Source organism: Oryctolagus cuniculus, chromosome 11, assembly GCF_051225735.1.
Source record: "Oryctolagus cuniculus isolate XC-2025 breed Fujian yellow rabbit chromosome 11, ASM5122573v1, whole genome shotgun sequence".
Taxonomy (NCBI): domain Eukaryota; kingdom Metazoa; phylum Chordata; class Mammalia; order Lagomorpha; family Leporidae; genus Oryctolagus; species Oryctolagus cuniculus.
In genome coordinates this window covers 55,378,020-55,514,313 of record NC_142877.1, presented here as the reverse complement: position 1 = coordinate 55,514,313, position 136,294 = coordinate 55,378,020, and the positions used below count along the sequence as shown (strand labels likewise).

Below are 136,294 nucleotides of genomic sequence, written 5' to 3'. Positions count from 1 at the left end.
GCACCATGTGGGAGACCTGGAGGAGGCTCCTGGCTCCTGGCTCCAGAATTGGCCCAGCTCCAACCACTGCAGCCATTTGTTGAGTGGGTCAGCAGATGGAGGCTCTCTCTCTCTCTCTCTGTCTCTCCCTGTCTGTCTATTACTCTGCCTTTCAAATAAATGAATAAATCTTTTTTAAAAAATGAATGAAAGTCCATGGAGGGGCCAGCATTGTGATGCAACATGTTAAACTGCTGCCTGCAGGGCCAGCATCCCATGTGGGCACGAATTTGAGTTCCAGCTGCTCCACTTCTGATCCAGCTCCCTGCTAATGCACCTGGGAAAGCAGTGGAAGATGGCCAAATCCTTAGACCCCTGCATTCATATGAGAGACCCAGAAGACACTCCTGGTTCTTGGCTTCAACTTATCTCAGCCCCGGCTGTTGCAGCCATTTGGGGCATGAACTGGAGAATAGATCTCTCTCTCCACCTTTCCCTCTCTCCCTGTCTATAACTCTGCCTTTCAAAATAAAGTAAAATAAAATAAATCTTTTTAAAAAGCTCATGGAAATGAAATTAAAAGACTAGGTTATTTTTGTATTAAGAAATTGAAAGCCATGCAACTGAGGGGTCTTAAAAAGGTTTATGGAATTGGATATTATGAAAAAATCTCTGTGAATTTAAATATTTTTGCACCAAAATAAATTTATATTTTTAATTGATTTATTTATTTGAGAAGCAGAGAGACAGGTAGAAAAGAGAGGAAGAGATGGACAGACAACAAGAGAGAGCTTGCATACACTGGTTTATTCCCCCCAAATGCCCGCAATGGTCAGGGCTGGGCCAGGCAGAAGTTGAGAGTCAGTAATTCAATCTAGGTTTCTGAAGTGAGCAGCAGGAACCCAATAGCAGGAGCCATCACTTCTACATCAGCCGGAAGCTGTAATCAAGAGAAAAGAGCTGGTACCCAACCCAGGTACTCCAATGTGGGACATGGGCATCTCAACCAGTAGGCCAAACACCTGCTCCTAATTTTTTTTAATTTTTACTTATTTTATTTATGTATTTATTTGAAAGGCAGAGAGACAGACAGAGAGAGAGAGATCTCATTAGCTGGTTCACTCCATAAATGCAGGAACTCATTCTGGGTCTCCTACATGTACAGCAGGGATGCAACTGCTTCAGCCATCATCTACTGCCTCCCAGAGTACGCATAGCAGGAACCCAAAATCAGGAGTGGAGCTAGGACTCAAACCCAGGCACTTAGATATGGGATCCAGACATTCCAAATGGCTTTTTTTAAAAAAAAAGATTTATTTATTTGAAAGGCATATTATAGAGAGTCAGACAGAAGGAGGGAGAGAGAGAGAGATGTCTTCCATCTGCTGATTCACTCCTCAAATGGTCACAATGGCTAGAGCTGAGCCTATCTGAAGCCAGGAGCCAGGAGCTTCTTCTGGGTTTCCCACGTGGGTGCAGGGGCCCAAGCACTTGGGCCATCCTCTACTGCTTTCCCAGGCCATAGCAGAGAGCTGGATGGGAAGTGGAGCAGCCAGGACTTGAACTGGAGCCCATATGGGATGCCGGCACTGCAGGTGGTGGCTTTACCAGCTACCCCACAGTGCCAGCCTCTCCAAATGGTTTCTTAACCATGACACCAAATGCCTGCCCCTGAACTTACCTTCTGATTCTGTTTTCCCTTGAACTTTTTGAAGTACTCTCATGCATATATAACTAGTCACTATGTCAAATCATTCTCTTTTCAGATTTATTTATTTATTTATTTATTTGAAAGTCAGAGTTACACAGAGAGAGAAGGAAAAGCAGAGAGAGAGGGATCTTCCATCCGCTGGTTCACTCCCCAGTTGGCCACAACAGCCAGAACTGGGCCAATCCAAAGCCAGGAGCCAGGAGCTTCTTCCGGGTCTCCCACATGTGTGCAGGGCCCCCAAGGACTTGGGCCATCTTCTACTGCTTTCCCAGGCCATAGCAGAGAGCTGTATCAGAAGTGGAGCAGCTGGGACTCAAACCGGTGCCCGTATGGGATGCCGGCACTGCAGGCGGCTGCTTTACCCACTACGCCACAGCGCTGGCCCCTCAAATTATTCTTAATATGATTACCACTAAAAGGTTGACATACATTGTCCACTGACCCAAGCAGGCATTTGGAGCAGTACTTAAGCCACCTGGTGAGATACTTGCTTCCCATATGAGAATGCCTAGTTTCATGTTCTGGCTCAGTTCTTGATCCAAGCTCCCTGCTAATGTGCACCCTGGAAGGCAATGATGATGGCTCAAGTGGCTGGGTCCTGCCACACACATGGGAGACCTGGATCAAGTTCCCAGTCCCTGGCTTTGTCCTGGCCCTGCCCAGGCCATTGGAGGCATTGGGGGAGTGAACCAGAGGATGGGAGCGCTTTCTGCCTGACTGGCTGTCTGGCTTATTTCTCTCTCTCTCTCTCTCTCTCTCTCTCTCTCTCTCTCTCTCCTTCTCTTGCCCTTCCTCCCAAAAAACAGATAGATAAATAAATAAATATTTAAGGGGAAAAAAAGATCATAGACCCAGATTCCAAACTACTTAGTTTCAAATTCCAGCTCTGCCAGTCGCTGTCTATCTTAAAGAACTAGCGGAAGGATTAAATAAAGTAACAGGTGGGCGATTCCCATCACGGCACCTGGCACACAGAGTGCGCTCCACAGGTGTTAGCTACTACTGTTCTACTGTGAGAGCCAGGCCAAGGGGCAGGGGAGGTCTGAGCTTTCAGGCACAGTTGGAGGATATGCCTTAAGTAATGGCGCTCCAAAGATGGCAGGGGAAAGCCAGCCTTCCCACAGCTGGAGAACAGAAGTTAGACTGAGGAGGACTTCCCGGAAGGGCGGGGTAGCCATGGTTTCTTAGAGGAGCTTGCATTATCTCTCGCATTTAAGGAAGCTTAATGGAAAGGCAAATCCTCCTTATTCTGGGGTGACTGCTATGTTTATGGAGCCAGGCTAGCCCACAAGGTCATCAGCGAGATGAGATCTGAGTCTGTTCTATAGACTGAATGGACCTCATGGTCACCTCATGCAACGATGGACAAGCTGGGTGGTTATAACATTAGGAAAGTTCCGGTTCTGGTTTGAGTCCATCCTGCTCCTGTTGAGGGAGCTGGTGGGGCAGATTCCCCAAGGAAGACTAAGATCAAACGGCCTCTCTCAGGGGATTCTGGGACTCTGCAACTGCTATGCCCCAGCTGTATGCTGAGCTCCGTCCTCACTTTGGCTTGAGAGAGGCAGGAAGAGGAGGGAGGAGACGTGAGATCTGGAGCTCCCAGAGTGACAGGGAGTGGCACAGAGCCACACTCATGACAAAGAACAGAAACCTGCAGGGGGCTGCATCTGGGATGTGCCACGGACGCCGATGGTGTCCACCCTGGGACCCTGGGTACTGCAGTTGGTGGATGGGACAGGCACGGAGGGTGGCCTGGGGGAAGGGGAGGGGACAGGCTTCCGGAGGAGATGGGTGGAGCAGGGGTAGTGAGATATTTCTGAGAGCAGGAGCAGGGGAGACTTGGTCAGCAAGGGGGCAGCAGTGGAGCCCGCAAGCCCTGGAAGAAGCAGCGGGGACCATGGGATGCTGTGACTGTGGAGAGAGAGAAAGGAAGCCAGCAGAGGCAGAGACCTCGGGAGCAGCGCCACCGTCACCCCTCCCTCTGCTCGGCAGCCACAAGCTGTGGGCCTACCTGTGAGCGCTACCTAAGGGAGACACCAGGACACCCACAAGCCACACGTGCAGGGTCCAAGGGGGCCCTTTCTAACCTCCCAGCTCCTGCATTTCAATCACAGGAAGCAGACGCAAGGTATTAAGGGGTGGCATAGCGGCTGTGATACGCCCCCTGAGCTGTGGAGCTGTTGAGGCGGTGGCAGGGCCCAAGTCAGAGCCCCAGGACAGCCCAGACACTGGCCAATTACCCAACAAAAACACTCGTCCCTGGGGAGTCCCTTTGGACAAAGAAAGAGTGGGTGGAACTTGACTCAGCAGCTCAGTCCTGGGGAGGGAGTCCCTGCACTTCCTGAGCCCATGTGTGAGCCGGGGGGGGGGGGGGGGGGGCTCCCTGTTGGCTCACTTTGGTCAAGCACAAATCTCTTCACTTCTGCCTCCTTCAGGCCCTCCCTCCTCCCCCCATCCCACCCCCACCCCCAGCAGCGAGCCCTGCTCCCCAGCCCCGCCCCCAGGAATGGTCACCCTCTGGGCCTCACCCCACCCTACCACAAAGCTTTGCACTATTAACTGCCAAGCTTGGATGGCTCCATTACTCAGCACTTCCCATGCAACTGGTATTCTTGTTATTCACTCAAGAAATATTTAAGGAGCTCCTACTATGTGCCAAGCCCTCGGAATATATCCACAAATAAGACTTTTGTGTACGTGGGTGTGTTGCAGGGTGTTCATTTTCCTGCTTATGATAGGAGTGCATGTTCAGCCTTTCTCTGAAAGCCAGGAACCCAGCAACAACAAAAAAGGACGCACACTCATCCAGCCTCTGGCTCTGAGCCCAGAGAGCACCCTGCAGGACCCTGGCAAGGGCACAGAGGGGAGGGGCGCGAATGGGTGTCTGTGTTCCCTGCAAACACCATCTACATGTGATGCTTCTCCCAGGAGTGCAAAGACACAAACTCGTCCCTTCCACCAGCTCTGTCACTAGCACAAACCTGAGCCAGTCTCTTCCCCACCCATAAGACAGGAACAACTGGAAAAATTAAGCAGGTTCATACATCTCAGGCTATTACTAGGGTATCTGGTATGGGGTGATATTGTTACCGGAGAAATGCAGAGTTCTTGTCTTCGTGCAAGAAAGAATTCGGGCTTGAGACAGAGTAGTGGAAAGTAAAAAGTAGCAAAGTTTATTAGGGTAGGGACATCTGCAAGAATGGATGGGCACCTCTCCAGACAGGACCTGAGAGAGAGTGTAGTCGCTCGGACTGTGGGTGGGTGGGGGAGGAGCAAGGTTACATGGTTGAGTGGAGAGATTACACCTGGCCAGGCAGGCAGGCGACTCAGCAGAGAGGCAGAGGGCTGAGCGTGCTATCTGGTTGAGGCCAGGGGTTTTTAAGGAGCTGGGTCTTTGTCTTCACACATCTCCTCCTGAAACAAAGGATTTAACAAAGGATTTTATGGCTATAAATATTAAGAAGCTCCTATCTGAGTTTTCCCTTGAAGGTATCAGACAGGAGGAAGCCTAGCTGGTGCCATCCTGGGTTCAGAGGAAGGGTGAGCAGGACCCCCTAGAGAATGGGGATCCAGAGCAGGGTGTTTGAAATGCAGATACTGGGCTGCATCTGGGAGATTGTGGAAGATTTGTCAGGCAGAAGGGGTGGGGACCTCCACCTGGCAGGTTATCAGGTAGAAGGGGGCAGGGCAGGCTGCCCCTGAAACATTATTGGGATGACTTTGAGATGTAGATGCACATGCTGGATATAGATGTCTTCTCTTTAGGCCTGTCGTACACACATAAGCTCATATCTGACTTCCTACCTAACAATATGAACTAAGGTAAGAGATTATTTTGTGGGCCTGTGCTGTGGTGTAGTGGGTAAATCCCATAGGGGTGCCTGCTCTAGTCCCGGCTGTTCCACTTCCAATCCAGCTCCCTGCTAATGCACCTGAGAAAAGCAATGGAGGATAGCCCAAGTGCTTGGGACCCTGCACCCACATGAGAGACTCTGGCTCCTGGCTTTGGATCAGCTCAGCTCTGGCCATTGCGGCCATTTGGGGAGTGAACCAGTGGATGGAAGATTCTCTCTCTCTCTCTCTCTGGCTCTAACTCTGTCTTTCAAACAAATTAAATGAATCTTAAAAAAAAAAAAAGTGAAGAAAGGAAAAGGCACCTGGCCCATCCGTGAAGACCTCAGGTTGGGACATCCACAACCCACATCGCAGCTCCAGAGTCCGGCTCCTTGCTAATAATGTACACCCTGGGAGGCAACGAGTGATGATGGCTCAAACCCTTGGAAACCAAGGTGGAGTTTCCAGCTGGTTTCAGCCCAGCCCAGCCTCAGCCGACTCAGACATTTGGAGAGTGAACTAGTGGATGGAAGATCTCCATCCGTCTCTCTCCCTTTCTCTGCCTCTCAAATAAATAAGTAATGTTTAGATATGCAAAGAAAAGCAAGCGAATAATTAACAACAAAAATCCAGGACAGGTATCAGTGTAGACCAGGAAGAAGGAAGGTGCCACCAGAATTAGGTACAATACACAGGTTCTAGCTCTTGCTACAGGCGAGGATGCATGGGGGGAACAGCTGTGCAGCCTTTTACGTGTTGACGAATTTCACCATCAACATAAGCTCAACCTCCACAAAATTACCATGAACTAACGCAGCATTGCCAGGGCCAAGACCACAGATGGAGACTCTGCCAACCCGCCCTGCCTGCCTCCACCACGCGCTTCTTTGCTCCAAGAAAACAGGTGCAATGTCCTTTAAGGTGTTGAAAAATTAGCAGCCATTAATCCCCTGAGAAGTCGAATGAACTGCTGTCACATTTGCATGTCTTTAGCCCTGGTTTTTAAATTGCTTCTTGCACCTTCAAAATTGCCCAACAAGAGCCAGCTTCCCCCCAACCCCACCCCCACCCCACCCCATAATGAGCCCGTGCTTATGCAGGTCATCTTTATAGGGAGGTACGCTGGCAGGAAAGCTGAGGTTCCTATGAGAGGCACCTTGACTCACCTGCTCCCTGGGACTCCCAGCCAGCTGGCTCGCTGGGGACATTGGTGCTGGAGCTCGGCTGGCCCGAGCTCATAAAGTGACAGCAGGTGTCACACCCTTCTCTGGCACAGAGGGTGGCTCAGTCCCTGACCCGTGTCTGCCCTGTCACAAGCCCCCCACCCCACCCTGAAACCCACTCTCTTCTGCCTTCCTCCTTCCTGCTCTTTGCCTGTCATCCCCACTCCGCCTCCCCTGCGGCTGCCTTCTCGGTAGGGACAGCAGCAACAAGGGCTGGCAGCAGCGCCGTAGCACTGCCTTTGTCTTCTCTTCGGTACTTTATGGGGTGGCTTTGCCAGCCCCTGCTCTATCCGAGTTGGGGTAGATTCTAGGTAAATGGGACATGGTGCAATCTACAGGAAGGGTGACAGCAAGCCAGAGGCATGCAAATAGCTTGGGTACCTGTTTGCTCTCCCGCCCCTGCCAACCCCGTCTTCAGTCCTCAGCCACAAGGAACAGCACATCCAACTCAGGCTGCAAAACAGCTTCACACAGCGTGCATGGCATGCACACAGCCCCTTCCGATTCTGATCATCCCAACCCGCTCGGACTCTGCCATCTTCTTACCCCATACCCAGAGAGAACCCCTCCTAAAGAACGTTCTCAAACCTCCCAAACTTTCCCAGCTCTCAGAGAGCCAGAGCCTTGCAGGTGAAAGGACATCGCCTGGCACCAGCATTTGCCAGCTGGGGGGACTTAGGCAAATTATTTCACCTCCCTCGGCCTCAGTTTTCTCATCTGCAAAGTGGGGACAATGGCGCCTACTTGATACGGTAGATACGAGAACTATAAAGCGCTTGTGGCATATAATGGTGATCGCAGAGCAGACTGCCCATAGAAAGGAAATTCTCTCTTATCAAAATAAGCATCATGGGGGCCAGCGCTGTGGCGTAGCGGGTAAGGCTGCCGCCTGCAGTGCTGGCATCCCATATGGACGCCGGTTCGAGTCCTGGCTGCTCCACTTCTGATCCAGCTCTCTGCTGTGGCCAAGGGAATCAGTAGAAGATGGCCCAAGTCATTGGGCCCCTGTGCCCACATGGGAGACCTGAAAGCAGCTCCTGGCTCCTGGCTTTGGACCAGCTCAGCTCCAGCCATTGAGGCCATCTGGGAAGTGAACCATCAGATGGAAGACTCTCTCTCTCTACCTCTGCCTTTCTGTAACTCTGCCTTTCAAATTAATTAATTAATCTTTTTTTTAAAAGTAAGCATCATGACACAGAGGATGAAGCCACTGCCTGCAACGTCAGCACCCCAAATCCAAGTTCTGGTTCAAGCCCCAGCTGCTGTACTTCTGGTCCAGCTCCCAGCACCTGGAAAAGCAGCAGAGAACGGCACAAGTATTTGTGTCTCTGTCATCCATATGAGAGACCCAGGCAGCATTCCTCACTCCTGCTTCAGCCTGGCCCAGCCCTGACCAATGCGGCCATCTGGGGAGTGAACCAGCAGCTGGAAGATCTCTTCCCTGCCCCCAGTCTGTCTTTCAGATACATAAAATAAGTCTTTTTTCCAAAGCAGCACCTGTGTTTCCCCATGCAAGTTGTCTCTCAGTGATATGTGCAATGACGCAGCCCAGCGTCACCCCCCTCTGGCCTCTGCCCTTCCCAGGCAAGAAACACGGCGCTTATGCATGGTTCTGCCCAAAAAGGTTCAATTCAAAACTAACCAAGCCTCCAGCACCACCCAGCAGAATTGCATGTGATGGTGCACATGCTGTTCTTTGTCTGCACTGTCCAGTAAGGTCGGCACCAGCTGGGGGTGGCTACTGAGAAGTGTGGCCTGCAGAAGTTTCTCTAACATCAACTCATTTAAAAGTGAGTACCACACGTGCCATTGTCAGCTGCAGCGCTAGAGCACAGAGAATGCAAAGGTACAGCATCACATGTTGAATTTCATAAAATCTCTTAGAGGGCTGGCACTGTGGAATGTGGGTAAAGCTGCCACCTGAGTGCCAGCATCCCATATGGGCACCAGTTCAAGACCTGGCTGCTCCACTTCCAACCCAGCTCTCTGCTATGGCCTGGTAAAGCAGTAGAAGATGGTCCAAGTCCTTGAGCCCCTGCACCTGCATGGGAGACTCGGAAGAAGCTCCTGGCTCCTGGCTTCAGGTTGGCACAGCTATGGCCTTTACAGCCATTTGGGGAGTGAATCAGTGGATGGACTCTCTCTCTCTCTCTCTCTCTCTCTCTCTCTCTCTCTCTCTGTCATTCTGTTCTTCGAACACATAAAATCAATTCTGAAAATAAATGCATGCTGGGAGGCAGGTGCTGCAGCACCGGATTTAAGCCACTACTTGGGCTGCCCACATCCCACATGAGTGTCTAGGATGGAGCCCCATCTCTGCTTCCCATCCAACTTCCTGCAAATGTAGCTGGGAGACAGCAACGATGGCCAAGTGCTTGCATTCCTGTCACCCGTGTGTGAGACCTGGATGAAGTTCCTGGCCACTGACTTCAGCCTGGCTCAGCCCCGGCTGTTATGACCATTTAGGGATGGAAGATCTCTCTTGCTCACTCTCTGTCATTCTGCCTTTCAAAAAAAGGAATGCATGCTGGGGCAGGTATTTGGTGCAGCAGCTAACATCCTGTTCGCAGACCCACATCCAATATCAGGATGCCTGGCTTTGAGTCCTAGCTGTTCTCCGAGTTACAGTTCCCAGGCAATCAGCACTATAGGAGCAACAGGTGATGGCTCAAGTACTTGGGTTCCTGCCACCCACAGAGAAGACCCAGAGGGACTTCCAGGCTCCTGGCTTCAGCCTGGCCCAACCTCAATTCTTGTAGGCATTTGGGGAGTAAACCAGCAGATAGAAGATCTCTCTCTCTCTCTCTCTCTCTCTCTCTCTCTCTCTCTCTCATTCTGTCTTTCAAACAAAAGGAACATATTCTTAAAGAAACAACACAGGGGGGCTGGCACGGTGGGGCACTGGGTTACTTCTCCGCCTGCGGCGCCAGCATCCGATATGAGCACCGAGTTCTAGTCCCGGCTGCTCCTCTTCCAGTCCAGCTCTCTGCTGTGGCCTGGGAAGGCAGTGGAGGATGGCCTGAGTGCTTGGGCCCCTTTGCCACATGGAAGACTGGGAGGAGGCACCTGGCTCCTGGCTTCGGATCAGCGCAGCTCCGGCTGTGGTGGCCATTTGGGGAGTGAAGCAACAGAAGGAAGACCTTTCTCTCTGTCTCTCTCTCACTGTCTGTAACTCTACCTGTCAAATAAATAAATAAAAATCTTTTTTTAAAAGAAACAACACAGGTTCATTTTTTTAAGGTTTATTTTATTTATTTGAAAGACAGAGTTACAGAGAGAGGTAGAGAGAGAGAAAGAGGTCTTCCATCCACCAGTTCACTCCCCAGATGGCCGCAACGGCCAGAGCTGCACCGATCCCAAGCCAGGAGCCAGGAGCTTCTTCTGGGTCTCCCACATGGGTGCAGGGGCCCAAGGACTTGGACCATCTTCCACTGCTTTCTCAGTTCATAGCAGAGAGCTGGACTGGAAGAGGAGAAGCCGGGACTAGAACCAGTGCCCATATGGGATGCCAGCGATTTAGGCCAGCGCCTGCACCACAGCGCCGGCCCCCACAGGTTCATTTTTTAAAAGTAAGAACTGGGTGCTGAGGTCTTTCAGGGTTCAGTTCCCTGCCTATGCTTTCAGTACGTGTCAGGGATTGGCTGAATGGGGGAATAAACATGGCAGGCTGCTCACAACAGCCAAATCCCGGAACGCAAGTGGAGCCTCTGCTGGTGTGGGTGCATTACTCCAACTTCGCTCTCCTTTTGAAAACTCTCGTGATAAACCCTGGGGAAGACACAGAATGTAAATATTTAACCATCTACCAACTGGATCCTGGTGGGCCATCACACACTGCCAGCAGCCATGCAGATGACCTGAAGACAAGGAAACCCAGAGTTGTGAGTCGTGCTCTAGGACCACATTAGCGGCTAATTGGCATGGAAACATCTGGAAGTTATTTTCAGCCACCTCAGCCCTTCCTGGTCCCCACCTCCTCCCCACATCACACTCAACAGGCAAGCCCCTCCTCTCCTGTGCCTCCCGGCTCCGCCCTCGCCAGTTCTCCCCTCCCCCACGCCCCAGCCAGGCACTTTGAAGATGAAACGCGCTCAGAGTCTCTCCAGGGCCCTGGGCTGGCATCCTCTACAAAGGGAGGGGTGCGGGCCACTCCACCATGAAAGCACCCTCCCGTGAGGCGCAGCAGCCGGCTAACCGCCCAAGCCCATAAAGTAAAAATTGCCCCAACCCATCTGCATAGCCAAGCCCCTCCAGAGACGGAGCATAAATAGGACTGGGGCGCCAGAGGAGCATTGTCCGGGTGTCCAGCAGGCATCCAGAGCTCCTCTCCTGTCCTCTGCAGCCCAGCGTTCGAAAAGCACCATGACCTGCGGATCAGGGTTCTGCGGCCGCGTCTTCAGCTGCGCCTCGGCCTGCGGGCCCCGGCCCGGCCGCTGCTGCATCACCGCCGCCCCCTACCGCGGCGTCGCCTGCTACCGCGGCCTCAGCGGGGGCTTCGGCAGCCGCAGCCTCTGTGGCGGAGGCTTCCGCGCCGGCTCCTGCGGGCGCAGCTTCGGCTACCGCTCGGGCGGCGTGTGCGGGCCCAGCGCCCCCTGCATCACCACCGTGTCTGTCAACGAGAGCCTCCTGACGCCCCTCAACCTGGAGATCGACCCCAATGCGCAGTGCGTGAAGCACGAGGAGAAGGAGCAGATCAAGTGTCTCAACAGCAAGTTCGCCGCCTTCATCGACAAGGTCGGTGTCCTGGATCGCACCCTGCCTGAATCCCCAGCCCTGGGCACGACCAGGACTGGGGACCGACAGGAGTCACAGGCAGAAAGATCTCTGGCTTTCTGAGATTCCAGTCTGATGGAAGAGGCTCGCAGACAGGCAGGCCCAGCACTAAAGGCCCAGAAAGCTCCGCTGATGGTTCTGAGAGGAGGAGCCTCTGGAGGAAGCATGTGGCCAGTCCGCAGGAGGGCGGAGGGATACAACCGCCATGCAGAGCCCAGAGAGCCTGGGGCCTGTGTCCTTCTGTGTTCCAGGCTGGGAGCACTGAGACAGGAGGAGTGGGGTGAAGGGGCCAGGCTAGCTGAGCTCGCCTCTGGAGGGCGGAGCCACGGCACCCCGCACCTCACCTCAGGAACCCCGTGCTGCCCTGTGCATCTGGTGCATTGCCGGGATGGCTCCTCTCTCAGCTGGCTGCAGAGGAGGGGGCTGGCCCTGGGGGTGGCACCTGGACCACCTGCTGGCACGCCTCAGCTCCCCTGTGGGGGGGCCAGCACCTTGTTCCCTGCCTCAGCTGGGAACCCCTGCCGTGGACCCGGATGAGGAAGCACAGAGGTGCCGGGGCCCCCACAGCCACCTCTGCCCCGGTTCTGCGGAGCTCCAGGTCCGGGAGCTCAGCTCACAGCAGTCAGCTCTGGGTGCTGGCTCTCAGCTACCAGGAGCCACCTGACACCTCCTCCCCACTCCCTCGCAGGTGCGCTTCCTGGAGCAGCAGAACAAGCTGCTGGAGACCAAGCTGCAGTTCTTCCAGAACCGCAAGTGCTGCGAGAGCAACCTGGAGCCGCTGTTTGAGGGCTACATCGAGACGCTGCGGCGCGAGGCCGAGTGCGTGGAGGCCGACAGCGGGCGGCTGTCGTCGGAGCTCAACCACGTGCAGGAGGTGCTGGAGGGCTACAAGAAGAAGTGAGTGCGGCGGGGGTGACGTCTGGGCCAGAGAGGGGCTCCGGGACAGCACATTGGATCGGGCAGCAAGGAGAAGGGAGACAGAGCAGCCATGACCTCCAGGTGCACAGGTGGGGTCAAGACCGTGAGGACCCCCATGTATACCTGAGCTATGACTGACAGGTGGTCGAAGGTGGGGCTTCAGTTGCTGAGGGGTTTTGCTGTCCACTGCCTGCATGGGGCAGGGGCAGAGTCTAGGGACTTTGGAGCAGCTCTGGGACAGGACTGGGACAAACAGGGGACTGTGCTGTCCAAGCCTTATTCCAAGTGAAGGAAGAATTCCCATCACCTCTCATCCAACCCCAGGGACTCAGCAGGGCCATTTGGAACCCTGCCCGGGAGGGGACCTCGTGTGTCCCCACCTGTCTGAGCTGGCGGGGATCTGGGAGACCCACCCCTCTCTGACCCCTCTCCTCTGTGTCTCAGGTACGAGGAGGAAGTTTCCCTGAGAGCCACAGCTGAGAATGAGTTTGTGGCCCTGAAGAAGGTGAGGAACCTGGGGGCAGGGGCAGAGACACGAGGGGCTCAGCATGACGGGCTCTTCCTGGGGAGACCAGGGGGCTCAATCTCAGCGGGGAGCACTGCCCAGTCTACACCAGGGTGGGTGATCAATGTGGGAGGGAAAGAAAGACTTTTCCTGGGGCACCCTTGGCTCTGACCAAGGGCCATGGCCGGGGATTACCCATTGTCACTGGCCCTGGGGCAGGGGGATGGCTGCATTGGCCTCTGGCCATCTCCCTCTGCTCTGCAGTCTGCCTGGCCTTCTGGGAGTCTGACCACGAGGTGGGGCCAGGGTCCAGGGTCTAGCGGAGGCTGGAGCAGAACCAGGAGCGGCCAGGTGTCCTCCTGGGGGACTGTGGGGGTGGAGCGGTTGGGGTGGCAGAGCTGGGTGGGCATGGATCACCTCACCTGGTGAGGTGAGGGTGGAAAGGAGAGGTGGGGCACGGGGTCTCGGGGAGGGGTGACCGGCTGGGAGCCATCTCCCGTTCCCTGTGGGATTTGTGCTTGGAAGTGGAGGAGGCTTCAGGGCTGTCCCAGAGAGGGGCAGAAGGTGAGGAGATGGTTTGGGGACAGGGACCCTGGGGAGCCCGTTCGACCTACAGTGCACCATGGGTGAGGAGGGAGAGCCTGGGTGTGGTCAGCGGGGCCTCTGCTCTGAGCCACGCCCACCTTTCAGGACGTGGACTGCGCCTACCTGCGCCGCTCAGACCTGGAGGCCAACGTGGAGGCGCTGACGGAGGAGATTGACTTCCTGCGGCAGCTGTACGAGGAGGTGAGGGTCCTGGGCCACGCAGGGAGCAGGCAGGGCCGCCCAGAGGGAGAAGCTGGGTCTGGGTGCTGGTGCACTGGCCAAGGGTTTGGGTGGGGCTTTGTCCTGGAGGCCGTGTGTGAGTGTGATAGATTAGCCTGGGTCAGGGGTGTTGGGCACACACCGTGGGGAGTGGGGCTGGGACATGAACCAGCGTCTGCCTCCCCTCCCCTCCCCTGCAGGAGATCCGCGTGCTGCACGCCCACATCTCCGACACCTCGGTCGTGGTCAAGATGGACAACAGCCGGGACCTGAACATGGACTGCGTCATTGCAGAGATCAAGGCTCAGTACGACGACATCGCCACCCGCAGCCGGGCTGAGGCCGAGTCCTGGTACCGCAGCAAGGTGAGCGACCCCGGGCACCAAGTGGGAGGGACACGGGGCGTCCCTGGAGAAGGCTGGGTTCGGCCCCCTGAGGGTGGTGAGAACAGGCCGCCCCGTGTGGGTGCACAGGCTGAGCTCTGTTCAACCCGCGCCATCCCGGTGGTGCTGACCTGAGGGCAGGGCTCATGGGTGCTGAGCCTCAGAGGCACCTGTGCTCCCCTCACCCCATCCCAGTGCGAGGAGATGAAGGCCACGGTGATCCGGCACGGGGAGACCCTGCGCCGCACCAAGGAGGAGATCAACGAGCTGAACCGCATGATCCAGAGGCTGACGGCCGAGGTGGAGAATGCCAAGTGCCAGGTACGGCCAGCTGTGCCGGGGCCGGAGTGACGGGGCCCGAGCCCTGTGGGAACCCCAGCACTCGCCCTCCAGCCCATTGGCCAGACTGGAGTCCCTGGTGGTGGTCGCTCAGGGAGACCGGCTGAGGATGGCCAGGGGCCTTGTCAGGGGTTGCTCCCGGCTGGGTGGGAGAGCCTGGAGCAGCCCAGGCCAGGGGCAGAGAGGCCCAGGGAGCAGAACCCAGCCTGTTCTCTTGCGGGTCCCCAGAACACCAAGCTGGAGGCGGCCGTGACGCAGTCTGAGCAGCAGGGCGAGGCGGCCCTGAGCGACGCCCGCTGCAAGCTGGCGGGGCTGGAGGAGGCCCTGCAGAAGGCCAAGCAGGACATGGCGTGCCTGCTCAAGGAGTACCAGGAGGTGATGAACTCCAAGCTGGGCCTGGACATCGAGATCGCCACCTACCGCCGCCTGCTGGAGGGCGAGGAGCACAGGTGAGCCCACCCAGCCCGGCTCTCATCTCCCAGCACAATCCCACTTTAAGCCTTTGGGTGAAGGATGGCGAGGTTAAGGCCAGTCAAGATAATGCTGTCCTCTGCACTTTGTTAGATGGCTTTGTGGGGAACAGGCTGTTCCTCTCACCCTGCTCTCCTAAATCTTTGACCACTGTGAACCCCACTCAAGACCTTGGGACCTGGCGGCCAGCCTGCCCTGTCCCTAATGCTGGCTTTTCTCCTTGTCCCACAGACTCTGTGAAGGCGTTGGGGCAGTGAATGTCTGTGAGTATTTTGTTTCTTGGTAGCTGGGTGATTTTCTCGCTCCCTGTTAGGCAGGAAGATCATATGGTGGACAGAGGTGCCCCACCGAGTAGTAATTTAGTAATTACTAAACTCCCTCTCTCCCAGCAAGAAGGATTTGGGATTAGCAAGAAAGACCTCAGCCGTACATAGGAGTAGAGCTAAGATCAGCCACTGGGGCATGCGTCTGAGTCAGTAACCAGCGCTCAGGGCCTGGGGCAGAGAGGTCTGCGAGGGGCGGGGGCTACTGGCAGGATGCGGGACTATGGGGTGGGGCAGACCCTTGTGGGGGCGGGGCTACCGCGAGGGGCGGGCTGCCCCGCCCACCACGCCCTCACAATTCTGACTCCGCCCTTCCATGTCCATTCTCAGGTGTCAGCAGCTCCCGGGGCGGGGTCGTGTGCGGGGACCTGTGCGTGTCGGGCTCCCGCCCGGTGACCGGCAGCGTGTGCAGCGCCCCCTGCACCGGCAACGTGGCCGTGAGCACCGGCCTGTGCGCGCCCTGCGGCCTGGGTGCCAGCAGCATCAGTTGCAGAAAATGTTAAAAGATCTGAAGCCAAACCCTGAGCCCGAGGATGCCTCTCTAGCTCCGCCTGGCTCTTCCCTGCCTGCCCTTTGAGAAGTCCCTTCTGCTCTGGCCTCTCATTTCCCTGGAAGCCGCTCCTTGGGGGCTCTGCAGCCCCCCACTAAGAAGTGCCAAAAAGAGGGGTCCACAAGAAGGGGGCGCCCTAGCAGAGAGCGCCAGGAACCAGGACCCGACCCCGGGGCTACCAGACTGCCAGCCCTTCCCTCCCCTCTCTGTTTGTCCATCCATGTCTTCGTCGGTGTTTTCCCCCCAATAAATCAACACCAATAAATCAATGCCGTCAATGTAGGCTACTGTCTGTTCACTCTCTGGGCTGGGTGCCCAAATGCGCATTGAGTGATTGTGCCTTCGTGGTACAACCTGCGGATAAAGAAACCAGACCCGGGAGTCTCACTTTATTCTCTGTTCACTGCTGCCCTCCAGGAATCACCCATGCTGCTCCGTAAGCCGAGGGCCACGAAAAATCACATTCTCCGGTTAACACAAAGCTTAAGAAAACATTACTCATCGCTTTGGTGGGAAGACTCGTGCCTGAGCCATTTATTGGCATTCTTTAAGGAGTAATTTCAGAAAGCCTTTGCTCTTTCTTTCTTTTAATGGAGTCACTTTGAGGCTTGGAGACCTGCCATAGCCAATGGTGCCTCTCAGAGACAGGAAACTGTGCATAGCAAGGTGGTGACGGGGTGCAGAGAGGCGACCTCCTGCGTCCACACTGCGCGTTGCCTCCTAAGCTGAGTGACCTTGGTCAGCACACTTACCCTCTCTGTGCCCGTCTGCACAGCTCCAAAGGAGCGTGATCAGAAACAGCACCAGCCTAGGAGGTCAGGAGGAGGATGAAGCAACTTCCTTCCCACTAGGAGCGCCTGTCGACCAGGGTGTTCTTTTGCAGAAAGTAAAGCAGAGGTGCCTCTCATCACACTTCTATCTGTGACCAGAGAGTGCAAGCAGAGAGAGAAATCTCTCCACTTCTCCCAGGGCCCCCGAGGCCCTGTGTGCTGACTCTGATGAGGGTCTGGCCGGAGTCGGGGGCAGAGCACCTGCACCTTGGGCTAAGTTAGGTCCCTGACACACACTGGCATTCTTTAACCTTCCAAGTCCCAGGACCAGAATATGTAGCAGACACGGAGGGGCCCACTCCCACCCATCAGGGCACCAGAAATCATTCAGAACATGGAGAGCTCGGACATGGCTCTTATAAGGGGTAGGATCAAACCAAGGTCTCCCTGACAGATGGAATTCTGAGCAGGACGGAGCCCCGGAAAGTTCCACAATGCGCAGTCGTCCTCGCCAGCCCTTGCGCTGTGACACCACGCAGCTCAGAGCAGGCCCTGTCAAAGGCCCAGTGTCAGGATCAGGTCCCAGCTCCACCCATCTCTCACTGCCCAGGGCAGTGACCTCGACCCCTGCCGGAACTCTCCTCCCGGCCGTGGCCCCTCCTTCCTACCCCCGATCTCATCAGGGAGCTGCGGTCTCACCCTCTCACCTTCCCCTTGAACTCTGAACTCTGACCCTGCTCTTCTCCCCCTCCCCCAGCCCCCATGCCTGCACAGGTCCATGCAGAGGGTCAGGGCAGGACAGTCAGGAATCTGATATGAGGAACATGGAACATCTCTCTGTGTGGCCTCAAGCGAGTCACCTCCCAGCTCTGGGCCTGGGTGTATTCATGAAAGAAATAAAATTAGGGGGGCCAGTGCTGTGGCGTAGTGGGTAAAGCCGCCACCTGCAGTGCCTGCACCCCATATGCATGCCAGCTTGAGTCCCAGCTGCTCCACTTCTGATCTAGCTCTCTGCTAATACACCTAGGAAAGCAGTAGAAGATGGACCAGGCACTTGGACCCCTGCACCTTCGTGGGAGACCTGGAAGAAGCTCCTGGCTCCTGGCTTTGGATCGGCCCAACTTCAGCCATTGCAGTCATTTGGGGAGTGAACCAGCAGATGGAAGACCTCTCTCTCTCTCTCTCTCTCTCTCTCTCTCTCTCTCATCTGCCTCTCTGTAACTCTGACTTTCAAATAAATAAATAAATCCTAAAAAAAAAAAGGAAAGAAAATTAGGATTAGGGGCTACAGAGAAATCAGGTACCCAAGTTGCATGCAACTGTGCTGTGTGCTGTCTACTGATGCTTTTTAAAAGTTTAATTATCTGAAAGAGAGAGAGAGAGAGAGAGGTATGTCTTCCATCTGCTGGTTCACTCCCCAAATAACTCTAACAGCCATGGATACACCAGGCTGAAGCCAGGAGCCAGGAACTCCATCCAGGTCTCTCACACAGGTGGCAGTTCCCTAAGCCCTGGGGTCATCATCCACTGCTCCCCAGTTGCATCAGCAGGGAACCAGATAGGAAGAAGCAGAGCAGCTGGGGCTTGAACTGGGATGCTGGTGCCCCAAGTGGCAGCTCAACTCTCAGCACCAACACCCACTGGCCTCAACTCATTCTGTCACTTGATATCCACGGGCGGCTGTGATTGGAGCAGTATCATTGCTTCCAGATACATGCACACAGCCAGGTATCATCCATGTGTGTGTGCACACGCATTTCTTCCCTGTAGGCATGACTATGCATGTGAATTGTGTGTTGCAGAGGGGAGGATGTGTGGGTCCATGGGTACCTCTATGTGCTGGTGAGGCAGGGGTCACAGATGGAGAATACGGCTCAGGCGGGGTTAGTGATGGACAGGTGGCCCTGGGTGTCCGACAGGGGAGGCACCCTCTTGGGTTTAGCCCCCCTGTCCTCCTGCCCTACTGGCCCTGTGGCTCCAGCTGGGACCCAGGGAGGTCCCAGGGACTTGGACTTTGTAGCAACTTCTGCAAAGCGGCTCAGACCCCCTGCAAAGAACTCCAGTATGAGAAATGTTTGCTGCACCGATAAAACTCTTGCTGCATTTAAGCCTCTTTTCATTCTCAAACAACCCTACGGTGGATCCTATTCTACTTTGCAGGTGAATTTTGGCTCAGAGATTCAAAAAGGGGAGGGAAATAAAAGGCAAGAAAGAGATAAATCTTCACCCTTCAAATCCGGAGCAGGGCAGCATGGAGGCCCAGAAATCAGTGAGGATTTGGCCAAGGTCAGGGCGAGATTGGGAACCGGCTGGAGACCCTTCCTTCTTACCGCAAGCTGGCGTGCTTGAGATCCATAGTCGGCTTGGCTGCAGCGTCTAACAGTGGGGAGAGAGGGCTCAGCACGTCCCAGAAACCAGGACTGTCGGGAGTCCCACTTGATTCAATTGGGGGAGACAGCCACTGCCAACAGAGCCAGAGGCACAGCCAAGGCAGGGACGGCAGGGGCAGGCTTGGTGCACCGAGTTCGGAAGTCACCCCACCACACACAGCCGGCGAGTGACTGTGCACAGATAAACGCCAGGGGGCGCTCTCCCACCCCAGGCTGGAATGGCCCGTGGTCCTGGGAGCTTTTCAAGAGCCCAACCCCAGATCACAAACATTGCTACTGACGCACGTGGCCCTGGCCCCAGGAAAGACGCTTGGAGCCTGACCCTAACGCCCTTCAGGTCTCCTGAGCTGGCAGCAGGCAAGTCCAGACTTGGGGGGGGGGGGAGGGTCAGGGAGTTGTAAAAGGAAAGCATATGCAACCTGCCACGTGCTCCAGGGTACAGAATGAACACCCTAACTGCTTGCCCACAAGGCCTGGGAGATCACCCCTGCCCACGCGTCCTGCAGAGGTCCCTCCACGGGGGAGGGGAGGGGAGCTGGGAGACCATGGCCTTGAACAATCCCAGTACTTCATTAACACCCAGCAAAACGCAGGGCACACGGGGCTGCAGAATCTGGCTGAGCGGGTCTGCTTCCAGCTGGCAGGCAGCAAGCAACTGTTTGGCCCTGGGAGTGTTGGCGAGGCTATTTACACGGTGGGTGAAGGGCAGGGTTGATCCTGTCCCTCAGGTGAGTGGCCGCCTGCCAGCCAAGTTTCGGTTCCATTCCTCTGGCATGAGACCGTTCTGTTTACGGGGCCTTGGGGAGACCTGTTCTCCAAGCCGGGGAAGCAGGAAAGCAGAGTAGACACTCCGGCACTAGAATACCTTAAAAGGTAAAGACAGAGCCTCTGGCCAATGACACACACCGTACCCCACCCAGGGACATAAAAAGCAGGAACAATTGTTCTCAAGATGCATTGATGATGTCATCCTTTGTGCAATAGAAAAGAATTTGCGCTCACTCCACACTGCGTGGCCAGGAAAGAGCCTTTCTGGGGCCACCCCACACCCCAAAACTGGTCCACGCTCTGCCCCCCTAAACTCCGGGTGCCTTGTGAAAACTCAGACCAAACCACAACGTAGATTTGGCAATGGAGGCAGGGCCGGCACCTGTGTCTGGTTCCAAAGCCCGTGCTCCCCACCAGCATTGTTGTCCTGCTGCTACGCCGGCTCGGATGTCACCTGCATGTTGAATGTCCCTCAGAGGACTGGGTGTGAAAGGTTTCGTCCCCCATGTGTGACATCACTGTCACTGAGAGGGCAGCAGTTGAATGTGTCACTGGAGAAAAGGCCGTGGAAGCCGTGGGGTTCATGTGTGAGGCAGAGTGGAGTGATAAGGCTTTATTGGGGACAGGACATCCGTCAGAACGGAGGGGACAGACAAAGAGCGCTCAGGGGGAGAGCGAGGTCACATGGTTGAATGGAGAGAATACACCTGGGCAGGCCAGGCAGGTGGCTCAGCAGAGAGGCAGAGGGCTGAGTGCACAGTCCGTTTGGACTCCCTAGGTTTTTAAGGGAGTCTGTTTACCCACCTCCCCCTCTCCTCCGGGACAAAGGATGGGGAGCCCTGGCAGAAGGGTTTGTTGTATGAAAATTTGCAAATTCCTCCCCAGGTTTGCTGGTGCCTGGGCAGGGTAGGGGGCTTCCATTAGGGCATCTGCGAAGGTTTTATTGCCCCGTGTTATCAGGTCAGGTAAACCTTTTGGTCCTGAGGAGAGAGAATTCTCCTGGGAGTTTGCCTTGGGGTAAGGGCTGGGACCACCTGGGAGGTTTCCAGGGTCTGGGCAGGACTGTGAAGTACAAGATGCTGGGCTTCTGGGGCTTCCGCTGTGGGTGCTGGTCTCTAGGCCTGTCTCACACACACACACAAAGGCTAATATCTAACTTCCTGCCTAACAAATGCACCTGTGCCGTCTGGTGCTGGGCCTTAGGAGGTCCCTGGATTGAATGCGGTTGTTGGGGCGGAGCCCCCATGGCTGGATCCCTATGCCATAGACTCCCATGCTCCCCAACCAATACCTGACGCTCTGTGCCAACTCGGACTCCATCCGGAAGAACACCATTGCTGGGGCCACATCAGTGTAGCTGCCCGATCTTGGACTGAGAACCTCCAGAACCGGGAGCCAAAATCAGCCTCTTTCCTTTACAAATAGCTCATCTCGGGGGATTTGCTGAGATGGTGAAAAGCTACCTAATACACCTGCCCACCCCCAGCACATGCTGTAAACCCAGAACCCGGGCCTGGGCCAGCCCCCTTCTGCAAGTACCCAGCAAGACAACAGCCCTGGCTCCCGTCCCTCTCTCTTCTCTGTCAGGTCTGTTTGCTATGGCCTGCACCCTCTGCTAGGAGTTCCCCACCAGAGAGCCAGACGGGCGTAGAGCCCTTGGGGGCCCTCAGGTCCCAGGAGCCAGTCTCTGAGCAGGACCCTAGGAGGCCATTGGATAAGTGTATTTGTAGAGTGGGTGGATGGCTAAATGAATGCAGTTCTCAGACTCTCCTCTGCCCAGAACAGCTGTCCACAGACCCCAGGCTGGAACGCCCGGCATGAATAAGCCCAGTCCCTCACTATCCCCTGGGCCCTTAAGCTCCGCCCCCAACATCCTTGTTCTGTAATATAAAATCTCCATAAACTTAGGTCCTCTGGGCCAGAATACCACCAGGGCAGGGTTGATTCCTAGTATTGTCCCCCACCTTCCTCACTTTTGCTTCCCTCCCTCCAATCTGGCCAGTCCTATGTTTGCCCTGGGAAACCTGGGTTCAAACAGCCAGCCAGCTCAGTCCCCTGCACCACTTTTTATTGCAAAGGAGGAATCCTTGGGAAAAGGGGGGAGGAGTCAGTTCAGAGGAGCCGGGTGCTGGGCCCAGGTAAGCCACAGGCCACGCCCACCCGACAGCAGCAGCACCTGGGTATCTCTGCACAAGGGAACAGATCTGTCACGACTCTGCAAGCTATGCTATGCTCCAAGATCTGATTCTCCGTGCTGGCGGGGAGAGGGCAACAGAGAGAGGGGGCGGGTCAGCTCTGTGATGGGTGGCAGGGCAGAGTCTTCAGGGTAGAACCCGGAGTTCCTGGTCTCCGGAGTTGCTGGAGACTTCAACATCCAGGGGGGCTGTCGCAGCTCTAGTGTCCGGCACAGCCCGCGGAGCCGCAGAGCGCGCAGCCGCCGCCAGGGGCGCTCGTCTCCGTGGCCGGGAGCGGGTGGGCAGGGCCCGCGGTTGAGCCAGGCTCTGGGGCCGAAGCGCTGCTCGGGGCTGAGCAGACAGCAGCGTGGGAATGAGGAAGCCTTGCCGTGCCCCCACTGCCTGCCCCAAGGGAGGACACACAGTCTGCTCCTACACAGACCCTCCTCTCCACCGTGAGATAGATGTGCAATGCCCCCAAAGCAACAGACCTCGCGCCAACACAGCATCACCACCACCCCAAAGAGAAGAGACAGCCCCAACAAGACTGATGCACGGAGTCACAGACACACGGCCCGAAACACCCCGGTCTCCCTTCTGCAGAGCACGCTCAGCAGGCAGGGGTGTGGCGGTAAGGGCAGGCCGGACCCCCACGCACCCAAGCTGTGCCTTTTATTTACTCACCGATGCTCCGCGCCCCAAATCTCAGACCACGCCTGCGGGGAGAGGAAGGAAGCAGCTGAGTGAACCTCCAGGAGAACCACCTGCCACGTGGCGGGTATTCAGCCAGGACTTCCGGTTCATTCCTTTTGTAAGGCGGTGGGAGGAAGACTCAGCTCCGGGAAGACAGACCGCTGGGCACCCAGGTCGCCTCTCCCCACCTCCCTCGAGGCTGATGAGGATGGGGGTCACCTTGCAGCCCCCGACTCCTCCCTCACCTGTGGCCACCCCGGAAGTGCTTCTCCACCCCTCACCGGCTCTCCTCGCCCTCCAGCAGCCGCCGGTAGGTAGCGATCTCGAAGTCCAGACCCAACTTGACAATCATGAGCTCCTGGTATTCGCGCAGCTGCTGCACCATGTCCTGCTTGGCTCGCTGCAGGGTGGCCTCCAGCCAGGCCAGCTTGCCCTTGGCACCGTCCTCCCGCAGAGCCGGCTGGTCCTCGGCTTGCCCTCCTTTGCAGGGCTGGCAGTGAAGGGAAGACCAGAGACAGAAAGACATCCATGTCTCCTTCTCCTTCCCCTTCAAGGGTCCAGATCTCTCTCAGGGGCTGGAGGACCAGGGAGGGCATGGGGACCTGCCCGTGGTGGTAAGGAGGGAGCATGCCTGTTGCAAAACTTGTGAATGGGTCTGTAGCAGCGTATGCAAACAACCCACCCACCTGTCTGCTCTCAAGGTGCAAGGTGGAGGTTTGGGGCCAGCCAACAGGGATGGCTGAGAGAGAGCCTTTAGCCTCTAGTCTGGTGACACTGCTGTAAGAAGTGGCAGATGAGCCATGGGCACTGCACAGAGAAGGCTGCTGGGCAGGGAGATAGGAGTGGGGGGGAGAGGGGGGAGAGAGAGAGAGAGAGAGAGAGAGAGAGAGAGAGAGAGAGAGAGAGAGAATGGGAAAAGGAAGGCAGCCCTGGGGGAACCTCGTCTTTCTAAGCTTGAGCCATAGATGCAAATGCCTGAAGGGGCCGGGCTGGCCAGAAACAGCAAGGTCAAGATCAAGGCCAAAGGTTCAACCCATCACAGGTGTCCAATTTATACAGAGAAAAACGCTCTCTCTCCCCATCTCCTGAAATCAGCAGGAACTCTTCATGTTTCCAGCCTTTCAATCCTCTGCCTCAGAGACCAAGGTGCGGCAGGCACCATTTCTCTTCTGGGAAAACAGTTGGGGTGGTGATAAACAGCCCAGGAAACCTCTTGCCTGGTTGACAAAGGATGCAGTTGGGAGTGGTGGGGACTGCGGCACCCCAGGAAGCAAACGCCCCCATGTGGAGAGGATAGAGGCCTCTCTCTTCCAGCCTCATATGATCGTGAGGGAATCACAATTTAACTTTGCCAAACCTTCACCCTTTTTTTTCCTGAAGAAAATTCCAGAAACTGAGTTTTAGATGGAACTCTCACCAATGTTAATAAATAACATACATACACACGTGTGTTATCACTGGATACAAACAGGTGTATATATCCAGCCCTATCTACCTCTATGCTGACTACTTACCCACCTGGAGTTCCAGGTGAGGCCGGGCCTGGCACACCTGTGCGGACACAGCCCTGCCTGCTCAGACGTCCACAAAGTCCACCCAGCGCTTCCACAGAGACGGAGGCTACCCCTGCTGTGGGCTGCCCTGCCCCCCACTCCGCCAGGAAAGTTCCCCAGTGCCACAACACCAGCAGGTGGTTCTTTAGGAGAAGGGTATAAAGCCCTCCCCTGCCCCAGACAGGCCCAGGTTGGTTCTCACGAGAGCAGGTGCTTGTGACCGTCCCGTGTGTGGTGCCTTCTGCATGCACCTGTTCCCCTTTCTGCTAACCTGCCATCTTAGGCACGGCCTTCGCCCCAGGACTGACAGCTGGGGCCCATATGTGAGCTAAAGAAGCCTTTCTACATTACCCAGTGGCAACTATGCTGTTGTAGTGACACAAAGTAGACTAAGACGTCTCCTCCCACCATCGCCGCCCCCACGCCCCATGCCTCACCTGACCCCTGGAGCTGTCCATCTCCACAGCCATCCGCTGGGTGGCCTGGTTGAGCCTGTCCAGCTCCTCCTTGCTGTACCTCGGGCTCTTCCTGTGCTTCTGGGTGGTCGCCTGTACCTCTTCACACTGTGGGGTGGAGGCAGCAGGACAGAGTGGGGTTTGGGGGATCGGATAGTGAAGACAACAGCACCTGTGACCCGGCCCCCCCTATGCAGTCCAGCCACCAGCTGTGTCACAGCCCCCTGCTGCCCCAGCCCTGAAATGGGGCTGATAAACTTCACGGTCTCCGAGGCAGGGCTGGGGACCCTTCGTCCTGCCAAGGGCCATTTGGACATTTATAATGTCATTGGCACACCTATAAAATGGTCCACGTCAAAGTTAGCCTGCTGTAGAGGTTTTGCACTTCCAGTTGCTTAGCAGGGCCAGACCAAGTGATTTCAAGGGCTAGGTGTTCTCCAGCCCTACCCCAAGGTTTGCTGGGGAAGTACTATGTACTCAGCTGGCACACGGGGCCTGGAGGTGCCCAGTGTCGCCTGCACCCAGGCGCAATGGGAGATGAGGGAGGTGAGCGTCTTTTGAGGTAAGCTTTTAGACAGATATCATGCAGGGCTTATCCCAAAACAGGTTGGGAGTTAAACTTGAGCAAATAAATTATTCTAATTTACCTTATAGGACCATCAAAACTCATGTGAAAATCATTTAATAAAATTCACTGCTAATTCTCAGTTTTAAAGAAACTAAACATCTAGGCCTCCTTAACTCAGTCAATGCCATGAAACAGAAGCCAGTGCTGGGGCCAGCACTGTGGCAGAGCGGGTGAAGCCGCCGCCTGCAGTGCCAGCATCCCATATGGGTGCCGGTTCAAGTCCCAAGTCCCGGCTGCTCCACTTCCAATCCAGCTCTCTGCTAATGCACCTGGAAAGTAGTGGAAGATGGCCCAAGTCCTTGGGCCCCTGCACCTGCGTGGGAGACCCAGAAAAAGCTCCTGGCTCTTGGCTTTGAATCAGCCCAGTTCTGGCTGTTGTAGCCATTTGGGGAATGAACCAATGGATGGAGACTTTCTCTCTCTCTCTCTCTCTCTCTCTCTCTCTCTCTTTCTCTCTCTCTCTCTCTCTCTCTGCCTCTCCCTCTGCCTCTCTGTAACTCTCCCTTTCAAATAAATAAATACATCTTTAAAAAGAAGCAGCAGCTGCCAGTGCCAGGCATCCTGGTTCCAGCTTCTCGCCCACTTCCAAGGCCATGGTGGGAGGGGCTGTCTCCAAGGGATGAAATCGGTGGGACTCTTCCCTTCCAGCCCCTTGCGTGCGGACAGTCACATATGCACAGCGACTGGGGCTCTTCCCAAGCCTTTCCTGCCACCCGCTGGGAAGGGGCTTGATGCCCGTGGCGGCCCCTTGAGCTAGCCTCCGCTCCTTACCTCTTGCACACACAGGCAAGAACGTAGGGACCCAGGGGGCGTGCCCTGGCTGCTGAGCCAGCCGGATGGCAATGTTTTAAGCCCATGCTCTTTGCTCTACAGCCTGAGGGCCCTTGGCCCAGATGGTGGGAACTGTTCACAGCAGCCTGGTGCTGGCAGGGTAGCAGCGAGTGGTGGGCACACCCAGCTGCTTCCCCTTGCACGCCCCTCCCTGCTCTCATGCCACAGGCCATGGACACAGCAGGCAAACTTGTGTCTCACTGGCTCCAGCAGATCGGAGCAAAATCCAATCCCCCCTGACCCCGTGTGACCAGTGAGCCCCACGGCTAAGCCTCACCATGGTGAAAGCAGCTGGCGCCTCCTACAAGCCCAGCTCCACGCCCGGTGCTCCTGGAATGCCGGCCTCTCTCCGGGGGGCTTTATGAGGTCATATTCTTACAGTCACAGAGTTCTCACCAGAGGCCTCAGGGAGCCCAGATGGGAAAGGAAGTCCCCAATGGGGCTGGACTGGGTGTTGAAGGAAAGTAGAGGAAGGAAAAAGCACTGGGGGCCGGGGTGGGGGGGATGTGTGGCACTAAGGGGGTTAGGCTTATGGGGTGGGCAGTGGGACAATGACCCCCTTCTGAAGGAGTGAGCTGGGGGCTAGGGAGCCCCACATGCTGCTTTTGTGTTACATTTTTCATGCACATGAAAAGGGTATTATCACGTGCAGTTCATGATGGAAGCAGCAGCAATCAGAAACCCCTGTGTGCCCACCACTGCCTCCAAACCCCACCCCACCCCCTCCCCAGGACCTTCTCCAATCCCAGTGCCTCTATCCTGACCCTGTCCCATCCTCTGGGGAGCCACCGTCCTAGAGTTTTATGCTAATGATCACCCAATCTTTCTTTTGGATGTATCGCATTGTACAGCCCTAAGCTCTTGTTCAATTTTGCCCACCTGCAAGGTTTATGTCAACAGAACTGCATGGCCCGCATGTTTGCATGACTCGCTTTTCTCCATCTGCGCTCTGCTTCTAGGATGCCTGGTATTCCAGGCTGTGAACCTGTAATTGTTGTGGGTTTTCCTGCAACGAGCAGTGCTGCTATGAACAGCTAGGCCCAAGCTGCTCGTGTACTTCTGCGGGAAGTTCCTCAGGGTTCTGGCGGCAGCCTTTCCTTTAAATTACAACTCAGGGGCAGGTGCTGTGGCATAGCAGGGAAAGCCACCGCCTGCAGTGCCAGCATCCCATATGGGCACTGGTTCGAGTCCAGGTTGCTCCACTTCCAATCCAGCCCTCTGCTATGGCCTGGGAAAGTAGTAGAAGATGGCCCAAATACGTGGGCCCCTGTGCCCATGTGGGTAACCTGGAAGAAGCTCCTGGCTCCTGGCTTCAGATTGGCCCAGCTCTGGCTATTGTGGCCATCTGGGGAGTGAACCATCAGATGAAAAACACACTCTCTCTCTCTTTCTCTCTCTCTCTCTCTTGCTTGCTCTATCTTTTAAATAAATAAAGTTTTTGCAGAAATGGGCCAGTGCTGTGGTATAGCAGGTTAAGCCACCACGTGCAATGCCAGCATCCCATGTTGGAGCTACCTATTCAAGTCCCAGCTGCTCTGCTTCCAATCCAGCTCTCTGCTAATGCACCTTGGAAGACAGGGGAAGGTGGTCCAAATGCTTGGGCCCCTGTCTCTCATGTTGGAGACCCAGATGGAGTACTTGGCTCCTGGCTTCAGCTCTGGCCCTTATGAGCATTTCAGAGTGAACCAGTAGATGGAAGATTTCTCTCTCCCTCTGTGTGTGTCTCTGTATGTATGTATATATGTATATGACTCTGCCTTTCAAATGAATAAATGAATCTAATTTTTAAATATTTTTTCAAATGTATTTCTTTTTCTTTTGCCCATTTTTCCCCATTAGGTGGTGGTGAACTTGTAGGTTCAACTACAAGTTATAAGTTCACCTAGCAGTTATAAAAATTCTTTATATTTGGGATATTACTGCTTTGTCACCCATCTGTACCACAGATATCATCTGCAAGTTCACGGCTTGTCTTTCCATTTTTCTTTTAAAGATTTATTTATTTATTTATTTATTTGGAAGTCAGAGTTACAAAAGAGAGGAGAAGCAGAAAGAGAAAGAGATAGGTCTTCCATTCGCTGGTTCACTCCCCAGTTGGCTGCTATGGCTGGAGCTGCGCCGATCTGAAGCCAGGAGCCAGGAGCTTCTTCCGGGTCTCCCACACCAGTGCAGGGTCTCAAGGACTTGGGCCATCTTCTGCTGCTTTCCCAGGCCATAACAGAGAGCTGGATCAAAAGTGGAGCAGCCAGAACTCCAACTGGCGCCAATATGGGATGCCCGCACTGCAGGCAGCAGCTTTACATACTATGCCACAGTGCCAGCCCCTGTCTTTCCATTTTTTATGTGGCTTATTTTGAGCAAGATCTCCCTAACTTTATGCTAAACATTTTCTCTGCTGTTTTAGTCATTCCCTAATCAAAGTCAGAAAGATACGCTCCAATTTTTCCTTCCGAAGATTTCAAAGTTTTCCTTTGACATTTCCAATCTTAGTTTGCTTGGAGTCAATTTTGTAGATAATGGAAGGCAGGGCTCCAGTGGCACTTTTTTTCCATAAGGAAAACCAATGTCTGGTTCTTCTTTTCCCTCTGATCTGCCATCAGCCTCTCTTGTACTCGCATGGGACAGGTGTAATATGAAAGCTATGCTATAAATATGAATATAATTTAGGGGCTATCTGCTTTGGTCCATTGATCAATTTGTCTATTATGTGAATGCTGCACTGTCTTACTTATTATAACTTTATAATGATTGTAGCGTCTGGACAGGAGAGCACCCACTCATACTTCCTCATCAGTGCCTTGGCTATTCCCGACTTTCATTCCTCCCCATGAATGTTAGAACCAACTCAGCACAATGCGCATCAATCTTTATAATTTTACTCTAGTTGAATCAACTCTGAGGACCAGTTTCAGGATAACTGATCCCTTCATGATGACAAAGCTCCCTATCTATGAACATAGTATATCACCTCACTCGGCTGGATCTTCTGTATTATCATTCATTGGCTATATAATGTTAACATTTTTCTAAATATAGGTTTTTCACTTACTTGTTGGGTTTATTTCTAAGTATCTTAAGACTTTAGAGCCGGCGCCGTGGCTCAATAGGCTAATCCTCCACCTTGCGGCGCCGGCACACCGGGTTCTAGTCCCGGTCGGGGCGCCGGATTCTGTCCCGGTTGCCCCTCTTCCAGGCCAGCTCTCTGCTATGGCCAGGGAGTGCAGTGGAGGATGGCCCAGGTGCTTGGGCCCTGCACCCCATGGGAGACCAGGAAAAGCACCTGGATCCTGGCTCCTGCCATCGGATCAGCGCGGTGCGCCGGCTGCAGCGGCGGCCATTGGAGGGTGAACCAACGGCAAAGGAAGACCTTTCTCTCTCTGTCTCTCTCTCTCACTGTCCACTCTGCCTGTCAAAAAAAAAAAAAAAAGACTTTAATCACTGTTTTATTGAGTTATTTAGTTGTAATTTCCTTTCAATAAAATGCATATGTGCTAGGAGTACAGTTCAACACCTGGGGCTTGATGTACACGCCATTTGAACAGCCATTGAGAAAAGATGTTGGCCATATCCATCATCTCAGAACGTTCCTTCATGTCCCACTGTCATCAATTTCCCTGCTACTACCCAGGCAACCATTGGTCTAACTTCCATCACTGTAGATTAGCATTGCTAATTGTTTTTTACTGTTTAATTTATTTGAAAGGCAGAGTTACAGAGAAAGAGGGATAGGAAGAGAGAAATGTTCAACCCATGGGTTCACCCTGAAACTCCACCCAGGTCTCCCACATGGGTGCAGGGGTCCAAGGACTTGAATTAGCAGGGATCTGGGTTTGAAGTGGAACAGCCAGGACTTGAACCAATGCTCACAGGGGATGTGGCATCACAGGTGGCTGTGTCCTCCTGCACCACACCAGCCTCTAGTATTGCTACTTATGAAGAAAAGCACAGTTTATCTTTCTTGTCTGACTCCTTCCGCATTGCATAGTCTTTCTGAGATTGGCCTGTGTCAGTTCATGGGTTGGAGTTCCATCTTTCATCCTGCTGAGTGATATCCATCATATGCCTGTGCCTTGCTTTGTTTATCCTTTGACCTGTTCATAAATGGGTGGGCCTTGCTGTATAGGAAGTCCTGTATAGAACTGGGTTTAAGTCAGTCCTCTGGCTCTCTGTCTCTATTTGTCCCATCTGGTCCTGTTGGAGATCCTTTATTCTTTTCTGTTGTTCCTTTCCTGTCTTCTTTTGGGTTAATTAAACTATTTTTTAATTTTTAGCTTTATTTAATCTATTGACTGTCGCAATATCATTTTGTTTTGCTTTCAGCGCTGTCTCTGGACCTGACCATATCCACCCCACCCTTACTCGATCAGTGTAGAGCTGCTGTTGTCCTTCTGCCCCTTCATAGCCGACATTTCACACTGCACACCAGTGTGGCTCATTTGCCCACCGCCAGCTCATTTGTGTAGCCGTGGCCAGCTCTTCGACTCCTACAGCCCTTGTTCAAGATGTCACTCCTTTTGCTTTCAACAGTCCATTGTTTGATGAGAAAATGACCAAACAAATAGTCCTTTATTTTTACCCACTGACCTGCTACTTCCAGGGGCTCCCACCTGTCCATGGGCTGCAGGCTCCAGGGTGTCACCCCAATCCAGCGGGTGCCACCCCAATCCAGGTGGTGTCACCTCCCTCCAGTGTCACTTCCCCCATCCTGAAGAAACTCCATCATCAACTCCTCATGGTCACGTCGGGTGATAACACATCCACATGGCTTTTGTGTTTCCAAAATGTCTTCATTTCACCCTTGTTTTGAAGGATGTTGTTGCTGCTTTTTAATTCTTACTATCGCCTGATCTATATCATTTCTGGGAATGGGTTGGTGATTTTTCTTGCTTTCTTTGTTTTCTTGTGTGTTATATGGTCTTCCCTGCCCCCTCCCATCCCTGGTTTCTTTGAAGCTTTTTCTAAATCTCAGGGACTCAAGATTTTCAGTAAGGTGTGCCCATATATGGTATGCTTTTCATTTAACGTGCATAGGGTTCCCTGAGATCTTGGGGGTGAGGTTTTTGTCAACTATGGGACATGATTTCTTCAAATACTTCCTGCCTCGTTCTCACCCTCTTCTCCTTCTGGAAGTCCTCTGACGTGTATGCTAGACTATTTGATATCGTCCCACAGGTCCCTGGGGCTCTGGTTTTTTTTTTCTCCAAACTATTTTCTCTATGTTGGAATATTTCTGTCTGTCTGTCCTCAGGCTGACTGCCCCTGTGGGCAGGACAAGAACATGGCAGAAGCTGCTGTCTGAACATCAGAAGTTAAGTACATCGCCACACCCAGCCGGCTCCAGCCAGCGACCAGAGATGGAAACAGCAGGTTCCCACTGGCTGATTGCATGCCCTGCTGTTTCCACCAACATCCTGTGAGGCATATGCATGAAAACTTCAAGTGACCCAAAACCTGTTTACTCACTGTCACTCTTTCTCTCTCTCTCTCTCTCTCTCTCTCTCTCTCTGCCCAACTCTTCATCCCTGCCCTGGATGACCCAGGAGCAGACAACTGCCCTCTCCACTCGTGGGGGCTGACCGCCCAGGATCTGTGCGTAAGAAGTCTGAACTGATTTCCTAGCATGGATATGTATTAAATTTGCACTTTCCTGGGAGCTGGTGTTGTGGCACAGTGGGTTAAGCTGCCACCTGCAACCATGCCGGCATCCCATATCTGAGTCCCTGCTGCTCCACTTCTGATCCAGCTCCCTGCTAAACATGCCTGGGAAAGCAGCAGAAGATGGTTCGAGTGCTTGGGCCCCTGCACCCACGTGGAAGACCTAGAAGAGGCTCCTGGTTCCTGGCTTCGGATCAGCCCAGCCCTGGCCATTGCGGCCATTTGGGGAGTGAACCATCGGATGGAAGACCTCTTTCTCTGTCTTGCCCTCCCAGTAACTCTGCCTTTCAAATAAATATTTTAAAAATTAATTAAAACATCTTGGGACCTCTGTTAGTGTAATTCAGTAGGAGAATCTTTACAAGTTCAGGGATTCGCATGGAGCCTTTGAACTTGAGAGGAGGATGGAAAAAGGTGAACCTGATGAGCCTGTGAGACAGAGGGTGTCCTGGAGGTTGGGCAGGAGGAGGGCTGAGTTTCGTTTCTCTGCAGACACACAGATCGGTGTTAGCAAGCCAAGGTGAGGCCAGTCTTCTGCAGAGTGAGCCCCCTGCTCTGCCACCCTCTCTGATGGGGCATGGGTGGGGGGGGCATTAATAATACACAGAATCTTAGAGACCATCTCACTCCAGAAACTCCATCTGGGTCTCCCACATGGATGCAGGGGCCCAAGCACTCGAACCATTTTCTGCTGCTTTCTTGTGCTTTAGCAGGGAGCTGGACGGGAAGTAGAGCAGCCGGGACTCAAACCAGCGCCTATATGGGATGCTGGCACTGCAGGCTGTGGCTTTACCCGCTCTGCCACAGCTCCAACCCCAAGGCAGTGTTTGTAAACAGTGCAACATTCACAGAGATACCTCGGGGGCAACTGGAATCCTCAGAGGTGAATTTGCTTGCTCCTCTAACACGGCTCAGTGCCTGCCAGGAGCCAGCGCTGTTCCAGGAACTTGCAAATGCAGCTCCAGAAGCTGTGAGCTCTCAATGCACACAGACCCAGAGGTCACAAATGAAAGCAGTACAGTCGGTCGTGGGGCAGGTGTTTAGCTTAACGTTTAAGATGCCCACAGCCCGTATCAGAGCGCCTGGCTTTTCTACTCAGCTCCGGCTCCTGACTCCAGCTTCCTGCTAATGGGAGCCCTGAGAGGCAGCAGCTGGGCTCCTGCCCCATGGGAAACCTAGCTTGAAACCCCTGCCTACGACTCTAGGCCTGACTCCTTAGGGCATTTGGGGAGTGAACCAGTGAGTGGAAGCTCTAGCTCCCTTCCTGTATGTGTGTGTGTGTGTGTGTACCTTTCTCTCACTCACTGTCCTTCTCTCAAATAAATAAACATTTAAAAAAAAAAAAAAAGCCACATGGCTGTGCTGAGTGTCCTCCTGGAGACCCCACCCATCCCCTCCAGGCCTGAAATGAGGAACAGGAAGATTGACAAGTGTCACCGACGGGTTGCAACTTTATTTTCAGCAAAGAAAAGCAGGAAGGAAGGGACTTGTGAGAGACCAAGCGGGGGGGGGGGGGCAGGGGTAGGGGGAAGGGGCCTGGGAGATGCTCACGGAGAGGCTGTCCCCCTCATGAGGGCAGGTGGCCCCGTGTCCTGTCACGCCTCTCAGCAGCTCTCAGTCCAGGGAACAGCCCACACAGCAGGGACCCAGAGCAGGGAAGACAACCAGCAGCTGCGCCCCGCTCCCAGGCTGCTGGTAGCCAGGCAGGACAGAAGGGCCACCTGGCCTGCACCGGGAGGGTGACAGCCTCAAGCCCTAACACTTCTTGCAGCAGCTGCCACCCGCACCCATCCCACGGGAGTCGATGCCGCAGGTGCGGGTGGTGGAGAGGCTCCCACACACAGCTCCACCCCGGGAGCTGCTCACACCTGCATGGAGACAGCCATAAATCAGAACCGTAGGTGGGGGCGGGAGCTGCTCCCATTCAGCCCCACCTCCCACCAGAGCCCCCGCCCTGGGAGCCAGAAGCGCTCAAGAATATGGCCAAGTGTGTTTGGACAAGGAGGAAAGCAGAGCATCCCATGACTGGGGGGCGGGGCAAATAGGACTGATTGGCTGACGGGTGTGCGCCGAGGGAGGAGTGACTCAACACGGGACAGCCTGCTCCATAACTGTGAGGCTATAAAGGACCAGAGCCACTGCCCCCCAGGATCTCTCCACCCCTACATCCAAAAAGTTCTCCCTGCTGTCTAACTTCAGTGCCTCTCTTTGGGGGCCCAAATAACTCACAGACATTCACAGCACGGATGCCTTCACATAGCCTGGTGCAGGAAAGAAAAGGCAGCGTTAGCACTGGGCGTTAACTCCCGACAAGGCTCCCGGAAACGCGGGCTCACCAGCTCTGAACCTAGCCCCCCAAGGAGTCGTCCAAGCAGACAAGATCTGGGGTCCAGCACCCCTCCAACCTGTCCACAGAGGCACATGGGGCAGGTGCCCCTAGACCCAAGAAAGCCTGCGGGATCAACCCATATCCCTTCAGCTGCCCCACAAGAGTTCAGGGCAAGGCTGTAACTTTGAGCTATGTCTGCAGTTCCCCATCCTTCTAGAAATACACCTTTCTCTTTGCCCGTTCAGTACAAGGCCTCTTTTTATCCTGACCCCAAGCTCCGTTCAGCTCCCAAGAGCCAGGGTAAACATCCACCAGATGTTCTGTTTTCTATCCCAGAGACCCGGTGTCATTTACCAGCTGTTCACCAGCTGTGACCCAAATCATGCCAGAAACCTGAAGCCCCTGAACCTCAATTAAGATCACTCTCATTGAGCCACCCCCAGGAGCACAGAGGGGCGCTGAGAGCATTCCAAGATGGCTGCAGGAGGAGAGAGCCTGGAGCAGGTGCATGCAAATTAGACTCCGCCCAGCTACTCTGTGGACCCACCTGTGTTCCTCGCCCTCCAGCAGGCGGCGGTAGGTGGCGATCTCGATGTCCAGGCCCAGCTTGGAGTTCATCACCTCCTGGTACTCCTTGAGCAGGCACGCCATGTCCTGCTTGGCCTTCTGCAGGGCGGCCTCCAGCCCTGCCAGCTTGCTCCTGGCATCATTCAGTGCCCCTTCACCCTGCTGCTCAGACTGTGTCACGGCCGCCTCCAACTTGGTGTTCTGGGGACCCGCAAGAGAACAGGCTGGGTTCTGCTCCCTGGGCCTCTCTGCCCCTGGCCTGGGCTGCTCCAGGCTCTCCCACCCAGCCGGGAGCATCCCCCCGACAAGGCCCCTGGCCATCCTCACCCGGTCTCCCTGAGCGACCACCACCAGGGACTCCAGTCTGGCCAATGGGCTGGAGGGCGAGTGCTGGGGTTCCCACAGGGCTCGGGCCCCGGCGCTCAGGCCCCGGCACAGCTGGCCGTACCTGGCACTTGGCATTCTCCACCTCGGCCGTCAGCCTCTGGATCATGCGGTTCAGCTCGTTGATCTCCTCCTTGGTGCGGCGCAGGGTCTCCCCGTGCCGGATCACCGTGGCCTTCATCTCCTCGCACTGGGATGGGGGGGCGGGGGGAGCACAGGTGCCCCTGAGGCTCAGCACCCACGAGCCCTGCCCTCAGGTCAGCACCACCGGGATGGCGCGGGTTGAACAGTGCTCAGCCTGTGCACCCACACGGGGCGGCCTGTTCTCACCAGCCTCAGGGGGCCAACCCCAGCCTTCTCCAGGGACACCCTGTGTCCCTCCCACTTGGTGCCCCGGTGGCTCACCTTGCTGCGGTACCAGGACTCGGCCTCAGCCCGGCTGCGGGTGGCGATGTCGTCGTACTGAGCCTTGATCTCAGACAGAATCGAGTCCATGCTTAGGTCCCGGCTGTTGTCCATCTTGACCACGACCGAGGTGTCGGAGATGTGGGCGTGCAGCACGCGGATCTCCTGCAGGGCCAACAACCATTCCCATCACCTGTGCCGGCCAAGCCAGAGCCACCCAGAGCAGAGTCCCCATCCCTCCCCCACCCCCTCCCACACGGAGCCACCAAAACCCTCAGGCCACCAACCCATTCCATCTCCTCAGCACACAGACTGGCATAGCGCAGAGACAAGAGGAGGTGGCCCAAGTCCTCCATGCCCAGTTCTCACCTCCTCATACAAGGCCCTCAAGAAACTTATCTCCTCCACCAGGCTGTGGGCATTGGCCTCCAGGTCTGCCTTGCACGCATAGGCACCGTTGACCCCCTGCAGAAAAATGTCAGTCCTGAGCTGCTGCAGATGTGGGGACCCCAGAACCCCACCCAGGGACCCCAGCACCCCCCTCCCAGGCCCACCCAGCAAAGGCCCCAACCCCATTCCCAGCCCTGCAAGCTGCAGGCATGGATTCAGAAGTCGGGAGTGCACGCTCCCCTCCAAGCCCCCAGTGTAATGGAGTGAGGGAGTTTGGGCCATTCGCCCACCACACTGCGACCTCTCTCTAAAGAATGACCCAGAGAATTCCTGCCCTGCGGAACCACTGCGGGGCCAGGGAGGAAATGCCCTCGGTGGGGAAGCACAGGAGCTTATTAACCAAGGGCAGGAGAACTGGCTGCCCCCCCCCCGAGACAATGCCGGAGTCTCCCGCTGGGGGTGCACGCACAGGCTCACCCACCTGCTTGATTCTGACAAGCTCGTTCTCCGCTGTGGCTCTCAGAGCCACCTCCTCTTCATACCTGTAGCAGGGAAAAGGATTGGGGACAAGGAGATCATTCCCAATTTTACTGGTAATGGGACGGGGCGGGGCGGGGAGCCACTGCTGCTGGGCCGGTCACGTCCCTCCCTCACCCACATCCCCAGGAGGATGCTCCTCTCACTTGAGAAGACACTGTTGTTTTGTTTTGTTTTGTTTTGACAGGCAGAGTGGACAGTGAGAGAGAGAGACAGAGAGAAAGGTCTTCCTTTGCCGTTGGTTCACCCTCCAATGGCCGCCGCGGCTGGCGCGCTGCAGCCGGCCCACCGTGCTGATCCGATGGCAGGAGCCAGGTACTTCTGGTCTCCCATGGGGTGCAGGGCCCAAGCACTTGGGCCATCCTCCACTGCACTCCCTGGCTACAGCAGAGAGCTGGCCTGGAAGAGGGGCAACCGGGACAGAATCTGGCGCCCCGACCGGGACTAGAACCCGGTGTGCCGGCACCGCAAGGCGGAGGATTAGCCTAGTGAGCCACAGCACTGGCCAAGAAGACACTGTTTTTAAAGATCCTGGTTTTGTTATTATTTGATATAAAATATGACTTACTGAGCTTAGATCTAGAAAAGTGAGTGGAAGCCAGAAAATGAACCAGTGAGTGAGAACCATGGAGCCAGAGGGTGTCCCGATCTGGGGTCCCCAGAACCTCGCACGATGATGGAAAATGGAAAAAGTTCAGGTGAGGTTTAGGGGGAGGCAGGGCAGAGGGGAACACGGTCCTTGTCCTGAGAAGTCCGGAAGGAAATGGGAAAGGCCCTTCCTCGGCTCTGTCTTCCTGTCACAGCCCACACAGCGGACACAAGCACAGGGCACTCACTTCTTCTTGTAGCCCTCCAGCGCCTCCTGCACACGGTTGAGCTCGGAGGCCAGCCGCCCGCTGTCGGCCTCCACGTGCTCGGCCTCCCGCCGCAGCGTCTCGATGTAGCCGCTGAACAGCGGCTCCAGGTTGCTCTTGCAACACTTGCGGTTCTGGATGAACTGCAGCTTGGTCTCCAGCAGCTTGTTCTGCTGCTCCAGGAAGCGCACCTGCCGCCCAGAGGCACAGCCATAGGGTCCCCCATGCACCTACCATCCTGCAAGCTCCACCACCCGCCTACCCAGCCTCCACACTCGCCCCTCCCTTCCCCATGTCCAGCGCTCACTCCTTCTCTTGCAGTGACCCGGATGCCAGCATTCATCCCAGCATCCCATAATCAAGTGCAGGAGCCCTTTCTTATGTCCACGAGGATTCAAATCCTTGTCTCTAGCTGCCGCTCCTATGGACGCATGCCTGTCTGTTGTGAGATTGCTCAGGCCCCAGTGTGTGTGTGTGTGTGTGTGTGTGTGTGTTGTGTTCAGTGCCCCTGAGAGCAAGGTCATCCCACAGAACTGCTCCTGCTTCTTGTGTGTCTGCTATGCATATGTTGCCTCCTCCATCTGACAGGCAGTTCCAAGCCTTGTCCTCGTCTCTCTGCAGGCATATAAAAGCAGTGCTATTAGATCAGTAGCCCCTGTCCTATCCCCCATCTCCCTGGGTCTGTCTGAGCCATGGAGGAGGTGTGCACCTCCTCCATCAGATGCATTGGTTGCGTGGAAACGCCAGCAAGCTTTCTATACCTAGCCCAGGACCTGGGGTGAGGCAGGGCGCGACCCAGGACACCGACCTTGTCGATGAAGGCGGCGAACTTGCTGTTGAGGCCTCTGATCTGCTCCTTCTCCTCGTGCTTCACGCACTGCGCGTTGGGGTCGATCTCCAGGTTGAGGGGCGTCAGGAGGCTCTCGTTAACGGACACAGTGGTGATTCCGGGAGCGCTGGGCCTGCACACGCCGCCCGAGCGGTAGCCAAAGCTGCGCCCGCAAGAGCCAGCGCGGAAGCCTCCGCCACAGAGGCTGCGGCTGCCGAAGCCCCCGCTGAGGCCGCGGTAGCAGGCAATGCCGCGGTAGGGGGCGGCGGTGATGCAGCAGCGGCCTGGCCGGGGCCCGCAGGCCGAGGCGCAGCTGAAGGTGCGGCCAAAGCTGTGCCTCTGGGCGGACACACAGCAGCTGGTGGTGCGGGCTCCGCTGCGGGAGCTCAGACAAGAGGATCGGCAAGTCATGGCGACTCTAGGCTGGTGGAGATGAAGCCGGAGGAAGCAGAGGATCTTGGTCTCTCCCTCGTTGTCTGCCCTTTTATAAGGCCGGACACCCTGGGTTGTTGGCCGCTCTGTGGAGTGGCCGTTTGGTCACCTTTATGGGCTTGGGGAATGTCACTGTCATTTCTCCTGTCTCCTGCGGCCACATCATCGCAATGGAGCTTTGGAAAATCTTACACGGGCAGTTCCAGGCTTCTGGCAGCGTTTGTCCAATTGCTGAAGCCCCTGGGGGCCTGGAGCTCTGCACTTTGCTAGATGAGGAAGGAGGGGGAGGGACGCTGGGCTTGGCTGCTTCCTCTGGCATTGACAGCTGGACTCATAACCTGCCCGTCTCTCTGTTTTGAACACAAGCTGAGCTGTGGAGGTGAGGCTTCCAGGGAATGAGCCTCCAGGGGTGCCCCAGGCACAGTCCTCACACGGCCTGCAGATGCTGCATCCCTGGCGTGGCAGAGGGAGGTGTGGGAAAGCCAGCCACACGGCCGGAAAGGGTCTTGCTCTTCCTGTCACAGGACCCGTGCTGCTGGTGGATTTCTGTCCACATCTGCTCTGAGGATCCCAAAGGCCCCACCTGCCCCCCTCCAACCCTTCTTGGGTGCCTGCAACTGGGTGTCACCCCCAATCCAGCCACACACACACACACACACACACACACACAGGGCCATGCTCTGGGCACTCTGTGGGAGTGAGCTCTGGGCTCAGCCCACCAGAGCCAGGACCGAGGGGGTAGGTCTGGGAGTCCCCAGCCAGCATCTGTGTTTGGGAAGCCCCGGGCCCCAGACCTAGAAGGGCAGGCCAGGGGGCAGGGGGCTCTGGATGGCTCCTAGGGCAGGCAGCTGGGGTGAGCAACGGGCAAGGGGAAAAATAATAACAATAATCATGGCAGCTACAGTTTACTGGCCTTGGGCTATGCAGCAGGTGTTGTGTTAAAGTTTTACATGTGCACCTCGCTCCATCCTCACCGTGTCCGTGGGCAAGGTGGAAAGATATTTCTTTTTTTTTCTTTTTTTCCTAAGATGGAGTGACTGATTAATATATACAGACTCTCTCTCTTTTTTTTTTAATTTTCATTTTATACGAAAGGCCTAGAAACACAGAGAGAACAAGACAGACACAGAGACACAGAGATCTTCCACCCACTAGTTCATTCCCCAAATGGCCACAACAGCCAGTTCTGGGTCCGGCCAAAGCCAGGAGCCAGGAACTCCATTTGTATCTCCCACATGCAGGGCAGGGCCCCAAGCACTTGGGCCACCTTCTGCTGCTTCCCCCCTGGGCGCATTAGCAGGGAGCTGGATTGGAAGCAGAGCAGCCAGGACTCGAACCAGTGCTCCAATATGGGATAAAGGCATCCCAAGCAGTGGCTTCGCCTGTTGCACCACAATATCAGCCCAGGAAGCATCCTAAGCCCAACCCATCCATCCTCCAAGTCCACCCTCTGGCCTCAGCCTGCCTCCTTCCCTCTGCCCCCAGCCAGTCCCTAGTTCTCAGCCAAAGTGAGCTCCCTACTGGTCTCCCATGCTCCCGCCTCCCTCGCTTTGCATCTTTGCCCCTGCCTTCCTGCTCTCCCTGAATCCTCCCCCCTCCCTCTCTCATCTGGGCACTTCCAATTCCTCGCATGCTTCAGGTACAACCAAGGCATCACGTCTCCAGGGACCCTTCCCCAACCTCCCAGAACTAGAGACTCGCTGTCCCATTTAGCTGGACCCCCCTGGGTTAAGTTGCCCTGCATGGTGCCTGCCCCCGCCTGGGCCACACAGTCTTTCCCTGCATACACTGAGCCTGGCTCCTGATGGGTGCTCCCTGCCTTGAACTGACTTCTGGAACCAGTGACCCCGGTCGCGGGGGCAGGGAACCCGCTTTCTCCAATAGACTGGCACGCCAGAGAGAAAAGGCAAAGCGAAGTGACTTCTCTAAGATCTGGTCAACTTAATTGCAGCTCTCCCATCTCCCTGGATTTAAAATACACTGGGCTGTGTGGACAAGCGCTGAGTGGTGACCCTCAGGGACGGGGATATGGACTAGCACAGGAGGTCCCCTCCACCCACTCACCCAGACCCAGAACTCAATCCGAGCCAGAACCATGCGTGCACCTCCTGAAATCCAAATCCAACCCTCCCTGCTCGGGGGTGAGTCCATTTCCTCTTGGAGGGATACACAGCAAGGGGGGACTCCCCCAGTTCTACCAGGCCGACCAATCAGCCGACCATCTCGCTGAAACCAAGCCCCAGTCTCACTGTCACTCGGCTGGCGCCCCTGCTGAAACCTCCCCCCAGGGGGGTGGTGGAAGTAGAAGACCCCAGAGTGGGACTCCATCTTCTCAGAGGATGGACCAAAAGCTGAGCTGAAGTTGCTGCAAAACGGACCAAGTCTGAACCAAGGGAAGGCAAGCCCATGGGAGTGTGGGACCACGGAGCACCCCTCTCCCCCAGGAACAAGGAGTCAAGCAGCCAAAAGGCGGAGCAGCCGCAGTGAACTCCGGCGCACCGAGACTTAATTACTGCATGCAGCATAATAACTCATATTTAAAAGCAAAGGAAGCTGAGGTGACTGGCATGCTTCTCTTTAATTCTGGTTGCTGAGTGCACACTCCGCGGTGCTCTGCCATAACTCACTGGGCACATCATTCACTTCCTTTGTGACGACTTACGGCCGCCTAGAGCGCATGGCCATGACCAAGCACCAGTTGAGGGGAAGCCTTTGGAGCAGGCCAGCTTCTGTGAGAGTCCAGAGCCTGGGGGGAGTCTGGGTTCTGGCCTCCAGGACCCCAAGAGAAGCCGGTGTCCAGGAGGGTTGGGATGGGGTGGGGGAGTCTGTTTTCTGATCTGACTCCACCCCTTCGCTAGAACTTTCCACAGATGTCCTTCCCTGTGCCAGGGGACCCTGGGAGCTCCCCTTTCTGATGAGGCAAATGGGTCACAGTAACACCCAGCACAACGCCGGGCACACCCTCAGCTCCCCATTAACACAATGCCCTGCCCTTCCCCCACGCAGAGGGGGAGGGGTACATGCAGCCCTCTCCTCAGAGAGGGGAGACCCTCACTAGGAGAAAAGAGAGGAACTCAGTTCTCAGAAAAATAAAATGGGGGCCAGTGCTATGGCATAGTGGGTAAAGCCACCACCTGCAGTGCCGGCATCCCATATGGGCGCCAGTTTGAGTCCCGGCTGCTCCACTTCCGATCCAGCTCTCTGCTATGGCCTGGGAAAGCAGTAGAAGGTGGCCCAAGTCCTTGGGCCCCTGCACCCACGTGGGAGACCTAGAAGAAGCTCCTGGCTCCTGGCTTCAGATCCCGCTGTTGCGGCCAATCGGGGAGTGAACCAGCAGATGGAAGACCTCTCTCTCTCTCTCTCTCTGCCTCTCCGCCTCTCTCTCTCTCTGTATAACTCTGACTTTCAAATAAATAAAGAAATCTTTTAAAAAGAGAAAGTTTTTTATCCAAAGGGACACCCAAGTTAATAACAGTGGGATAAACAGAGCAAATAAATAAACATGTGCGGCCGTCCTGTTAAATGGCAGGCAGAGTCCTCCTGCTGTCCCAGCCACTACCTCATCATGCCCTCCCAACCGCTCTCCTATGGGTAACTATCATTAGCCCATTTTGCATGCGAGCAAACTGAGGCCCACGTCACGACAGGAACCTTGGGACTGACCCCAGAGGCCGTGGAGAAAGCACGGCTGAGCAAAGCCTGCATGGTGGGGATGGAGCGGGGCTGGGCCCCAGGTTGGGGTCCGTCGTGCCCTGCTGCGGGCTGAGCCAGCCCTGCGAGGGGCGGCGGGGCTCCGGCGGGAGCTGGAGCTGACCAGGCGCTTCCCGGCCCCATAAAGTGCAGCAGGGAGGCGCGAACGCCGTTTTATGGAGCCTGCCCGGCGGCCGGGCCGCTTTGATTCCCGGCTCCGCGAGGCGCGAGGGCCGAGCCCTCCAAGCTCATAAACGCCACGGCCGCCAGCTCCCTCCCCGGGACCCGCGGGTGGCCATATAAGGCGCCGCGCGGCCGTCCGGGGTCCAGCTTGCCGCTGCTCACGCCGCCGCCACCGAGCCATGTCCTTCTTCTCGTCCCGCCTCGGCGCCCCCTGCGGGGTCCGCGCCTTCAGCTGCGCCTCGGCCTGCGGGCCCCGGCCCGGCCGCTGCTGCATCACCGCCGCCCCCTACCGCGGCGTCGCCTGCTACCGCGGCCTCAGCGGGGGCTTCGGCAGCCGCAGCCTCTGTGGCGGAGGCTTCCGCGCTGGCTCCTGCGGACGCAGCTTTGGCTACCGCTCGGGCGGCGTGTGCGGGCCCAGCGCCCCCTGCATCACCACCGTGTCGGTCAACGAGAGCCTCCTGACGCCCCTCAACCTGGAGATCGACCCCAACGCGCAGTGCGTGAAGCACGAGGAGAAGGAGCAGATCAAGTGTCTCAACAGCAAGTTCGCCGCCTTCATCGACAAGGTCGGTGTCCTGGATAGCACCCTGCCTGAGCCCCCAGGTCCTGAGACGCGTGAAGGGAATTCCCAGGCTAGCCCAGAAATAGGACTTGGGAAGCGCTGATACTTCATCTGATACAGTTTAGGTGACATGGACCTGCAGCATTAAATAACATCCAAGCCATTTGGTGAGAAAATTCATCCCCCTTTGTGTAGGCTGCCATGCTTCCCATTAGGTGGGAAAAAAAATCTCACTGGGTGCCAAGCTCGCTCTCTCTCTCTCTCTCTCTCTCTCTCTCTCGCCTTCTTTTTTTTAAAGATTTATTTATTATTTATTTGAAAGGCAGAGTTACAGAGAGTGAGAAAGAGAAAGATCTTTCATCCACTGGTTCACCCCTAAATGGCTGCAGGAGCTGCCCCAATCCAAAGCCAGGAGCCAGGAGCTTCTTCTGCATCTCCCATGCAGGTGCAAGGACTTGGGCCATCCTCCACTGCTTTCCCAGGCCATAGCAGAGAGCTGGATCGAAAGTGGAGCCACCAGGTCTTGAACCCATGCCCATATGGGATGCCGGCACTGCAGGCAGCAGCTTTACCTGCTATGCCACAGCGCCAGCTCTGCCAATCTCTTTAACATGCTTGCTTCCCTCCCACTTTTTAAAAATTATTTATTTATTGGAGAGGCAGAGACAGAGAAAGAGCTCTGGTCCACTCTTTAAATATCTGCAACAGCCAGGATTGCGTCAGGACTGGGCCAGTCCTAAGCCAGGGGCCAGGAACTCAGTCTGGGTCTCCCACATGGGTGGCAGGAACTCAATTACTTAAGCCATCACCACTGCCTCTCAGGATCCGCCTTAGCAGAAGGCTGGAGCCAGGAACCGGAGCCGGGTATTGAACCAGGCTCCGCAATGTGGGTGCAGGCGTCATAGCCAGCACCTCCACCACTCGGCTCAAAGTTGCCCTTCTCCCACTTCTAATAGATATCCAGCCTCAGGTCAGGTTCAATGCTGCCAAAGACATTTTCCGCTCCAATGTAATGTTCTGCGGTTTCCTTTATGTTCGCCCCAGTAATGCTGGTTTCACAGTTCCTGCAGCAATACAAAGTTACTCCTTTGAAAGCACGGCTTGTAACAATGACTCGGATCTATTGGGAGAGAAGTCTTGAGTACAGTGTTGAGGTTGGCTGGCCTGGAAAGGGATGATACGGAGAATTGCTGCCAGCATCCATTCCTCAGAGTGTAGGCAGAAGAGAAAAGCAGGCAGGGAAGTGGCCAAGCACCTGTCCAGGTGCCATGGAGAGTGGACACCCCAGAGCCCAACTCCAGGCCCAGGCTCTCACCAGCCCTCCAGAGCCCGGGTAACAGGTGCAAGGCTTGCGGCCCCAGCTGCCTCACTCCCCTCCAGGGGTGGAACCCAGAAGGACCTTGGCCCAGGAGCAGGTGCCACACCCAGCTCAGCCACGGACCCACTGGGACACTGGGCAGTGGCCCTATTGAACCAGGATCTGTTCACAAGTGTGTGACACAGTGTGTGAGCCGACCGTCACTTTGAAAGGGAAGACGGGGGCCAAGGCGACCTTGAGACCCTGTCAACCACTACACCCACAATGACACCAGATGAGACCCAGAGAACACCCCCACACTTTAGTAAGCTCTATCCTGGGTGCCCCCAAGGATGCGAAAGATCCCAGGGCTAACTGGGAGCTCTCCCCACTCCAGCTAGAAAGTGGGAAAAGTGGGAGACAGAGCCCAAGAGGCCGGGTTGGGATGGGAGGACATCTAACTGCTGGCACAGTCCCATTGTTTGAGTGACCCCCTCCCCCCCACAGGGAGGCCGGCACACCTGGCCTCCTGTTGTCCTCAGCTTCCCTGTGTTCTGAAGCTCCCGCAGGGACCAAGGGCATTGTGTCCAGCATAAACTCTTGGACACCCGGACCACCCCAGCATCCCCAGGGCCCTTCAGGCCCCCAGGCATCCTGCCTGGTGGGAGCCTAACTCCTCTGCCTTCCCGGCCGGGAAGCCCTTCACCGAGCCGGAAGACGGCCACTGCCAATGTCCAGAAACCTGGGTGTTTCCCTCTTCCTCTGTCCCTGACCAGCCCTGTCCTGCATGTCTTTCCTCCAGGAAGCCTTCTCTGATTGTCACCACCCTCCACCCCTGTACCCCAAAGCCCACCAGTAACCCAGCATAGCCCAGATGCCTCTCGATTTCTCACTCATCCAGCGCAGGTCCACTGGACAAACAGACCCTCAATCAGCCCCAGCCATTTGAACATCTCACTGCTAATGGTCTTAACTCTGCTAAGCCTGGCTGTAAGAAGGGCCAGGGCGTGGGGTCCTCCCACCGACTTTTCTCCCCGCCCCCTCGCAGGTGCGCTTCCTGGAGCAGCAGAACAAGCTGCTGGAGACCAAGCTGCAGTTCTTCCAGAACCGCAAGTGCTGCGAGAGCAACCTGGAGCCGCTGTTTGAGGGCTACATCGAGACGCTGCGGCGGGAGGCCGAGTGCGTGGAGGCCGACAGCGGGCGGCTGTCGTCGGAGCTCAACCACGTGCAGGAGGTGCTGGAGGGCTACAAGAAGAAGTGAGTGCGGCTGGGAGGAGGGTTTGGAGAGACAAAATGAGCCTAACAGCAGGGCAGATTTGGGTTAGACCACAAGAGGAACTTCCCAACGGGAAGAAGACAATGATGAGAAGTGAGGGGGTTGGAGGAGAACCCCCCAGCCTGTGAGGGCTGGGGATTCCTAGCGTCTCATCATTATGTGGTTATTTCATTTGTTCATCCACAGATGCTCATGGTACTGCGTTGGGCCGAGTGGGGAGGGGTGAGAAAAGGGAGGAGGAGGAGAAAGGGGCTGCGTCCCAGAGCTGGGGTGCAGCTCCTGCCCCCCAGGGAGCCCCAGCCCTGGGCAGAGAGGGGCCTTTGGAAATGTGCCAGGCACCCTCCCTGCCCAGGAGCAAGGGTCCCCTGTGATGGGAAGTGCTGTGGGTGACGCGGGTCTGCCCCAGCGCCCAGAGGCAAGGGGTAGACCCTGTGCCCCCGACAACCTCCTGCAAAACATCCAGTCGCTGGGATGTGTCTTTGCGAGTCTCTTCCTCCTGTTGCTTCTCAACTCTGAGCCTTGTGTCCCCCATCCGTCTCCAGGTATGAAGAGGAGGTGGCGCTAAGGGCCACGGCTGAGAATGAATTTGTGACCCTGAAGAAGGTGAGTGATGCCAGAGCCCTCTCCCCTCCTGCTAGGAGACAGGGCACAGGCTCCCGGGGACCTCTGGAGATGACAGCACAGCCCCCAGCCTGTCCCCTGCCCCTTCCCCCACCGCCTGCCCTGTCTGGCTCAGGGTGGGCAGTCACAAGGCAGGGAAGCCCAGGGGTGAAGAGCCAACCTGGGCACGGCTGCTGACCCCACCTCGAGATTTCTTTCCATGAAGTTCCAGGGCAGAGAAGGGCGGGCATCGTGAGAACCGACCTGGTTCACACTAGATCTTAAGTTCTGATGATGGTGCAAGACGCGGATTCTAGACCAATGCTCTGCAGAAGGTTCTGGAAACCATCCCTCTCCGGAACCTGCTCCTCCCCCTGCCGTGTGAAAGCCACAAGGCCAAGCGCTGGGAGGAGCTCCCCTGGAGGGTCTCCGGGGAGTTGGCTCAGCCCGATGGGGTGCCCCGCTCCAGGAGGGCAAACACAAAAGCCCCACATGGTGGCCCCAGGAAACTTCCCAGTGTCACTGCCCCCACAGGACGTGGACTGCGCCTACCTCCGCCGCGCAGACCTGGAGGCCAACGTGGAGGCACTGACCCAGGAGATCGACTTCCTGCGGCACCTGTACGAGGAGGTGAGGGGCCGGCAAGAGGACCTGAGGTGGATGTCCCTGACCCCTGACCCCCACTGCAGGGTGGGAGGAGGCGTGAAGTTGAGAGCCCAAGGCAGGTTTCTGTTGGAAGCCAGGCTGCCCGGCTGGACATCCCATGTCCCACGCCACAGAGCAGCCGGTCCCTCTGCTCAGGGTGCTAACCCTGATCACAGGTCCCATGTCCAAAGCCTACAGCTGGGAGCGAAATCAGGCTATGGACCTCAGGCAAGGGGCTGGCCTGCTCCCCCGCCTCGCAGCCTCAGGACCCTAGGCCTGTGGCGCATGGAGGGGGCCTGAGGAATTCTGCGACTTGGCAGGAGGGCTTCAGCCAGTGGGGTTGTCTGAGGAGGCAGGGGGAAGGCGAGGGGGGCTTCGATGGATGGGGTTGTGTTCCAAGGGGTCCAGACCACCAACCTCCTTCCGCAGGAGATCCGTGTGCTACACGCCCACATCTCCGACACCTCAGTCGTGGTCAAGATGGACAACAGCCGGGACCTGAACATGGACTGCGTCATTGCCGAGATCAAGGCTCAGTACGACGACATCGCCACCCGCAGCCGGGCTGAGGCCGAGTCCTGGTACCGCAGCAAGGTGAGTGACCCCGGGCACCAAGTGGGAGGGACACGGGGCGTCCCTGGAGAAGGCTGGGGTCGGCCCCCTGAGGCTGGTGAGAACAGGCCGCCCCATGTGGGTGCACAGGCTGAGCACTGTTCAACTCGCACCATCCCGGTGGTGCTGACCTGAGGGCAGGGCTCGTGGGTGCTGAGCCTCAGGGGCACCTGTGCTCCCCCACCCCCAAGTGCGAGGAGATGAAGGCCACGGTGATCCGGCACGGGGAGACCCTGCGCCGCACCAAGGAGGAGATTAACGAGCTGAACCGCATGATCCAGAGGCTGACGGCCGAGGTGGAGAACGCCAAGTGCCAGGTACGGCCAGCTGTGCCGGGGCCGGAGCGACGGGGCCCGAGCCCTATGGGAACCCCAGCACTCGCCCTCCAGCCCATTGGCCAGGCTGGAGTCCCTGGTGGTGGTCGCTCAGGGAGACCGGGTGAGGATGGCCAGGGGCCTTGTCGGGGGATGCTCCCAGCAGGAGAGAGCCTGGGAGAGCCTGGAGCAGCTCAGGCCAGGGGCAAAGAGGCCCAGGGAGCAGAACCCAGCCTGTTCTCTTGCGGGTCCCCAGAACACCAAGCTGGAGGCGGCCGTGACGCAGTCTGAGCAGCAGGGCGAGGCGGCCCTGAGCGACGCCCGCTGCAAGCTGGCGGGGCTAGAGGAGGCCCTGCAGAAGGCCAAGCAGGACATGGCGTGCCTGCTCAAGGAGTACCAGGAGGTGATGAACTCCAAGCTGGGCCTGGACATCGAGATCGCCACCTACCGCCGCCTGCTGGAGGGCGAGGAGCAGAGGTGAGCTCCACACACCTGTTGGAAGTGTCTCTAAGTCTCCCCCTTAGGTAGTGCTGCAGGAACAATTTGCATATTATGTAATCTAGTTTGCATAAATATTTCACCATCTGTGTCCCCTGCAAGTAATTATTTTCTCTTTGCTCTCCCAAGGTTGTGTGAGGGTGTGGGAGCTGTCAACGTTTGTAAGTAACCTCTCCCAATCCTGGGCTTGGGATCCGGGGTGGTTATGGTAGCCTAGGTCGCTGAACTGGCACCCTAAGAAAGGCCTGAGCTAATGCATTCAGGACACTTCGGGTTAGACTGTAGGTAGGAGTGCCCAAGTGCGCATGTGCCAGAGGGGAGGGGGCTCTGAGCGAGGGAAGGGGACTCAGGCCTGCAGGTGGGGCCCCAGTGATTGCCTATCCTCCTCCCGCAGGTGTCAGCAGCTCCCGGGGCGGGGTCGTGTGTGGGGACCTGTGTGTGTCGGGCTCCCGCCCGGTGACCGGCAGCGTGTGCAGCGCCCCCTGCACCGGCAACGTGGCCGTGAGCACTGGCCTGTGCGCGCCCTGCGGCCAGAGCTGCGGCAGCAGCCGTTCCGTGCGCTTCGCGTAGTGCCCCCGCCGCGAACCGCAGCCCCTGCTCCTGCGGCGGCGGCGTCTCCGAGTTGAAGGGCTCCCGGCGCCCCAGCGGCCCGGCCTGCCGCGTGCTCTTGCACCCGCTCCCCGCTGCAGAGCCGCGTTTCCTCCAAGGCGGCCGGCCGAACGCTCAAACGCCACATCTCAGTGGCCGGCTTCCTCCAGGCCCTGGGCAAACACCCAGTCCTCTCCCGCGCTGCCCTGGGAGCTTGGAGACCCGTGGATTCCAATGGACAGATTGGCCCCAGAGCCCTGGGATGTGGCGTCCCCGAGGGGCCATCCTTCCACCCCACCCCCACCCCGCTTGAACTCCAACTTTCCAATAAAGCTAATAATGTGCTCTGATTGTCTGAGTTTGTCCTGCTCACTTTGCCTTCCCACCCAGCCCCAGCCTGGTTAGAGACCCACATAGAGCTGTTCTCAGCTGGGGACCTTCCCCCGCCACACACACACACACACACACACACTACATCCTAAAGGGTACAAGGGACAAACCTCAACCCCCAACTTGGACACACGGGACCAGGAGGGCGCCAGCCAGGGGGGAAAGGGCTGGGCCTTCCCAACACCACCCTGACTCATCACTGCTGGCTGCTGGCAGCCAGTTGTCCCCTTTCTCCACTCCCACCTCTGCCCCTGTGGACAGAGGCCCCAATCTCTCCCTCGGAAGCCAGCACCTCCAGGTAGCCGCCCCACACCCCCACCTGCCACGGTCACCTCTCGCCCAGCACCAGTGATGGCACGTGCTGCCTCTGTTGGGGACAGATGTCCCCATGCACAGGCCCGGAGTGCCTGACACTCGCCCTCCTCAGCAGAGACCCTGACATAGGAAGGTCGCCCTGGAGCATGGGCTTAACACACAGGGGTCCCAACACCCCTCCACCCAAGGATCCAGATCCACAGCCTGGTCCTCTGCCTTGCCAGTGACCAAAACATGACACATGAGACACACACACGCACACACACAGACACAGATGTTCCTCCCCACCCAGAGAATCCCAGAAACATGCTATCCAGGGTCCTGAGACCCCAGCCAGGCAGCAGGAAGGGCCCCAGGACAGCAGATATGCAAGCTGGTTAAGCCACAGCAGCCCGGCCTGGGGTGCCTGAACATTCTGGAATGCAGGTGGCTACACAGGACTAGGGGCAGGGGTTGCAAACACTAGCATGGGCTCCCAGGCTGCCCTGGGAGCAGGTGGCCCAGTGCCCATGACTGCTTTGTCACCTGTGTGTTCCCTACCTCATGCACAGACCCTGACCTTGACCCTGTCCCCACACCCCGCCCTAACAAAGCACAGACATGGACGTGGGTTCTCCAGGCCTCAGGAAGCAGCTGTTTTATTGGAAGTTTCCCTGACATCCACATTCACGTTCGGATGGTCCTGGGACCCACGGAGGCGGGGGTGGGAGGCGGGCAGAGGAGTCCCCGTGCCTGTGTGCCGAGGGGACGTGGGTCTCCTCACACCTGAGGCTCAGCTGCGGATGCTCCTGAGGGCCTTGAGGGTCCCGGGCCCCCCAGCACTGGAGAAGCTCAGGGCATTGCTGCCCATGGTCCCCCTGAAGGTGAGCCCGCTGCCGCCGCCACCTGTAGAGTTCACCACAGCTAGGGGAGAAGACAGCAGGGCTCTATCAGCTGGAGGCCCCATCAGGCACCCTGCCCCCCCACAGCCACCTGCCCCCACCATGAGGAGCCTCTGACGTGCTGGGGCATGGCTCCCAGGGGCTCCCTGCCCCACCTGCCCATGGGTCAGCTGCCATTCGAAACACCCAGCCCAGTGTGGACAGCACAGGCAGGGACCACAGCTCCCCTCTGGGACTTACAAATGTTCACAGCTCCGGCTCCATCTTCCGCCAACCTGGGGACAGAGGGCAGCACCATGAAAGCAAGGGGCAGGAAGCAGAGCTCAGCACCCCAAGCAGGGTCCTCCTTGCCCCCACCCCTCCAGCCAGCCCTCAGCCTCGCGGTGCAATGAGCAAAGGGAGGGAGGGCTCTCTCCGGCCCTTCCACCTCCTGGCCCCAGGACCTTGGGCCCTGCCTTGGGACCTCCATTTGCCACCTGTAAGCTGAACCTGACTGCAGGCCCAAGGTCACGCGCTTGTTTTTGAAGGTTAAATGATGCACTCAGGACTTGGCAGCTCCTATGTATTCATGAGGTCTTCCAAAAATTCATGGAAAATGTGTACTACAAAAAACTAGGGATGGACATTCAACATTCTCTGTGCCCAAGCAAGCTAATCTTTGATGACATTTTCCATGACCTTTCCTCAGGACCCCTCATGTGCCCGTGGTGGGCAGTGGGCTGCCTCCCTTCCCAAGCCGCTACTGGCTGATTCCCATATCTCCAGCCCCAGGTGCTGGAGTTATTTCTCGCTGTGTTCTGGAATAATGAGTTAACAGGGGCTGGGTGGGGTGGCTTTGAGCAGACTGAAGTTGAAACAGGTTCTGTCTTAGAGGCTGGCACTGCAGTGCAGTAGGTTAAGCCACGGCCTGAGGTGCCAGCATCTCACATGAGCCCCGGTTCGAGTCCTGGCTGCTCCACTTCCCATTCAGCTCCCTGCTAATGCACCTGGGAAAGCAGTGGAGGATGGCCCAAGTGCTTGTGTCCCTGCACTCATGTGGGAGACCTGCATGGAGTTCCTAGCTCCTGGTTCTCACCCTAGAGGATCTCTCTCTCTCTCTCTCTCCCACTCTCTCTGTTTTTTTGTTTGTTTGTTTGTTTGTTTGTTTTTGACAGGCAGAGTGGACAGTAAGAGAGAGAGACAGAGAGAAAGGTCTTCCTTTGCCGTTGGTTCACCCTCCAATGGCCGCCACGGCCAGCGCACTGCGGCCAGCGTACCACACTGATCCGATGGCAGGAGCCAGGTGCTTCTCCTGGTCTCCCATGGGGTGCAGGGCCCAAGCACCTGGGCCATCCTCCACTGCACTCCCTGGCCACAGCAGAGAGCTGGCCTGGAAGAGGGGCAACCGGGACAGAATCCGGCGCCCCAACCGGGACTAGAACCCGGTGTGCCGGCGCCGCAAGGCGGAGGATTAGCCTAGTGAGCCACAGCACCGGCCTCTCTCCCTCTCTCCTTTTCAAACAAATAATCTTGAAAAAATCTAGTACAGCTTCTAAAGAACCCAGAAGGAAAAGGCATGAACATCCCAGGCTCTAATGATTTCTGTGCTTTTTCTGCTTTCCCACTCTACATACGCACTTATTTTTTTATGCCTGCTTTTATATTTGCCACCTTGCATTCTTGCTTGAGCCTGTGGATCACAATCCTGGGCCTGCCCCCTGGGAAGGGCTGAGGTTGACAGGGGAAAGCAGGGCATATTCCTCCATGTCCCCCGGGAGTGGACATGGAAACAGCGGTGTCCCCTCAGAGAACCAGGACCTCATGAGGCCTGATGGTGGCACCCTGGCCTGGGATCATGTCACCTCCACCTGCTGTGTGGCCTTGGGCATGTCACTTGCCTTCTCTGAGCTCCAGCTCCCTCTTTAGCCTATGGCAGGAAGCTGACTCAGGTCCCACTTTGAGGGGCCCCCAGGTGTGACCTCCATGAGGTCACTGAGAGAGTAAGGGCCCCTATAAACATGGGGGAGGAGGTGCCGAGAGAGGCATCATGGCTAGAGCTGCCCTGGGCCCCAGATTAGCTTCTCTCCTCCCAAAGAATTTGTTTTTATGACTTATTTATATGTTTGAAAATCAGAGTTACATGGAGACAGGCGAGAGAGAGAGAGACAGAGATCTTCCATCTGCTGGTTTACTCCCCAGATAGTCACAATGGAACCAAGAGCTTCATCCGGGTCTCCCACACAAGAGCAGGGGCCCAAGGACTTGGGCCATCTTCTACTGCTTTCCCAGGCCATGGCAGGGAGCTGGATCGGAAGTGGAGCAGCCAGGACTCAAACTGGTGTCCATATGGGATGCCGGCACTGCAGGCCATGGCTTTAACCTGCTGCACCACAGCACCAGCCCCAGGATCTTTTTTCTTTAATTTGAGAGACAGAAGCCACTCCCATCTGCTGGTTCATCCCCCAAATGCCTGCAGTAGCTGTGACTGGGTCAGTTCAAAGCAGGCTACTCGATCCAGGTCTCCCAGGTGAATGAGACCCAACTACTGGAGCCATCATGCTCCATCCCAGGGTCTACATGAGCAGGAAGCCAGAGCAAGGCTCAGACCCAGACACTCTGATGTAGTACACGGTTTCCTAACAACTAGGCCAAATGCCCACCCCTGACTAGAAGCTTGGATGTCTTATTCTGCTTCGCCCAAAAAGCAGGTGCCCACACAGCCAGGGGCAAATACACTTCTCGTGCCTCTGCTTCCAGCTGCCATGTCCGTCTCTCCCTCCTGCCAGCACCCGGCACTCTGCCCTCGAACGCCCTTGGTCCCCACCCCCTTCCTCCCTGCTCCATTCCTGTCCCCAGTGCTCCCTGCAAAAGAGAAGTTTTACAAACTCAGCCTCGTGCAAATGCAAGGCGCTCGTCTTTGCACGCTCACGTGTTCTCTCTCTGCCTCACTCATGATTGGGTTCAACGGGAGTGGGGGCGTGGCGGAGGTCTCCCAGGCAGGCGTGATGAGTCCTACTTCCCAGCCTTTGCTCTCACTGCCACTTCTCACCTCCTCTAAACCCTCGTCCTCCCCCAAGGCTGAAAGCATCAACCACCCAGGGCCGGCTTTGTGGTGCAGCAGGATAAGCTGCCCCCTTCGATGCCAGCACCACGGATCATTGTTTCAATCCCAGCTGCTCCACTTCTGATCCAGCTCTCTGCTACAGCCTGGGACAGCAGTGGAGGATGGCCCAAGTCCTTGTGCCCCTGCACCCGCGTGGGAGACCTGGAAGAAGCTCCTGGCTCCTGGCTTCGGATCAGCCCAGCTCCAGCTGTTGCAGCCACTTGGGGAGTGAACTAGCAGATGGAAAACCTCTCTCTCTCTCTCTCTCTCTCTACCTCTCAAATAAATAAATAAATAAATCTTTAAAAAATAAAAAAAAAAAAAGACTAACCTATCCCAGCCCCCCCACACACACACCCCGGAACAGAGGCAAGAATCCTCCTCCCCAACATTCGGACAACATCGCGCGATTTACCCGAAGGGGTGACACAGGAAGCCGCCGGCGATGTGGCCAACGCCGGGCCCAGGCAGCAGCACTCCTGGCCTGCACATGAGCCCTGGCTTTCTCCAGTAGACCAGAGAACCCACGGTACCTGACCCGCTGGCCTGGATGTGCTCTGAGGCCCGAATAAGGTGACCCTACCAACAGCCACGCACACGCACACGGAAGTGCTATCACTTCCCTTTCCCACTGACATCCGGCAGACCTTCTCATAGAGGGCAGGGCGGCAGGCACCGCCCACCCCGGCGCGCGCCAGAGAGGCGCACACAGGAAATGCTCGTGGACGGATGACTGGCAAGCCCCAGACACTCCTCGGCACCCGGGACACCCCTTCCCAGCGCCCAGCCCTGCACCTGCTCTCCTCGCCCTCCAGCAGCTTGCGGTAGGTGGCGATCTCAATGTCCAGCGCCAGCTTCACGTTCATGAGCTCCTGGTACTCGCGCAGCTGCCGCGCCATGTCCTGCTTGGCCCGCTGCAGGGCCTCCTCCAGCTCGGCCTGCTTGGCACGAGCGTCCTGGAGGGCCAGCTCCCCGCGCTGCTCGGCGTCGGCAATGGCGGCCTCTAACCTGGCACGCTGTGGGAGGAGGTGGGGCTGTGAGCAGGGCGTAGTGGGGGGCGAGGAAACAGGGCTCCCCCTGCATCTGCCTCCCTGTCTACCCGGCAAGCACCTGGGCAATTTGCTGCAGGCAGCTTCATTTGGCATTGCGGACTCCCCCAAGCACAGAGGAACCGCGGGGGCTCCACACGGGGTGGGGGAGAGGGCGGCTTGGATGGCCGATGCCTCGGCTCCAATCCTGACTCAGCCACTTTCTGGCCGTGTGACCTTGGATGAGTCAACCCCTTCTGAGCCAAAGCACAGTGTCTACCTTACCTGCATCCAGCAAGTGCTTAATAAATGCTGTTACAATTTACAAGTGCCCAGTCTCCCAGCTCCTGGCTGCAGGAGCTCCAAAGCCCATTAGACACTAGTTGAGTCCCCCAGTTGGGGACACATCCAGGGCAGGGAGCCTGGAGTGGACAAACCCTACGAGTCACTCCTGGATGCTGTGGAGCCAGGATCTGCAGCCCGTAGGCTTGGGCAGGGAAGGCCTGGCTGGGAGGACCTACGTCTGCCTTAGGCAGCGGCCTCTCCCTAGCTGGCCTTGGAGCTCTCGCACCCCCAAGAGCCTACCTCACCCCAGGCCTCAGCTGGTTGAAGCCCCCAGAGCTGCCACGCCCAGCCTCCCTCTCCCCAGCACAGGACTCCCCCTCCACCCTTCTCACCTTCAGTCTCCGCCCCAAATCCTCCTCCCTCGGCCAGCCTGGGGCCCCTGCACAGACACCAGGCCTGGCCTGGGCTCTTGTCTTCCCTCTGGCCCTACACATGCAGGGCAGCAGCCTTGGCCCCAGGTGGGCGGCCTGACACCCTCTGTTCCAGCATCCACTCCCGCTCGACGCCTGGCTCTGGGCAGCAGGGAGGCGCAAGGAGGAGGAGGAGGAGGAGGAGGAGGAGGAGGAGGGCTCATCCCCACCTGGTTCTTGACGCCGTCCAATTCAGCCTGCAGTCTCTGCACGGCGCGGCTCATCTCGGAGATCTCATTCCGGGTACTGCGGAGGTCGTCCCCATGTTTCCCAGCCTGGGCCTGGAGGGTCTCAACCTGCAGGGGCCAGACACAGCTGCTTGGCAGGGGTGGGCAGGGTAGGTCCTCCCCGCATCCCAGCGTCTGTGTGCCAGCGCCCAGCCACCCTCACCCAACCTCCAGGCCGTGGGGCAGCAGTGTCCTCCCAGCCAGCACCGGGAAGGCAAAGGTAGCTTCCCAGGGCCCATAGTCCCTGACCCCAGGGCTCTTCCCACTGTGGCAAGTCTGAGACCCTCACCCTTCCAACACCCCCTTAGCAGCACCACCTATTTCAGAGACAAGAAGAGTCCCTAAAAAGCCCCATCCAGGGATCATAGCAAACCCATGGCAGAATGAGAGTCTGAACCCTGGGGCCCTTATCTCTCTGAAACCCTGCCCAGGGCTCCCTCCTCCCCCGGCTCACCCAGCACCCTTCCTGTGCCCTTAGCACCTGTACCCCTCAGCTGTCTACCTCCACAGGCCTCCCAGTCTGAAGTCCCAGGACTCAGGATGTAGTTCTCGCTGCTCTGTCTAGCTGGAGGCACTGGGCAAAGTATGAAATGCCTCTGTGCCTCGATTGTCCTCATCTTTAACATGGGAACAGTTAATGGGCCTCCCTAACAGAGCTGGGCTACGGATTCGGCCTCAGCCACTGGATCTGCCAGAACGGTGGGACCGCAGGCAGGCCCAAGGCTTGAGACAAGGCCAGGAGGACAGGAAGTTGCCAGCCATGCAGGCCCTGGCAGAGGAGGGAAAATGCCCCCAGCAGCACCCACCTTGGTCTGGTACACGCTCTCGGCCTCAGCCTTGCTCCTCTGTGCGATGTCCTCGTACTGGGCGCGCACCTCGGCGATGATGCTGTCCAGGTCCAGGGAGCGGTTGTTGTCCATGGACAGCACCACGGACATGTCGGAGATCTGGGACTGCAGCTCGCGGATCTCCTGCAGGAACCAAAGCAGAACGCGGGGACGTGGGCGCGACCCAGCCCTCTGTGCCCGCACCCACCCTGAGGATCCTCACGAACACAGGAAAAGACATGAGAGGAGAGGCTGTACAGACCGCCCCAGCTTCGCATCGGTCCCAGCTCTGGCTGATGTGGCCATCTGGGGAGTGAACCAGTGGATGGAAGACCCCCCCCTCTCTCTGTAAGTCTGCCTTTCAAATAAATTAATAAAAACCTTTAAAAAATATATAGCTATTCCTGGGGCTGGCATTGCGGCTCCCGGGTAGGACTCAGACGACACGGCACATCCCGCACCCCCGAGGGTCTCACCTGCTCATTGAGGGCCCTCAGGAAGTTGATCTCGTCATTCAGAGCCCCCACCTTGGCCTCCAGCTCCACCTTGTTCATGTAGGCGGCGTCCACGTCCTGGGGAGGGGGCAGGGGCGGGCACCCCCTCAGCACGTGCCCCGAAGCGGCAGGAGCAAGCCAGCCCTGCCCAGCCCATGCAGCCCAGGATCAAGGCGCCTTCTCTGCACGGGTAGCTCAGGGCAGCCAAAGCTGCAAACCTACACCTGGCCGGTTCCAGAAGGCTCTGAGGGTTTGGGCACACCCCTGACTCTGCCATCTACTAGCCATGTGGTTGGGAGCAAACCACTCAACTCTGCAAACCCCGGCTTCTCATCAGTCAACAGGGGACTACAACACCAGGAAGGCTCCCGCAGGCGGGAACACTCAGCCGACCTCAGGGGACCTGCTTAACCGCGGCCCGGGCCAGGGAAGAGCAGGCAGCTTCCTCTTCCAGCTGCACCTTCCGGGGGTTACACCCATCCCTGAGGGTCCACGTGCTGTGCAGGCTGCGTGGCTGCAGAGCGGCTGGAACGCCGAGCCACCTCGGTGTGGCCCTGACTCAGGACCCCACAGGGCGTGACGCTTGAAGCCCTCCCACAGCCCACCAGCATCCCGCCACCACCTGCTTGCAGAGGGCAGAGACGGCTCATCGCACACATTCAGCAGGGAGCCGAAGCTGGCCGCATGCAGCCCTGGCCTAGCGGGAAACGGTCAGCCAGCAACAGGGCACTATTATTCCCGGCTGACCGCTCCCTCTCCAACCTGCTTCCCTGCTCTAGGTCCTAAGTGGCGGTATAGTCACTCTCTGGACACACACACACACACACACACACATATATGGACACACACATACACACATGGACACACATACACACACGGACATACACACAGACATTGACACACACAGACATACAGACACACATACACATGCGGACACATATACACATGGATACACACATACATGGGCACACACATATACACACACATACACTCACATGGACACACACATATACACACACATACACTCACATGGACACACACATATACACACACGTACACCCACATGGACACACACATATACAAGATACACACATATACACAGACACATATACATGGACACACACATATACACAGACACATACACATATACACAAACACATACACACATACAAACAGACACACATACACACACAGACATGGACGCACATATACATGGACACATTCACATACACACATGGACACAGACATACACACATACAGACAGACATGGACATACATGTATACATAGACACACGGACACACACACGGACTCACATACACACACATACACACAGAGACACACATACACACACATGGACTCACACATACACACACATGGACACACACATGCACATACACACAGAGACACATGGACACACACATGGACTCACACATACAAATGGACACACACACACCCAGGTCCGGCATGAGCTCCAGCCCCTCTGTCCCTCTCCCCTCTTGTACAGCCCAGCCAGACTGGCAGCAGGTCCCACTGGCTGCTCAGCGACAGAGACCCCTGGCCTGGTCCCCTGAGGTTTCAGCCCCCCCCCGGCCTGACTGCCCCCGGTACCTTCTTCAGCACCACGAACTCATTCTCAGCAGCCGTGCGGTGGTTGATTTCATCTTCGTACCTGTGGCAGACGAGGGGCATGGTGTGGGTGCAGCTTTGCCTCACGCCCCTCCTATCCCTATCCCTCACCCCTCCCCCTCCCCTGGGACACACCTGGGCAAGCAGGTGTCCAGGCCACTAAACCCTACCTCCCTGAGGTCCACCTGGCTATCCCTAGGCTCTGAATCTTGGCTTGAGGAGGGAGGGGCAGGGCACGCAGAAGGCAGGGGAGGGAAAGGACAAAGGTTGGATATCCTGGGGACAAGAAAGCAGTAAATACAACTCTGACTGCTTCCCCTGGGCCCCGAGCCTTGGTTCACTTCATCCTCACAGCCAGCCTGTAACCGTGGGGCCACGACTCTCAGACAAGGGAATGCAAGGGCCGGTGTAGTAACCAGTGCAGTGGCAACCTGCGGCGCCCACATCCCACATAAACATGGGTTTGAATTGAGTCTCGGCTGCTCCACTCAGATCCAGCTCCCTGCTTATGCACCTGGGAAGGCCGCAGAAGATGGCCCAAGCACCCTGCCACCCACATGGGAGACCTGGATGGAGCTCCAGGCTCCTGGCTTCAGCCTGACTCAGCCCTGGCTGTTGTGGTCATTTGGGGAGTGAACCAGCAGATGGAAGATCTCTTTGGGTCTCTCTGAAGCTCTGCCTTCCAAATAAATATTTTAAAGAAGAAAAGGAGGCCGGCGCCACGGCTCACTAGGCTAATCCTCCACCTTGCGGCGCCGGTACACCGGGTTCTAGTCCCGGTTGGGGCACCGGATTCTGTCACGGTTGCCCCTCTTCCAGGCCAGCTCTCTGCTGTGGCCAGGGAGTACAGTGGAGGATGGCCCAAGTGCTTGGGCCCTGCACCCCATGGGAGACCAGGAGGAGCACCTGGCTCCTGCCTTCGGATAGGCGCAGTGCGCCGGCCACAGCGCGCCAGCCACAGCAGCCATTGGAGGGTGAACCAACGGCAAAGGAAGACCTTTCTGTCTCTCTCTCTCACTGTCCACTCTGCCTGTCAAAAAGAAGAAGAAGGAGGAGGAGGAGGAGGAGGAGAAAAGGAGGGGCCGGCACTGTGGCTCAGCGGGATAATGCTCTGGCCTGCAGTGCCCGCATCCCATATGGGCACCGGTTCGAGACCCAGCTGCTCCACTTCTGATCCAGCTCTCTGCTGTGGCCTGGGAAAGCAGTGGAGGATGGCCCAAGTCCTTGGGCCCCTGCACCCATGTGGGAGACCGGAAAAAGCTCCTGGCTCCTGGCAGCTGACTCCAGACTTCATGCCTAACCACATCCCAGTTATATGGCTCCACCTCTGCTCCCACAGCCTCTCCCTCCAACCTCTCTCTCTCTCCAGGAGCCAGCCTCAGGGAGGCAGACAAGATACAGTGGCAAAAGCATGCTGGCCTAACTCAGGGTGCACTGGGGGACCCACAATGTGTGTCGGCAAGAGCTTGTGAGCTTGTGGGAGCAGGGTGCCCAGACAACCCGGGGCCCCTCCAGGAGCCCAGACGAGGGTAGGAGATGTCTACACCCCCAAAGTCCCACTCCCTCATGTCCTGGGGGCTCTAGGGAATCATCTGAGAGGCTGGCTGTCCTCCAACCCCCACCCAGCACTGCACCGTTGCACCCAGAAGGTGTTCAGCTCAAAGCTCCCTAAGCAGCCATGCATCTGGCCACTGCCTGGCACCCCCTCCCAGCTCCTGCTTCATCCCCAGCCTGGAGCTCAGCCCTCCTCCCCAGGAGGAAGCAGTGGAGGGTATATACACGTGCAGGCCCTGACAACAGGAGCTGGTTGGCTCCCCCACGCCTGCCCTGCCCTGCCCCTGAGTCCACCTGCTGTGAGATTAATCCTGTCAACTTTTGTCCTTAGGGAAGTAGGATGGGGGGGGGGGGTCACATCACAGAGGCCATCTTTGCTCTGATCCAGTCAAAACCAACGCAGGGAAAACAGACCGCACTGGCTGTCCCTGTGTGTGCCACGCTGGAGCCCAACTCAAGCCTGGGGCTTTGGTTTCTATTCACTGAGAAACGAGAGAGCCCTTGAGACCTGTCCTCCAGGGCCCAGCCTTCGCAGCCCCTCCTCCTGGTTCCTGTCTGACTCCGCCCTAACCACACCCCTCCCAAGGCCCACAATGGCTCTCCTCCCTTTTGGTTTCTTTCTCTCCTCCTGGGAACAGAAGATCCAAAACTCAAGTCCCAGCTCTCCTGATGTTAGTGCCTGCAAGTGTCTGGTCTCTAAAGCCCCACGTGAACAAGAGAGCTGTTCTAGAATGATCTAAGAGGGTCACCTAATTCCGAAGCACCCTACCATGGACACTTTCTGCCCACAGCCTCTCTCAGGGCCCTGGCCACAAGCAAGCATGCAGGTCAGGGCTGAGCTGAGTGAAGAGAAAAGACCAGTAGGCCTTGGAGACAGCCCCAGGGAAGAGAGAAGATAGTGGGCAGATGGGGGTATGTGACAGCAGCTTCCGGGAGTCCTAGCACTGAGCAGCTGCACACAGGGCGGGGGCTTGCAGAGGGTCCCAGGCAGCCTGGAGGGGGCGTTACTTATTCTTAAAGTCCTCCACCGCATCCTGCATGTCCCGTAGCTCCGCCTCCAGTCGGCCGCCGTCCACCTGCAGCGCCTCCAGCTGCCCCCTCAAGCCGGCAACCTGCGCCTCCAAGATGCTGGGGAGGCGGCTGCTCTTGGGCGACCCCTGCTCCTGCAGCAGCGCCCACTTGGTCTCCAGCAGCTGGTTCTGCTGCTCCAGGAAGCGCACCTGGAGGGGGCAAGGAGGAGGGAACTCAGGAGGGCCCCCCAACAGCGCCATCCGCCCGCGCTCCCATTGGCTGTTCCCCTATGCAGCCCTGCCCCGGCCCCGCCCCAGGTGCCTCTCCTCCCCAGCGCTGTCTGAAGTCAGGAGGAGCTTGATCCAGGAAGCAGGTCGGCCTGGCTTCCAGCATACTCATTGTCCAACTCTCCACAAATGTGCCTTAGGGTCTCCTCCGGGTCGCCTGGCGGGTGGTCTCTGAAGGGCTGCCCCCTGCCCTTCCATTCCTGCTCCTCCCCCTACCCCCCCCAGCCTCTCTCTCCGTCCCCTCGGCTCCAGCAAGGCCCCAGGACCAGGCACTCCTCTCAACCTCTGATGCACCCAGCCGTGGGGCCCCCGGTGGTCCTTGAACCACCCCCACCCCCATGGATTGACTCTGGTGGGAGGCAAGAGAAGTCTCCCGAAATCCAGCAACCTGGCAGCCCCTGACAAGTGCAACTCCACAGTGAGGGACGGGCACCGGGGCCTGGGGCCACGCCGAGAGGCCGCAGCAGGGCTGGAGGACAGGTGCCCAAGTGGGAGAGGACAGAACATGGAGGGTGGGGGCAGAGAGGAGCGGAGGCAGGCCAGGGAAAGGCAGCCTGAGGGAGGAGCTTGCCCTTCCTCCTAGGTCCAGCCCCACTTGGCCCCTCGCCTTCCAGGCTACCCTACTCCTCCCCCACCCCAAGCCTGCCCCTCCCCCCCAGGGACCCAGGTACAGCACAGCAGACAGAAACAAAAACCTCCCAAATGGCCCCTTCTCGGAGCCCCCGCTGCCACTTCCTGCCCCCAAAGGGGCAGGGACATCACCTCTGCCACCAAAGAGGCGGAGGACCTAGCCAGCTGGGAGGGGCCGGGAGCTGCCCGCCCTTTGTTTCCAGCGCTGGTTCAGTACCCACAGCACCTGAAGGAGCCCAGGTCTCCCCTGGCCAATCGCTGAGCCCACACTCAGGGAGAGACCCGCGAGGAGGGGACCTCCTGGCCTTGACCTCTAAAGCTCACACTCTGACAAGGCGTGCCAAGGCTGGCCCCAGAGAGAAAGTGAGCCCCAGGGGACTACAGCTAGCCAGGGCAGCCAGACAGAACCTGGGCGCGCATTCCTGGAGCAGAGGGCGGGGCTGTGGGCAGCGCGCTGGAAAAGAAGGCTTGGCGCTGATTGGGGGGGGGGGGTGCAGGGGAGGGGGAGGGGGAAGCCGCGAAGGAACAGGGTCCTCGACATTCCCAGGGTGGGTTCCCGCAGGCTCACCTTGTCAATGAAGGAAGCGAACTTGTTGTTCAGAGTCTTGATCTGTTCATGCTCCTCCCGGCGCACCTGCTGGATGGAGGGATCGATGTCCACTTGCAGTGGGGCCAGCAGGCTCTGATTAAGGGTGACCTCGCGGATGCCGGCGCCCCCTGGGCTCGCATGGGCAGAGTGCAGGGCCACACGCGGCCGCGAGGCGCCCAGGCCATAGAGGCTGCTGCTACCCAGCCGGAGCGAGCGCCCCGAGGTCGGGCGCACCTGCGCGCCGCGGCCCGGGACGGCCGCGGAGCGGGAGCTGAACGCCTGCGAGCGGAAGTGGATGGACATCTTGGCTGCAGGTAGCGGCGGGCGAAGCGGTGAGCGAACTCGTTGACCGCGGCCGGCTGAGCCCCTTTTATCTGCTGCGAGCGAGCGAGCGGGTGTGGAGAGCTGGGCCGACACAGGTAGGGGCGGGGCTGGCCGCAGGCTACCTTGCTCCACCGCCAGGCCCCTCCTGGGGCTCAAGCTTCCGCCCTCTGCGCCCAGGCTTTCGGTGTTGGGAGCAGGGGTGGGGGCACCTGCAGACACGCACCGCGCGGGGAGCGGTGGGGAGGCGACAGCCAGGGAGACCACTTTCGGAGCCAGTCAGGGAAGGCTAGTGGCTCTGCTGTGCCCACACCGCCACACATGTGCACACGCATGTCTGCTTGTATGGGTTTCTGTTCCACTAGCACACTCCTGCCCACGCCCTCACATGGCCACTCTCCTGTCTAAGGTCCCCCAGCTCCAACACCAGAAGCCATCGACAGCAAATCCCAGCACTTTCAACGGGGTGAAAGCAGTAGTGGCCACGCTGGCCACACCCTCCACATGCCGGATCCCTGGATCCCTGGCCCTGTTCTCCCCAGCGTTTGGCCCACCTGTGGCCCCACCCCACGAGCTGGCCAGGTTGTCACCCCAGGCCAAGCCTGTGGGGGGCGCCCTGGGCGGGGGAGAGTGGGGATAGTGGCCTTTCCTGGATGGCCACTTCAGATGGAAACCCCTGGGCAGGCAAAGGGACGGAAGGCTGGATCTGCACACCCCTCACCCTGGGGGCTCATCAATCAGCCCCCAGCCGTGTTTGTCCACCTCCAGTCCCCACGGGGTCTGCGCCCTTGGAGCTGGGCTCCAGCACCGCCACGCTGCCTCCCCCGTCCACCTCTGCCCTGGAGGGAGAGAGAGAGAGAGAGAGAGGGAGAGAGAGACTCTTGCAGGGGGCTGTGACCCTGCCCACACACGCCTCTGCCTCCCCCTGGGGCCACAGTTTCCGGCCAGCAGTTAGATCCAGCTTCGTGCCTGGGGCGGCTGGCCAGGACGTCTGGCTTGGGAGTTTTTAGACCTCCACCCCCACTCGCAGCCCCAGCCTTGTTGGGAAACATTTCCCCATTCCAGAGCCTGCCCCGTCCCCGTGGCCTCTCATCCCCGCCCTGAAGCCTTAGTGTTCCTGGCCACTCCGCTCCAGCCCTCGCCAGCCTCTTCCCGCCTCTTCGTTCACACCAGGTGCCCGCTCAGTGCCAGGTGGCACGCACAAACATCCTGGACAGGGCCAGCCAACCGGAGAGGCCTCGGAGCAAGTCCCTGGCTGGGGCAGGGCACAAGCTGGAGGCTCATCCAGACCCTGTCCGCCGGCCCCGGGGCCCTCAGCTCCACCCACCTCGCACAATCTTCCTGCTTTTCTTCTTCTTTCATTTTCATCTGTTTGAAAGGCAGACAGACAGCTGGCGTACTCCCCAAACACACAGCAGGGAAAGAACTATGGGGCGGGGGAGAGCCCCGTGGGGGAGAGGAGCAGGGCCTGAGACATCACACCCACCTCCCAGATCAGGCAGGGTTCTGCCTAGCACCCAGTCCCACCTCTACTTCCAACCCAGCTTCTTGGTACTATGCCTCAGAGGCTGCAGATGGTGGCCCGAGTACTCGGGTTTACGCCACCCACCTAGGAGACCCAAATGGAGATGTTGATTTCAGCCAGGTCCAGGCCTGGCTGCTGTGACAGGCATTTGGGGAGTGAACCCGCAGATACAAGATATCTCTCTCTCTCTCTCTCTCTCTCTCTCTCTCTCTCCCCCTCCCTCCCTCTCCCTCCCCCTCCCATGTGTGAGTGTCACTCTGCCTTTCAAATAAATAAAATACAGATAGACAGTGAGAGAGAGAGAGACAGAGAGAAAGGTCTTCCCTCCGTTGGCTCACCCCCCAAATGGTCACTAGGGCTGGCGCGCTGTGCCGATCTGAAACCAGGAGCCAGGTGCTTCTTCCTGGTCTCCCATGCAGGTGCAGGGCCCAAGCACTTGGGCCATCCTCCACTGCCTTCCCGGGCCACAGCAGAGAGCTGGCCTGGAAGAAGAGCAAATGGGACAGAATCCGGCGCCCCGACCGGGACCAGAACCCGGGGTGCCAGCACCGCAGGTGGAGAATTAGCCTAGTGAGCCGCGGTGCTGACCAATACATAGCCTTTAAGAAGCGTTGTTTGGGATGCCCACATCCATCTCAGAGTTCCTGGGTTCAGGTCCCAGCTCTGCTCTGAAGCAGACCACTCACAAACAGTGGGAAGAAGGACAATCAGTTAGCAAGCAGAAAAAAAAAAAATGTTCACCTCACTCAAAGAAATACAGCACTGTCCCGCTGTCCCATGGTCAGAGGCTGACCTGTCTGAGCGTGATTTTCCACGATGGCGGCCGCATGTCCCCAGAGCTCTGCCCCACCCCCACCCCTGCCGCTGTGCTGCTGGGGTCAGAGGTCACTACATCCTCTTTGGAAAGCAAGTTGGCAAACGCTCTCAAAATTAAAAAGACATTTGCCCTGGGGCTGGCGCTGTGATGTAGCGGGTAAAGCCACCGCCTGTAGTGCCAGCATCCCATATGGGCACCGGTTCAAGTCCCAGTTGTTCCACTTCCGATCCAGCTCCCTGCTGTGGCCTGGGAAAGCAGTAGAAGATAGAACAAGCCTTGGGCCCCTGCACTTGCATGGGAGACCCGAAAGAAGCTCCTGGTTCCTGGCTTCGGATTGGCACAGCTCTGGCCGTTGCGGCCATCTGGGGGGTGAACCATCGGATGGAAGACCTTTCTCTGTCTCCTCAGCCACTCTGTAACTGTTTCAAATAAAATAAATAAATCTTTAAAAGAGAGAGAGAGAGATCTGATGAATGAGAGACACTAGAGGTGCTGCATGGAGCAGGTCGGGGGGCTGAGGGCCCGTGGGAACCAGTTGTGGGGTTGCGGGAGGCACCTCCCTGTCCACAGAGGAGCAAGGCGCTGGGTGCTCACAGGGGCACAGGAGGCAGGGTCGGAGCAGGTTCCAGAGCTGAAAGGAGCGGCCATTTCTGCTGCCAGGCCCGCCAAGTTCTCCATGCCCTCTCTTCCTGCAGGTGGGCTTTCTCAGGGCCATGCTGGGAGGGCTGGGTTCTGCCTTCACTCAGACTGGCGGTGTGACCTTGGAGTAACCTCTGCGGGAATCGATTTGTGCATCTCCAAGATGGGAATCAGCCGAGCACAATACACGGAAGCTGCTTTCAAACGCCATTGTTTCCTGACATTTTCAAAGCCTCTTTGTATTGTCAGAGAAGAGGAGAGATTTCACCCAGGAAGCAAGAAAGTGGGTGCTAAAAAAGACATGATCAAAAATCAAATAAACAAAAAGCTTAGTAAAAGGCTTAGAAAATAATATGAAGAGGAGTCAGCACTGTGGCGTAGTGGGTTTAAAGCCCCAGCGTGCACCGCTGGCATCCCATATGGGCTCGGATTCGAGTCCCAGCTGCTCCACTTCCGATCCAGCTGTGCACCCTGGGAGGGAGGGGTGACGGCTCAGGTACTTGGGTTCCAGTCACCCGTGTGGGAGATCCAGGTTGAGTTCTGGGCTCCAGGGTTCAGCCTAGCCCAGCCCTGGCCACCGTGGACATTAGAGAAGTGAAGCAGCAGATGGAAGATCTCTGTTGCTCTGTCTTTCAAATAAATAAAGAAGCAAATTTGTAAAAAAAAAAGTTTAAAAGAACTCAGAAAAATTATATATGCTTGTTTAAAACAAGAAAACTAGAGAACTGGTTCAGGAGGGCTCTAAATAAGGAGACATCCAGAAAGGGAACATAGAAGGAAAAGAAGTCACCAAAGAAAATGTTCCAGCTCCGCGGTCACAGATTATAGGAGTCTGCTAAGCCCCACAGACCCAAAAAGTCGCTTCCCCTGAGAGTGAAGAGTCTACACTGTGCAGAGAGTCGAGAGGTCAGAGCTCATACAAGAAATCCAGACGCAGCGTGGCTTCAGAGAAGGACTTTGGAAACAGGACACAGGGGAGAAAAAACTCCTTCAATGATGCATTGGAATGAGACTCACAGATTGTTTCAGCCACACCCAGGTTTTGGGCTGGAGAGTCGGGGTGGGGCAGAGGCGGGGCTGGGGGAAGCGGAGAAGGCAGATCTCAAGCGGGCAGACCCCACTAACCCTGGCTTGTGCAGTGACCGTGAAATGTGGGTCCGGGCATACTCTGAAAAATGAGAGCAATCATTTGTACTCTTGAGGTGGACAGGAAAACCTCCACCTGCCAGAGAAGTGAAGACACGAGTGGTTACCCACGGGACCGGCAGGTGGGGCGGGAGATAGGGAAATAGAAGGAGAACTTGTGGATTTTTTTTCCCTCTCTGGGCTCCTCTGGATGTTTTGAATTCTTTTTTAGCCATGCAGCTGCATTGACTGATTGCCTTCACGTAGATAAACAGTGAAGTAGGAAATGCTGGACAGGTATAGCGTGGTGAAGTGGGTTAACCCATCATTGGCTGTGCTGCCATACTATATGGATGCCGGTTCGAGTCCTGGCTGCTCCACTTCCGATCCAGCTCTCCATTATGGCCTGGAAAAGCAGTAGGAGAGGACCCAAGTCCTCGGGCCCCTGCACCCATGTGGGAGACCTGGAGGAAGCTCCTTGCTCTTGGCCTCTGATTGGCATAGCTCTGGCCATTGTGGCCATCTGGGGAGTGAACCAGCAGATGGAAGACCTCTCTCTCTCTCTCTCTCTCTCTGCAATTCTGCCTTATAAATTAATTAATTAATTAATTTTAAAAAGAAAGAAAGAGCCGGCACCGTGGCTCACTAGGCTAATCCTCTGCCTACGGTGCCGGCACCCAGGGTTCTGGGTCGGGGCACCGGATTCTGTCCCGGTTGTTCCTCTTCCAGGCCAGCTCTCTGCTGTGGCCAGGGAGTGCAGTGGAGGATGGCCCAAATGCTTGGACCCTGCACCTGCATGGGAGACCAGGAGAAGCACCTGGCTCCTAGCTTCAGATCAGTGCGGTGCACCAGCTGCAGCGTGGGGTGTGAACCAATGGAAAAGGAAGGCCTTTCTCTCTGTCTCTCTCTCTCTCACTGTCCACTCTGCCTGTCAAAGAAAGAAAGAAAGAAAGAAAGAAAGAAAGAAAGAAAGAAAGAAAGAAAGAAAGAAAGAAAGAAAAGAAAAGAAAAAGAAAGAAATGCCAGCGAGTAAATGGTGTTGAAAGACAGGTGGTACCTGCATCGCTGGCGGTCTTTCCTTGCATGCTGAGTCTCTGTCTTCAGAAACAACTGGTGCTGGCTGTGTCTGGGGAAAGGGCCAGGGAGTGGTGAGTAGGCGTGGTGCACGGTGCGGGGCGCCCCCGGAGCGTGACGATGCCTATCTGTGTGCTCAGTGCTTGCAGAAGGGCAGGGTCCTGGTGCGCCCGGCCCGGAACTCCCTGTCTCCACCTTTAGAAAACCCCAGTGAGTGATGGGACCCGGAAGACCCCCTGTGGGAAGCATGCTGTGGGTGAGGTTCAGGTGCTGGGGTTTGAGTTGTGTCTGCCATTTTTGTGAGTCCATCTCTTCATGCAAATCATTCGAGCTTGCTAAGACTCGTGCAATCACCCCAGAAACACTGCACTGCCTGTGGTCAGGTCCTTGAAATGACTGTTGAGTAAACAATGCATAGATGAACGCGACTTTCCTGAGGTCACCCTCAGGCGGGCTCTGCCAGAGGCCACAGGTGCCCTGTTGCAATTCAGCACTCTGCCATGCGTCCCAGGAGACCTCGGCAGGAGCGCGCCCTGTGCAACTCCCTCCCTTCCCACGGCAGGCCTGGGCTCAGCTTCCTTTGGTCTAAGTTACAGCTTGTTCTGTGTGCCGGTTTCCAACAGCATCCCGCAATCATCTCCCTAGCTGTTTGTTTTGTCCATCGTGACATTGACAGTTGAAAAGCAAAACCAGGCCATGGACATCACAGCATTGGGCCAGCATCATGGTACAGCAAGTTAAGTTATTGCTTTCAATAAGCCGGTTCGAGTCCCGGCTGCTCCACTTCCGATCCAGCCTCCTGCTAATGTGCCTGGGAAAGCAGTGGGAGATAGCCCAAGTACCTGGGCTCCTGCCACCCATGCAGGGGACCAGGATGGAATTCCAGGTTCCTGGCCTCAGCCTGGCCCAGTCCTGGGTCTTGCAGCCATTCTGGGGAGTGAACCAGCAGACAAAAGAGCGCTCTCGCTCGCGCGCGTGCTCTCTCTCTCTCTCTGCCTCGCTTTCTCACTCTGTGTAACTCTGATGTTCAAATAAATAAATAAATCTTTTTAAAAAATACATAACCGCTACAGGAAACAATGCATTTTACCCAGAAAAAAATGGAATGTGATGTTGGAAATGGGCGCGGGGAGGGGCTGTAGCAGAGCGTTCCTGGAAGGGGAGGAGGTCCCCACACGCTCATCCCAGGCAGCAACGACACTGACCTGGGTGTACATGGTGGGAACAGGCGGCCGGCAGACAGCTGGAGCAGGTGTTCCGTGTGTTGCATGTGTCCCTACGGGGCTCAGTTATGCTACTACAGTTTCCTGCCTTCACGAATGTTTCTCACAGACACAACTGCATGCGTGCAAATGGGAAATTCATATTAGGCTCCAACTATCCCACGATACACCAATCCAGTGAAACCAGCTCCCGTCTTTGAAACAATCGGTGGGGGCCAGCGTTGCGGTGCAGCAGGCTGAGCCCCCCTTGCATCGCTAGCTCCCATTTTGGAGCACCAGTTCAAGTCCTTGGCTGCTCTATTTCCTATCCGGTTCCCTGTTACTGCACCTGGAAAACAGTGGATGGAAGCCCAAGTGCTTGGACCCCTGCCACGCACATGGGAGACCTGGATGAAGCTCCTGGCTCCTTGCTCTTTGCTCTGGCCCAGCCCCAGCCATTGCAACCCATCTACCCAAAAGATCAGAGCCGGTGGCATCAGGGGCCATTGCCACTACTGCTATGCTGGCAAAAGAGGCAGACAAACCAGGGCAAGACTTGGGCCTCACAGCGCCCCATGCGGTGGAAGCGCTGATATGGGATGCCAGCAGGCACCAGATGTCAAAGACCCACCTTACCCAATACCCACTCCACTTCTCAATCAGCCTAGACTGAGGTTCTTCAAAACAACTCGCCTCAACCCAGCAACCCCTTGATGAGATGATGGTCCAAGAAGCCCCGTAACATGGCTGCGTTGATTTGTTGGACCCAAACCAAGTGCCCCGGTCTGATCTCAGTGATGTGCACAATCTACCTTGTTCACCCATGGGAGTAGCACAGTACAGGAAGACAGGGTTAGGAGAGCAGGCGCTGCTGTCACCACCAAAGACAAAGTCACTTGGTCTCAGGCCTCGCCCCAAAGGACCTCCGCTTAAAAGGCGGAACTCACTGCTCTCACCCAAGCCGAGAGCCGGGGAAACCATAAAGAACTCGCTATCTACACTGAGTGCCGGTGTGCTTCCGCAACAATATACGTTCATGCTGCCAACTAATGAGAACGGGAACTACTTACTGCTAAAGGATAAATGGCTAAAAACAAAATTGAGCCCCCTAGAAGCTATATGGCTGCCAGAAAAGATGGAAGTCACTCACTTTATAGGACACCAAACACCAGATTCCCTGGTGGTAGCCGAGGGAAATCATCTGGCCGACAGGACAGCCAAGGAAGCAGCTTTCCTTCCAGTAAGTCCTTTAACACTTCTACTTCTAAAGGGCTCCCCATTCCCTCAGCTTACCAGAGGCACCCTCTTATTCGGTCAAAGAAGAATCTTCAGGGCCAGCGCTGTGGCTCATTTGGTTAATCCTTCACCTGCGGTGCCGGCATCCCATATAGGCGATGGGTTCTAGTCCCGGTTGCTCCTTTTCCAGTCCAGCTCTCTGCTGTGGCCCGGGAGGGCAGTGGAGGATGACCCAGGTCCTTGGGCCCTGCACCCCATGGGAGACCAGGAGAAGCGCCTGGCTCCTGGCTTCGGATCAGTGCAGCACTGGCCATAGCAGCCATTTGGGGAGTGAACTAACAGAAGGAAGACCTTTCTCTCTGTCCCCCTCTCTCTCACTGTCTATAACTACACCTGTCAAATTTTAAAAAAAGACTCTTCAGCTATAAACAGGTGAAAAAGGACTCTGTGGGCTGCTGGATATTGCCAAGAGACAAATAGTATTGCCAATCAGTCTTGGTCACTGGCTGGCTAGACAATCACATTCAGCCGCCCATCTGGGGGACACTCGGCTGTCCTGCTTATCAAGTCACAGGTTTTTCTTTTCTCAGCTACGCCAACTGACTGAGTGAGTAAACAGCCCTCAGATGCCCCGCCTGCACCTAGATAAACCCAAGTCAAAGACCAAGGGAAGGGGCCGGTGCTGTGGCGTAGTGGGTAAAGCTGCCGCCTGCAGTGCCGGAATCCCATATGGGTGCCAGTTCGAGTCCCAGCTGTTCCACTTCTGATCCAGCTCTCTGCTATGGCCCAGGAAAGATGAAGTAGAAGATGGCCCAAGTCCTTGCATTCCTGCACCTGTGTGGGAGACCCAGAAGAAGCTCCTGGCTTCTGGCTTCGGATCAGCGCAGCTCCGGCCGTTGTAGCCAACTGGGGAGTGAACCAGTGGATGGAAAAACCTCTCTCTCTCTCTCTCTCTCTCTCTCTCTCTCTCTCTCTTTCTCTCTCTGCCTCTCCTCTCTCTGTGTAACTCTGACTTTTAAATAAATAAAATAAAATAAAATGCCAAGGAAAACTCCAGGGACATAGTATCTAGGCCTGGGAGATAGATTTTACTGAGATAAACATGCCTCAGGCAGGATACAAATATTTGTACTGTTTCCAGATGGGTGGAGGCAAAAACATCTCAGTCAGAAACTGCCCAAGTAGTGGTAAGATTTTACTTGCCAAGATTATTCCAATGTCCAAATTATTCCAAGATTATTCTGAAGTACAGATTGCCCCCTCCATTGCTGCAAATGATGGTCTTGCCTTCACTGCGTCCATAACTTAGTATTTCCTGGAAACCATATTAGGCCAAGTGGCCCCAGAGCTCTGGACAGACAGAACCCATGAATACAACCATCAAAAGTACTTTGTCAGACCAGTGCTGTGGCATAGCGGGTAAACCCGCCATCTGCAGTGCTAACATCCCATATGGACGCCGGTTCGAGTCCCAGCTGCTCCTCTTCTGATTCAGCTCTCTACTATGGCCTGGGAAAGCAACAGAAGACGGCCCATGTCATTGGGCCCCTGCACCTGCATGAGAGACCTGGAAAAAGCTCCTGGCTCCTGGCTTCGGATCATTGTAGCTCCTGCTGTTGTGGCCAACTGGGGAGTGAACCACTGGATGGGAGACTTCTCTCTCTCTCTCTCTCTTTCTCTCTCTCTCTCTCTGCTTCTCATTCTGTGTAACTCTGACTTTCAAATAAATAAATCTCAAAAAAAAAGTGCTTTTTCTAAATGAGTTTGAGAGACCGGCGTGGGGTGGACTTGGCTACTTCCCCTCACTCTGCTGAGGGCCAGGTGTTCTCCCGATAGAGAGGAATTCACTCCTTTTGAAATTGCAGTGGGAGACCTACTCCATGGTTGCCCAAGCTCAGAGGTGCAGAAAAGGGGGAGACCACGGATTACATTCTCTTAAAGTCTCCCCGATCTCCACCACAGGGCCAGGAGTCAGTCCATCCTCAGGCGCGCCCTGTGCTCTCACACCTGCTCCCTGTCGTCCGTTTTCCAGCCAGGAGACTCGGTTTGAATCAAAAAGTTCCAGAAGGAAGGGCTGCCTACAGCCTGGAGGGGACCTCATGCTGTCCTTTGACGACGATAACAGTGGGAAAGGGTGATCGGCATCCCCACGTGGATTTGCCCCTCCGGTCAAGCCTGCACCTGCAGAGTCTGGCATCGGGAGACTCAGAACGTACACCATCAACGTGGAGAGTCACAGAGCGCTCAAACCCCTCAACCCGAGACTGACTCGTACGTATGTCACGATGTGTGCAATTGTGGTCATTCATTCCCTCAGCCTCTGCCCGAGCAGCACAGCAACAAGGGACTATGATGTGAGTTTACGTGGCTTTCCCACCAGAATGGGGCTGTCCTCCCAAAGATCAGCTGCACATCCTATGGCCCCGGAACTCAAAGAAGCCCCGTCACTTTGTGGATTTGGTCCATCTCTTCCCATACAGGAGGGCTAGGAACCAAATCACCAACCCAGCCTCCTACTTGGCCCCACGGGGTTTTTAGCCTCTGCCCAGGAAACCCGGGCGAGGCCAGTTGTAATGCTGCCAGTGAATTCCTTTGCCCATTCTGGGACTGGGTGACTATGGCCACAGACTCATGGTTGGGCGGGAATGACACACAGACAATTCGTTTTTTAAGAGGGCAAACCAAGTATTTCTGTAAGTGAGGAGAGAGGTGCAATCCAGTTTTCAACCAAGTGACTCATCCTGATGATTCCATGAGGAGTACTGGCTGACCTGGGGCATTCAGATTCATAGCTCCTGGCATACCAGAGATCCTGGGTCCACATTCCACATACAACGATGATTTATTTCCCTGTGTTCAACAAGAAAAACCTGCTGGTCCATTTACTGACACCTGCATGGTTCCCCCCACACCAGGACCCATCCCAGACCCTGAGTTACTCTCTGAAACCCTTCCTCCCCCCTAGAGCTCCCAGGCTGTTCCCCATTCCCTGGGATCCACATCTCTCATCAACTACACCCAGCGCTCTCTAGCACAAGAGTGCTGGCTCTGTCTCTGAGCCAGGATGCCTTGTTACACAGGCATCGGAAGCCCTCACCAGATAGTAAGTTCCAGTACTCCACATTCCACCAGAGAACCCTCTCTACCCCTTGGATCCATCCAAAGGAATGCTTCTTGCATATTTTCATCTGATTATGACTTTCTTAACTCTCCTTACACTACTACTTGCATGCAAGAATATATTCTTTTTTTTTTTTAAGATTTATCTAGTGTATTTGAAAGTCTGAGTTACACAGAGAGAAAGAGAGAGAGAGAGAGAGAGAGAGAGGTCTTTCATCCGCCGGTTCACTCCCCAGTTGGCTGCAATTGCTGGAGCTGCGCCGATCCAAAGCCAGGAGCCAGGAGCTTCTTCTGGGTCTCCCACAATGGTACAGGGGCCCAAGGACTTGGGCCATCTTCTACTGCTTTACCAGGCTGTAACAGAGAGCTGGATCAGAAGTGGAGCAGCTGGGACTCAAACTGGTGCCCATATGGGATGCCAGCACTGTCATGGCGGCCTTACCAGCTATGCCACAGCGATCACCACCCCCCACCCCTAATAACTCATGATTTGCTTGCACAGCGGTTTTCACCCACTGTATTAAGATCCTTGCAGATGAAAAAGCTCTAGCCCCTTTCTTCTTTGTATTGGTGCGTGTGCTTGCTCAGGGGCATGCCTGTTCAGGTTGAGGGGGACCTACTTTCCAAGTCACCTCATGGACTAAATCGAGCAAAAAGAGCAGCCCCTCTCCTTGTCCCAATCCTGGAAGACTTGGAACTTGCTGGAACAGCTGCCCTCGTGCGAGGAAAAATCAGTCTTAGTCACTTAACCGTGGCCACTGACACGGACTTCGGTCACCCTCTGTACTCCATTGAACACCTTAACTACCAGACCAGTAGTGCCGTGGTGCTGCAAAATAGGAGGGGCTGGACCTAGGCGGCCTCTGTATCGCATTGGGAGGGGCTTGTTTCTATGCTAATCAGTCAGGAGTTATGACTGACTCCCTCCAAAAGGTAAAACAACATTTAAAAACTTGCTGCAAACAATGCCAAAATTCACAACCATGGTAGAGTCATATGTTTATTTGGAACCCATGGCTGATCGCCCTGGTAAATGGCTTTGTGGGGCCCTTTGTCATCCTCCTCCTCCTCTTCTTCCGCCTCCGCCTCCTCTGACTGATGGCAGGCCCCTGAATTCTTAACTGGTTACTACGTTTGGTTACTAAGTTTCATTGGATGCAGTATAGCTTCTGTTAAACTTACCGTAGGCACACCTGTGACTCTGCTGTAAATAACCTTCCTGATCAATGCGATGACGAGGCTGAATCAAAGATTTGATTATTGTCAACACACAACGGGGAGAATGAAGTGACACCCTGAGAGCAGGGACTCCATTTTAGAGACAGACAAGACTCCATCTAGGAAAAGCACCCCCACACATATACCATGAGCCTAAGACTAAGACAATGGTAACACACCACACCCTGCTGGGCAGAACTTGAACATCTCCCTGCAGAGTGGCTCCAGCTTAAAACAGATAGGTTGCTGGGGAGCAGGCGCTGTGGCACAGTAGGTTAATCCTCCGCCTGTGACTCTGACATCCCATATGGGCGCCAGTTCGACTCCTGGCTGCGTCTCTTCCAATTCAGCATCTCTGCTGATGGCCTGGGAAAGCAGTGGAAGATGGCCCAAGTCCTTGGGCCCCTGCGCCCACATGGGAGACTGGAAGAAGCTCCTGGCTCCTGGCTTAGGATTGGCCCAGCTGCAGCCATTGCAGCTAATTGGGGAGTGAACCAGCAGATGGTTGATCTCTCTTTCTCTCTCTGTCTCTCCCTCTCACTGTTTGTAACTCTACCTCTCAAATAAATTTTTTAAATCTTAAAAAAAAAAAAAAAAACAGGTAGGTTGCACCTAGGGTAATGTCTACATGGCAATTTGCATAAGTCCCACATATGATTTAGGTTGGTACCTGGACCAATGTCAAGACTGTAATTGATATTAGTTTCATATATGCTTTTGGTCAGCTCGGCCTTAGCACCCATGTCTTCCCTGCCCCCTCCTTGTGGCTTTTGCCATTATAAACCCTGTTGCTTGGAGCATGGGGTCGAGAGTTCTTTAGGGCACGAGCCTGCTCTCCACTGCCCGCAATAAAAGGGTTGCGACGTTTCTCAGTGGGTGGCGCTCCTCGCTCTGCACTCCCCCCAGCACAGCCCTTCCACGCGGGCACGAGGTCCACCTCTGATCTGACAGACTCCAGGAAGGAGACAACAGCCAAGCCAGTTTCTTGAACAGAGGCACAGAGTGTTAACTGGGAAAGTGACAGGGTGAAAACAGAACTTGAAGCTTCTGTCAGCAGAAGTGGCTCCATCACCAGGCCTGCTGGAACCCAGAGAAGCGGCTGGAGACAGAGATGAGGAAGAGGAGTCGGGGTGCTCAGCCTTTTTTTTTTTTTTTTTTTACAGGCAGAGTGGACAGTGAGAGAGAGAGACAGAGAGAAAGGTCTTCCTTTGCCATAGGTTCACCCTCCAATGGCTGCCGCAGCCGGCGCACCACGCTGATCCGATGGCAGGATCCAGGTACTTCTCCTGGTCTCCCATGGGGTGCAGGCCCAAGCACCTGGGCCATCCTCCACTGCACTCCCTGGCCACAGAAGAGAGCTGGCCTGGAAGAGGGGCAACCAGGACAGAATCCGGCGCCCCGACTGGGACTAGAACCCCGTTGTGCCGGCGCCGCAAGGCGGAGGATTAGCCTAGTGAGCTGCGGCGCCAGCCTGCTCAGCCTTTCTGCATAGCTGCCACTCCACTGCTCCGATGCCTGTGCGTGGGGGGCTGACTCTCCCGGGGGTGGGAGAGCCACCAGTGGATGCCAGGGAGAAGGTGCCACTGCAGCAAAGCTCACAGGTTCCAGGAGCAGACAGAAGCCCACGGACAGCAAACACCCAGCAGGCTCCCCCTGCTGCCGGGTCTCTGCAGGTCCCTGGGGCAGCCGGCTGGGAAAGCAGAGACATGAGTGACACAGAACAGAGTGGCTAAGTGTGGGTTTGGAGCTAAGAGACAGTAGCTGAATGAATAATAGCCACACCCCCCAGCTTGCAATCCCATCCGCTCCGGGTCACATTGTCCCCGAGCCGGCTGAACCAACCCACTGCCTTGGCGTCGACACCCAGTGTCACCCCTGGGCTTGCCATGGAGGGCTGCAGGACAGCCCCGAGACAGCTCAGAGGCAGCCCCTGGCTGTAGCTTTCTGATCCAACAGCACATTAAAACGACCAGTGCTTCCTCCGCGCCTGCCACACATCAGGTGCTCCTTGAATGTTTCCGCAATAAAATCAGACTTGCCTTCAAATGCATGCTGATTAGGGCAGGGTGCCTTTGGCCTACAAATGCCTCAATTTTTTTTTTTTTTTTTTAATGTCATTGTGACTTGAGTCTGGAATTTAAATAAGGATAGTCCTGCAGGGGAAAAAAAAATGATTTGGTGAAAAAAATCAAATCCGTGGAGATTTTCATCAGTGTGTTATTTATATAGCAGGAGCAAGTGAGCAAGAGAGAGAGAGAGAGCGAGAGAGAGAGAGCGAGAGAGAGAGAGAGGCTCCCTGGGCTCAGCCTCATTATCTCTAGTATCAGGAAGATGCCTACTTTGCAGGATTAGGTTAAGGATTAGGAAAAAGAGAGGACAAGCTACAGCAGCTGGCATGCACAGTACCAGGCATTTCACAAGCAGTGAGTGTTTTGATTGTCTCAAGTCAGCCTGCAGAATGGAAAGATGTGGCAACATCACACTTAGGCTTATGCTTAAAAAAAAATGTGCTGGCAGAAAAATCTGGAAGGAAACTCCCTTAAAGACCAAATAAGTGTTGTGGTCGAGGGGTCACAGGGCCGGTGACTCTTCCCTCTTGCTGTTTCCTAGGTTGCAGTGTAATAAAATACACCCAGGTTTGGTCTCTGTCCCCAGTCCCAACACAGCACACCAAATGCCCGGGAATTTCCTGGGGGAGACGACCCCTGTGGGCCCCTGAGTGGCTTCAGCGTGAGGACCCAGTGGCCACGATTCCATTCAGAGCTTGGAACTCTCAGCCTCGCCCTCATCCTGGAGGGCAGGGACCAGGGCCTGAATTCATCCCCATCACCCCCCACGAGGAGGCTTGAACCCTGGGGTCCCAGGAGCTGGGTGTGGTACCACTGGTTAAGCCATGCCTGCAACACCAGCATCCCACAGGGGTACTGGTTCAAGTCCCAGCTACTCCACTTCCAGTCCAGCTCCCTGCTGATGTGCATGGGAAAGCAGTGGAAGATGGTCTAAGGATTTGGGCTCCTCCAACCACGTGGGAGGCCCAGATGGAGTTCTAGGCTCTTAGTGCCATTGCTAATATTTGAGGAGTAAACCAACAAGTGGTGGATCTCTCTCTCTCTCTTTCTCTCTCTCTCTCTCTCTCTAACTCTGCCTTTCAAATACATAAATAAATCTTTAAAATAAAATAAAAGGAATTGAATTAAATTATAGGACACCCAGGAAACTGGACGATCACTCAATGTAGAAAACCCACACACCTGATGTCAAAGATATTGAGAGTGGAGCCGGCGCCACGGCTCACTAGGCTAATCCTCCGCCTTGCGGCGCCGGCACACCAGGTTCTAGTCCTGGTCGGGGCGCTGGATTCTGTCCTGGTTGCCCCTCTTCCAGGCCGGCCAGCTCTCTGCTGTGGCCAGGGAGTGCAGTGGAGGATGGCCCAAGTGCTTGGGCCCTGCACCCCATGGGAGACCAGGAGAAGCACCTGGCTCCTGCCATCGGATCAGCGCGATGTGCCGGCCGCAGCGCGCCAGCCGCAGCGGCCATTGGAGGGTGAACCAATGGAAAAGGAAGACTTTTCTCTCTGTTTCTCTCACTGTCCACTCTGCCTGTAAAAAAAAAAAAAAAAGATATTGAGCGTGGAGAAGCACTTTTCTTTTACAAGTATTCATCGCATGCGTTAGTACTTTAATAACGGTGAAATAGACAAGGATGCTTCAAAAAGTTGTGGGAAATAGAATGAAGAATAAGTTCATTTAGGTGCAATACAATTCTGAGATCCCTGCGTGGTTTCTTCATAATGTTTCTAATGAACTTTTGAAATATCCCTCATGTCATTTTTTTAAAAAGGTATATTTATTTATTTGAAAGGCAAAGTTACAAAGAGGCAGAGGCGGGGGGGGGTGGGGGGGAGAGGTCTCTATCCACTGATTCACTCCCCAAATGGCTATAACTGCTGGAGCTGCACCAATCCAGAGCCAGGAGCTTCTTCCGGGTCTCCCACATGGGTGTAGGGGCCCAAAGACTTGGGCCATCTTCTACTGCTTTCCTAGGCACATTAGCAGGGAGCTGGGTCAGAAGTGGAGGAGCCGGGACTCGAACCTGAACCCATACGGGATGCGGGCTCTGCAGGCAGCGGCTATACCTGCTACATCATGGCGCCAACCCCGTACATGATTTTGAAGGACAAGCCTTGAGCGCAACATCCCAAAGATCAGGAAGAATCTCACACATCAGTCAACAGGAAGTCCAAAATCCCGCCTGCCTGCCTGCCTGCCTCATTCAGGGCTCAAACTGTGAGACAGGGACCGGGAAGGGGGCACCCAGCCAGAGGCGGTCTTTGTCCCCATAGGGGGTGGAGGGGACACCTGTGCAAAGGGCAGTGGCTGCCAGGAGAGATTGGCCATCCACACAGGTACAAGTTAAGCCGCCACCTGCAGCACCAGCATCCCACATCAGAGCACTGGTTCGAGTCCCAGCTGCCCCACTTCAGATTCAACACCCTGCTAATGCACCTGGGAAAGCAGCAGAGGATGGCCCAAGGGCTTGGGCCCCTGACACCCACATGGAAGAACAGGGGGTAGTTTCTGGTTCTTGGCTTCAACCTGGCCCAGCCCTGGCCATTGTAACCATTTGGAGAGTGAACCAGCAGAGGAAAAATCTTTCTGTCTCAATCTTTCTCTCTCTGTATCACTCTGCCTTCCAAACAAATAAAATAAATTTTTAAAAAATAGGCAGGCAGAAATAGATTTTTTAAACACAGATTTAAATTGTGAACACAATTCTCTATAAACACGATACATTACACACACAAAGTTGCACACTTACACTGTATTCCCTAACCACCTCCATTAGTGAGTTTATTCCCTCTAAAATACCATTCAATCAATCAATCAATCAATCCAGTTGGCCTCAGCACTCAGGCGCCATACCTGCAGCTTTAGCCAACTGGGGAATCAGACATACTCAGAAAACTTCTGTATACCAAGCAGGTTTTTTTTCCCTTGTCTGTTTCCCTGGACAATAGAGTATCACACCTGTTTGCATAGTGTGGACAATGTATCAGGTGTACATTGTATCAGTCATCCAGAGGTGATTTAAAGCATACTGGAGTGTAGGCAGAGGCTCTATGCTACTCTATAGACAGGTCCTAGAACAATCCCCTGTGGATACCGAGGGATCCCCTTACAAGTCTCGCATTCACGTGTCCCACTCTCCTGAAACAGATTTTGAGGCCACGTGTTGAGGATGTGAAACTTGAAGGCAGCAGTATCCTTTTCCTGACTCCAGTCCAAGAGTCACTGACAAGAATCTCAAAAAACAATGCACAAAGGTGAGCGCAGATCTTGGCTTCTAAATACCACCTGCCCCAAGAGAAACTGAGGGTGAGCTGGTGCTTAGCCTAGCAGCTAAGATGCCCGTGTCTGCATCACAGTGCTTTGGGGTTCAATTCCTAGATCCAAATCCCGACTCCAGCTTCCTGCCCTTGCACACCCTGGCAGGCAGCAGCCATGGCTCAGAGGGCTCCCGCCAGCCGGGTGGGAGACCGGGATTGAGGTCCCAGCTCCCAGCTTCAGCCCCAGCCCAGCCCCCACTGGCCATTGTGGGCACTTGGGGACCGAACCAAAAGCAGATAGAAGTGTTCTCTTGCTCTCTCCCTCTCTCTCTCCCCCTGCCTCACTCTCTCTTTCTCTCCATCTCAAATAAATTTTTTAAGAAGAAACAAATGTTCCTTGGAGAGAGGGTCAATTCCTAGGGCTGAGCCAGGAAATTCTAGAAATTAGAAATTCTAGAAATTAGAAGTTCTAGAAATTAAGCGGTGCGGCAAGAATGCATCCCCCTGTCCCAGGCTGGGAGGATTTGAGCATGGGTATCAATAGGAAACTCCTTGGTCTACCTCAATACAAACATGTGTGTTAGAGAGGACATACAGAGAATGCCGACTAATAAACATAGCAATAATAATGGACTTGGCAACCGGCACTAACAATTAAGCCAGGAAGCATCAGCCATAGTGGAAGGAGTGGGAGGAGGAGGATCAGGACACTCAGAGAGTTTCAAAGGATCTCTCTCCACAGTGCCTTCACCTTACAAAGAGGAAAAGCGTAATTAGCAGGGGAGAAGCCTCTGAGACACCAGGTTTGTCCAGTGAGCAGAGTTGCCATCGGCGGCCGCTGGACAAGCTGAAACCATGCACTCCCTGGCAGGCGCCTAGCAAAACACACAGCATCACCCTACCAGAAATGCATGGCCAGAGCCAGTGAAACATCACACAAACCCAAACTGAGTGGCATTGGACAAAATAACTGGTCCATCCTCCTCAGTGGTCAGAGCCCAAGGGGCGGGCTCTGTGCATAGGGGCAAAAACACCACTTGGGACCTTCCCGCCACATAGCCAAATGCCTGGCTCAACTCTCCGCTCTGCTTCTGATTCCAGCTGCCCGCGAATGCCCACCCTGGGAAACAGCAGGCAGGGTGGTTCAAGGACTTGGGTCTCTGCCACCCAGGTGGGAGACCCAGATCGAGTACCAGGCTGCCGGCTTCAGCCTGGTCCAGCCTGGGCGTTGCGGGCATTTGGGAGAACCTAACAGACGGCACCTGGGGGCCACTCCAGAGGAAAGATGTGGCCGCCAAGTCAGTTCTGAACTGGATCGTTTTTGCTATAAGGAGTTTATTGGGACAGCTGATCAGACTGGAATGGGGGTCTGAGGATCAGACAGAAGCATAGAAGTAAATACCCGATTTTAATGGCTGTGCTGTGGTTACATGTGTAGAAAACACTCATTAAAGTGCGTGGGGCCATTGGCAACGTACTCTCCAATGGATCGGGGTTGGGAGGGAGGAGGTTCATTGTATTATTCTTACAACTTGTCCGTGAGCTAGAAACGCTTTCAAAAGGAAACTGAGAGTCCAGATCATTTATTTCAGCTGTGACCCAAAGCCCTGACTCTTCCTTTATCTCACCTAAAGCACGGGCAGCAGGCAGCTCGGGCAGCCAAACCTGTTCATCCCGGCTGCCAGGCGTGGGCCAGGCACACACGTCTCTGTCCAGGGCTTCAGCCCCGAGGCTGGGCAGGGGAGGGCTGCGTTGAGGCTCAGCGAGGAACCTCAGCAGAGAGCACTCAAGGAGTAGGTCGGCAGCATAATGCCTCTGTGGTTTGGGATAGCAGGAGACGCAAACCAGGGTTCTTCCCACACCCGAGGAAGAACCACAGGTTGGATGCTTTCCCTGGAATAGTTCTGCAAATGCCAGCAAGGAAAGAGACAAGAGAGGCCAGTGCTGTGGCGTAGAAGGTTAAGCCACAGCCTGTGACGCCAGCATCCCATATCAGCATTGGTTGGAGTCCCGGCTGCTCCACTTCCCATCCAGCTCCCTGCTAATGCACCTGGGAAAGCAGCACAAGATGGCCCAAGTGCTTGGGTCCCTGCCACCCATGTGGGAGACCCGAATGGAGTTCCAGGCTCCTGGCTTTGGCCTGGCCCAGCCATTGCAGACATTTGAGGAAGTAAACCAACAGATGACAGATCTCTCTTCCTCTCTCTCTCTCTGTGTGTGTGTGTGTGTGTGTGCATGTGTGTGTGTGTCTCCTCTCTCTCCCTGTTAATTGCCTCATTCTGCATATCTAGAGGACAAAGAGATAAGTCCTATTACCACACCACCTCCCTAGGCTGTGTTTTGGTGTTTAGTTGTGTATTGGTTTGTCACATGCTCACTAGAGCTCTAAGGCCACGAGTGTATGTGTAGATGTGCAGGTGTGCAGCCTCGTCCGACAGACAGGTGGGCCACCCTGAACCGCCAGGAGACAGCAGCAGGCTCTCACCCCTACGGAAGCAGCGGCTCCTAAGGCAGAAGAAGCCGGGCCCCAGGGACAGAGCGTGGCTTCCGTGCAGAGCCTGAGCCCAGCTCTGTCCGTTTTCCCCCTAAACGCTCCTGGTTTGCAGGAGTTAACAGAGCCTGCTTAGGGTCATCGAGCTGCCAAAATTTCCACCGCTGAGATGTTCACGCAGGCCTGGCAGGATCCCACAGGCCCCTGCATAAGGAGCCTGCGAGCTGGGCTCAGGAACTCAGCTGGGAGGGAGGGAGGGAGAGCAGCCCCACGCCGGGCCAGAGCTATGAAAGCAGTGCCTTCCTGGCCGCTCCACCTGGAAGTCACCTACGCATCCTGGAGCCCACGGCGGCTCCACCCCCACCTGCTCCCGAGACCCAGGTACGAGCGATGGGCTTCGTGCTACGGTGGCGGCCGGGAGCAAGTCTGCTCCTGCCTGAGTCCAGTCTCTGACCCCCGAGTGACCTCCCACCTCCCTGACCTGGGCCTGACTCATGCTTCCAGAATGGGAGCCGGAGGATTCCTGTTGCCAGGCGAAGCTGACTCAGGGCTGGTCCAGGGGCGGCTGTGGAAGGGGCTCAGGGCAGGGCAGCTCTCAGGGAGGTAACACCTGTCACTTCCTGAGCACCTACTATGCTCCAGGACCCAGGGCGGGCACCTGCTACCCTTTCTCAGCCAGGGGGGTAGGGCAGCCTGCCTCGCTGGCCGGGCAGGGGGTAGGGAGGCCTCTGGCCTGGCAGGGGGCATCAGCTTGGCTGCACGTTCTGAGAAAGGGAGAAGGGCGCCCCTGCTGTGCCCTGGACTCAGCCCTGCAGTGGGTGGGCAGGGGGAGGTGGCCTGGGCCACACGACCTCCTCCCTACATTCCTGTGGTTTCAAGTGCCTGGCTGACGTCAGGCCTGAGCGACGCGGGAGACTCGCTGTGTCTGGGGCCCGGCCAGGGGCTGAGACATTTCTTTAAAAGCTCATAAATCACTAAGTACTTCCTCTTCCAAGCCAGCTCTACCTGGGGCCTCAGAGGACACGTCTCTACAGGCCCACACAGCAACTCCCTTTGGCCTCCTTGCTTTTGGGTTAGCCCAGACCCTCGGCAGCAGAGGGGGAGGTGTGTGTGTGTGTGGGGGTGTCACATCACATGCATATGCAATGAAAACACGTGTGTCCTCAGCAGCCGAGCCCAGGCAGGCAGCCAGGCCCCCTGGGGCTCCCAGCGTGCACTGTGAGAACACGCCTGCCAACACCCAGCCCCTCACACACGAACCATCACACCACTCCACAGCTCCCGGCTGTCCCCAGGCACAGATGAGCTCACCCTTGGCGGGGCACCATGTTCCTCCACGCACCCACAACGGCATATGCCCGTGTCCCACTGCATGTACACACTTGCAGGTGTGCAAGGGCTGCACATCCACACACGTGCACACCTGTGTGCATGCACTGGACACTCACAAGGACCCAGGCAAGGACACCCAGCTAGCTGGCCACGCTCAAATCTCACACCCACCCTAGACTCACACATGCATGCAGGAACCACTTCCTACATGCGAGTGTCCACACAGCATGCACACCCTCGCACACACCCCTGGATGCATAGGTGGGAGCCTCTGGAAGCCAAGGGAAAGAACAGGAGCCCTGGGAGGGGACGGCAGGAAGCTGCTATCCCCAGCCTCACCTCTGGGGGCCGCTGTCAGGACCGTGGCCTAGCACTGTGCTCTGAAGTTGGCCTGGGGAGGCAGGCAGCACTGTGGGGCTGGCTGCCTGGAGGAAGAATGAGAGGGACCCGCCACTGGCCCTGGACTCCCGAAAGCTGTGGAGTGACTGCCCACCCAGGGCCTTGGAGCGGGGAGAATGCACAGCTGGAACTGAAAGACAGGGGACGGGGCGGGGGGAGATGGAAAGGGATGGAGGGAACTGGGGCCCCTCAAGGATCAAGCCAGGAGGGTGAGGGGTGATGGGCAGAGCCTCTGGGCGTGGGGAGGCACCACTGCACCCCCTATCCTCCAACCCCTGCGCAGGCACAGACAAGCCCAGGGCTCCCTTCCTGGGGGCCCAACAGGCTGGGTTCCCCCAGTCTGCATGCTCAGAAGGCAGCACCTTTGCCAGAGCGGGGACCCCCTCGGGTGGGTGGGGTCTCGCTTTGTCCTCTCCTGGGCCTGCAGGACCTGACCCCTACCTCGCCCCCAACTTGCAGTGAGCCCCGCCTGGTTGGCGACAGAGCACCGACAAAAAGCCTTGGGTCCTATGACCTCACCTACATAACAGTAAACAGGTCCCCCTTTCTCTGCCCTGCTGACACAGCCCCGCCCCGCCTTGGCCACCCCTCGCTAGCTGGAGTCCACCATCAGCCTGAGCTCTCCCCCACTCCTCCCAAGCTCTCCCCCAACTCAGCGGCTCAGGCTCAGGGTCCAGCCTCAGCCTCAGCCCCAGCCCCAGCCCCAGCCCAAACCCCTCCCAGCTAATGCTGTGATCTCGCGAGAACTTCAGAACTAGCCCCAAGCTCTCTCTCTATCCCAACAGCCCTGCTTTAGCTCAGACCCCCAAGCCCCTTCCCACCACTTTGTACTATATAAACCACTGGCGTGCAAGGGAAGGTTTTCTCTCTCTCTCTCTCTCTCTCTCTCTCTCTCTCTCTCCCTCCCTCCCTCCCCCCCTCCCTCCCTCCCTCCCTCTCCCATGCGTTCACCTGGGAATAAATAAGTAAACCTGGTCTGGCTGTGGCTTCCTGCTTCGTCTCTTCTTTCCTGACCTGAGCCACGCTCTGTCTCAGCACCCTGGCCAGCCAGCCTCCTGCCTGCCACCCACAAGGGGACAGTGTCCAGCGAGACCCAGGCGGCCCATCCAGGAGCCCTGGCAGGGCAGGTCCCAGGGAGGGGTGGGGAGTGGGCCCTCCTGCCCCCACTGGCCCAGCAGGTCCCCCGGGGTGCAGAGGAAGCTGGGAAGCCAAGGCTGGGCCTCAGACTCCCCTTGTTGCCTGAGTCCCTTCTGGTTCACTCCAAATAAATGCAAAAACTCGGAGATGTTTGCAGGTCACAAAGTCCCAGAGAAAGGAAGCCTTGAACCCAAAATCCTGGGCTTGGGCTCTTTGCCACGGGCACCCTGTCAGGCCTCCCCTGTCCCCTCCTGCCCCTCTGAGGCACACCCAAAGCCCACTTAGGCCACACTGGGCAGGGTGGGTGCTGCTGGGCAGTGGCTCCACCTCTCCCAGGTCTCAGAGCCCAGCCAGCAGTGCAGAGACTGTTCCCTGACCAATGCTGAGGGGCAGGGTGAAAGGGACCGCCCTCTCCCTTTTTCAAACGGGAACACAGGCTTGAAGAGGCGGCCTCTTGTCCGAGCACCTGTGGACCAGCCTTTGGGGCCAAAAGGTAGGAGCCGGATGAGCCACAACCGTGGCTCCAGCCCTCTGCCTCCACCTCCCCCCACCCCATCAGAACCCAGCTCAGCCACTGCCCGGGTCCCACACCTCCCTGGGCCCCCCATCTCCCACCCAGTGGGGGTGTCCCATGTTCAACCCTGCACCCCCACCCCACAGGCGCAGCTCAGCCTGTCTGCCTCAGACCCGATGCCCACTCCGGGGGCATCCATACCCTGGTCTCCCCAGGAGCATGCCACGTCCCTCCTCCCAAACCCAAAAGCAGGCTGCCCCACCCTTCCTCGGCATTCAGTACTCCTGTGTACCTCCCTGGCTTCACCTCCAGCCGCCGCCCCCTCCCCCAATACCCCCCAAGGACCCTCCAAACCATAGCTGCTTCCTGGTGCCTGGCTCAGCCTGCAGGGCTCAGCCCACATTCTGGAGGACCCAGCACACCCCTTGGAATCCCATAGCCCCCTGGAATGCCCCCCTCCCCCAAGACTGCTGCAAAGCATAACCCTTCTGCAGGCAGGGACCCAGCTGCACACCTGCAGTACCTCGTAGGTGTTTTCCGAAGGGTGTCTAATAATTATTAGACTCTACTTATTTCCTGTTGGTGTGTGCCTTGCTCTGCTCCCTCCCCCCAGGAGGTTCACGGGCAGTGGTGAGCCCACTGCAGGCTGCGGGCCCCAAGGACCACGCCCTGGGAGGTTGGTTGTGCAGCCCCGCAGGAGACTTGGGGGCACACCCTGTGAACCCCGAGCTCCTTAAGCCCCTGGAATTTTTGCAAGGCCAATGGGTGGCCTGGGTGGCCCGAGGCACCCCACCCCTGCCTGCCTGCAGATCCCAGGGCCTCTGCAGAGCCGCCCAGGGCCCCCCCTCCAAGGATGATGTCATCCTGTCTCGGCAGCTGCCAGCGGGTGTATGTGATACCTGCCCTGGGGAAGCTTCAAGGCTGGGACGTGAGGAATGAGCATGACTCCCAGGGCCCCGAGAGTCCCAGACAGGAAGCCAGGCCGGGATGCAGGCGGACCGCATGGTGCGGTGACACTGGCATGGGGAATGGCCACTCCTCCTTAAACACTTATTAAGCATGAGACTCCAAGCCAAGCCGTTTGTCTCTGCCGTAACTCTGCAGGGCAGATTAGAGAAGGGGTTCCGGGCCACAGCTGGGGTTCAACCCCAGACCCACGCCCCTTTCCACCCCGTTCCACAGCCCCCCAAACTCTCCAAATGGGCCCCCCTTGCACTCAGCATGACCCCTCCTCTCTGAGGCTCCCCCCTTGCCCTCCCATTCCCCGTCAGCCCCACCCACCTCTGCCACACCCCCATGTTAGCCTGGCCGCCTGTGAGCAGATGCCTGCCCCATTGTACAGATGTGAAGACTGAGGATTAAGGACGGAAAGAAGCTAGCCCAAGGTCATGCAGCTGGGAAGCAACCGAGCCTGGTTAGAACCCAGGTTATTAGAGCATCAAGCAATAAAGCAATAAAGCTACAGACAATTAGGGAATGGTATTAGCAGGACAGGCTGCTGAGGGTGCCCAAAAGTTCCATGGCCAGGGAGGCGGGGCCTTGAGAAATGGGCGGGGCCTGGATGGGGGGGCTGGCCAAAATCAGGGGGGTGGTATAAATTGGCGAAAATTGCTTGGGGGGAGTGGGCAGGACGCAAAGGACCCAGCTGTGCCCCCCTAAACTTGCTGTGTGACCCTGGAGAAGTCTCTTCCCTCTCTCAGGGACACCTGTATATAAATGAAGATGAGGTGAGGCTGGATGGTTTTGGGGTCCCACATCTCCTCAGGGATCTGTGTGTGTTGCCGTAGGACCTTGAATCCCAAACACACACCCGAGCCTGCACAAAGACCCCCCACCTTGGGCCAACTCCCCTCCCCCACCCATCTCCTACCCACCACCAAGGTCCCGGCCCTTGGAGCTGCTTTCCCTGACCAGGTAACAGGCACTGCCCTGCTGATGGTGGGCACCCAGGAAGGGGGGACACCTTGCTGCCGTTCTGACTCAAGAGATGCCCGACAGAAACTAGCCCGCCCACCTGTGCGGGGCTGACTCCCCCGCTCCGGAGCCACTGGTCCACCTTTCCTGCAGGCTGGAGTCTGAGGCGGAGGAGGCTGAACTGGCTGGTTGGAGGAGCCACCTCCCTGGGACCGGGAGGGAGATTACAGAGGCGCCGGGCCCAAGACTGCGCCATGCACCTGCCACAGCTGCAGGGAGATGGGCGGGTCCGCCAGCTCACCCCGCCCCATGACCTCATGGCTGCCTTTGCCAAATCTGGCTTGGGGAGCAGGTGCTGACAGCAAGGCTTGGGCACGAAGCCCGAGGAGCAAAAGGCGGGAAGGCTTCTGGGAGCTGACGACAGAGCCGTCCCCATGGGATGTGACGTCCCTCTGGCCAGTGACCCACCAGCTCTGCTCCTCTCCTCAGGCCTCTAAGAGCTCCGCTCGCACCCCTGCCGACCACCGGTGAGGGTAGTGGAGGCTCCTCTCCTCTCCTGGGACCGCCACTCCTTGGCTTCTCTCTCTCTGCTGCCCCTGTTAAAGCACAGATGGTTTTCTGGGTGGGGACCATGGGGCTGCTGCAGGTTCGCATCTAAGTGGCAGTCATCAGAGATGATGAGCCCCCCACACACACACGCCTCTGTCCCAGTGTCAGGACAACCCCAGCCCCATGGGTCTCTCATGCCTGGACACCCGACTTCTTCCCCAGCCAACCCCTGCAGACCCCACCCCAAACAGTCCCCTCCACCCACCCCCAAATCCACCCCTGAGATGGAGACTCCTCCATCAAGCCTGGCTGGGCAGGCTGCAGCTCCCCACCCGACACGGGGACACCTGGTTGGCAACCCAGAGGCCAGGAGTCACCTCCATCCTCCTGGTCCATCAGGGCCTCCCCCTGCCCTGACAGACAAAGGCCTCAGCATGGCTGCCCCCAGAGGATGCCCCGGGCTCACAGCACAGCTTCCTGCCTGCGTCTCCCTCTCCCCACCTGGGAGCTGGGCCTGGGCCCTCACCCTTCCAGCTTCCCGGTCCTGCCCATTGTTCCTGCAGGGGACCCAGGGCTCTGCTTGTCTCTTCCTCCCCAGTCACCATCCAGTGCCTGTGTCCGAGGTGCACCTGCTGCTTCCTCCAGGGACCACAGCCTAGGATGTGCCCCTCTCCCCTGCCCTCCAGGGAACTCCCAGAAATCTAGACAGTGCCTCTGCCTTGTACCCTAGACCCCCCCACACACGCATGCACACACTTGCACACTACCCTCCCAACTCCACACCAAACCTCCATGGTGCGCTCTGCATAGAAAGGGAGTAAGCAAAGTTCCCCTCCAACTGAGGACACTGTCCCCAGCCCAGCCCCCTGCTCCCCCCCCCCCAACAGCAGAGCGCACAGACTAACAGGGGGCATCCTGGCCCTCTGGGGAGGGGTCAGCTGGCCTCATTAACATTCCCACTCCGCCTTGCACAACCCCTCTCAGCCCCACCTCGGGAGAGCCACACCCACCCGGCATCCCCCAGAGAAGACACTGTAATGGACCACAGGCCAGCACTGGACCAGAATTCTTGGACAGGAGGGCCACACCACACGTCCATGTCAGTTTCCAAGGGCGCCAAGTGGGCTGGGCAGGCGTGTGGCTGGTCAGTCCCCACCCAAGGGTGCAGGTTGCTGAGCTGGGTAGCTGGGGTGGGGCCACCGGGGCCTGGCTGCTTCTAGAACAGTGGTGCCAGGATGCCAGCCCCCACCCCAAGGACAGCCTTGTCCCTCCCCCACCCGCGTCACACTTCCCTGCTCTCAGAAGCTGACTCGCGGCCCCTCGGCACACGGACCCAGGGTTGTCGGCGGCTTTGCCTTTGGCCTTGTCTATGTGCTGCTCTGCACACGCTCTCCCAGGGCTACACCTTCCCCCAGCGTGGCTCCTGTGAGAGGCCCCAGCGTTAATCAGGCCCACGTTGTCAGAGGATTAGTCCCTGCCTTGGGGAGTGCCCAGAGAGACTCTGGAATCTGAGGGCGCTCCCCTCTCGATGCGATTTTTTCCTCTTGATAACCAAGCGATCCCGCTGATGAAATTGCCCACAATAAGCAGTTTCTGTTAGTGTCTGGGTTCCTGCTTTGGTTGCCAGGAGGCCCCAGATCAGGTCACACTGGGGCAAGGCATCTCTGGGGAATCCCTGGACGAGGCCAGCTACTCCTCCCAGGGAAGTTACTCCCGCCGGTCCATTGCAGACCCGTCCGGCACCAGCAGGCGGGTGCTGTTGCTGCATCTCCCAGCAGCACACGCAGAGGCTGCAGCAGGCTGTGGGGTTAGAGTGACCTGGGAGTGAATTCCCCGTTCTAGCACTGTCTGTCCCGGCTCCCTGAGTTGAAGCGCTCTGTGCCCCAAGCTCACTGCCTGGAAAATGAGCGCAAGAGCAGGAAGCTTTGAAGAGGAGAACAGAGACTGGGGTGGGCACCAGTCAGCTTGTGCTGTGCCTGGCAAAGTGCAGACTTCGCTGCCAGGGACCACCGCAGGCTCTGGGGGAGGGAAGGGGCAAAGAGCCTGTCCCTGGGCAGCCGGGCTGGGATTTCCTCAGAGCTCCCCCTACTGGTCAGCTTTTATGGAAAACTTTTTTTTTTTTTTTTTAAGATTTATTTATTGGAAAGACAGAGTGACAGAGACAGAGATAGAAAGAGGTCTTCCATCTGATGGTTCACTCCCCAAATAGCTTCAACAGCCAGGACTGGGCCAAGCCAAAGCCAGGGCCCAAGAATTCCACCCTGGCCTCCCATATGGTTGGCAGGGGCCCAGCACTTGGGCCATCCTCAGCAGCCTTCCCAGGTGCGGTAGCAGGGAGCTGGATCAGAAGCTGGGTGGCCAGCACTCCAACTGGCCCTCCAATATGGAATGCCGGTGTCACAAGCGGCGGGCTTAATCTGCTGTGCCATGCCAGCCTCCCTTTTATTTTCAAATATTTGTTTAATTATTTGAAAGACAGAGTAACAGAGAGACACCTCTATCATCCACTGGTTCACTCCCCCAAATGCCTGCCACAGCTGGGACTAGGCCAGGCCAAAGCCAGGGGCCCAAAAGTCCATCCTGGTCTCCCACATGGGTGGCAGGGACCTAAGCACTTGGGCCATCCTCCTCTGGGGTGAATTAGCAGGAAGCTGGATCAGAGCAGTGTAGCTGGGACTCGAACCAGCACTCCAGTAGGAGACGCAGGTGGCCCAAGAGAGAGATAAACCCTGAGCACTACATCCAGGATCATGGGCCAGCTTGCCTTAGCCCTGAAGCTAGCCCAGGGCCACAAGCTGGAGGGGCAGTGTGCCTGCGCACCTGCCCACAAGCCACTCCTGGAGGTCAAGCTTGAACCTGAACAAGGCCAAGGGCGAGAGGAGGCTTCCCGAGGACTCCTGGAGAAGACAGGGCTGTGCCTCCAGCTGCATCAACTACTCCCAGCATAGCACACAGGGGTTCTCAGGGCAGGTTCTCAGTGGAGCAGAGGAGGCAAGACCGGGGAGTCCCCACAGCCCCGCCTCTGCAGAGACTGTGGTGGGTGGGAGGGGGGTGGTCTCTGGCTTTTAGGAAGAAACCCACTGCACAGAGCCCACAGATGCAGCCTTCATCGCACAGCACAAAGAAATGCACTCACGTGGCTTTCTGCTGTGCGTGATGGGGGCAGCCACAGCCACCAATCAGCAAGTAGGAGGGTGCAGGGGACACGAGGCAGCAGGCAGGACAGCTGGTGCATTCTCCCCACCCCCCTTACTGAGATGCTCAAGGAAGACTTGGTGGGGAATGTGCCGCGGGCTGCCCGCGCGCCCACCTGCCTGCATCGGGCCCTTTGCATGCCTTCCCGCCAGTCCTCGCACCAGCACGCAGGCTCTTAGGAGATGTGCTGGGGCCGGTGCTGTGGCGTAGCAGGTAAAGCCGCCACCTGCAGTGCCGGCATCCCTTATGGGCACCAGTTTGAGTCCCGTCCGCTCCACTTCCCATCCAGCTCTCTGCTGTGGCCTGGGATAGCAGTGGAAGATGGTCCAAGTCCTTGGGCCCCTGCACCTGTGTGGGAGACCCTGAGGAAAATCCTGGCTCCTGGCTTCAAATTGGCAGAGCTCCAGCCATTGCGGCCAACTGGGGAGTGAACCAGCAGAAGGAAGGCCTCTCTCCCTCTCTGCCTCTCCTTTTCTCTCTGTGCAACTCTGACTTTCAAATAAATAGATCTTTTAAGAGAGAGAGAGCACGCACGTGAGAGAGAGCCATGTGGTGTGCTTGTTTCGTGTGTGGCTCCACTCTGAGTGTCCTCTACACGTCGCTCACGGAGTAGCCAGAGCCTGAGGAAGGCTCAGGGGTGGCTTGCTCAGGCTCCCCCAGCTGCAAGCAGGTGCAGGCGGAGTCCTTGGCTTCTCTGCCCGTCTCGCAACACTCACACATCCACAGGGCTGAAGCGGGTCCAAGCCATGGTGGGGTCACAGAAGGGAGGCAGCACCCCCTCCTCAGCTCCTTCAAAATCCAGACGGCTGTTTTAATCAAACCAAATGTGGATGGATGGATAAATGAGATGTCTAATAGGGGGCTTACCCTGGACCCTGTGTCCTTGGAGCTTGAGATCCCCTTGCTCCAGAGAGTGACCCCAGACCAGAGCCCCAGGAGCCTGATCAGAGAGGCCTGGGTCTCCATTCAGAGCAAGAGGGGTCTGCATGGGACAAGGCAGACCCCCGCCCATGGGGCTGATGCAGGCCTGGCTGCCAGGGTCCCCAGGCCGCTGGAGGGGAGAGGAAGCAGAGAGCATCCTCAGTCACCCAGCCCCACCACAGAGCAGGGGGCAGGGCCAGACCCAGCAATGCCGTCAGCAGCTGAAATTCCCAGCCCACGCGGCACCCCAGGCTTGTGCCCCGCCCCCACTAACACCCCAGCAGGAAATGTGTTGAGCTCGTCAACATCTCTCTGGCCACAGGGTCGGGGCTCCCGTGGCTCTGAAATGATGGGGCCGGGGCCGGGTCATTAGGCAGGGACACTGTCATTACCACAGGTGATGCCACCACACGCAGACAATGGCAAACAGTCATTAGTGGCTGTGTCACAGGGTGAGGCGTTGCCGGCCGGCGGCCCGGGGGAGGACAGATATGCACCGGCACACTCACACTGGCACAGGGGTCCTGGCACACGTCTACACACAGGGGACAGGGAAACGCACCTGTGTGCATGGAGGTGTGAGTGGAAGATCCACACGTGGCCACACCCTGGCTCACAGACTTACAAATGCACGTGTCCACACAGCACACACACACACATGCTCACACACAGTAACACGGCACACATGCATGGTCACATACACAGTAACTCAGCAACATACACATGCAGATACAGTAACATGGTACACGTGTGCATGTTCACACACAGTAACATAGCACACAGATGCATGTTCATATATACAGTAGCATAACGCGTGTGTGCTTGTCCACACACAGTAACACACACACACATGTTCACACACATTAACACAGCACAGATGTACATATTCACACACAATAACATGGCACACATGCTCATGTTCACACACAGTAACAGCACACACATGTCCACACAGTAACACAGTACTGTGTGCATGTTCACACACATAGTAACTCAGCACATACATATTCACACAGAATAATGCATCACACGTGTGCATGTTCACACACAGTAACACAGCACGCATGTACATATTCACACACAGTAATAGTACACACACGTCTACACACAGCAACTCAGCACACATGCACATGCTCACACACAGTAACAGAACACATATGCATATTCACACACACAGTAATATGGCACACACACAAGTTCACACACAGTAATAGCACACATGTGTGTGCTCACACTCGCACACAGTAACAGTACACACACATGTTCACACACTTACACAAGCAACAGCACACACACACATGTCCACACACAGCAACACAGCACACACGTGTCCACACACAGCAACATAGCACATACATACATGTCCACACACCGTAACACAGCACACGCACACTGTCCACACACAGTAACACAGCACACACACACGTTTGTCCCCACAGCACACGTGTGGCTGAACAGGTTTGTTGTCCAGCAACATCCCCGGGACTCAAGATCCCCCATGCCCCAGAGGGGCAGGGCCCTTGGATTGTCCCCAGACCAGGCCCCCAGACTCACAGGCCCCTCCCCATGCTCTGAGACAACCACACAGACCCTCAGACCTCCCGCCTTGCCCCCACACCCCTTCTTCACTCAGCAAGGAGAAACCAGAAACCAAGTGCAGCAAGGAAGCGGCCTGGCTGTGTCAGGTTCAAGGCCGCAGCCCCACAACACCCCGACCCCGCACCCCAACTTGAACCCCAAAATGGACCTCTGTAGGCATGTTCCTGAGAGGCCCCCACAGGATGGGGGAAGCAGGCGGGGGAGGCTGGGGATGAGAGGAGGAAGGAGAGGAAGAAGAGGGGAGGTAAGCCCCAGGTTCTGCCCAAGCCTGCGCCTTCGCCCTGCCTCCTCAGCATGGCCGCTCCACCTGTGGGGCCCGAGTCTCTCTGGAAAGTGCGCCGGCTGGAGCAGAGGCTGACTCCCCACTCCCTGGCTGGGCGCCTCGGTTCCCGTGGACCCCACTGCCTGTTCTTCCCACTCCAACCTGTATGGTGCGGAGGCCCAGAGTGGGTCTGCTGGCTGCGTCCTGTGGAGGCTCCAGGGGTGGCCCCATCTCCTGGCCTTCTCTGCCACATACCGGGGGCTCCCCAACCCTCTGCCAGGGCAGCCATGCCAGGGGGTCTTCCTCCCCCCACCCCTGTCTTCCACCTTCAAAGCACCTCCACTGGGCCTAGAGGGAGTTCCGGGACAACCCTCTGGCTCAGGGCCCCTAACTCACATCGGCCAAGCCCCCTTTTGCTGCATTGGGTAACAAACCCACAGGTTCTGGGACTTGGGACAGAGCCATCTCTGGAGGAGAGGGGCTCATTACTCTGCTTCCCACTTGGCCAAGTCACCCAAGGGGTCACAGGGATTTAGGAAGCACCGCACCCACACCGAGGACAGCCCGGCCAGCAGCGCTGAGAACACCTGTGGCCCACATGCAGCGGCATACAAGGAGGGAGGGGCTCTGTGTGGGCCTGGGTGGGGGCAGGGAGGCCTGGGAGGGGTGCAGGTGTCTGTGGGGCTCCCTGGATCTGTGGTGAGGGGAGCTGCCCTGCCACTGAGGGCACCCACACCTTCGTGACCCGGGACTCAGGGCAGGGCAGGGTGCAGATGCCGCTCCTGTTTGCTTCCGTGCCTTCCTCTCCCGCATCTGCTGCCATCTGTCAGGAGCCCCAGAGCAGCCTGCTATTAGCCTGGTAAGTGCAGATTGTGGGACGATGACCCAGGAAGATACACCCCACATAGAGGAACAGCCGCTGGAAAACACTCATTAATCCCCAGTCTCACCCAGCTCTGTTTGTCCATCTGTGCAGCCCGGGGCACCTGGGAAAGGAGCTGAGGTTGACAGATTCCCACTGGCCACTTCTGCTCTGCCTGGCACCGTAGGCCAGGGACACTGCCCTACACCTGCACCCCCCCACCAGCTTCCTCCAGAGTCTCAGAGCTGAGCTCCTGCACTCAGATCCCAGACAGCACAGGAAGTCCAGGCTGCGATCCACGTTAAGAACTAGGAGATCAGGGGCCGCTCTGTGAAGCCTGGGCTGCCTGGTGGTCACCGGACTCAGCACTCAGGCAGGTCTGGCCGCCGGTGTGGGTTCCTGGGACACAAGCTCGCATCTCCCCAAGTTGGCCTCAGGCTGATTGGGCGGGGGGACAGCTGTCTGGGACATTGCCTCCATCTCACCTCAGGAAATAGAGCATGGGGAGGGAGAAGACACAGCTGCCTGCACATAGAAGGTCCCCAACAAATAGATGATTAATGCAGAGTGTTCACCCCCTGCACTACTGCTGTGGGCTGAGCATCATGTTGGGTGCTGGGAACCACCCACCACCCCAGGCAGCTGATCCCCAACCCCGGGGGCCCCCAGACAAGCGGGCTATCCCTGCGTGGCTGCAGCATCCCAGGGCTGGCTGGCCCGTGTCTGCTGGAAATGTGCCCAGCGCCACCCTTGCAAGGCAAGGCAGGGAGCAGACGGCGGTTTCGGTCTATTATCGGGCCAGATAAAGGCAGAAAACTGGAGCTCAGAGGCCCGAGCAGGCTCACAAACAAGCATCTCCCCGTGCCCCACCACTCCCTGGGCTCCACTCAGCTGCCCGGCCTTGCAGCGCCTCTTTGTTCCTCTTTGAAAGCAGCCCCAGGGAGGGGGACGCCTTTTCAACAGCTGTGTGCACTGCCCAGAAAGAAGTGCAGGGCGGCAAGACTGGAACCAGCTGGGCAGGGGCTGGCTGGAGAGAGGTTCCGGGGCTCGGAGGCAGAGGAGACCCGGGATTGGGGAGGGTGAACAGCTCAGCCCCACCCCGCCTTAGCATCTCTGCACCTGCCCCACTGCTCACCAGCAGAGACCCAGGGACTTGCCCTGAGTGAGTGCCCAAACAGCAGGGGTGGATGCGGTCACCTGGATTCCAAGCATGGGGTGGGGGAGTGCAGCTGGGAGAGGAGAAACAGGGTTCCCCGACTCTCCAATGAGGGGAGAGAAGAAACAGCCCTTGCCCAAGTGAGCCCGAAATGCAAGGGCTGCCTAACAGGGCCCAAGGTATACTAACTCTGCAACTATGTATCGCACACCTGCTGGGTGCCAGTGGTGATAGAACAGTGAAGGAATTCACGTCCCACGTCCCGGGGGTTGGCGTCGCGGCTCAAGGGGTCAAGATGCTGCTTGTGACACCGGCATCCTGTGTCATAGAGCTCATTCGAGTGCTGGCTGCTCCACTTCCAATCCAGCTCCTGGCTAATGCGTCTGGGAAGGCAACGGACAATAGCCCACGTCCTTGGGCCCCTGACACCCACATGGGAGACCCAGATGGAGTTCCTGGCTCCTGGCTTCTGCCCAGTCCAGCCCTGGCTGATGCAGCCATTTGGGGAATGAACCAGTAGATGGTTCACTTTCTCTTTCCCCACTTCTCTGTCGCTCTGCCTTTCAAATCAATCAATCAATCAATCTTTAAAACACACACACACACACACACACACACACAGCATCCCAGGCATCATGAGGCTGCTTTTGAGAGCTCCCTGCTAGGAGTAAGGGGCTCCCTTCGTGCAGGGAGGGTCAGGGCCAAGGCTCAGAGGCAGACGGGAGGGAGAGGAAGCGCAAGCGCTTGGCGCCTGAGCCATGAGGGTGTTTGGGGCCTGGCCTGGCCTCCTGGGAAGGGAGCGGAGGAGAAGACGTGGAGTTCCCAGGGCACCCCGGCAGCCCTGCTGTCCCCAGCCCTCCCCGGCAGGCGTGGGGCGGCGGGAGGAAGGCGCCCGCCAGTTTCCCTGTGTGCAATCCTTCTTCCTGTTCCTCTCCACCCAGAAGCAGCCCGGGCGGCTGTGCTGAAAGTCAGTGGGTGTGAACCCAGCACCCACGCGGCTCGGCAGGGGCTGGCGCTCCCGGGGAACTCAGACTTGGAGAAACCTCCCTGCCCGCAGCCCACTCTTGGGGCTATCTGTCCCATAGTCCCTGCCCAGCCCCTGGGGCACCTGTGACTAAACTCTGGGCCTGGTGGGGAGGGGGGAGCCTCTGGCAACCTGGGGAGTCTTCCACTGCTTCTTCTGTTGCAGGGGGACCCCAGTGTTCTCGGCCATCCAAGGGGTTCACCATGACAGGAAAGCAGAAGCTGCAGGCGTAGAATGCAAGTCTCGGAGATGGCCGGCGGGGCTCACTGGATACCCCAGGGGGACCCAGTGTCAACCCAGGACTCAGCCTGGTGAGGGGACACCCACGCCCTGTGAGCCAGAGTCTCTCCCTGCCACACCCAGAGCTCTCCAAGTGGGACCGGCACTGTGGCATAGCGAGAAAGCCCCCTGCAGTGCCGGCATCCCATATGGGCACTGGTTAGAGTCCTGGATGCTCCACTTCCAATCCAGCTCTCTGCTATGGCCTGGGAAAGCAATGGAGGATGGGCCAAGTCCTTAGGCCGCTGCACCCGCATGGGAGACCCCAAAGAACCTCCTGGCTCCTGGCTTTGGACCAGCACAGCTCCGGCCATTGTGGCCATTTAAGGAGTGAATAAGCAGATGGGAGACCTCTCACTCTCTCTCGCTCTCACACTCTCGCTCTCTCTCTCTCTCCCCCTCTCTTTCTGCCTCTACTTCTCTGTAACTCTGCCTTTCAAATAAATAAATAAATACATCCTTAAAAAAATAAAAATCTCTCCACATGTCCTGTGTCGCAATGCAACGTAACAGGCGCATGTGCGGAAGGGTGGTCTCTTGCTCATTCCAGAAGCATGTCATCACCAGGCACCTACTATGCACCAGGCATGGGACACCCACAAGACCTGTGCACCCAGATATTCTAATGGAAGCAGACACAAGCAAACAGGTAAACAACCAACAATAAATAATTACAAATTGGACTAAGTGCTCGGAGATGGGAAAGTGTAATTAACCCGGGCTTCCTCTCGCCAGCCCCAGAGGCCTGGCCTCATTACAGAACACCTGCACCTGCCCGTCACACCGGAAGCCAGGTCCCTAGGGACTGACTTTGCTGAACCAAACTGGGGGTGGGGGCACAAAAGCAATGATCATCCAGCCCAGAGAGGTCAAGCACTTGGCCTCCAGCTGCCCAGCTGGGAAGTGGCAGAGCCCCAGCACAGGAAGCAGGTCTTCTAACGTGATGGGTGTCTCCGTGGTTCTGGGAGACGCGGTGGCCGGGCAGCGACTGTAGAGAGAAGAAGTGGAGCGTGAAGAGGGGGCCCAGAGCAGGAGAAGGGCACAGGGTGAAATGTCCTGTTGGACTTTCCCGGGAATCGTCTGGCCCCTGAGCCTCATGGTCAGGAGATGACCTTGACGGCAGCGTCCACGGCCCCCGAAAGTCACTGCTCCTCTGAGCTCCCTGCAGCCGCTGCTCTTGCTCCTGACGGCAGCACCCCCAACCCACACGTCTCAGCCCTGACACTGCCCCCGCCCCTCCCCCACCACCCAGGCAGCTGCCCCTCTTGGCTCGCTGTCCACCTCTGGGAAGGTGACCGCCCTGGGGTCGGTGCCCCCTCCCGCCTGCTCCATCCTCCCCGTGCCTTGTCTCTGACTTGCCCTCACCCCCCTCTCTGCCCTCTCTCTGCCTACAACCATGAGGATGTGTCCTGTCCCCTGGAACAGGGGATCAGGGACCAAGAGGCCACACCAGGGGGGTGCAGAGGGGAGAGGAAGCCTAAATCCTCCTCCTCCTGGTCTTTCCGGTCATCTCCCCCTTCTTGGCCTCTGCCTCCTCAGACCTACACTTGCTTCCCAATCCCAGCCCCAGGCCCTAAGAAATCCCTGCCCCGCAGCTCCCAGGCTGGGCTATCCCCCACCCCGGACTAGGCCTCGGGACAGCCCTGCTCAAGGGCAACATCCAGAGAAGGGAGGCCAGGAGCTTCTAGCCTCATCAGGGAGAGAGACGGGCCCAGGTAATGACTCTGGTGTGGACAGGCACTCAGGAGAGAGGGTGAGAGGGGGCCAGGGACCTGAGCGGGCTCATCCTGGAGGACTTCCTGGAGGAGTGACCCTACAGTGAGGCTGAGATGTTCCCCTGCCCAGAGAGTCCCCTGTATCTCCAACAGCCCCAGGCTGTCCCAGAACCTGCAGCATTCATCCGTCAGCTTTGTGTCTTGCAACCGCTGTGCCTCGTGGTCGCTGTGCCTCGGGCCAAATGGGGCGCAGGGCGGAGGGGAGGCGCTGAAACTGTGACACAGGGATGCCATTCCCGTAAGGCCATCGCCATCTGGCAGGGCAGCAGGGGTGGCTCAGACGCCTCTCCTCCCCCAGGCTGAGACAGAGCCAGGCCTGCGTGGGCAGGAGGCTCTGAGAGGCGCAGGCAGAGACAACGGAAACCACGGAGAAAGAGGCGGCTGCGGAAGAGAGGGAGGGGGCTCAGAGGCCGGAAGGAGCGACGTGGAGGAAGAGATGCAAGAAAAGCCAAGAGGGTGCCCCTTGCTTAACGACCACTCCCCACCCAAGGGAGCGGGCAGGTGGGAGGAGATTTTGCCACCCACCGTGGAAGCGACAACCAAGACAGACTCCCGGAGACCCAGCTGGGGCTCCCCAAGCTCGACCCCCACCCCGAAACCCCCAGCCCAGCAGCTTATGTGACAGCACCTCCAGGAGGGGCGGGCAGACTGCCCCGGACCCAAACACCCCCAGAAGGGCTGAGTCCCCCTCTGCATGTCTCTCCCAACCCCCACCCTGTCTCCTGCTTCCCCAGGAGCCGGGTGCTTCGGGCTCCTTCCAGGACCAGGAGCCGATCATGCGGGTCCGCAGAGAGGGTGGAGGTCCTCAGGGCTCCGAGGACCAGGGCTCCAGGAGCCCCCACAAGGGGTGGAGCCAGGGAGGGGCAGGGGGGACAAGGAAGGGGAGGGAGGAGGAGGCAGGGCTGGGCGGGGCCCAGGAGTTCTGTTTGTTTTGGGCTTTTCTGCTGCTGTTCCAGTTCAGCAGCCAGAGCTGACAACCAGACACCTCCACCAACTGTGCCCAAGGGGTCCTCAGCAGGGCCAGAGGGAGCCCCACAGCCTGAGCCCCCCTGGGCAGCAGGTCCCCCATTCTTCCACCAAGGCAGAATAGCCCTGAGAAAAGCCACCTGATGCTCGATGCTCGAGCGCAGAGACAGCCCCCCAGCCCCACAAGCCGAGCCTGGAACCCCGGGTCTTCACAGTTACCTGCCACCTGCCCAGGTCGACCAGAAGGCCGGCAGAGGCACACAGGAGAACCAGGCCTCTGCCTCGGAGACTACAGCAATGGGCCAGGCCAAGGGATTGCCCTAGGCAACCTCCTTCCCTGTCCCAAACAGAGAAACTGGGGCAGGCTGCTTGGGACAACTACATCCCATTCCGGAATACCTGGTCCCCACTCTGTTCCCACTCCAGCTTCCTGCTCATGTGCACCCCGGGAGGCAGCAGTGATGGCTCAAGTATGTGGGTCCCTGGTCACCCACATGGGAGACCCGGATGGAGTTCCAGATCTGGTTTTAGCTGGGCCTAGTCCAGGCACTGGAGAGTAAACCAGCAGACAAGAGCTTGCTCATTCTCCTTCTTGCTCTCTCTCTCTAACTGCACCTTTCATGCCAATAAATAAATATTAAAAAAAAATTTAATAAAAGCTTAGAGGCTAAGATAAGTTGTGTGGCCTGAGGCCAGGCCCGCAGCCCCCCACCCCCCAGCCTCTTGCTGGGTGACCTTGGGTGAAGAAAGCTGTAGCACCCCCTCTCACATGTGCTTTTGGTGAGCAAGAAGGGGATGTTGGGGTCATCCCCGCCCCGTGAGCTGTCACTCGGGCACTGTCAGAGCACACGGAGGTGACCGGCGTGGGGGAGGAGGGCAGGCCAGGCCTGGCCACATGCCACTCGGATACCAGGCCAGGGTAAAGGGCGGCGGGTGGGTGCTGAGTGGAGGAGTTCAGCGGCCAGCCTATGGGAAGGGGGAAGCGCCTCTGGGGAGCTCTCTCTTCCCTCGGTCCCTTCCATCCCTGATCACCTGGGTCTCCCGCTCCGGCCCCCAGCACCCGGGGTGGGGTTGAGACAGGGGAAACGCCTCCTGCCCCACCAGAGATTCAGGGGCCCAGGTGAGAGGAGGCGTGGCGGGGAGGCAGAAGGCAGAGGAGGCAGGGGGTCATTCTCCAAGCCACAGAGCTGTAGGGGATGGCGGCCGCCCCCCTGCAGGCCCCGTCTGCCTGGACAAGAGCGCACTTCCGGGTCCTCTGCTGAGCACTGTTGTGTTCAACAGCAATCCCGGAAGCTGGCACCCGCGAGCGAGCGGCGCTGCGGGTTAAGCCGCCGCCAGTGATGCTGGCAGCCCGCATCAGCGTTCTGATTCCAGTCCCGGCTGCTCCACTTCCTGTCCAGCTCCCTGCTAAGGTGCCTGGGAAAGCAGCAGAAGACGGATGGCCCAAGTGCTGGGGCCCCTGCCGCTGACAGGGGAGAGACCCAAATGAAGCTCCTGGTTCCCAGCTCCTGGCTTTGGTCTCTGCCCAGCCCCAGCCATTGCAGTCATTTCGGGAGTGAACTAGCAAAAGGAAGTCCGTCACTCTGCCTTGCAAATAAATTCTTTTTAAGGGGCTGGCACTGCAGCATAGTGGGTAAAGCCGCCACCTGCAGTGCCGGCATCCCATATGGGCGCTGGTTCAAGACTCGGCTGCTCCACTTCCCATCCAGCTCTCTGCTGTGGCCTGGAAAAGCAGTGGAAGATGGCCCAAGTGCTTAGGCTCTGCACCCGCATGGAAGACCCAGAAGAAGCTCCTGGCTCCTGGCTTCAGATCAGCTCAGCTCTGGCCATTGTGGCCAATTGGGGAGTGAACCAGCGGATATAAGACCTCTCTCTCTCTCTCTCTCTCTCTTTCTCTCCTTCTCTCTGTGAGTAACTATGACTTTCAAGTAAAATAAATAAACCTTTAAAATTATTTTTAAAAGTGAAAATAAATAAATCTTTTTCAAACACCAGTCACCATCAGTCTAACAAGTCCTGAATCCATCACTCCCCCAAAGCCAAGGACTCCAAGCCTCCGAGATATGGGTGCACACATAGCAGGCCCTCAATAGATGATATCAATATGATTACCAATAAATGATAGGGCGAAGGCAGGAGGAGAGGAGAGACAGTGGGGGTGGGTGGGGGAGGGGAGGAGAGATAAGCCACTCGGAGTGTTTGGCAGCCAGAACCAAAAGAAAGGAGGTGCTGTTTTCCAGTGCCAGGCTGGCACGGTGCCCGGGCAGCTGCCTCCCACTTGGAACTCAGGGCTGGCCAGCCTCATCTTTTCCAGAAGTATGCAAGCCAAGCTGTGTCACCCTGCAGGTATGCAGCAAGGTCTGGGGCCAGAGGCACGCGCTCGCTTGCTCTTTCCGCCGCTTCTTCTTGGAGTCTCCCCATTCCCAACCCCCCCTCCCCAAGCCGCCCTGACTCCCTGAGCCAGGCTTGCCTAGGCTTTGAGGGGCTTCTGGGACCAGCCCCCTCTGCAGACAACTCTACCCCCCACCCCACCCCGCCCCCCGGCGGCGAGGAAGATCCTGCGTGGTGCTGGGGGCGGGGCGGGCACGCCACAGCATCCAACAGGTTGGTCTGGCTGCGAGGCGTCCCGCCCTCCTGCTGTAATGAGCACTGTACAACAGGTGTTTGCTCCTCAGTCCCCAGCCCGTCCTGGCAGCGACAGGAGCCTGCCGTCCGTCGTCGTCGGAGTCTCGCTCCCTCCCTCCTTTGCTGGCTCGCCCCTGGGCCCTGCCGCTGCCGGGCCGGGGGGCGCCATGGCCTGCCGCTCCTGCGTCGTTGGCTTCGACAGCCTCAGTGACTGTGAGGCGACCCCGGCAGGCAGCCCCCGGCCTGGGACCTCGGGATGGGGCCGCTGTGGGGCCCCGGGGCCGAGCTTCAGCTCCCGCAGCTTCACGGGCTGCTGGCCGACGGGCACCATTCCCAAGGTGACCGTGAACCCCAGCCTGCTGGTGCCCTTGGACCTCAAGGTGGACCCGGCCCTGCAGCAGCAGAAGACCCAGGAGAAAGAGGAGATGAAGGTGCTCAATGACAAATTCGCCTCCCTGATTGGCAAGGTGAGCAGCAGAAGCGGGAGCGGGGGTCCCAGCCGCCCCCTGGCAGGTGGCCGAGGTCAGCCAGCCCCAGCTTAGGTCAGCAGCCCCGCCCCTGCCCACAGCCAATGGCAGGCGGCGCTGCTACCCCGAGGAGGCAGGCTCCGCCGTGCAGGTGACCTTCCTGGCGGTCCCTGGAGCCTCTGGTCCTAAAGGCAGCCCAGCTCAGAAGCCCGGGGCAGGGCCACGAGGGGCTGTGGGGCCCTGTGTGTGGAGGCAGGAAGGTAGGTGGGAGAGGATGGGTGCCTCTGGTCGGAACCAGACAACCAGCAGGGCTGCCCATGCCACTCCCCCAAAGTCCCAGGATGGAGTCCTGGCACCCCAACCCTCACATGTCCTGCACCCCACTGCCCATGGCCTGCAACTGGCCATGGGGCAAGGGCACCAAATCTCTTCCCCAAGCAAGGGAGCCCCCAGAGAAGTCCCGTCCACCTCCCCGGCCTCCCTGCCCCACGAAGCCTCTCTGGCCAGCCCTCCGCTCCGCTGTCTCCTGCCCATCTGTGTCTGCCCACTGGACTGATCCTCCCCGGAAATGCACAACCCAGCCGCCCACCCCGGCCCCCTCCCTGCCTCCATCTTGGTCTCTCTGAGGCTGACTCTGGGGTGCTCATCTCTCCCATGAGGCGGGAGCTTGCAGACAGAGGAGGCAGAGGGAGGCGAGTTGCACACACCAAGCCCCTGCCCGGGGTTAAGCCTCTACAGGGACATGGCCGGCCGGGGCAATGTCACCTACCCACACAGCACCCCTGCAGATGGGCAGATGGAGGCCCAGAGAGGCTGGGTGCCTTGCCCAAGGGCACACAGCAAGTGGCGCCGTCTGGATTTGAACCCAAGCCTGTGAGAGACAAAGTCGGTGCTCTCTGGGATGGAGACTGATGCTTTCCCTGCCTCCCACCCTGTTCTGGCCCCCGGAGCGGAATTTTCTCCTCTGCACTGAGTGGCCGGGCGGGGGCCGTGCAGTGAGAGGACGAGGGTGTGCTGGGCTCGGAGAGAAGGCGCCTCCGCCCCACACCTGGCTGAATCCCTTAAAAGGAGCGCCTCGCCTCGCCGAGCTGTGTCATCTGGCTCCAGTGGGTGGCTTTGCTCCCCATATCACCCTGGGCCTCTGCCATGGCAGTGGGAGCCAGGGTTGGCAGAGGGCGGGGGGGGGGGGGCCCTTGGGGCAGGGTCCTGCAGCTGAATTGGACCTCGGCCTTGACATGGGGTGCCCTTCTGGGCCAGGGGTGGGGAAGACTCAGGGAGCCGGGGGTGCCAGCCCTTTGGAGGGGCCCTGCCCCGAGAGCCCCCACTCCAGTGGGGGAGATCTGTTTGCTGCCATCCCTCCCCAACTCCAAGGGCCCTGGGAGGAAGCAGGCAGCCCATGAGAGTGGGACCCCTGCAGGAACATGATGGGGGTTGACTCCTGGCTACACCATGGCTGTGCAACCTCAGGCAAATGTCTCCACCTCTCAGTTTCCCCAGGACCCCCTGGGCAATGCGCCGCTTGTCAGGACCAGATGGGGTAATTTTTGAAAAGCAGTTAGGACCTTGCTGGTGTGCAGCGAGTGTTCTATAAACACTCTGCGTGTGGAGAAAGATACCACCAAGCCTTTCCCGTGAGATTCAGCGGCCCCCCTGGGGAATGGAGCAGACCCTCCCCCCCATCGCAGGAACAGGACCTGTGTGGCCCGGATGCACCCCCTGGAGCCTGGGGGAGTGGCTCTCCCAGGTGGTCAGCTTCCTGCCCCAGTCAGGAGCTGTAGTTTAGTGGACTCAATCTCCCCTGTAAAATATATATATATCCCTCCCCCCAGACTCTGCCCTGGCCTGGCCAGTGCCATGGAGTCAGTTCTGGGCCTCCAGGCCTCAGTTTCCCCACCTGCAGAATGGGGAGGCAGACAGAGCTGGCCTTTGTTCCCAGGGGCCGCTGGTCAAGCTGCCATTGTATAAGGACAGGGGCTCCAGCTAGAACGGGGAGGAGGAGGAGGAGGAGGAGGAGGAGGAGGAGGAGGAGCAAGCGGCGATGCTCAGCACCCTCCTGGGTGGGAAGCAGTCACCCCGCACCTCTCAGGGCGCAGGAATCCTCGGCCTCCCTGGGTCTCTGTTCCGAGAAGGAGGAGACTCTCTGCAGGAGAGGCTCTGGGTGGCGGTGGCCACAGAAAATCCACCAAGGGGAGAGGGAGACGGGAGCTGCCCCTGGTCCCCTAGGACCAGCTGGACTGGCTGGCCAGAGCCACATGCTCAGGCTGGAGCTGGAGCATGCAAGAGTGAGGTTAGACTAAAGGAAGGACTTCCTGGTGTGAAGGTTTCTCTGCTGCTCCTGGGTGGAGGAAGGAGCCTCCCGTATCTCCTCTCGCCCCACCCTCAGTGTAAACACGCGGCTCTGCTTGTCAAAACAGAGGCGAGGTGGGGTGAGCAGGTACCTCCCCCCCACAACACTCCCTCTCACATACAAAGCAGGGCACCCTCCTGACCTCCATCCCTACTGAACCTGTCTGGCTGTGATCTCGGCAGACAGCAGGCCTAAGGTCAGCTTCACGCAGAACTTACCTGTATGGGTGGGAGCTTGGCCATCGTCTTGTGCTCCTGCTGGGGGAGTGGCAAAGGGGGCTTCCCAAGAGCTTCAGCATGGGGGGGAAGCCCGAGGATGTGCTCAAGGCTGAGACGGAGAGGGGTGGGGAGACCCCTCCCCTGGTAACAAGGGACACAGGGCACCGGCCCAGAGGCTGCTGGTCGCTCTGCCAGGCGCCAGCACCCTACAGCATCCCAGCTGGGGCAGGAAGAGGCCCAGCCGTCCACCTGTGGCTGCAGGGGACAGTGCTGGACTTAGCAGCGTGGCATCCTCAGGACCGACACAGCCTGCACGGTGCAGGAGCCAGGCCGCAGCCGGCCCCTCACCTCGGTGGCTACCCATAGCCTGGGCACCAAGGGGGCAGAGGGCTCCCGGGCCACCGCGGCTCAGGACAAGTGAGGGTACATAACCGAGGGTCTTGGTGGAAAGAAGAGGCATCTTTCAGGCTCAGCCGGGAGGGGGCAGAGGGTGCTTCCTGCAGGAGCACACATGGGGGGGGTCGGGTAGCCAGGCCCTGGGAGGAGGGGCAGGGAGGTGTTCCTGAGAGAGAGAGAGAGAGAGAGAGAGAGAGAGAGGCTGGGAGCACAGACAGGAGAGCCCTGGGCCCAGTGGAGCTGAACTCGGGGTGGGGAGGAGAGAACCCCGGGAGGGACCCTGACAGCCACAGAAGCCCCTGCAGGAGTAGGAGGAGGGGGAGGGAGACCGAGCAGGAGATGAGCAGCAGTGCTCAGCGCAAAGCCAGCCCCCACCGAAAGCCAAAGCCCAGCCCAGAACGGGGAAGCTGGGGTCCCGGGACCCACAGTGGCCCCAGCACAGCCAGGGGGCCCAAGTGCCTGGATTCCAGGCCTGGCTCTGTCCGGTGCCAATTTTGCCAAGCTCCTTGCCTCTGGGCACCTGGTTAGCTTGTCCATAACACACCCTTGATGGCTCCTCGCAGGGACTTAACGAGTTAAAGATGGCAGGCCCGCACACAGTAGGCGCCACATAAGCATTTGCTATCAATACTTCATCCAAGCAGTCCCTGGGTTCTTCCACCCAGCAGCTGTCAGAGGTGGTTCTAGCTGGGGAAACTGAGGCTCCGGCTGGGGCAGGGCGGGGTGGGGGCTGCGAAGAGTCTGGGGGTGTCCAGAGGATTAGTCTTTACTGAAACACTAACAAGGCCCCAAGTTTCCAAAACAAGACAAGACCAGGCTTGTTGCAGCCAGGAGGGGGCAGCTGAGCCCGGGGCAGCCCATGTTCCCTGGGGTCTCCCACCCCAGCCCACACGGCCCAGGAGAGCCTGCCAGACGCTTCGGCACCCCGGTTCCCCCTGCTGGGTGGCTCCACCTCGATCAGATCCTCTCCGATCTTGGCACCCTCAGCTGATCAGTGTTTGTCCCAGGAGGCGCACTCCAAACACGCAGGGCCCCGGGGGTGGACATGCACGGATGAGCCGCCGCCTCCCAGGAAGCGCCCCCCCCCCGCCCGCCCGCGTTGGGGCGCTCGGGCGCACCCACACCTGGCCCACTCGGCGCCCTCCTCATTGTCCCAGGTGCAAGCCCTGGAGCAGCGTAACCAGCTGCTGGAGACCCGCTGGAGCTTCCTACAGGGCCAGGACCCCACCGCCTTCGACCTGGGGCACCACTACGAGGAGTACCAGGGCCGGCTGCAGGAGGAGCTGCGCGCCGTGAGCCAGGAGCGGGCGCAGCTCGAGGCCAACCTGCTGCAGGTGCTGCAGAAAGTGGAGGAGTTTCGAATCAGGTAGGGGCCCCGGGCCGGGTCAGAGGGCGGAGACCCAGCTGTTCTCACGCGGGGAGGCCTGGCCCTGCACGAGGCTTTATTTTTTCTAAAGATTTATTTTATTTATTTTAAAGACAGAGTTTGAGAGAGAGAGAGATCCTCCATCTGCTGGTTCATTCCCCAGATAGCCGCAATGGCCGGAGCTGTGCCCATCCGAAGCCAGGAGCTTCTTCTGGGTCTCCCACGCGGGTGCAGGGTCCCAAGCATCTGGGCCATCTTCTACTGCTATCCCAGGCCATAGCAGAGAGCTGGATAGGAAGCAGAGCAGCCGGGTCTCGAACTGGCGCCCATATGGGATGCTGGTGCTTCAGGCCAGGGTGTTAACCCGCTGCCCCACAGCGCCAGCCCTGTCTTTATTTTTTATTGAGAGCCTGGTATAGGCCAGGCGCTGCACGCACACTGCGGGATACCGCGGTCAACCTGCAGCCGCGCGGGCTGGGGGAATTATGTCACCACCAGAACCACACAGGGGCTTCTACTGGGGATGTGGCTGTGGGTTTTTGTCTCGAGTGGGCTGGAGAGGAGAGGGATGTGTCCAGGGTGCGAGCCGGGGACGGGAAAGCATGGCTTTGTAGGTCACAGCGTGCCAGGCAAAGTAGAGAGGTACAGGAGACAGGGCTTAAAGGGACAGGCAGAGAGCCGGGGGGCAGTACGGTCCAGTGGTTACGGGCGCAGGCTCGGGAGGCGGGTGAGTCCTTGCCCCCAGCCCGCGCTAGCTTGGAGGCCTGGGACAGTGCACTTAACTCTGCATCTCGGCTCCCTTTACCCACGAAGGGCAGTGGTGATGGCTGATGCCCCTGGGGCGGGTCCGAGGAGGTAGCCGGCAGTTCAGCACCCTCTAACGGGCTGGGGCAGGGGGCCTGGGCTGAGGCTGAGTTTGCCCAGCTCCTGTCCCTAAGCCCTGCCTTCCCTGTCCTAGGGAAACACACACAGCACATTTGCTGGGAGCTGTCTAAGTTCCCGATACCCCACCGAGACCCTAACAAGGAGGGTCAGGTGCTTCGCCTGGAAGGTGGGAGAGCAGCAGAGCCAAGTGGGAGTGTGGGGGCCTCCTTTTGTGGAGAAGAGAACAGACCAGAGAGGGCAGGGCTCGTCCTTAAACACACAGCCAGGCATGCTGTGTCCCACCCCACCCCGAGCCTCGGCCAGTGGCCGCACACAGCTACTCCCAGCCGCCCAGCCTTTGTAACTACAAGTTCTGTCCAGATGCCACTCATTGTTCTCAGCAGGCTCCCCCCCCCCCCCCGTTGGGCCTGCAGCCGGCTCTCCAAGAGCCTGCTGTCTGTTCACTCGGCCCGACTGGGCTCAGGGCCTCTCTTCCCCTCTCGGAGCCCGCCGGCCTGGCTGCAGGGTGTGTGGGCTGCAAGGGGGAACCTGCAGCCTGGCAGTGCACGGCCCAGGGTGGGGGAGGCCCCCAGGGCCTGGGAGACACCAGGCAGAGCCCTGACAGGGAGGGGCTGTGCCCTGCCTCTGCAGGCGATGAGGTCAGCCTCTCGTTCCCAGGAATAAACAAAGGTGAGATGGGACTGTGCACAGTCTGGGAGCTGGTTGCTGAGGATGGGGAAGAAGGCGGGCATCGTGCGGGGTAGCAGGGACCCCCAAGGATGCGCCAAGGACACGCCGACCGAACCCTTCTGTTTACTGAGGACAAAGCAGAGGCCCAGCTCGTGCAAAGGGGCTCAGAGATGGCATAGGCAAGCCACTCAGGGTACTAGAGTGTGGGGAAGAGCTGGCTGGGGGGAACCCAGTCAAATCAGGCATGAGATGACCTGGAGCAAGGTTGCCTGCCCCAGGAAGCTGAGGTGGTAGCCTTAAGGTGACTGGCGCCCAGCGTCTGACTGCAGCCCCAGGACCCTGCTATGCCACCAGCCTCTCCCCGGGGCTGAAGCCTTGGCTGGCCCCAGCCCACTGCCACCAAACCCAGCCAGAGGTCCAGGGAGAGAGCAGAGTGGCCGGGCAGGCTTGCTGGCATAGGGGCGTGCCCCCTGGGCTGCCCTCCCCTGGCATGTCTCTCTGTGCCCTGGGAGGGTCCTCAGAGCCACAGAGAAGCCCCTGTGCCCCTAGCCGGCCCCACCTCTGTGCCCCTTCCTCAACAGCCTAGGCTGCAACCCAGGGGTTGGGCGGCTCGCCAAGACTTGGAGGCCCCAACCCCAGGCACCAGGTTCCCTCTTAAGGTTTTGCAGGGGACAGAGCTAAAAACAGATCGGGTGGGGGAGAGGACAGGCCCCCAGCATTGAGAAACCCCTGGTGGGCCCAGCAAAAGTGAGGTGTCTGATAAGGAGGCAGGAGGGGCGCCCACCAGGGGGCAGTGCGGGGAGAGGCAAGGAGGGGGCTGGGCGCTTAGCAGATCACCCCAAGCCTGACTCCAGCGCGGGAAGGCTTTTTTTTTTTTTTTTTTTTTGAAAGACAGGGTTAGAGAGAGAGGTAGAGACAGAGAGAGAGAGGTCTTCCATCCGCTGGTTCACTCCCCAGGTGGCCGCAATGGCTGGAGCTGCTCCAATCCGAAGCCAGGAGTTTCTTCTGGGTCTCCCATGCAGATGCAGGGGCCCAAGGACTTGGGCCATCTTCTACTGCTTTCCCAGGCCATAGCAGAGAGCTGGATCAGAAGTGGAGCAGCTGGGACTAGAACCAGAGCCCATATGGGATGCTAGCGCTTCAGGCCAGGGCTTTAACCCACTGCGTCACAGCACTGGCTCCTAGCAGGAAGCCTTTGGAGTCAGCCAGCACCTAGAATTTATGCGGGGTGTGTAGAGGATGTCAGAGGCCACAGCAGGTGCAGGGGCACCATGTGCCGCTGTGGAGACATCAGCCTGCTGCATGCGCACACAATGCCACCAGGAGCGCCACGCCCCCAAGGCTCACGCAAGAGCTGACAGAGGTCCCAGGATTGTGAGACCCATGCAGCTCCCAAGCCCCCTCCCTAATCAGCCGTGACCTCCTCGGTAGAAGGGGACCCATGGCATCCCATAGCTGGGGCTTGGGCAGGGTGTGGATGAAGCGCCGGCACGTGGGAGGCGTGGCTAGGAGGTACCTGGTGCTCCCTTCCCCAGGCGTTTTGCTCTGCTGGGCAGGCCACCCCCCACCCCACCCCTGCGCACATCTGCCCAGCGCCCTCATAGCCCTGAGCGACAGGCAGAAGGAAGGCCGAACCAGGCAGGGAGGAGGGCACGCTTGGTGCCTGTGGGTCCACCCCTGGTGCTCCACAGGGCCAACACGAGGGCAGCCGGGTCTCTGCTGTGAGGTCAGAGACCCGGGCAGGCAGGCGGCTGTAATTAGAGCCGCTGGTGATTCAGGCATTCCTGGAGAGGAGGGAGGGAAACTCGTGGTGCGGAGCCCCTACATCCGGCTGCTGGGACAGGAGCAGAGGCCGGTGGACACCAGAGCGAGGAGGAAGGTGCTACAGTTTGCTGAGCACTGGTTGCATCAGAGGTGGGCTCTGGCAGCTCCAGCTGGCACACACACACACACACACACGAGCACACGCCAGGGGAGGAGGCTGAAGTTACAGAAACTCCCTTAGTTCAACAGCACCAGAGGCAGTTTGTAAACGTGGACTGGCCCAGCGGACTCGCTCTCCGAGACTGGGCATCGGATCCAGGTGTCGCAGCTTCTACAGGTTCATCTTGCAGGCACAGGTGCATCACTGGTGGGCTTAGTGCAGCCTGCAGGACCCAGGCCCACCCATGATGAACCTGAGACCACGCTTATGGGGAACTTGAGAGGGGTGGGGGTAGCAAAGTCCGAGGGGACTTGGCCCCAAAGCATCTGAACCTGAGCTTGATAGGGGAAAATACGAAAGAACGGAGAGTGCCGGGTGCAAGGGCTACACAACCTGGGGAGGCTTCCTGGAGGAGGTAGACGTGAAGCAGAGAGGAAGCGACCAGAAGTGGCCAGGGGAGGACAGGGCAGAGGGGAGGGGAGGTGAACAGGAGGAAGAGAACAGGTGCCCTGCCCGCGCCAGGGTGTCACAGCAGGGGGAGTATGCAGCGAGGACGTGGAAGGGCCACTGTCTCCCCACTGGCACAGGCCCTGGGGGAAGCTGCCTGGGCGAGGTGCACAGGCCCCAGCTCCCTTGCCTCCTTCTCCCCTCCAGGTACGAGGATGAGATCTCCAAGCGCACAGACCTGGAGTTTACCTTCGTCCAGCTGAAGAAGGTACCACTGCCTCCCTGGGGCTTCTCCATGCACGGCCCCCCAGCCCCTCCCCTCAAGACCACCTGCTGTCCTTTGTGCCCATGCCGGGCTTGGAGGGTCACCTCCCCTGGGGCCAGCAGACACCCCCGTCCACATGCCACTCCTTTCCCAGGCTCCAATCTCCTCCAGAACCACGCCCACTCTCACCCAGGAAGCAAAGCCCCCCACCACCACCACCACTCCTGCCCTGGGCCGGGCCCTCCCTCTCCCTCTCCATCTCTCACCACTGCTCCCAACCCTAGGACCTGGACGCAGAGTGTCTCCGACGGACCGAACTGGAAACCAAGTTAAAGGGCCTGCAGAGCTTCGTGGAGCTGATGAAGACCATCTACGAGCAGGTGAGTGAGACGGGGCCAGTGTCCGGCTGAGCCAGGAGCTGACCGGTCCACAGGCAAGGGAGGTGGGGGGCGGGAGGCAGGCGAGGGAACAGCGTGAGGTGCGGCTTGGAACCTGCGCCAGTCACAATTTCCCAAGCGCCTTCCCGTCCACAATCCCACATGTCCGCCTTCCACCTGCCCCGTGGAGCACAGGCAGGTTCCCCGCAAAGACCCCTCTCTGAGAGAGAACCATGTCTTCACCCGTGCTGGAGAGCTGAGGGCGTGCAGGGCAGCAGGTGCCCCAGGCGGGGATCGGGAGTCTGGCCTCAGTCCAGGAGCCTTGAACAACCATTCCAATGGCATTGGTCTCTCTCTAACCCCTGCAGTCTGAGCCACAGCTGCCCCACACCCACCCACCCACCCACCCAGGCCAGCTCTGCTCAGCGTGTGTCACAGCCAACTCAGTTTGGGGCTCGGGCAGGGGCAGCTTGCAATCAGAATTCTCTCGTTCCCTGGCAGTACCAACTCCTGCAGGGGACAAAAGAGACCCAGTAAAAGCAGGCACGGGGGTCAGTCCATAGCCCAGCCAGTCCTGGTGTGTGTGCTGCCCACATGTGCATGGTGGACCCAGCTGTGGCTGCCACCTGCCGCTCCCTCCCCCCAACCCCAGGCGAAGCTGCATTCTCCCATCCACAGCCCGATGCAGGGCTTGCGGGGGTGGAGGGCAGGTACTGCTGGGCTAGGGCCCCCTTCCACAAATGCCCTTGGTCCAGCTAAGAGCAGGAGGCAGAGCCATCGTGGGGGACAACAGGGGTTTAGCAACATTTGTGCTACAAACGGCTGGTGCCAAGCTGCAGCGCCACAGCCAAGTTCAAAGGCATCTTCGCAGAGCTCTGCTAAAATAGCCCTGGGGGACCTCTGAGCACAGCTTCATGGCCTCGGCTCTGCAAGGTGAGGTGGGGGGGGGGGGGCTTTGCAGCAGGCTCCGCCCCCAGCCAGGGCTCCCCTCAGGGTAGGGCTAAGACCAGATATGGCCATAGCACAGCTCAGAGCCTTGAGAACAGCAGGGAGGGAGGCAGCGCCCCCAGTGGACCACCTCCACCATCGACCCTGAAAAGCCTGAGTGTGTGGGGAAGGGCAGGGAGCCGACCGGGACACCGCACCTGCTGGCTGGCTTGGCTTAGGCGTCCCTCTGCCCATACTCACTGTGAGCAGGGCCAGCATTTCTGCAGCCGGCCTTGTCCCTGCGCTCACGGACGCCTCGGCAAGCTCAGAGCTTATGCTCCAAGCCAGGACAGGCACCCTGCAGGTGTGGCAATCAAAGAGGCAAATGGCTGGAGGTGACCAGCGCTATCCCCGGGCCCTGCCGCGGCACCCCTACAAAACTCCTCTTTACCGTTTCTGCGACTCTGAGTGCCATGTATGTCCCCTCTGTGCCTCAACCATCACTCCCTCACCTGTGAAATGGGGCCAGTCCCGTGTACGTCCCAGACTGCATCCCAGGCAGCGGGGAGAGTGGGGAGGCAGGACTGAATTTGGTGATTAAAGAGAAAGATGCCACTGTGCTGAGAGCAGACAGGGCTGGGGCAGGAGCCGGGGCTCTGGAAAGTCACTCACATGGAGTCTTGGGCCAGAGGCGGGGTCAGACGTTGTCACCTGTGATGTGTATCGGGGCTGGGTATCACAGAGGGGTTGTGCATGGGGGTCTCGGAGTGTGGTCTATGCAGTTACAGGACCCCCGTGGAGAAGGGACTGCAGGCTGCGTAGCAGGTGCCTGGCGGTCCAGCTGTCCCTTTCTGGTCTCCTCAGGGCAGTGATTCCAAGACCCCTCCCCCCAGATCCCCAGACCCTGAGATATGAGACGGCGTAGAGTCCACTGTGTGGGTCCCCTCTCTGGGTGACTTACAAAACCTGAAGCGACGCTAACGCTACATCCATCAGGGCTTACGCTGTGTGGCCCGGGAATAATGACAAGGAAAGCATCTACGCAGTCGGTACAGACACTGGGTTTCTTCCCCAGCTCTTTTTGCTCTGTGCCTGGTTGACTATGGGGCTGTGGGGCTGACATTTCGGGAGGCAGCGAGGTGGTGAGCTGGTGTTGGGGCCAGGAGGTTGCAAAGACCACACTGGCCCCTTGGCTACAAACTTTCTGCACCCACTCCAGGGGGGTCTCTAAGCCAGTGCTGCCCCCTGGAATAGCTCTGTGAGCCCCATATGTCATTTCAAGTTCTCTGGAGAGACAGATACAGAGAGTCCTTATTGCTTTATTCATTCCCCAAATGGACTGGGCTGGGATCAGATCCAGGAGCCAGACACTCAACCCAGGGATCCCACAGAGGCAGCAGAAGGCCAGTGCCTTGAACCATCGGCCCTGCCTCCTAGGGTTTGCATTAGCAGGAAGCTGGAGCCTGGAGCCAGAGTCAGACGTGGAACTCAAGCACTCCAGTTTGGGATGCGGGTATCTTAACTGGCACCTAAATCATCCGGCTATGCACTCACCCCTAGATGCCACATTTAAAAAAAAAAAAAAAACAGATCATTTGAATTATGCGTCTAAGTATGAAAAATCTAATGTGTATTTTTTTTAAGATTTATTTATTTGAAAGGCAGAGTTACAGAGAGGCAGAGGCAGACAGAGAGAGAGAGAGAGAGAGAGAGGTCTTCCATCTGCTGGTTCACTCCCCAGGATGGCCGCAACAGCCAGAGCTGAGCCGATCTGAAGCCAGGAGCCAGGAGCTTCTTCTGGGTCTCCCACAGGGGTGTAGGGGCCCAAGGACTTGGGCCATCTTCCACTGCTTTCCCAGACCATAGCAGAGAGCTAGATCGGAAGTGGAGCAGCCGGGTCTCGAACCAGTGCCCACTTCACTACAGCACCAGTTCCTAGTGTGTACTTCATACTCACAGTTTGTTCTGACTTGGGCCTGGCCCCCTTCAAGTGTTCAGTAGCACAGGTGATTAGGGGCTGCCTCACTGGCCAGAGCAGCTGCGAGCAAAGGGAGGCACCGGCTGCGGCTGCCCCACTTGGAAGGAAAACACCTGGGCACTGTAGCTTCGGCTTTGGAGCAGATGCTGGATCAGAAAAACATTGCCGCAGGGGCCCAGCCCAGCCCCAGCACACATGTGCACATGCACGCACACACATGCACACACACGCATGCACGCATGGACACACACACAGAGGCAGCTGGCATGTGTTCTACAAACCCTCCCCAGCCAGCTGATCAAGACCCCAAGGCCTCATCTACACACAGCAGCCCCCTAGACCACCCCTCTGCCCCTCCCTTCCAGGACACAGACTAATGAGGAGACCCTGGGGGCAGAAACTCATAGCCCTCCCCTCCTCAGCTTCTGGTGCAGCTCCCAGTACACTCGGGCTCTGGCCGCATCCACCTGCCCCTCCAGAAACCCTAAAACATCCCCCTCTCTGACTACCTATTGTGCACCTGCTATATTCCAGGCTAAGTGCTTTGCTGACTTAATCTCAATTCGCTCTCACAACCCTATGAAGTAGAAGTAATGATCGAAACAGCATTGATTTTTGAGCAATGCCAATTTGAATCCTGGCTCAGGAGCTGTGTGTGCTGGAACAGCTTAGTTTAATCTCTGTTCGCCTCAGTTTGCCCATATATAGAGCGGGGAGATTAACAGCACCTACCTCACTGGGCTGCTCGGAAGCTGTGTTCTGTTAATGCACCCAAAAGCATTTAGAACCATGTCAGGCACAGGGTGAGCATTGAAGAAACCTCAGCTGGTTTCGGGTCTGTGATTATACCCATTTTACAGATGAGAAAACTGAGGCTCAGAGAGACTTCACAACTTGATGAGGGTCACCTGGCTAATAAAAGGTGTTGGCAATGAGAGTCTCATGCCAGCAAACCCTGCGTTTTACCAGCCAGCACAGAGGGGCCCAGGAGAGCACCACCTACCCAGTGCACGGAACCCCGTGAGGATGGCTGTACACGCAGCACCCTCTCGTCCCCGGCTGGGACGCCAGCTCCCCCTGGAGGTGGCAGTGGTGGTCTGGGGGTGGGGGAGGGGGGACAGCATCACAAGCCCAGAGTGATGGTGCATGTAGTACTGGCTGGAGTCAGCCCCACAGCCTGCTTCTGCTTGGGGGCCCCAGCTAAAGTTCACGTGAAGTCCAGCCAGAAGCCCTCACCATGAGGCTGGCCACTGAGCCCAGGGTCCTCCAGACTGCCCCCAGGGGGGTCTCACAATGCCCACCACCTCTCAGGAGCCCCTCCTTGTCACCAGGCAGCAGCCACGCGCAACAGCCCTCAGCCCTACAGCCACGGCTCTGGCATACAGGTCGCCGGGCAGAAGCAGCAGAGCCTTTGCCAGGGACAGACACGAGAGCCGCGCCCACCGGCTGTGCCTCTCTGAACATACAGGTGCACGTTCAGAGGGTCAGCAAGGGCCCAAGGTCAGAGCCACACTCAGGGTGCAGTCACAAACCATTCAACTGAACTCGGCTTCGACACAGCCCCGAGAGCCGAGTGCCGGTTCTGCAGCGGAGGGAGGTGCAGTTTGGACATCATTGGCTCGGGTGCTCAGCGAAGCCCCCGATGTGGGGATCCTGCGAGGCAGCCAGCCGGCGTTCTCAGTTACGAAGACAACCAGGAAAGCGGGAGAGAGAGAGAGAGAGAGAGAGAGAGAGAGAGAGAGAGAGAGAGAGAGAGAGATCGGGTCTGCGGTTAACGGAGAGTACGCACAAGGCAGTTTCAAAACCTTGTGTGCAAACCCGAACGAGAAGGGTAGGCGCCTGGTCTCTGAGCTATCTGAAGACCCCATGCAGAGCCCTCAACTGGATCGCATTTCAAAAATCACGAGGCAGTCTGCAAGCTAGGCACGCGGACTGCGAGCTGATGGCTGAAACCGGGGGCTTCGGGTGGACTGCCAGGGCCAGCAGGCGCAGGATGCAGGCGCTGCCCCAGCCCTGCCCACCCCACCCTACCCCACCCCTGCCTCCACCAGGCTCCCTCCCCGCCTCTCCTCCCCTCCTACAAGGCTGCCAGGGGAAGCCCTGTGTGCCGCTTGTCCTCCGTCCCCCACTCAGGCCACCCAAGACAGACCCCTTGCAAGCCTCTAGAGAGCACGCTGGCCAGAAAGCTTGCCAAAAGGCTGGAAAGACGTCCGAGCTGCTCTGGCTCCGTGCAGCTGCCCAGCCAACAGCACCAGCTCCAGGCCCAGCCCTACCACCCGCAGTGGTTCCATGACTCCCTGGGCCTCGGCTTGCTCCCCTGTGGTCTGGGGAGCCTGGGCGGCGGGGGTAGGGGAGAGCGAGGTAGGGGGCTGGCCCCTGGTGAGTCCCAGGGAAAGGGGGGGGTAGTTTCACTCTTCTCCAAGGTCACAGGACAGGGAGAAAAGAAAGCAAATATTGGGGCAGCTGCACTTATGGGTCAGGAGTAGGGTGCAGGCCACCTACCAGGGGTTGCATGCCAACACTTATTCAATGTTGGGGGAGCCTGGGGACGAACGTGGCTCTGCAGACCCAAAGCCAGGGTGACCTGGGGAGCCAAGAGCCCTCCCGGCCCTGCTCCCCTCTGCTCAGATGGACAGAGCCAGGTGGGGGATGGGGGCATCCAGCCCGAGGGGAAGCCGCAGCAGGAAGTCACCCTTTCCCATCTCTCCAGGGACTCGCGAAGGGGAACAGGCACCGGGGGCAGCAGGGGGGCCTCATGCCCTGTCCCCCAGCCCTGAGCCCCCCGCGTCTGTGCCCGGCCAGGAGCTGAAGGACCTGGCAGCCCAAGTGAAGGATGTGTCGGTGACCTTGGGCGTGGACAGCCGCTGCCCCATCGACCTGAGCGGCATCGTGGAGGAGGTGAAAGCTCAGTACGACGCCATCGCGGCCCGCAGCCTGGAGGAGGCTGAAGCGCACTCCCGGAACCAGGTTGGCACTGCTGGTGGGCCCCAGGGTGACCAATATCCCAGAGGGGACTGGAGACGCACAGGGGTGGGGCGGCCTGACCGTCCCGGGGGGTTGGGGGGAAGCAGCCGGGAGAGAAGCCCTCAGCCATGCTGGGCAGGTGGGGCACGGTGCAGGGGCTCACGAGCAAGGCGGAGCCGGGGTGCTGGGGGCGACACAGGAGCCGCCCCTCACTGCCACCCTCCTCCCCCACGGCCCTGCAGCTGGAGGAGCGGGCAGCCCGCTCGGCCGAGTTCGGGAGCAGCCTGCAGAGCAGCCGCTGTGAGATCGCCGCCCTCAACGTGCGCATCCAGAAACTGCGTTCCCAGATCCTCTCCGCCAAGAGTCACGTGAGGAGCACCCCCCTCCAGGGGGAGGGGAGGGTGCTCGTGACCCTGAGCCTCCATGCCTCGGTTTTCTAACCTGCAGAATGGGATGGGAGCAAGCCTCCTAAGGCAGTGATAAGGCTCACAGGAGGGAGTGGAGGGCCCCGGAGCCGGCATCCGGCCAGGACAAGCCTGCAGAGCCAGTGCGGCACCCACCCACACACACACACCCTCTCTGCCCCCTCCCTGCTCCGCTCCCCAACGCCTTCCCCTCTGTCCACCTGGCTGCAGTGCCTGAAACTGGAGGAGAGCATCCAGACAGCCGAGGAGCGGGGCGAGCTGGCTTTCCAGGACGCCAAGGGCAAGCTGGCCGAGCTGGAGGCCGCCCTGCAGCGGGCCAAGCAGGACATGGCGCGGCAGCTGCGCGAGTACCAGGAGCTCATGAATGTGAAGCTGGCCCTGGACATCGAGATCGCCACCTACCACAAGCTGGTGGAGGGCGAGGAGAGCAGGTGCGCGGGGTGGAGGGAGGAGGGCTGGAGGGAGGGACCACTGGGCAGACCTGGGTTCCAGTCCCGGCTTGGCCACTTACAATCCGGGAGCTTGGCCCGCTTGGAAAATCGTTAGCATGGCTCCCGTGCGTGGTGGGGGAGGCAGGGATCGTGTGGCCGTGCACACACACTGCCACATGCCCTCCCCCTGCCAGTCCCTGGGCCCTCATTCCCACGGGAGCCAGAACCACGGGCTCCCTTCCCCTCCCACCACATCCCTCTGTCCACCCCCCCCCCACCAGGATGGACTTGCCCTCGGCCGCTGTGATCAGCGCAGTGCAGTCCCGATCCAGAGTCGGTGAGTACGCGCGGCCCAGGAACCCGAGGAGGGGGAGAGGCAGGGGCACGGTGACCCCAAAGGTGTCAACAGCAGCCAGCCTCCAGTGCCTTCCTTTCCCCCACCCTTATGTCCCTGGCAGCAGCCTCCAAATCCCGCCTCTCCGCGGGCCCCTCCCGGAAGAAGAAGAAGAGCAGAGGCCACGTGATCCAAATCACAGAGATGTCAGAGAAGTACCTCTCGCAGGAGTCCGAGGTCTCCGAGTAGGGCGTTGGAGCCCCGGAGCCCCGGGGTCCCCCCCCCACCGCCGCCGCTGCAGCAGGAGGGACTCCAGCTAGACTCCAGAGAGCAGCTGGGAGGGGAGGCGGAACCTGCCACCACGCTGACAGCAGCAGGGCTCGGAGCAGGGCTGCTTGGCTGTGGGTTTCGGGGGATGGGAGGGGAGAGTCAGGGTCCCTCGGGTCCCCCCAGCTTCCACCTCCTGCATAGCTTCTCACTGCCCCGGCCTTCCAGCCTGGGGCTGGAAGCTCTCCCGACTGCCTGCACTGGGACTTGGGGGACACTGTGGCTCCACCTCACTGCCACTCTTGGGCTCTCCCTCTGACACAGGGCTCCTGCCAGGTGCTTTTCATGCGTCTGCCCAATGCTTGCCCTGAACTCACTGCTCAAGCCTTGCCTTGCCACTGCCTGGGAGCAAGGCCTTGCTCACCTGGCCCAGGCCCCAGCCCCCCAGCTGCCCCCTGGGGTGCTGAGGGTCCCCCCTGGCTTCTGCACCACCTGGGCTCCCCCGACACTTGACAGTATTAGGGGGTGAGTGCAGGAGGACCCCTGGGTGTCTGAGAGCTGAGCCTGGACCTCAGGCCAGCCTGGATACCAGCCCCTTCCTCCACCCCACCACCGAGGGGGCCATCACCACGCCTGAGCAGGCTGCACCCAGCCAGCTCTAAGCACCTTCTCCAAAAGTTATTCTTGCCATGATCCACTCACGGGGAGCAGGAGGCAGTGGGCAGCTTGAACCAAGCAGGAGAATCAGCCCCTCCCTCCCTCCCACGCACAGCCACCCACCCAGCCTGGGGCCTGAGCGCTCTGCCTCCAGCCAGGATACTGGGCTGGTGCCTGCTGTGCAACCCCAGGCCCATTTCCCAAGCAGGCCACTTGCCAGGCCTCTGCTCTCTCCTGCTTAGCTGAAGGTGACAGCCCCTTCCTCAACCCCCCCCACCCCACCCCACCACCACCACCACCACCAGGCCCCTGCCTCCCTCCTCCACAGCTGCTCTGCCTCCCTGCAGCAGGCCATGACGATGCAGAGTCCCGGCCAGTCTGGGGGCGTCGGAGCCCTTGGGGCTGTGGGCAGAGAGAGCAGCCCTGCATGCAGCCAGCAGGAAGCCCCCAGTGGGCGGGCGGGCAGGCCAGCAGGCGGGAGGGGGCTCCGCACCCCCCCACCCCACCTCACCCCCCCCCCAGCCCTGGGCTCTCATTCCCTCCCTCTCCCCCAACTTGCTGCTCCTCCTATTGCCTCTCATGTCCCCAGGGGGGCAGGGCCTGAGGCCCCCGCCCCAGGAGCGGTGCTAGTGGGCTGCTGACCCTCAGGCCACAGGGAGCCCACCCTATACTCACCCCCAAAGTCCCAAAAGACGGTGCTGCTTTTTCTCGGGCTATCTGTCGGCTTCCCGGGGCGTGGGTCCTCAGTGGGGATGGAAGAGAGAGAAAGTATATATTATTTTTTGTTTCGTAACTTATGTGGCTTTAACTTATTGCTTCCCGTCCTGTTCCTGCATGCTCCGTGCTGTATGTACTATTCTGGAAAATCACTCGGACCCCAACTGCCTCACCTGGCTGCTGGCTCGGGGCTACGCCCCTCCCCCTGCCAAGGGAATGAATAAAATGTTGAGGATAAAGCCTCCGGGTCTGGTTTTCTCTCTGCTCTGGGGTGGGTCAGGCCCCTGAGCCATCAGACTGATGGTGGGCTGATGGGGGGGATGCAGGGACCTGGCTCTGCCCCCAGCTCAAGGCAGCTTGCACTCCCAAAGGTCTTCTTCCCCACCATCCCTCAAAGAGATTGTGCAGGTGCAAGGAGATTATCGGAATCCGAGGAGACAGAGGCGCTGGAGGATGCCCGCCCGCCCCCTCCGGCCTCCGAGTTGCCTGTTTCCCAGTCTGGGACACTCAGCACCCACTGTCCGCCTCAGCTCCCCGGGAGGGGCCGGGTCGGGGAGGGCCCTGTTTCTCTCAGCAATGGCAGCTCTCTGGCTTGGGCACCCTGAACAAGAAGCCGATTGCTGCCCGCACAGCAGATGTGAAGGCTGACAGAGCACCAAGGCTGCCTCGCTCAGTGTCAGCACGGCCAGGCCCTCCCGGCTGGAAGTTCACAGGCCAAGTTCATCCATTCGCCTGAGAACCCCAAGGGGCGAGCTGCGCCATCCTCAGCCCCGGGGGAACTCGGGGACGGGTAAACCACATCCCCACATCCCCACCCGAGAGAGGCCGCGAGCTGATACCGGCTCTCATTCACGTCTGTCTTCAAAAATGGGGCTGTGCTGGGCAGGAATGAGGCAACGTGTGCATCACTCGCGTCCTCCCACCTCCTCGGAGCTTGCAGTTCTGATCACCTCCAGCTGCCTGCCCTGCGTCGCTGACCGGCAGAAATTCCCAGCAAAGCCTTGTTGACGGCTTCCTTTTTCTTTTGTTTGCAGCATTTTTATTATGTTGTTCAAAGAGTTTTATTTCGTTTTTTAAAGGTTTATTTCTTTATTTGAAGGGGATGGTTGAGAGAGAGAGATCTTCCAAAGCAAGGAGCCAGGAGCTTCCTCCAGGTATCCCACGTGGGTGCAGGGGCTGAAGGACTTGGGCCATCTTCTACTGGTTTCCCAAGCCATAGCAGAGAGCTGGATCAGAAGTGGAGCAGCCAGGACTTGAACCAGTGCCCATATGGGATGGCGGCATCACAGGCAGCGGCTTTACCCGCTACGCCACAGCGCCAGCCCCAGCAGCCAGGGCTTGAACCGGCACTCAGATAATACAAGAGCCAGCATGGCAGGTGGCAACTTAGCTCACTGCACCACCACCAGACCCCAAAACATTTTTGTAGTCTTGGACTCATGCGTTATTTCTAGAAATTTATTGCCCACAAGTGGGTCATTCATTTGGCAAACACGCATGGGGCGAGCACACACACCCCAAGCCTGGGCCTGGCCCTGCCCTGGGTGACCGGGTCAACATCAAGCCACCCAGCAGTCACCTCCATGTCTTCCACTCCCACTCCTCTGCTTAGGCAAAGCCCCCCGCCCCTGCCCCCACCCCTGGCTAAAAGACTGGGAGCTCCCACTGCCTCCCCAGGGCTTTGCACAGGGCCTGGCTCGCAGCAGGTGCTCAGGCAACAGAAGCTGAAGGAATGAGTGACGCCCCTCCCCCACCAAGACCTCCCAGCCTTTAGTCCCACGGGGGCAAGAGCAGGTCCCTGGTGGCACACACAGGACTCACTGAGCATGTGCAGAACGGATGGTCCTGTGGGAGCGAACTGCAAACGCAGACTCTCCTGCCCCGCCCTGCCAGCAGATCTGGAGGGGTCCGCTCCTCCCATACCCCCCACCCCAGGGTCCTTGACCTCTCTCCTCCACTCCTGCTCTTCAGTAATTCAGCAAATGCCTGGCCAAGGGCACCAGCCTGGCTCGGGCTACAGCAACAAAAAGCAGCCCGGACCTGGGTTCAGCTCTCCTTTCTCTCATTAGCTGCAGCCCAGAGAGACCTGTAACCTCTGTGCGCACTGCGACCCGAGGCGCCCAGCAGAGGAGGAGGCGCTGCGGCTAAGAAGCTCCGGTGGGCTGGGAGACCACAGAACTGAGAGCGACAGCGCAGCTGGAGAAGTTAGCCTGGGAGGGCTTCCCGGAGGACAGGAGCAGGCGGCTTGGCAGGAGCGGGTGTTAGGGTGTGCAAGGAGGCGGGGGGGGGGGGGGCAGGGAGGGAGGGTACAGATTCGCTCAGTCCCCAGTCTGGGGCTGGGAGTCAGCGGGGGAAGCTGGAGGTGCAAGTGATGAAGGGGGTGTGTGAGGGCACAGATTGCAATGTGGGGTACCCTGGCGCCCTCACCGCCGTCCAGAGGGTGCTGTGTGTGCAGTGGGCGCTCATTAGATGCTGGGCAAATGAATGAAGTCGTGGGTGGCAGGGATGGCAGCCATTGAGGACGTTCTGAGCACCTAGCAGGTGCCGCATTTTGTGACAACAACAACAACAAAAAACTGCATGGGTTTTAAACATTTTTGGCGCCAACACAAACTTACCTTTTTTTAAAACTTCTGTTTAGTGGGGCTGGCGCCATGGCGCAGTAGGTTAATCCTCCTCCTGCAGTGCTGGCATCCCATATGGGCACCGGTTTGCATCCCAGCTGCTCCTCTTCTGATCCAGCTCTCTGCTGTGGCCTGGGAAAGCAGTAGAAGATGGCCCAAGTCCTTGGGCCCCTGCACCTGTGTGGGAGACTGGGAAGAAGCTCCTGGCTCCTGGCTTCAGATCTGCACAGCTCCAGCTGTTGCGACCATTTTGGGGAGTGAACCAATGGAAGGAAGACCTCTCTCTCTCTCTCTCTCTCTCTCTCTCTCTCTGCCTCTCTGCCTCTCCCTCTCACTGTCTGTAACTCTACCTCTCAAATAAACAAATAAAATAAAATCTTTTAAAAAATCGATTAAAAAAAAACAGCTCCCATCTATTGATTCAGTGCTAAAGGCCAGGGCTGGGCAAGGCCGAAGAAGGGGGTAGGGGGTGGGGGCAGGAACTCCATCCAGGTCTCCCACGTGGGGTGGCAGGGGACCTGATACCCTGAGCCGTCACTGCTGCCTCCCAGGGTCCCACATCAGCCAGAAGCTGGAGTCAGGAGCCGGAAGCGGGAATCGAACCCAGGCACTCAGATTGCTGGAGGCGAGCATGGTGATCTGCCCGTTTGTGGTGGGGACATTGTGAGGCACCCTCCTAACCGATGCTGTGGCCAGCAGAGAGGATCCTGGTCTTGGGCAAGCTGGCCGGGCTGGCGGGGCTGGGGGGGGTAAGGGGTGGCGGGGTGGGGGGGGTAAGGGGTGGCGGGGTGGGGGGGTAAGGGGTGGCGGGGTGGGGGGGGGTAAGGGGTGGCGGGGTGGGGGGGATAACAGCCCCTGCCTCCCAGATGCAAGAGAAGAGAACCCAGCACTGTGCTTACACACAGCAAGTGCATGGTAATAACAAAAGCAGACACGCATCCTTCAAAGTCTTTTTTTTTATGCCCAGTGCCTGGCCTGGGGAAGCCTGACTCCCCGTGGTTACCGTCTGCCCAGATTAGAGAGCAAACGGGAAGTGGCCCAACCCTGCCCCTTCCCTCTGGGAGCCAACCGGCCGGGCTGCATTCCATCAGGGAAAGTCAGTGCCTTCTCTGGCCAACAGCACTGCGGCAACCACTGCCCCCTGCTGGCCATGGCTGGCCTAACACTGTCCAGGAGCCGGAGCAAGCCCCGCCTCCCCACACACTGGGCTCAGGTCTGGGGAAAGTGTGTAGCTGAGCGGCAAAGACACATATTAGAGGGCTTCCTGCGAAGGCGGGGCCCTGGGAGGCAGGAGTGATGGCTCAAGGGGTTGGAAGTTAGGCCACTGCTTGTGATGCCAACATCCCTTCAAGTCTCAGCTGCTCTGCTTTTGATCCAGCTCCCTACTGACGTGCCTGGGAAGGCAGAAGAAAATGGCCTGAGTGCTTGGGCCCCTGCACCTGCATTGGAGACCCAGAAGAAACTCCTGGCTCCTGGCTTCAGATCGGCACAGCTCTGACTATTGTGGCCATTTGGAGAATGAGCCAGTGTTTGGAAGATCTCTCTCTCTCTCTCCCGATCTCTGTGTAGTTCTGACTTTCAAATAAATAAATACATTTTTACAAAACGATTGTGTGGCCCCTGCAAATGCCCTAAACTGAGCAAAGCCCAGCCCTGCCCATTCTTGTGCCCCAACTCCCAACAGGCACATGCCAGCCTCAGTCCTCAGCCAACAAATAATAATACTCGTCCCCAGCCAGCATCCCCTGGTGCCTCCCATGTGCCCTGGGGACCCGGCAGGAAAGGAACCCGCCCAGGCCCCTGCCCAGGGGGAGTCTATGTGCTCCTGGGGGAGACAGCAAGCCACATGGGGTTAATACAGCCTAGGAAGCCAGGGCAGGAAGGTGTGCAGGGGGCCAGGGGGCAGCAGACACCTCAGCCAAAAACAGACTGGGGGGGAGGGAGGTCTGCTGGCAACCTTCCAGAATGTGCACAGACCCTGAGGCAGCAGCCTGCCTCCCCTGCCTGGGGACTTACATGGAAAGAGGGGAGAGTGGAAGGCAGCAGCCAGAGGTGGCCAGCCCGCCTAGGCGGGGCCTCATAGTGGACTTGAACCCTGAGGGAATGAGGCAGGTGGTCGGGGAGAGGCCCGGGGCTCTGCCAACTCAGAATTCTAACAACCCTAGGGGGCGCTGTACGTCCAGGCTGGAGCTAGGGTACTTTCCAGAGGGCTTGAGTCTGAGTCCAGAGTCCTCGCCTCCCCATCTGTCTTCCTGGTCACCACAGCCAGCTCGTCCTGCCCCCACCCGAGGCCAGCACGGGCACCCTCACCTCCACCCAGCTCCCCCAGCGCCCTCTGCCCACCATCCCCGAGTGCTGTCTGTGAATCTGTTGGAGGAGGGGGTCTATCTCTCTGGGAAGCCACTGTGCAAGATCGCGCGGACGCTGCCAAGTGTTTCGGCCCCGCCCCGCCCCCCCGCCCCCGTCCTGCACCGCGGCTCCCCACCATCCGCAGGCTCCGAGCGCCCCCTGCTGACCACGGTCCCACCTGCAGCTCCACGCCCTGCAGAGAGCCGGCTACTGCAGGCAGCCTGGGATCCGGGACGGGGCATGGGGCAATTCCCAGCGCTGGAGCGCCGCCTCGCCCTTCTCTCAACACCCTGTGACTCACAGAGAGCGGTTAGCCCTCCTCACCCCTCTTTTCCCTCAGGGATCGGGGTGATTGCCTGGCACATAGCTATGGGGAAAGGGCCTGGAAGCATTCTCCCGGGCCTGGGACCCTCCCGCAGGCTCCCTCGATTTTGTGGGCAGCGGGTCCTCAGCCATTGGCTGGGGGCTGCAAAAGCCCAGGCCCGCCCCCCTCCAGTCTAACTCTTTCATCCTCTGCTGCCTTCTTATTCAATGCCCTCCTGCCAGTCCTACCCCTCCCTAAGAGGCCTCCCTTCGAACCCGGAGAAGTCTTGGGCCATCATCACACATCCTGCCATGGCTCACAGGCTGAGATTCCTTTCTGTGCTGGGGTAGGGCCGAGGAGCAGGCCGGGGAGTGGGACACAGCGACCCTCGCGAGCAGGTGCACCCTGAACAAGAGTGTGTTCTTGTGCACGCATGCCTACAGCCCAGGACGCGCTCGACTAGCGGCAGCCGGCACAGCCCCCTCGGCCTGCGCCTGCTGTGCGGATGGAGAACGCCAGGGGCTCCCGCCGGCGGTTAGAGGCAGAGTCTCCTGGGCTGGAGGCCCCGGCACAGGCGGACAAGCAGGCAGGCAGACAGGCGGGCGGGCGTGTGAGCGCATGCGCACGCCCGGCGTCTCCGCTGTTTGCGTAGCTGCTAAGCTGCCCGCAGAGAGCTGGAGCCTAGGCCTGGCAGGATCCGGGCCGCCTTCCCCCTCCTCCTAGCCACAGACACTTAGGGTCCACCAAGGCCTGGGGACCCCGTCTCCTTCCAGGCTACCAAAGACTACACCCTGCTGTGATGATTCGGAGTGCTTTGGGGGGCTCTCCCTGGGTCTGGGGAGCTGGCGGTGGGGGGGTCCTCCTGGGGTCCCCCAGCCTGCCTGACAGCCTTTCTCAACTCCATCTCCCCAGGAGCCCGCGGCTGCTGGGACAAGCCCTTGGCTATACAACCATCGATGTCCCCTAAGTCCCTCCCAGAGTCCTCTCCTGCCTGCACGGGCCGGGGCCCCGAGACACAGAAGCCTCTGTTCCTGGGTCCAGTTGAGAAAGGTGTACCCTGAGCGGTAACCCTGAAGACCCTCCAGGTAGCCCCCCGGGGCTCTCAAGGCCACCCCTTCATAGTGTAGCTGTCCGTGGCCAGGCCCCAGGGGGCTGATCTGGGACCCGCCCCCTGCCCATCCTCACCCCCAGGCAGACAAGGGGCACCTGCAGGAGCCGCTGTGCTACATCAAGTAGCCCTGCCATTTGCCTTCTGCCCCTGGAAGGAGCTGGTGTCAGAGGGAAAGAGGGGCGGCACAGCCCCCAGTCCGCGGCTGCTCCCTCTGTGGGGATGGGGCGGGGGCTGCAGGGAGGGCCCCTTCCAGGGCCCAGGCTTCCGGCTCCAAGGATTTGCATTGCCCAGATGGTAGCCCGCTCGAGGCTGCCGCTGGTGTGGCCACAGCCAGGCCTGGGCTCCACAAGAGTGCGCCTGAGCTTAATGTCAGAGCCACAGCTGCTCCGCCAAGCCGGCTTCGCCAGTTCAAACCAGCCCACCGAAACGGACTGGAGGGAATGCAGGAAGAGCACTGGACGGGGAGCCAGGGGTCCACTCACTCGCTGGAGGACCCTAAGCCTCAGTTTAGCCACCTGGCAAATGGGAGCAATATTTTCAGCCTCCTCCTCCCCACCACCATTCTGTGTGCCTCTCCCCACTCCCACCCCCTCCCAGCCTGCAGAACAAGGGCCTGGGCTGAGTCTGAACCCCTCTCCAGCCCCCTCCATGGTCCCTGTGTCCCCAGCTTCACCCAGAGACAGCACACAGAAAACGCTGAGCTGACCAGCACGGACCAAGTTCTACTTCTCGGCCCCCAGCCCCAGTGGGAAGCAGGAGGGAGACACAGAGGCCCCTGCCCTCTGGAGAAGCTGCCAGTCCGACGGGGGAGCGGCAGAGGCCTGTCAGTCCTGCTAGGACCCTCTAAGGCAGCAGGTGGACCTGGTGCTGCTCCGGGCTCCCCAACCCGAAACTGCGCAGCCAGCGCAGGCCGGGTCGGATGATGCGCCAGGTCCCGGGGCGGGGCTCGGCAGCCTCTGTTCCCGCAGCGCCAGCACCCGCAGGCTGGCGTGCCCGGACAAGGAAGCGGCTCAGGGCCGCCCAGACGGGATGGGACGGGACGGGACGCGGGCGGCGCCGCCACATCTGAGCCCCGCCGCCTTTCCCGGGCGCCCTGCCCGGGGCGGGGAAGGCAAACCTCCGCCCCCTGCTGGCCGCCGGGGGCTGTGCACGCCCGGGAGAAGTCCGCGGGGGCCGGCTGCGGCGTGGGCGTGCGAGGGAAGATCCCCACGGACCTACCTCCAGGATCCCAATGCCCTCTCCGAGCCAGGGTCACCGTGCTTTGTAAACAGTAAGCACTCGCTAAATGGATGAACGAACGATTATTGGCAGGCTGCGGCCCTGCTCTCAGCAACCCCCCTGCCCTGAATCCAGAGAAACCACACCTTCTAACTCTCGTGTCATGGACCACTTGGCTTCTAGAACCTTCTAAGGAATCCCGGTGCAGGCCCAAGGAAGCCACATCAGTAACCTAGCAGAGGCTGGTGCTCTGTGGCAGGTCCTGGGGTCTCCTCCTCCCTCTGAGGACTCCAGGGGTTAACAGGAACCCACAGGCCTGGGGGAATGGGAAACAGGTAACAACAAGGGTTCACCTGTCTTCAGATGCCCCCCACGGAGGCCTGGGAAGAGGGCGGAGACCCCTGTGTGTGTGCCCCCTAATGATGGAGACTGGAGGAACAGGTGTCACCTCTGTGCCAGCAAAGGCCTTGCCCCGACCGATGCCAGGCCCAGGGACACAGGCTGGCGGGACACCCAGGGAGGGTGACAGACACAGGGTGTGCATCCGTGTGGAAGGCCGGGGAAGGCACGTGGAGTGGATGCCCATGGCCAGAATTCCACAGGGGCCTCAGCCCCATAGATGGAGACGTCCAACCCCCTGTATCCCTCAGAACCCAGGGCTAGGGCTAGAGGGGCCCCAAAAGAGCAGAAGAGACTAAAGTCAGACAACGGGTAGAAGTTCCTGCTGCAACCTTCTGAATTCCAAGCTGATAGGAGATAGGGCAGAGGGGTTCCTGAGCCCAGGGGCTTTGGATGGTCCTGAGTGCACTAAGTGGAGGGGCTAGGGGTGGCTGGTGCAGCTTGGGCCTGTGGGAAGGGTCCCAGGTACAGAAGGCTCCGAGGGAGGGGTCTCCTGGCCAGGCTCCCAGCCACCAAGCCGATTCCTCTTTGGCCTCCCCGGTGCAGGCGTCCACCCTTGGGTCCTCTGCCCCCCATCAGGGCAGCTGGGGCTCTGTGGGGCAAGGGACATGGCTTGCTCAGCTCGGTACCAGGACTGGGACGCCAGGCAGTCCGGGTTCTGCCCAGGCCTGGGGGCCGGGGCCGGGCCTCTTGTTCTCCCTAGCTGGCAGTGGTATTTGTTACCTAATAAGGTGCTTTCTCACGGAGAGCACCCGCCAGCCTGTGGGTGGGGGTGGGCCGGCTCCTGGAGCCATACCCCAAGCAGGAACAGTGCTGTGGTGGGGGGCGCGCAGGGTCAGGGACAGATCCCAGGTGTGGCACACACAGGCAACAGTGTCTTACCCTTGTCCTTGTCCCCACAGCACAAGGCCATCTATGGGCTATCTGGGTCCCCTGCATCCCCCTCCCCCTGCTGTCTCTAAGCCCCTCCCCCACACATGCACAAGGACTCCCCAGGGGGGAGCCCTGCCTAGGACCCCCGCCCTGCCACAGGATTGGGGAGGAGGGCACGGGGTGGGGGGGGAATTACCCCATGTCCTTCCCCAAGTGACAATCAAGTCAGACCCTGGGGTGCCCCTGCCTGCCTCTGTGGTCCAGGGACTCCTAGTGATGGCTGAGCTGACCTAGAGGCTAGGGTAGCACCCATGTCACCAACGTCCCTGCGCCTGGCTCAGGCCAAGCCACAGGGGCACCAGCTGGGGAGGCCCGAGCCCAGCTGCCCCTCACTGAGCAGCTAGGAGTCTCCCAGAGCCCTCCTTTTCCTCGTCTGGAAAATGGGCAGAGTAGTGTCCTCCCCTCTAGGGCTCGCTTCATGGGGACAAGCGACTCGGGTTCTGAGCACACAGGGGCAGCTGGGGAGCACCCGTGTGTCCCTCGTGGCCTCCGTCTGGGCAGCCCCTGGTTGGGGAGAAGAGGAGAGGCCACGTCTGTGGTTGCTTGGGGGCACCACAGGGTCCTTGGTCACCAAGGGACACCCAGGCTGGCTCACAGCACCAGCACCCAGGTTGGGCCCCAGTGGGAGGCCGTGGGTGTCTGCTGGGCTGCCACGCAGCTCAGCCACACCCGGGTGAGTCATGGCTGCGGCACGCACGCGCCCCACCAGAGGGAAGAAGCAAAACTCAGAGCCAAGGCATCCAGCCTGAGTCACACGCAGGCACACCCAGCCACGTGCCCCGCCTGCCTGCAGGGGTGGGGGGCACCCTGGTGCAGACGGGGATCCCAGCCCCACAGTGGGACCCCGGAGTCCCTCAGCCGGGTGGCAGCCGGGTGGGGAGCAGCCCGGCTGAGAGCCAGGAGGCAGGCGAGGGGGCCAGGCTCAGAGGCACAGGCAGAGGGGAGCGGCCTCCTGCTGGGGAAGGCTGGGGGTCTGGGTTGGGAGGCCCATGAGGCAGCAGCCCTGACCCCGGCTCCCAGCTCCCCACCCAGACTTGGGGACGAGGTCAGCACCCTGCGAGCTCCAAAGAAGGGGTCCTGTGCCCCAGATGAGGGTGTAGATGAGAGGGAGGGCAGGTAGCAGGTGGAGGCAGGGGCCCTACATTCCCTGGCAGGCCCGGTCCAGTATACCAGGGGCCCCTGCTCCGGCTGGGAGAGATCCGGGCCCCTGGAACACATGGGGCCCAGGAGCAGGGCACCCGGAGTGCCAGTTAGGACTGAGAGGGTGGAGGGCCCAGCTGAGAACAGCCCAGCCAAACCCCCCAGGGACCCCATAGGGCAGGGCACCAGATCCTCAAACTCTCTCGCAGGCTCCCATGTGCCTACCCTCAGAGTGTGCTTGTGTTAGCCACCCTGCACCCTAGAATCTACCCCTAAGGCAGCTCCTCCATGCTCAGCCCTCCTCACCCCTTCCTACGCAAACCCACCTCTGGGCCCTTCCCACTCCCATCTCCCACTGTGGCCCAAATCCCAATGCCAGCATTACTGCTGCCCCAAACCTACAGTGCTCCCCTAAACCCTGCTTTCCCAAGGCCTTCTCCTCATCCCAGTAGCACCCGGCCTGCCTCTGCCCTCCGCCCAGCCCCACCCTCCACTCCCCAAGCCCCAAGCCCCTCACCAGCCCCACGTCCACCCACACCACCCACCTGTGTCCACTGTCTGACCGCCAGGGACATCCAAGGGTAGGACTGTGCCCAAGAGAGAGCTGAGCAGAGTGCTGGCCCCGAGTAATGGGTCAGAGCCCCCTGTGGGAGTGGCTGGGAGCCACTGCAGAGGGGCTGGGCAGGGGACACACGTGCCCCCAGGTGGAAGAGCAGGTGCACACTGGCCCCTATGCCTGGGGCTCTGGGCAGCACAGGCCACGGAGGAGGAGAGCCAGGGTCTATGACTCCATGCCCCTATTACGATGGACAGAGCAGGCCCAGAGTTGTCCCCTGTTCCACATCTGACCCCCGCCAGGCCAGAGCTCACCCCAGAGGCCAGATAGGGGTCAGGGGATAGAGAGCAGTGGGAGATAGAAGGGACCCAGGAACAAGTAGAGGCCAGGTTCCCAGGCCAGAGTGTCCCAGACCTGGCCCAGGAAGTTCTTCTTGTCATCTAACCTCCATCCCATACCGTGCAGTCCAGAGGACAAGGTGTCCTCCCACCCCTGCCCGGGCCCTGGCACTGTCCCCTGATGACCACCCAGGCCCCTGCCAGCACTGGCCCTGCCTCTGCACCGCAGCCCCGTGCCGGGCAAAGGAGCCTTTTCCGAAGCTGCGCAGATCCTGGCAGCCCCGCCCAGCACACCCAGTGCCCCCTGCCCGGGGAATACCCACAGGTGTCTTCACTCGCAGCCTACACCCCGCCCTGCCCAGCCACACAGGCCCCCAGCTGCCCCCAACACTCCAGCCGCCCCACCCAGACTACAGCAGCCCCGGAGCTTCCGGCCCCTAGCTTCCTGAGGGCGCAGCCTGCCCTCGCTGGCTTGGTGCCCCGGGGAGGAACGGTGTCTGTGTCCAGCCCCTGGTCTCCCCCTCCGCTTTGTGGAGGCCAGGCCAGTCCACACTCAGCTGTTCTACACAGCCCTGGGACGCTGGCTTATCATCCCCATTTCACTTACAACGGCACTGAGGCTACAGGAGTGGCAGCAATGGGCCAAGTGGCAGGGTGCGGGTGAGACCCCAAAGCTCACCCTCAGGGGGCTGAGGACCTGCCCCCTGGGAAGGAAGAAGGGGGAAGGGCTTGGGGCAGGCAGGGCCAGGCCCAGACTTTCACTTGGGTCCTTGGAACCCTGCTAGGGACCAGGACCCATTGCACATTGCAACCCCTGCCCCCCACCGCGTGCATGCACAGGCACACACAGCCCCACACCCCACGCGGCAGCTGTGCACAGGGCCCCCGCCCAGACCCGCCAGGCAGGTCCAGCCGGCCCTGCCACAGCCCGGAGACTCTCCACAGGCTCCCTGCCTCCACTCTGCATCCCTGCAGTGATTCCGTGGGACAGGAGTGCCCCCAGCTGGTGAGGATGCGACAGGCAGGGGATGGGGGATGGGGAGCCAGTCCCAGCTCAGGCCCAAAAAACGAAGTCCTCGGTGCCCCCAGGCCCTTACTGGGCACCTAGAGCCGAATCAGAGGAGGTGAGCCTAAAGGAGAAGGGAGGAAGGGCAGGCCTGGGGACCACAGGAGGGAACAGCAGAGAGGCAGAGGCAGGCGCGAGGGTTCCAACCTTGGACTTGGCCATGGGCTGGGGCAGGAGGTGAAGGGGCGCCTGCTGTGGCTCCCAGACCTGGCGCAGGCATGTGGGGAGCCCGGGGTCTGTGAAGGTGGCTGAGGAGCTCACCCTGGCTGGGCCAGGTCCCAGGGGGCCCACAGCCACCCTAGCAGAGGCCAGCAGGACAGGGCTGCTCATGTCTGAAGCTCTGGGACTGGAGACCTGAGGCGGGGAGCAGGGAGATTCCTGTGGCCCCGGCTTCCTTCTCTCTGAAGACGGCCTTGGCAGGGGACAGTGCGTCTGAGGTTCCCTACTCCCTGCCCCAGGCATTGCCCTCCCCGGCCTGGCTCCCTGATCACGCTCCCTGGGGACACAGATGACCCCCCCCACACACACACTCCCATCCACCAAGCCCGGGAGGCCGCCAGCCTCTAGCTAGCATGGGTACCAGTGACCACACCAGACTGGCCCCCCCAGGGCCCCTCCTGCATGCTGTGCCCAGAAAGGCTCCTCTCTGTCCCGAGGGCCCCCAAGGGGTGCAGCTTTGCTCTGTTCTGGGAACCCCGTGAGGGCGCCTCTGTCCCCAAGGCCAGTGTCTTCTGCGAGAACTCTGCTCAGAGGACCCCCAGCCTCTGCGGCAGGCTGAGGGCTCAGGAGGAGGAACGGGGGTGACCCCTCCCCTCTCTAAGCATAGGCCCCAGGCTCTGAGACCACGCAGTCAAGACCCAGGGTCTCAGCAGCCGCCAGAAACAAGGCTCCCTCATCGGCTCCCGCCGTGGGCCCCATGGCAGCCCCTTCCAGTCAGTGGGGCTGACGCTGAGCCGGTTCCATCCACTGCCCCCCTTCGCACCCTCTCCCCCTCCACCAACACCTGGCACACAGAGCCCCACCTCCTTCCACCAGCCCAGACCCCAAAATGGTGCTGAATGTGTGCATTTTCTCACTGCCGTATCCCACACTCTGCTGTGTGCTCCCTGCTGTGCCCCACGCTGCACCCCCACAGGAGAGAGGAGGAGACTGAGGGTCAGAGAGGTGGGGTCACCTGTGTGCTCACACAGGTGGGCGCAACCAAGCCCCAGGGGCTGACTAATGCTGGGGTAGAGGGCAGAGCCCTTTGTAAGGTGATGCCTGCCTCATGTCCGCCCCCACCTGCCCCCCAGGGGTCCACAATGGCTGGAGCTGAGCCTATCCAAAGCCAGGAGCCAGGAGCTTCCTCCAGGTCTCCCACATGGGTGCAGGGGCCCAAGCACTTGGGCCATCTTCTACTGCTTTCCCAGGCCATAGCAGAGAGCTGGATCAGAGTGGAGCAACCAGGTCTCTAACCAGTGCCCACATGGGATGCTGGCACTGCAGGAGGCGGCTTTACCCGCTACACCACAGCGCCAGCCCTGGGTCCACTCTCTCTTGCCAGTGTGCTCACCTCCCCATGTCTGACAGGGCAGGGTGGAGAAGGAATGGCAGGGGAAGCACCTGCCCTGAGCCAATCTTTGGGATGCAGAGACAGGTAGCCCACCTGGGTCTCCGCTCCCAAGGGACGAGAGCGTGGTCCTGGACATGGAAATTGAAAGGGGAAAAGATCAAATTGTATTGAGCACTTAATATGCACCAGACATGTTCTAGGCACCTTCTATTAAACAAATCACTTATCTAGCCCAAAACCCTCTGAGGGGGGCGCTGTTACTCTCCCGGCTCCCATCCCACCCCGTGTGCGACCCTGACATTAAACAGCACCTGAAATTAGCAGCCTGCTCTGGCCAGTTTAAGCTGGGCCAGGGTTTCCTTGAAACCATCTCTCTCGGCGGTGCCCTCCTCCCCAGGTCTTGGGAAGGGGATGATGCAGTGGTGCCATCTAGGGGCCGAAATGTGTAGTGCAGGGGAGCAGGGGCGTTGGGCAGGGGCCGAAGGGAACTCAGTGGGGCAAAGATCTTATCAGAACCCTCAGCATGCTGGGGCCGATCAATGGGGCAGTGACTCCAGCACACGTCAGTGTTGGTGAGCTGCAACAGGTGGGTCATCAGAGCCCCGCCCCGGGGCCCTGGAGTTCACCTTGCAAGAGCTACCATGAATGTTTGGCTCGCTGGAAAAATACTTAGTCAGCATTTTACATGCTGAGCACTGGCCCGGGCACTGGGAACCCCAAAGTGGGGTGGATGTGGCCCCTGCCAAAGCGGGTGAGCTCTGTGTTGGAAGTGAGTCCCAACCACAAAACAGCCCTGGGGCCAGCAGAGAAGCCAGGAGCTGTGGGGAGAAAGTGAGCACTTCCACCCCCAGGAAATCTGGAAGGCTGCCTGGAGGAAGAGGCATAGAGCTGGGCCTGCACAGATAGCTAGGGCTAGGAGGAAGAAACTCACTCCAGAGAAGGGAAGTGCCAGGAAGCTCCCCGAGAGGGAGAGCCCCCCCAACCCCGGAAAAGTGTGGGGAACAGCCTGGAGGAGAGGAGTCTAGGAAAAGGAAGGGGCGGAGCCAGGTTGCCCAGGGATGGCAGATGCAGGAGGAGTTTAGACCAACTCTGCAGAAGTAGGGAGCCATGGCAGGAGTTTGAGCTGCAGAGTGCCCCCCATCGGAGGTGCAGCTGGGTGGTCAGAGCAGGGAACACTTGGGACAGCGAGACCCTCAAGCTGGCCAGTGAGCCACCAATATGGGCCAGGCTGGAAAGGGTGTGAGCTAAAGGACAAAGAAGCCCCTCTATGAGTCTCTCTCGGGGGTCAAAGCAGCCTGGGGAGGTGGGGGCTGACCAGCCCCACCCCACAGTTGCCCCTTTCCCACCCGACCCCGTCAGCCCCATCCCCCAGCCCCCCTCTCTCCCAACACCTTTCTCTGTCCCTCAATCTCGGGCCTGCTGCACGCAGCCCTGCAAACAGCCTCAGAGGAAGGCAGGCATTTCAGCATGCATTAGGCATCTGCTGTGTACACAGCCCTGCGGTGAGCGGAACGGTGGTCCCACTTCCCAGGACCTTGGCTGTGACCTTAGCTGGAAAAAGGGTTCTTTGCGGATGTGATGAGCCTGGCAGTGAGCCGGATGGGGCCTGAAGCGGAGCACA

General features: G+C 58.3%; 6 protein-coding genes across 18 annotated transcripts; 3 read left to right on the top strand and 3 right to left on the bottom strand.

Moving 5' to 3' along the window:
* Nucleotides 1–11,041: 11,041 nt before the first annotated feature.
* LOC138843001 (keratin, type II cuticular Hb1) lies at nucleotides 11,042–16,096 on the top strand. The gene is made up of 9 exons (XM_002711196.6): nucleotides 11,042–11,481; nucleotides 12,209–12,417; nucleotides 12,883–12,943; nucleotides 13,634–13,729; nucleotides 13,948–14,112; nucleotides 14,326–14,451; nucleotides 14,698–14,918; nucleotides 15,172–15,203; nucleotides 15,594–16,096. The coding sequence occupies exons 1-9, from the start codon at nucleotides 11,110–11,112 to the stop codon at nucleotides 15,764–15,766; spliced, it is 1,455 nt and encodes a 484-aa protein (XP_002711242.3). The 5' UTR covers nucleotides 11,042–11,109; the 3' UTR covers nucleotides 15,767–16,096.
* A 5,705-nt stretch (nucleotides 16,097–21,801) lies between these two features.
* LOC103345089 (keratin, type II cytoskeletal 7) lies at nucleotides 21,802–30,475 on the bottom strand. The gene is made up of 5 exons (XM_089309062.1): nucleotides 30,435–30,475; nucleotides 24,599–24,788; nucleotides 22,890–23,098; nucleotides 22,600–22,631; nucleotides 21,802–22,266 (listed from the first exon to the last, which is right to left on the bottom strand). Exons 1-5 carry the CDS (start codon nucleotides 30,473–30,475, stop codon nucleotides 22,136–22,138), a joined length of 603 nt encoding a protein of 200 aa, XP_089165188.1. The 3' UTR covers nucleotides 21,802–22,135.
* Nucleotides 30,476–33,359: 2,884 nt separating this feature from the next.
* Nucleotides 33,360–38,648, bottom strand: LOC100345838 (keratin, type II cuticular Hb6-like). Its single transcript, XM_051845527.3, has 9 exons — nucleotides 38,005–38,648; nucleotides 37,179–37,387; nucleotides 36,287–36,347; nucleotides 35,785–35,880; nucleotides 35,416–35,580; nucleotides 35,075–35,200; nucleotides 34,607–34,827; nucleotides 33,960–33,991; nucleotides 33,360–33,598 (listed from the first exon to the last, which is right to left on the bottom strand). Exons 1-9 carry the CDS (start codon nucleotides 38,434–38,436, stop codon nucleotides 33,486–33,488), a joined length of 1,455 nt encoding a protein of 484 aa, XP_051701487.3. The 5' UTR covers nucleotides 38,437–38,648; the 3' UTR covers nucleotides 33,360–33,485.
* Nucleotides 38,649–42,473: 3,825 nt separating this feature from the next.
* LOC100350481 (keratin, type II cuticular 87) lies at nucleotides 42,474–49,094 on the top strand. 2 transcript variants are annotated; one of them, XM_002711195.6, is made up of 9 exons: nucleotides 42,474–42,896; nucleotides 45,238–45,446; nucleotides 46,008–46,068; nucleotides 46,600–46,695; nucleotides 47,140–47,304; nucleotides 47,514–47,639; nucleotides 47,893–48,113; nucleotides 48,264–48,295; nucleotides 48,529–49,094. In XM_002711195.6, the coding sequence occupies exons 1-9, from the start codon at nucleotides 42,510–42,512 to the stop codon at nucleotides 48,702–48,704; spliced, it is 1,473 nt and encodes a 490-aa protein (XP_002711241.2). In that variant the 5' UTR covers nucleotides 42,474–42,509; the 3' UTR covers nucleotides 48,705–49,094. The 2 variants fall into 2 exon arrangements, with proteins under 2 accessions (XP_002711241.2, XP_089164517.1); XM_089308391.1 differs by lacking the exon at nucleotides 48,529–49,094 and having other exon boundaries at nucleotides 48,264–48,303.
* A 944-nt stretch (nucleotides 49,095–50,038) lies between these two features.
* KRT7 (keratin 7) lies at nucleotides 50,039–88,072 on the bottom strand. 11 transcript variants are annotated; one of them, XM_089308392.1, is made up of 13 exons: nucleotides 67,904–67,946; nucleotides 64,604–64,747; nucleotides 64,068–64,108; nucleotides 63,503–63,574; nucleotides 62,399–62,467; nucleotides 60,911–61,122; nucleotides 58,331–58,391; nucleotides 56,704–56,799; nucleotides 56,207–56,371; nucleotides 55,344–55,469; nucleotides 54,186–54,406; nucleotides 50,549–50,583; nucleotides 50,039–50,330 (listed from the first exon to the last, which is right to left on the bottom strand). In XM_089308392.1, exons 1-13 carry the CDS (start codon nucleotides 67,929–67,931, stop codon nucleotides 50,200–50,202), a joined length of 1,401 nt encoding a protein of 466 aa, XP_089164518.1. In that variant the 5' UTR covers nucleotides 67,932–67,946; the 3' UTR covers nucleotides 50,039–50,199. The 11 variants fall into 11 exon arrangements, with proteins under 11 accessions (XP_089164518.1, XP_089164519.1, XP_089164520.1 ...); XM_089308393.1 differs by having other exon boundaries at nucleotides 62,399–62,464; XM_089308394.1 differs by lacking the exons at nucleotides 64,604–64,747; nucleotides 67,904–67,946 and adding an exon at nucleotides 65,677–66,011.
* A 14,966-nt stretch (nucleotides 88,073–103,038) lies between these two features.
* Nucleotides 103,039–121,322, top strand: KRT80 (keratin 80). Of its 2 annotated transcripts, none has more exons than XM_051845526.3 (9): nucleotides 103,039–103,489; nucleotides 107,608–107,816; nucleotides 111,949–112,009; nucleotides 112,291–112,386; nucleotides 118,091–118,255; nucleotides 118,495–118,620; nucleotides 118,888–119,108; nucleotides 119,390–119,445; nucleotides 119,570–121,322. In XM_051845526.3, exons 1-9 carry the CDS (start codon nucleotides 103,040–103,042, stop codon nucleotides 119,689–119,691), a joined length of 1,506 nt encoding a protein of 501 aa, XP_051701486.2. In that variant the 5' UTR covers nucleotide 103,039; the 3' UTR covers nucleotides 119,692–121,322. The 2 variants fall into 2 exon arrangements, with proteins under 2 accessions (XP_051701486.2, XP_008254707.2); XM_008256485.5 differs by having other exon boundaries at nucleotides 103,042–103,489; nucleotides 119,567–121,322.
* Nucleotides 121,323–136,294: the final 14,972 nt, after the last annotated feature.

Coding starts and splice junctions, on each gene's coding strand:
- LOC138843001 (XM_002711196.6), top strand. CDS start 11,110: ATGACCTGCGGATCAGGGTTCTGCGGCCGCGTCTTCAGCTGCGCCTCG. Junction 11,482..12,208: donor TCGCCGCCTTCATCGACAAG/GTCGGTGTCCTG, acceptor ACTCCCTCGCAG/GTGCGCTTCCTGGAGCAGCA. Junction 12,418..12,882: donor CTGGAGGGCTACAAGAAGAA/GTGAGTGCGGCG, acceptor TCTGTGTCTCAG/GTACGAGGAGGAAGTTTCCC.
- LOC103345089 (XM_089309062.1), bottom strand. CDS start 30,475: ATGAAGGGGCAGAAGGACAACAGCAGCTCTACACTGATCGA. Junction 24,789..30,434: donor AGCAGCTCTACACTGATCGA/GTAAGGGTGGGG, acceptor GCCGGGTCACAG/GTGCTGTTGTCTTCACTATC. Junction 23,099..24,598: donor TGGACAGCTCCAGGGGTCAG/GTGAGGCATGGG, acceptor CTTCACTGCCAG/CCCTGCAAAGGAGGGCAAGC.
- LOC100345838 (XM_051845527.3), bottom strand. CDS start 38,436: ATGACTTGCCGATCCTCTTGTCTGAGCTCCCGCAGCGGAGCCCGCACC. Junction 37,388..38,004: donor TCGCCGCCTTCATCGACAAG/GTCGGTGTCCTG, acceptor TCTGGGCGGCAG/GTGCGCTTCCTGGAGCAGCA. Junction 33,599..33,959: donor CATCCGTGCTGTGAATGTCT/GTGAGTTATTTG, acceptor GTCTCCATGCAG/GTGTGAGCAGCTCCCGGGGT.
- LOC100350481 (XM_002711195.6), top strand. CDS start 42,510: ATGTCCTTCTTCTCGTCCCGCCTCGGCGCCCCCTGCGGGGTCCGCGCC. Junction 46,069..46,599: donor AATTTGTGACCCTGAAGAAG/GTGAGTGATGCC, acceptor CTGCCCCCACAG/GACGTGGACTGCGCCTACCT. Junction 48,114..48,263: donor CTGGAGGGCGAGGAGCAGAG/GTGAGCTCCACA, acceptor TGCTCTCCCAAG/GTTGTGTGAGGGTGTGGGAG.
- KRT7 (XM_089308392.1), bottom strand. CDS start 67,931: ATGCAAGGAAAGACCGCCAGCGATGCAG. Junction 62,468..63,502: donor AGACCCCGTGGGGACTGGAG/GTGGACAAACAC, acceptor CCCTCCATCCAG/CAGGTGCGCCGGGAGGAGCA. Junction 56,800..58,330: donor AGTTCGTGGTGCTGAAGAAG/GTACCGGGGGCA, acceptor CCCCCTCCCCAG/GACGTGGACGCCGCCTACAT.
- KRT80 (XM_051845526.3), top strand. CDS start 103,040: ATGAGCACTGTACAACAGGTGTTTGCTCCTCAGTCCCCAGCCCGTCCT. Junction 112,387..118,090: donor TGAAGACCATCTACGAGCAG/GTGAGTGAGACG, acceptor GTGCCCGGCCAG/GAGCTGAAGGACCTGGCAGC. Junction 118,621..118,887: donor TCCTCTCCGCCAAGAGTCAC/GTGAGGAGCACC, acceptor ACCTGGCTGCAG/TGCCTGAAACTGGAGGAGAG.